Source organism: Hypanus sabinus, chromosome 6, assembly GCF_030144855.1.
Source record: "Hypanus sabinus isolate sHypSab1 chromosome 6, sHypSab1.hap1, whole genome shotgun sequence".
Taxonomy (NCBI): domain Eukaryota; kingdom Metazoa; phylum Chordata; class Chondrichthyes; order Myliobatiformes; family Dasyatidae; genus Hypanus; species Hypanus sabinus.
Genome location: NC_082711.1, coordinates 63438632 through 63547934, shown reverse-complemented (window position 1 = coordinate 63547934; position 109303 = coordinate 63438632). Strand labels below are relative to the sequence as shown.

The 109303-nt window shown below is 40.2% G+C and overlaps 1 protein-coding gene across 1 annotated transcript; it reads left to right on the top strand.

Annotated features, from left to right (window-relative positions):
* Positions 1-27792: 27792 nt before the first annotated feature.
* On the top strand, positions 27793-101179 carry LOC132395538 (cytoplasmic dynein 1 light intermediate chain 1-like). Its single transcript, XM_059972304.1, has 13 exons — positions 27793-28097; positions 28189-28262; positions 36108-36224; positions 36988-37218; positions 47350-47519; positions 58146-58239; positions 60754-60889; positions 62946-63057; positions 63803-63862; positions 66256-66300; positions 68821-68941; positions 72856-72966; positions 100298-101179. Exons 1-13 carry the CDS (start codon positions 27940-27942, stop codon positions 100405-100407), a joined length of 1539 nt encoding a protein of 512 aa, XP_059828287.1. The 5' UTR covers positions 27793-27939; the 3' UTR covers positions 100408-101179.
* Positions 101180-109303: the final 8124 nt, after the last annotated feature.

The following is a 109303-nucleotide window of genomic DNA, read 5'->3' as shown; positions in this document are numbered from 1 at the left end:
AAAAATTTCGAAGTGTCACCTCTCATGCTTCTAATCTCCGGACATTAGAGGTTTAGCCTACTCAATGCTTCCTCCAATGACACATTCACCATCACAGAAACCAGCCCGGAATATCTTTATTGCAGTCACTCTGCATATCTATTTCAGAAACAGACGAGAATGGCTTGAAATGCTCCACATGTGGTTTCAGCAAGCCCCAATGTAATACTGGTAAGAGATCCTTATTCTTGTATTCTAATCATTATGATATACTTCCCTTTTGTAAATTTATATTTTTGAAGAGCCTTACTATTTCATCCCTTACTACAGTTGCTGTAAATCATGCTCCTATTGATCAAAAGCTAGCTCCATCCAATCTGATATAATCTAACGCCAGGAAATTATATTTTCTTCGACTTTGCCTGATTTATCTGGTAGTCAGATATTAATTGGCAGGCCTTTTCGCGTTAACTCCTGTCTCTCCTGGATTGGCAAACTTGCATTGTACCAATATTTCCAAACTTTTTCTTTATCTTGGAGAATAGTTTAGGAATATCAAACATATTTGTCATTCTCAAAATATGGTTGTCTCTTCCCACCTTGTTCATCCTGCAGCTCAATCAATAAGTTAAACTGTATCCCCATCTAGTGACCATTTGAAGCATTGCAGAGGAGTTCTTACTCCAAGTGGCTGGGAAAGTAATTTCAGGTTAAGTACTCCTTACATGAAATTCCAAAATACAAAATACAAACATTTTTTCAGCACTGACATGACATCACAAATGAAAACTTCCACAAGGCACTGAGAAGGCTCCCAAATGATGTGCAGGTCTCTGTGTACCACAGACAGTTTTGAGAAGTGACCTCAAATAACAGAAGTTAATGAAAAAATTTTTAAAGCACCAAATAAAGCAAAAAATGAAAATGTCGATCATGTATTGAAAGAGTCAATTTATCGCCATTGGAGTGAGCATATGCTGCTTAAAAATATGCTGATCATAAAACAAGCAAAGATGATCTATCACACAAATGGAAAATTGAAGGTAATTGTGAATATCAGCAGGCTGGTACAACAACTTAAAGAAAAGACATGGCATTAAATTTTTAAAGATTTGTGCTGGTCACAAAGCAGCTGAGAAATTCATCGATGAGTTTGCTAAGATCGTTGCTGATGAAAATCTAACATGCTGAATGGCTCCATCAGCATGATGAACAAGTGTAAGACAAAGACTGCCCACCGGTAGCACATTTAATTCAGAGTCAGAAATGATGGCGATCCCAAGCTATCTCATTATATATCCAAAAATCTGAAAAATTCCAAAATCCAAAACACTTCCACCCTCAGGCACTTCAGAATTAACAGAAGCTGTTTGCACACAGCTGCAATAAAATACACACAAAATGTCATCCGTGTAGTGAATTATAAACTTGGTTGAAGTGATACAATAAATCATTCACATTTCAACTTATGGTTTGATCTTTCTCACATCAAATGTAACAACATCTTAGTTTAAATTGATTTTCCTATTACCAATGGAATTTTGTTCCACAAATTCCTCTGCAATTACCATAAGACCATAAGGCAGAGAAGCAGAATTAGGCCATTTGGCCCATCGAGTCTGCTCCATCATTTAATCATGTCTGATTCTTTATTCCCCTCCCCAGCCTTCTCCCCATAACCTTTGATGCCATGTCCAATCAAGAACCAATCAAGCTCTGCCTCAAATACACCCAATGACTTGGCCTCCACAGCTGCCTGTGGTAAGGAATTCACCACCCTCTGGCTAAAGAAATTTCTCCACATCTCTGTTTTAAATGGACTCTCCTCTACCCTGAGGCTGTGCCCTCTTGTCTTTGACTTCCCCCAGCATGGGAAACAATCGTTCCACATCTACTCTGTCTAAGCCTTCCAAGGGAAGCGCAGGAGCGCCTACAGGACTGCTTTGAATCGGTGGACTGGACTGTATTCAGAGATTCATCTTTGAATGCGGGTGAGTATGCTGCAGTTGTTACCAATGTCATTAAAACCTGTGTGGATGAGTGTGTTCCTACAAACCAAAAGCTGTGGATGAACCAGGAGGTACGTCGTCTGCTGAAGGCTAGATCTGCAACATTCAAGTCTGGCAACTCAGGTCTGTACCAGAAAACCAGGTATGATTTGTGGAGGGCTATTTCAAGGGCAAAGAGACAATTATGAACAAAATTGATGGCAATATCAGATGCATGGCAACTCTGGCAGGGTCTGCAAGTCATTACTTCCTGCAAAGTGAAACCCAATAGTATGAATGGCGGCGATTCTTCACTAGCAGATGAACTCAACACCTTTTCCTGCGTTGAAAGGGAGAACACAACTACAGCTGTAAAGATCCATGTTGCACCTAATGACCCTGTGATCTCTGTCTCAGAGGCCAATATTAGACTGCCTATAAAGAGAGTGAACCCTCGCACAGCAGAAGGTCCCAATGGAGTACCTGGTAAGGTTCTGAAAACCTGTGCCAACCAGGTAGCGTGAGTACTCAAGGACATTTTCAACCTCTCACTGCTATGGGCAGAAGTTCCCATGCTTCAAAAAGGCAACAATTATGCCAGTGCCTAAGAATAATAATATGATCTGCCTTAATGACTATCATCCAGTAGCACTCACATCGACAGTGATGAAATGCTTTGAGAGGTTGGTTATGACTAGACTGAATTCCTTGCTGAGCAAGGAACTGGACCCATTGCAATTTGCCTATGACCACAATAGGTCAATGGCAGATGCAATCTCAGTGGCTCTCTACATGGCTTTAGACTATCTAGACAACACAAACACCTACGTCAGGAAGCTGTTCATCGACTATAGCTCAGCATTTAAAACTATCATTCCACAATCCTGATTGAGAAGTTGCAGAACCTGGGCCTCTATACCTCCCTCTGAAAATGGATCCTCGACTTCCTAACCAGAAGACCACAATCTGTGCAGATTGGTGATAACATCTCATCCTCACTGACGATCAACACTGACACAGCTCAAGGGCGTGTGCGTAGCCCACTGCTCTACTCTCTATATACCCATGACTGTGTGGCTAGGTATAGCTCCAATACCATTTATAAATTTGCTGACAATACAACTATTGTTGGTAATCTCTCAGGTTGTGATGAAAGAGCGTACAGGAATGAGATATGCCATCTAGTGGAACGGTGCCACAGCAACAACCTGGCACTCAACATCAGTAAGACAAAGGAGTTGATTGTGGACTTCAGGAAGGGTAAGATGAAGGAACATATACCCATCCTCATAGAGGGATCAGAAGTGGAGGGAGTGAGCAGATTCAAGTTCCTGGGTGTCAAGATCTCTGAGGATCTAACCTGGTCCCAACGTAGTTATAAAGAAGGCAAGACAGTGGCTATACTTTATTAGAAGTCTGAAGAGACTTGACATGTCAACAAATACACTCAAAAACTTCTATAGTTGTACCATGGAGCACATTCTGACAGGCTGCATCACTGTCTGCATGGGACCTAAAGATGCTGCAGAAGGTTGTAAATCTAGTCAGCTCCACCTTGGGCACTAGCCTATGAAGTACCTAGGATGTATTTAGAGAGCAGGGTTTCAGAAAGGTAGCGTCCATTATTAAGGACCTCCAGCACCCAGGGCTTGCCCTTTTCTCACTGTTACCATCAGGTAAAAGATACAGAAACCTGAAGGCACACACTCAGTGATTCAGGAACAGCTTCTTCCCCTCTGCCATCCAATTCCTAAATGGACATTGAAGCTTTGGACACTACCTATTTTTTAATATACAGTATTTCTGTTTTTGCACTTCTTTTAATCTATTCAATATATGTAATTGATTTACTTGTTTATTTATTTATTATGTTTTGTTTTATTTATTATTTTTTTATCTCTCTGCTGAATTACATATTGCATTGAACTGCTGCTGCTAAGTTAACAAATTTCATGTTACATACCGGTGATAATAAACCTGATTCTGATTCAGACAGTTTCAATGAGATCCCCCTTCACCCTTCTAAATTGCAGTGAGTACAGGCCCTAAGCCATCAAATGTTCCTTATATGATAACACTTACAAGCCCAAAATCATCCTTGTGACCCTCCTCTGAACCTTCCCCAATGCTAGCACATCTTTTCTTAGATGACAAGCACAAAACTGTACACAATACTCAAGGTGTGGCTTTACCAGTGTCTTATAAAGCCTCAGCATCACAACCCTACTCTTGTATTCTTGACTTCAAATGAATGCTAACAGTGCATTTGCCTTCCTCACCACTGACTCAACCTGCATGTTAACCTTCAGGATGCTCTGCACAAGGACTCCCAAGTCCCTTTGCATCTCAGATTTTTGGATTTTCTCACGGTTTAGAAAATTTATTTATTTCTTCTACCAAAGTGCATTCCCTGCATTTTCCAACATTGCATTTCATTTGCCACTCTCTTGCTCATTCCCTTAATCTGTCTCAGTCCTTCTGCAGCCTTCCTGTTTCCTCAACACTACCTGCCCCTCCTCCAATCGTCATATCACCTGCAAACTTGGCAACATCTAAGCCCATCATCTAAATCACTGATATACAGCATAAAAAGAAGTGGTCCCAACATCAACCCCTGCAGACCACCACTATTCACTGGCAGCCAACCAAAAAAGAATATTTTTATTCCCACTCACTGCCTCCAACTAATTAGCCAATGCTCTAACCATGCCAGTAACTTTCCTGTATTACCGCGGGCTCTTAACTTGGTAAAGAGCCTCATGGTGACACCTTATCAAAGACTTTCTGAAAGTCCAAATATAGAACATCCACTGCATCCCCTTTATCTATGTTTAATCTCCTCAAAGCATTTAAACAGATTCATCAGGCAAGATTTTCTCTTAAGGAAACTATACTGAATCTGCCCTATCATGTCTTGTGTTATCAAGTACTCCATCACCTCATCCTTAAAAATTGATTCTAACATCTTCCCAAACACTGAGGTCAGGCTAATTGGTCTCTAATTTTCTTTCTGCTGCCTCCCTACTTTCTTAAAGAGTGGAGTGACATTTGCAATTTTCCAGTCCTCTGGCACCATGCCAGAGTCCAATGATTTCTGAATGATCATTTCTAATGCCACCACAATCTCTAACGCTACCTCTTTCAGAACCCTAGGGTGCAGTTCATCTGGTCCAGGTGACTTATGTACCTTTAGGTCTTTCAGCTTTTTGAGCACCTTCTCCCTTCTAATAGTAACTGTACTCACTTCTCTTCCCTCACACCCTTCAACACCTGGCACACTGCTAGTGTCTTCCACAGTGAAGGCTGATGCAAAATACTAATTTAGTTCATCTGCCATCTACTTGTCTCCCATTGTTATTTCTCCAGTCTCTTTTTCTAGTGGTCCTATATCCACTCTAATCTCTCTTGTACTTTTTATATATTTGTAAAAGCTTTTACTACCCACTTTGATATTGTTTCTGAGCTTGCTTTCGTATTTCATCTATTCCCTTGTAATGATTCTTTTAGTTGCATTCTGTAGGTTTTTAAAAGCTTCCCACTAACCTTTGCTTTGTTGCATGCCCTTTCTTTTGCTTTTACATTAGCTTTGACATCCCTCGTCAGCCATGGTTGTACTATTTTGCCATTTGAGTATTTCTTTGTTTTTGGAATACATCTATCCTGCACCTTCCTCATTTTTCTCAGAAATGCATGCCATTGCTGCTCTGCTGTCTTCCCTCCCACCATATCCTTCCAATTTACTTTGACCAACTCCTCTCTCATACCACCAATTTCCTTTACTCCATTGAAATACTGCTAAGTCAGACTTTACTTTCACCCTATCAAATTTCAAGTTTAACTTAATCACTGTCCCCTTAGGGTTCTTTTACCTTGGGCTCCCTAATCACCTCCAGTTCATTGAATAACAGTGTAGCTGATCCCCTAGTAGGCTCAATGACAAACTGTTGTAAAAAGCCATCTCGTAGGCATTCAACAAATTCACTCTCTTGGGATCCATTTACAACCTGATTTTCCCAATCAAGCTGTATGTTGAAATCTCCCATGACTATCATAACATTGCCCTTTTGACACGCTTTTTATATTTCAAGTTGCAAGCCAATGTCCACATCCCAGCTACTGCTGGGAGGCCTGTATGTAAATGCCATCAGGGTCCTTTTACCCTTGCAGTTCCTTAACTCAACCCAGAAAGGTTCAACATCTTCCAATCCTACATCACATCTTTCTACTGATTTGATGCTATTCTTTACCAGCAGAGCCACACTGCCCCCACTACTGACCTTCCTATCCCTCTGATATGTAACCTTGGACATTCAGCTCCCAACTACAACCATCCTTTAGACATGATTCCGTGATGGCCACAAATATCCAGATATCTGTAAAAGTGCAACAAGATCATCCACCTTATTTCTTATACTCCATGCATTGAGTTATTTCATTTTGAGTGCTGCATATGCTACCCTTTTTGATTCTGCATCCCTAATGCACTGATATTCACTCTGCTGGCTGCAGTAATGTCCTGTCTTCTGCATGCTCTTCATGACAGTCTGACTGCATGCTATCTTTGCTTTTTACCACCTGTCCTATCCCGAGCTCTTTCGCTCCGGTTCCCACCCCCCTGCCAAGCTATTTTAAACCCTCCCCAAGTTCTAACAAACCTGCCCCTGACGATATTGGTTCCCCTCAGGTTCAAATGCAACCTGTCACTTTTGTGCAGGTCGTACCTCCCCCAGTGATCCCAGAACCTGAAGCCCTGCCCCCTGCACCAGCTTCTCAGTCACGTATTAATCTGCCAAATCATCCTGTTTCTGCCCTCACTGGCATGTGGCACACGCAGAAACTCTAGAAATTACTAGCCAGAAGTTCCTGCTTCTCAGCTTTCTACATAGCTCTCTAAATTCTCTTTACAGGACCTCTTTGCTTTTCCTTCCTATATCCATCCTGCTTGCCATTGTAGGAGAGTGTCATAAGGCCAAAACCAAACATGAAAAGGGACATGGTTGCTATATATTAGTTTTTGTATTTCCTACAGTGTAATTCCACATTTTTGGAGTGATGTGAGATATACAATGAAACTATTCTATTATGCAAGACCATAGTTTCCTAGATCCATAAAAGGCTATAGTTCATTAGACTTACAAAAACTAAAACTAAGGTGATATATTATTAGGTAGGAATATCATTTTAAATATGTTGTAATGATCTAATTGAATAGCAAAATGGCATGAAGTGTTGATCAAGCTACTGTGTTCTCTATTTTCTGTCTGTGACTAATCAGTCAACTTAAATATAGGCATTTAGATATTCTGAGCACTCAGTGTGATGAGCTAAATTGGTTTTGTGATGAAAATATTTGGAATGTAATCCAAGCAGTTACATTTTGTGTTTCCTAGTTCACAACCCCTCTGCCAATGGAAACAGTTAGGCCTTCCTAATTTTACATGTTCTAACAGATCCCTCATAAACTTCAATGTTTCAGGAAGGACAATGCCACCTTCTCCAGCCTATCCATGTCACTGAAGTACCTCGCCCTTTCATCATTCTGCTAAATCTCTTTTGACACAATCACATCCTTCCTAAGAAATGGTGCCAATATGGGACACATATTCCACGTGTAGTTAAACCACTTTTTTATGTTTATTATGATTTTCTTGTTCTTTTCCTTTTGTCTCTGTATACAAAGCCCAGTAACACATATTTTTATCCACCCTTTCAACCTGCATGTCGTTCTCTGCAAATTTTGCCATCACCAACAGGATCCTAACACCAAACACATCTTTATCTCCACCCCACCCCCCACATCTCACATGGATCTTCCTCTCTGTGATTCCATTATCCATTCGTCCCTCTCCATTGATCTTTCTCCTGACGGTTATCCCTGCAAGCAATACAAATGCTACACCTGCCCATTCACCTCCTCCCTCACCACCATCCACGGCCCCAAACAGCCCTTCCAGGTGAGACAACACTTCAGCTGCAAGTCCATAAAGGCCATCTACCATATCCAGTGCTTACGGTGCAACCTCCTCTACATCAATGAGACCCAACATAGACTGGGGAAGCACTTTGTCAAGCAACAGGCAGGATATCCCAGTGGCCAACCTTAATTCCACTCCTCATTCTCATTCCAACACATTAGTCCATGGCCTCCTCTACTGACAAGATGAGGCCACTCTCAGGTTGGAGGAGCAACACCTCATTGTCTGTCTGGGAATTCTCCAACCTGATGACATGAACATCAATTGCTCTATCTTCTGGTAATTTCTCCCCACTCTCTCTTCTGTCTTTTTCCATTCCCCACTCTAGTCCCCTCATCCATGTTCTCTTCACCAGCCTATCACCTTCCTTTGGTGCCCTCCTCCTCCTTCTCCCATGGTTCACTCACCTCTCTTATCAGATTCCTTCTTCAGCCCTTCACTACTTCCACCTGTTGCCTCCCAGCTTCTCACTTCAACTCTCCCTCCTACCTTCCCCCATCATCTATCATCTGCTAGCTTGTAGTCCTCCCTCTTTCCCCCTTTCTAGTCTGGCTTCTTCCCCCTTCCTTTCCAGGCTTGATAAAGGGTCTCAGCCCAAAATGTTGACTCTTTATTCCTCTCTGTAGATGCTGCCTGACCTGCTGAGTTCCTTCAGCATTTTGTGTGTGCTGCTATGAATTTAAAGGATCTGCAGAATATTTTATGTTTTTGAAAATGTCATTACTTTTCCTTCCAATCTCCAAACCTCTCTTATCTTCACATGCTCCACCCTTCACTCTTCCTGTCTCATTCTGGATCTATTACATGCCCACAGACATCTACATCTACATATTAATCAGTCAATTATGTGGCACCAACTCAATGCATAAAAGTATACAGATATTGTCAAGAAGTTCAGTTGTTCTTCAGACCAAACATCAGAATGTGAAAGAAATGTGATCTAAGTGACTGACCATGGAAAGATTGCTGGTGCCAGGCAGGGTGGTTTGAGTATCTCAAAATCTACTTAGCCCGTGGGATTTTTTCATACACCATTCCCTATAGAGTTTACAGAGAATGAGGCAAGAAAGAAAAAAACATTGAATGAATGGCAGTTCTGTTGGTGAAAATGCTTTGTTAATGAGAGAGGTTAGAGGAGAATGACCAAACTGACAGGACGGCAACAGTAATTCAAATAACCACACATTACAACAGTGGTATGCAAAAGAGCATCTCTGAATGCACAAGTCAAACCTTGAATTAGATTGGCTACAGCAGTAGAAGACCACAAACTCACACTGATTGTATATTCACCATATTTCCTCCCACCTTATCATCTGTAAGGGATGCATTTCATCTTCCCAATTCCACTGCTTCTACCATATTTATTCCAAGACCTTCTACACCAGTGCCTCTGATATTTCTTCTGTTGTCCTCACCTGTGTCTCCTTCCACCCCCACAAACCCCACTACAATCACCACCCTCTAACCCTATCATAAAGTGCCGAGATCTCTTCCATCCTACCAACTGATCCCTGACCTATAGCACTGTAATGGCAGCTGATGTAGTTTCTGTCCTTATGTAACTTCCCTTCCCAACATCCAGAGACTTGATCAGTCTTTCCCAGTGAAGCAACGATACACTGGTACTTCTACCAATTTAGAGTAGTATAGTCAATTTGTAGAGCACCTGTATTGAGTCTAGAAGGGTGATTCTTTTCGGCACCCAACACTTTAACGCTCCATCCCTTTCCTGTTTTGATCCATTTACCCATGTTCTTTTAGAAAAGACCCAACACAAGTTCAAGGAACAACAACTCATCTTCCATCTTGGCATACTACAGCCTTCCAAGTTCAACGTGAAGTTCTCAAACCTCCCAGAATTTGCTCTCTTGTGCATATCAGAGCAGACATTATTGATGGAAATCATAAATCCATGGATCAGAACTTTTCCCTCTCCCTTAGAACACCCTAATCACTTACTTGTAACACAGCACACTTCCTTCACCCTCAAGCATCTCCATAAACAATCCCACAGAAATCCAGACCTCAACCTATCACAAATATTTCTTTTGTCCTAACCTTCTAACCAACCTTCTCTGAAACTTAAAGACAACATATTTTTTCTTTCCCAGTTCAAAGGGTCTTTGACCTACTTTGTTTCACTGCACATAAATGCTGCCTCACCTGCAGAGTGCCTCCATCTTAATTTGGTTGTTCTTTCAGATTTCCAGCATTTGCAGATTTTTTTAAACTTTCAAAAGCTCCATCGTCATTAAACATTATTTGCATTTAAAAAATCCAAGTGGCTTTGCCTAATCAATCCACACTTAACAATTTCATCTCTGATTATCCATCCTTTGAGGTTTGATCTCCCCAATTGGACTATAGTACAAAGGAATATGTTCTCCAGTTTTTCAGTCCATAGGCAATATTCCAGCATCTGCATGGGAAAATATAGGTCTATATCTCTGCAAGATGGTTATTGTGATGTGTCTAGTGTAGTAATGTAGTGGGTAGTGCTTATCATTCTCACTTTCAACTTCCACCGCTGGCTAGCAGTCTTTTGAAAAGGAGAGCTGAATGTATAAGTCTTTCCCTGCCAGTAAATAGCCACTCCAACAGCAAGCCTCATGTTGTGCCTCCTTGCTGGTGACACAAGCATGTAACATGTAGGCCCACTGGTGCATGGACACACTCTGGTGCTCGTGATCCAGATCACCAGCTGTGGGTAATTAGCCCTAATGCCTTGTGGGTAGCCTCAGGAGAGACAAAGGCTACAGGAGTAAACACAGACAGCAAATCTGGAGTGGTGTCCCTAAGGTGGCTGGACATCACTGAACATCTTCCGGCAGCTCCTGCAGCCAAATGTATTTCTTCATAAGCTTTACATTAGACTACATTGATGAGGCCGAGAGGGGGATCTTGATGACTGGGCATCTCAGGATCTCCATATCTTCTGCCCAGGCTTGTGATGATCATGATCATCACCCACTGTCCTTTGAGACTGATGGATGTCAACTACGACATCTCTGCAGTTCCATGCTACAGCTTTCTGAAATGTTTCCAATGGGAGCTTCCATTGTGTGCTGTATCTGCGAGGCTGAGTCGGGCGGCGCCTTGGAAGTCCATAGCGGGGGTACTCCCTTCTGCAGCCGGCGTGGGATGGCGAGTCTGTCAGGACCCTGGGGACTTACATAGAACATAGAACAGTACAGCACAGTACAAGCGCTTCGGCCCACAATGTTGTGCCGACCCCCAAACCCTGCCTCCCATATAACCCCTACCTTAAATTCCTCCATATACCTGTCTAGTAGTCTCTTAAACTTCACTAGTGTATCTGCCTCCACCACTGACTCAGGCAGTGCATTCCACGCACCAACCACTCTCTGAGTGAAAAACCTTCTTCTAATATCCCCCTTGAACTTCCCTCCCCTTACCTTAAAGCCATGGCCTCTTGTACTGAGCAGTGGTGCCCTGGGGAAGAGGTGCTGGCTGTCCACTCTGTCTATTCCTCTTAATATCTTGTACACTTCTATCATGTCTCCTCTCATCCTCCTTCTCTCCAAAGAGTAAAGCCCTAGCTCCCTTAATCTCCGATCATAATCCATACTCACTAAACCAGGCAGCATCCTGGTAAATCTCCTCCGTACCCTTTCCAATTCTTCCACATCCTTCCTATAGTGAGGCGACCAGAACTGAACACAGTACTCCAAATGTGGCCTAACTAGAGTTTTATAGAGCTGCATCATTACATCGCGTCTCTTAAACTCTATCCCTTGACTTATGAAAGCTAATACCCCATAAGCTTTCTTAACTACCCTATCTACCTGTGAGGCAACTTTCAGGGATCTGTGGACATGTAGCCCCAGATCCCTCTGCTCCTCCACACTACCAAGTATCCTGCCATTTACTTTATACTCTGCCTTGGAGTTTGTCCTTCCAAAGTGTACCACCTCACACTTCTCCGGGTTGAACTCCATCTGCCACTTCTCAGCCCACTTCTGCGTCCTATCAATGTCTCTCTGCAATCTTTGAAAATCCTCTACACTATCTACAACACCACCAACCTTTGTGTCATTTGCAAACTTGCCAACCCACCCTTCTAACCTCACATCCAGGTCATTAATAAAAATCACAAAAAGTAGAGGTCCCAGAACAGATCCTTGTGGGACACCACTAGTCACAACCCTCCAATCTGAATGTACTCCCTCCACCATGACCCTCTGCCTTCTACAGGCAAGCCAATTCTGAATCCACCTGGCCAAACTTCCCTGAATCCCATGCCTTCTGACTTTCTGAATAAGCCTACCATGTGGAACCTTGTCAAATACCTTACTAAAATCCATGTAGATCACATCCACTGCACTACCCTCATCTATATGCCTGGTCACCTCCTCAAAGAACTCTATCAGGCTTGTTAGGCACAATCTGCCCTTCACAAAACTATGCTGACTGTTCCTGATCAGATCATGATTCTCTAAATGCCCATAGTTCCTATCTCTAAGAATCTTTTCCAACAGCTTTCCCACCACAGACGTAAGGTTCACTGGTCTATAATTACCTAGACTATCCCTACTACCTTTTTTGAACAAAGGGACAACATTCGCCTCCCTCTAATCCACCGGTACCATTCCCATGGACAATGAGGACATAAAGATCCTAGCCAGAGGTTCAGCAATCTCTTCCTTTGCCTCGTGGAGCAGCCTGGGGAATATTCCATCAGGCCCCGGGGATTTATCCATCCTAATGTATTTTAACAACTCCAACACCTCCTCTCTCTTAATATCAACATGCTCCATAACATCAACCTCACTCATATTGTCCTCACCGTTATCAAGTTCCCTCTCAGTGGTGAATACTGAAGAGAAGTATTCATTGAGGACCTCGCTCACTTCCACAGCCTCCAGGCACATCTTTCCACTTTTATCTCTAATCGGTCCTACTTTCACTCCTGTCATCCTTTTGTTCTTCACATAATTGAAGAATGCCTTGGGGTTTTCCTTTACCCTACTCGCCAAGGCCTTCTCATGCCCCCTTCTTGCTCTTCTCAGCCCCTTCTTAAGCTCCTTTCTTGCTACCCTATATTCCTCAATAGACCCATCTGATCCTTGCTTCCTAAACCACATGTATGCTGTCTTCTTCCGCCTGATTAGATTTTCCACTTCACTTGTCACCCATGGTTCCTTTACCCTACCATTCTTTATCTTCCTCTCCGGGACAAATTTATCCCTAACATCCTGCAAGAGATCCTTAAACATCAACCACATGTCTATAGTACATTTCCCTGCAAAAACATCATCCCAATTCACACCCGCAAGTTCTAGCCTTATAGCCTCATAATTTGCCCTTCCCCAATTAAAAATTTTCCTGTCCTCTCTGATTCTATCCTTTTCCATGATAATGCTAAAGGTCAGGGAACGGTGATCACTGTCCCCCAGGTGCTCACCCACTGACAGATCTGTGATCTGACCCAGTTTGTTACCTAATACTAGATCTAGTATGGTATTCCCCCGGTTGGTCTGTCAACATACTGTGACAGGAATCCATCCTGGACACACTTAATGAACTCTGACCCATCTAAACCCTTGGAACTAATCAAGTGCCAATCAATATTAGGGAAGTTAAAGTCACCCATGATAACAACCCTGTTATTTTTGCACCTTTCCAAAATCTGCCTCCCAATCTGCTCCTCTGCAGCTACCAGCGGGCCTATAGAATACCCCCAGTAGAGTAGCTGCTCCCTTCCTGTTCCTGACTTCCACCCATACTGACTCAAAAGGGGATCCTGCTACATTACCCACCCTTTCTGCAGCTGTAATAGTATCCCTGTAATAGTATCCCTCCCCTTCCCCCCCCCCATCCCTTTTAAAGCACTGAAATCCCGGAATATTGAGGAAACTGGTGATTTCTTTTGAACTTACAGTCCTTTAACATCTTGGACTATTTTTACTGTGCCCATAGTCTGTTTTTTATTAATTATGCTATTGTTTGCACTGTTGTAACTATATGTTGTAATTATGTGGTTTTGTGCATGATACCATAAGTTTTTTTTTAGGTATATAATGAGTAAAAGAAAGGTGTGAATAGATTTTGGACCACTGGAAAATGATGCTGGATAGTAACAGGGGACATGGAAATGGTGGATGAAGTGAATAGGTATTCCATCTTCACCGTGGAAGATACTGTTACTGTCTCAAAAGTTCAAGAGTGTCAGGAGGAAGAAGTGAGTGCAGTTGATATTACTAGGGAGATGGTGCTTGGGAAACTGTAAGGTCTGAAGGTAGATAAGTTACCTAGACCTGACGGACTACACCCCAGGGTTCTAAAAGTAGTAGCTGAAGAGATTGTGGAGGCATTAATAATGATCTTTCAAAGATTCTGGCATGGTTTTAGAGAACTGGAAAATGGTAAATATTATTCACTCTTCAAGAAGGGAGAGAGGCAGAAGAAAGGAAACTATAGTCTATTTAGCTTGACTCAGTGGTTGGAGTTGATTGTTAAACATGTGGTTTCAGGGTACTTAGAGGCACATGACAAAATAGGCCAAAGTCAATATGGTCTCCTACGGGAAAACCTTGCCTGACAGATCTGTTGGAATTATTTGAAGAATAACAAGCAGGACAGACAAAGGAGAATCAGTAGATGTTGTGGACTTAGATTTTCAGAAAACCTTTGATAAGGTGCCGCACATGAGGCTGCTAAACAAAATTAGAGCCCAATGTAGTAGAAGAAAGATACTACTATGAATAGAGCATTTGCTGATTGTCAGGAGGCAAAGAGTGGAAATAAAGGGATCCTTTTCAGATTAGATGCCAGTGACTAGTGATATTCCACAGGGATCTGTGTTGAAACTACTTTTTACATTGCATGTCAATGATTTGAATGATGAAATCTTAGGCTTGGTGGCCAACTTTGCGAGTGTTACAAAGATAAATGGAGAGGCAGGTAGTATTGATGAAGCAGATAGGCTGCAGAAGGAAGATTAGAAGAATGAGCAAAGAGGTAGCAGATGGAATACAGTGTCAGGAAGTGTATGGTCATGCACTTTGGTAGAAAGAATAACAGCATAGATTATTTTCCAAATGGGAAGAAAATACAAAAATCTGAGGTGCAAAGAATTTGGAAGTCCTCATGCAGAATTCCCTGAAGATTAATTTGCAGGTTGAATCAGAGGTGAGAAAGGCAAATGCAGTGTTAGATTCATTTCAAGAGGACTAGCATACAAGAACAAGGATGTAATGCTGAGACTGTATAAGGCACTGGTGGAGTCACACTTGGAGTATTGTGAGCTGTTTTTGGCCCCTTATCTCAGAAAGGATGTGCTAACGTTGGAGAAGGTTCAGAGAAGATTCACAAGAATGATTCCAGGAATGATAAGTTTATCATACGAGCAGTGATTGAAGGCACTGGGTCTGTACTCACTGGAATTTAGAAGAATGAGGTGGATCTCATTGAAACCTATTGAATTTTGAAAGGCCGAGATAGTGTGGATGTAAAGAGGAAGTTTCCTTTGGAGGGGGAGTCTAAGACCAGAGGGCACAGCCTTAAAATAAAGGGACGTCCATTTAGAACAGAGATGAGGAGCAATATCTTTGACTAGAGGGTGGTGAATCTATGGAATTCATTGGCACAGGAGGCTGTGCAGGTCAGGTCACAGGTTGCATTTAAGGCAGAGGTTGATGGGTTCTTGATTATCAGGATGTGATAGGTTATTGAAAGAAGACAGAAAAATGGGTTTAAGATGGAAATGGTTCAGCCATGATGAAATGGTGGAGCAGACTTGATGAGCTGAATGGCCTAACTCTGGTTCGATGTCTTATAGGCTCATGATCTAAGATACTGATAATGAATTCTATTGAATATCAAAGCTAGTGGATGAGACAGTCCCTTGTACATGATGGTCATTGTGCATGTTACTTGTCACTAATCAACCCAGATCAAGCCTATCACAAGAAGCATATAAAATCTCAGCAAATAGCACATAACAGAAACAGCACATCTTCTCACAAAGCATCCACATTGACAAGCGTTTTCTACCCCAGCTATAGAAGACTTTAAGAATTCTCACATTGGCCTCTTCAATCATCACTTACACATAAGTACACAGAAATTGAATAGAAGCAAGTCATCCACGATATCAAAGGATTGCCCAAGAAGAGGACCTTATCTGTGTCACCTGAGCGTTTTCTAAGCAGGAATAAGTAAAATGAGCCAATTGCTATAATCTTCTTGGACCTTTGCAATACTGCTAAATACTGTTTATCTCAATGTATTGTATCCAAAGTGAAGATCTTGTGCTGCAATTTGGGAGGTTGGACAGCAGGGTAAAGTACACTCAGTTATTTTACTTATTAGGTTACTTTATTAGATACAGCAGGAAGGTTCATAGTTTTCACAAGAAAAACATAAATTAAGCACAATTTTTTAAATTATTCTAAAAGTAAAGTGCCTTGGGATCAAAGTACTGAAAATGGCCACAAGTAGCTAAGGCAGCAAAGCTTGGGTACAGCATACTTGTCTTCATCGGTTGGGGTATTAAATATGATAAGGAAGACACCTTTACAGATTGTAATGTTGAGTATGATGTTGTGGTCATCACTAAAGGATGGTTGTAATTGTGAGATGAATATCCAAGGTTACACATTGTATCAGAGGGATAGGAAGGTAGGCTGAAAGGGTGACATAGCTCAGCTGGTAAAGAATGGCATCAAATCATTAGAAAGACGTGACATAGGATCAGAAGATAGTCAGTCCTCGTGGGTTGAATTAAGAAATTCCAAGGGTAAAAGGATCCTGATGGCAGTTATATATAGGCCTCCAAACAGTAGCTGGGATGTGGACTACAGATTAGAATGGGAAATAGGAAAAGTTTGTCAAAAGGGCAATGGTATAGTCATGGGAGAGTTTAACAAGCAGGTAGATTGGGAAAATCAGGTTGGTAATGGATCTCAAGGGAGTGAATTTGTTGAATGCCTATGAGATGGCTTTGAATGCCATTGAGCCTACTGGATCAGGTGTTAGTAATGAACTGGAGGTGATTAGGGACCTTAAGGTAAATGAACCCTTAGGAGGCAGTGATATAATATGATTGAGTTCAACTTGAAATTTGATAGGGAGAAAGTAAAGTCTGACTGTGGAGTAAAGAAAATTACACTGGTATGAGAGAAGAGCTGGCCAATGCAAATTGGAAGGAGATGCTGGCAAGGAGGAAAACAGAACAGCAACGGCGAGAGTTTTTGGGGGGGAAATGAGGAAGATGCAAGATAGATGTATTCCAAAAACAAAGAAATATTCAAATGGCAAAACAGTACAACTGTGGCTGACAGGGTAAGTCAAAGCTAAGAGAGGGCATAAAATAAAGCAAAAATTGGTGGGAAAGAGGATTGGGAAGCTTTTAAAAACCTACAGAAAGCAATTAAAAGAATCGTTAGGAGGATAATGATGAAACATGAAAGCAAGCTAGCAAGCAATATCAAGGTGGATAGAAAAAGCTCTTCAAATATATAGATGAGAGTAGATATAGCACCAATAGAAAATGAGGCTGGAGTAAAAATAATTAGGGATACGGATATGGCTGATGAACTAAATGAGTATTTTGCATCAGCTTTCATTGTGGAAAACACCAGCAGCGTGCCAGGTGTTGAAGGGTATGAGGAAAGAGAAATTAGAGCAGTTACTGTTATAAGGGAGAAGGTGCTGAAAAAGCTGGAAGACCTAAAGGTACATAAGTCATCTGGATCAGATGAACTGCACTCTAGTGTTCTGAAAGAGTTAGCAGTAGAGATTGTGGAAGATCTTTCAAGAATCATTGAACTCTGAGATGGTTTCGGAGGACCAGAAAATTGCAAATGTCACTCCACCTTTTAAGAAAGAAGGGAGGCAGCAGAAAGGAAACTATAGAGCAGTTAGCCTAACCTCAGTGGCTGTATACATGTTGGAGTCAACTTTTATGGAGTACTTGGTGACACAGGACAAGATAGGACATAGTCAGTAAGTATGGTTTCCTTAAGGGAAAATCTTGCCTGACTAACCTGTTTAAATTCTTTGAGGAAATCACAAGTAGGATAGATAAAGAGGATGCAGTGGATGTTGTATATTTGGATTTTCAGAAGGCCTTTGACTAGGTGCCAAAATGAAGCTGCTTAATAAGTTAAGAGCCCATGGTATTACAGGAAAGTTACTAGCATGGTTAGAGCATTAGCTGATTGGTAGGAGGCAGCGTGTGGGAATAAAACAATCCTTTTCTGGTTGGCTATCAGTGACTAGTGTTGTTCCACAGGGGTCAGTGTTGGGACTGCTTCTTTTTATGCTGTATATCAATGATTTAGATAATGGAATAGATGGATTTGTTGCCAAGTTTGCAGATGTTATGAAGATTGGTGGAGGGGCAGGTAGTGTTGAGGAAACAGGAAGGTTGCAGAAGGGCTTAGGCAGATTAGGAGAATGGGCAAGTGAGTGGCAAATGAAATACAATGTTGGAGAATGTATGGTCATGCACTTTGGTAAAAGAAATAAATGTAAAGACTATTTTCTAAACAGGAAATCCAAAAATCTGAAATGCAAAGGGATTTGGGAGTCGTTGTGCAGAACACCCTAGAGGTTAACTGAGTCGGTGGTGAGAAAGGCAACTGCAATGTTAGCATCCATTTCAAGTGGTCTAGAATACAAAAGCAGGGATGTAATGCTGATGCTTTATAAGGCACTGGTGAGGCCTCACCTTGAGTATTGTGAACAGCTTTGGGCTCCTCATCTAAGAAAAGATGTGCTGGCATTGGTGAGGGTCCAGAGGAGGTTCAGAAGGATGATTCTGGGAATGAAAGGGTTATCATATGAGGAACATTTGATGGTTCAGGGCCTGTACTCGCTGGAATTTAGAAGGATGAGGGGGAGGGTGGATCTCATTGAAACCTTTTGAATGTTGAAAGGCCTAAACAGAGTAGATGTGGAAAGAGTGTTTCTCATGGTAGGTGAGTCTAAGACAAGAGGGCACGGCCTTGGGATAGAGGGGTGTCCATTTATAACAGAGATGTGGGGAATTACCTTTAGCCAGAGGGTGGTGAATTTGTGGAATTTGTTACTGCAGGCAGCTGTAGAGGCCAACTCATTGGGAGTACTTAAGGTCGAACTTGGTAGGTTCTTGATTGGTCATGGCATCGAAGATTATAGAGAAGGCCAGGGAGTGGAACTGAGGAGGGAAAAAGAAGGATCAGCTATGACTTCATGGTATAAATGGCCTAGTTCTGCTCATATGTATTATGTTGCAACTTTGTAAAAGTTGTTTATGCCGCACCATTTGCCCCATTACAGGAAAGACGTTTTGTCTTTACAAAAGGTACAGAATGTTACCAGGTTTAGAAGATATGACCCTTAAGGGGAGATTGGACAAACTTAGGTTATTTTCTCTGGCACATATGAGATGGGGGGAGATCTGATAGAGTTTATAAAATTATACCGGTATAATCAACAGTCAGAATCTTTTTACCAGGATACAATTGACATATACCAGAGGACATGCATTTAAGGTGGGGGTGGGGAGGTTGTGCGGGAGTTTTTTTTATTAACACTGAAAGTGATAGGTGCCTAAAACAGGCTGCCATGGTTAGTGAAGAAAGCAGATATGATAGTGCCATTTTAGGCAGACACATGAAATGCAGGGAGTGGAGAGATATGGATCATGTGCAGGCAGAAAAGATTTAGTTTAATTTAGCATTATGTTTGACACAAACACTGTGAGCCAAAGGGCAAGTTCCTGTTCTCAGTTCTAGGATCCACATTCTATGTTCTGCAAAAATAGTCTGATTGCTTCCTGCCACCATAAGACTCTTAACACCAAGCATGGCAGCACATGCCTTTAATTATCCAGAAGATATAATTTTACAAACATGGACTCTCACTTCCAATGAAAAATCAATTTTGCAACTATTTAGAACATATTAAAATTAAATGCATCAAACTATTTAAATAGTTCACCATTTAAATAATGTTCAAATTAAATTAAACAAGGAAAGGAATGGTGTGAAAATGAATTAACTGAATATTTTAATACTGTTATGTTGTAAGTCTTACGTTAAAACAAAATACTTAATAAAAGAATAAATTGATTTTATCTGTCAGTATTTAAAGTTACTATTCTGTCAGCTTTTGAAGTGGAAAAGCCACACTGTTCAAGTTCACATTTATTGTCATTCAACCATACACATGTATACAGCTAAGCAAAGCATCGTTCCTCTCTAGGCCAAGCAGCAAAACTCAGTACATGTTGTACAGCCACGCACAATACACATAGTTACGATCCAGTCACAAAATAATATTAACACAAGTCTCTGAGTGGTATGGCCTGAAGAATGACAGGTTGATATAAAGTGCAATGTGTATGTTTATGTAAGGCAGTATGATGTTACTGACACTATTATAATAAAATGGGCAGAAGTAAAAGTATGTGAAACAGCAGCAATAAAAGATGAGAAGTGACCAGTGCAAGATGAGAGTTGTCCATGAGTTGCAGAATGAGGAGGTGGGGGATGGCAGGATATTCACACAGAGTGTACATATGTGCTGAGAGGCAGCAGGGTGTTAAGAAATCTAACAGCCTAGGGGAAGACGCTGTTACCCAGCCTCACAGGACTGGTTTTTATGACGCTTATTCTTGCAAATACAGTTCACTTCCACTGATGAAGCTGCTACACCTTTCCAGGACCCGTCACAATGGAAAAGAAACAAAAAAGGGTAAAACAATTTTTTTTTAAACTTACAAATGATTAAAAGTACTTTTAGAAAAAGGAAAACAATAAAAGTGTTGAAAAGAAAATGATCTGGATGGATTTTTCCTCTTTTAGAAGCAGGACAAAAACATAAAATAATATCATTGCAGAAAGTATGGAATAAATCCTTTTACTTTGACTGGAATGGGATCATACATTTGATTTGACCAAGGTATATAACATTTCTTCTATAGAAGAAGGAACACACTTAACTGAAACAGATTTTGGAAACAAAATCACATGAAGCATTACCAACTTGCTGGAATTTATTACTCGTTAACATCAGGGGCTCCAGAGTTCAGCAGCAATAGGCACATAACCAAAAAGCACACATATTTTAAACTGAGAACAATTTAAACTGATGACTACTCAACCATGAATCCAGAAGTGAACTGAGAGGGCTGATCTTGAAATTTGTATGGCATTTACTGATATGTAGAATCAAGAAGAGCTAGTTAAACTGCAATCACAGGAAATTGCTGGAAAAACATTCCACTGACTGAGGTCAAATCTGTAGCGTTAATGTGACTCGGACACCGCAGTATTAAACACACACGTTCATTCACCAGACTTCCATTTTACAAAACCCCACGTTCTGGCATCATACACACTCTGACCTACAAATACTCTCATAATACATTACATCCCCCTTCTCAAGTTTTTTTTTACAATACTGTGAATTACCAGAACAATTCCTCCTGTAGACTCTTCCATCCGGCGTACGAACTATGAAGGATCTTGGTTGCTGATGCCTGTTCACAACCACAGCTGGCTGCCAAGTGTCTCCTCTCTGTATTCTGACATTTTCACCTATATGCAGATCTGGTAACTGTCTTGTATGTCTGTCATAGTAGTTCTTTTGCTTTATTTGCCTGAACTTCAGCTTGTCATGGACTTGAGCATTACTTTCAGGAGTCAGTAGAGTTGTGGATGTTGGCAGCTTGGACTTCAGACGATGTCCCATCAACAGCTGTGCAGGAGAGAACTCCACACCCTCAATCGGTGTGTTGCGGTATTCAGGCGGAGCAATGTACGGGTCACCGTTGCTACTTTGTGCCTTCTTGAGTATGTTCTTCACAGTTTGTACAGTTCTCTCTGTCCATTGGACTGAGCGTGCCCAGGACTGGAAGTAACATGTTGAAATTCCCAGCTTTCTGAAAACTCTCTAAACTCACCACTTGCATATTGTGGACCATTGTCACTGACAACAATATCTGGAATACCATGTTTTGCAAATGTTGACTTCATTGCAGTAATGACACCTTGACTGGACGTGTCACTTAACTTGGTGATTTCCGGATATTTTGGATAGTAGTCCACACAAAGCAGATATTCTGCACCATTGTAGTGAAAGAGATCTGTGCCAAGCTTCTCCCATGGTCTTCCTGGTAGTGGATGGGGAAGCAAAGGCTCTCTTGGATTGCTGTTTTTATTTTCATTACAAACAGCACACTGAGACACAATGTCCTCTATCTGAGTTGACATACCTGGCCAATAGAGAATGTCCCTTGCTCTTTCTTTACATTTCACTATCCCCAGGCGTGACTCATGAATTCTGTTGAGCATTTCTTGTCTCATTTGATTTGGTACGATGAGTTTTGCCGCTTTGAACATTAGTCCTGATGCATAGTTAATTTCCTCTATAAATGTCCAGTACTTGTGTATTTCTTTTGGAACATCTTTTCTTTCTGTTGGCCATCCATTCATTGTAATGTCTCTTAGCATTTGCATTTCAGGATCATCTGCAGTCGCTTTCCTGAACATCTCCTTGAACTTCTCCTGAGAAATAGGTAGCTGAGGTGTAACCCAGTTGACCTCCAGCTCTCTTCCTAGCAACTCTTCCTTTTGCTCTTTGAGGTAAGCACGGCTCAAAGCATCAGCGAAGTGCAGTTCTGTTCCTGGCTTATAGGTGACTGTGAGAGTGTACCTCTGTAGGCTGAGAAGCATCCTTTGCAGCCTCATAGGAGCTTGGTGGAGTGGCTTTTTGAAGATGCTGTCAAGTGGTTTGTGATCACTCTCAACCTGGATTTCTTTGCCATATACATACTGGTGGAACTTCTCACACCCATAAACTATGGCAAGTAATTCCTTCTCGATTTGAGCATATCGGCGTTGACAGTCTGTAAGTGCACGTGATCCATATGCCACAGGCCTCCCATCCTGCAGTATAACAGCTCCTATTCCCTCCAAACTGGCATCCACAGCCATCGTCACTGGTTTATTGACATCATAGGACTTGAGTGCTGGTGCATTGGTAACCAACTGCTTCAATGTGTCAAAACTTTTCTTTTGTTCATCTTCCCAATACCATTTAGTGTTGCTATCTAGTAGCTTTCGAAGTGGAGCACTGACCTCCGATAAGTTGGGAATGAACTTGGCAAGATACTGTATCATGCCCGTGAACCTCAAAAGTCCTTGCTTGTCTTCAGGTGCTGGGTAGCTGTACCACAGCCCTGACCTTTTTCATTATCTGGTTTTAGCCCATCAGCGCTGAGTACGTGACCTATGTATTTGATCTCTGTAGTTCTGATTCTACATTTACTTCTGTTCAGTTTTAGGTTGTACTCACATGCTCTCTCCAGAAGCTTCCTCAATCTCTGATCATGCTCCTCAATGGTGTCACCCCATATCAGCAAATCATCAATGATACTGACCACTCCATCCAGGCCTTCAATCATTTGTGCCACTGACCTCTGGAATACCTCTGATGCAGAAGAAATCCCAAAGGGTAGACGCAGGAAACGATATCTCCCTTTGGGCGTGTTGAAAGTGCATAATTTGGAACTTTCTTCATTCTGCTTGATCTGCCAGAAACCTTGATTTGCATCCAATACTGAAAAGTATTTCGCATTAGGCATGCAGGAGACAACCTCTTCAACCGTGAGCAACGGATAGTGCTCTCTTTTGATGGCTCCGTTGAGATCTTGTGGATCCATGCAAATCCTAATCTTTTTCTCTGTAACCACTGTCACCATACTATTCACCCAGTTGGTCGGTTCTATTTCTCTCGTTATGACTCCCATCTGTTCCATTCTGTGTAGCTCCTCCACTACTCGATCCCTGAGAGCTACTGGAACCTTCCTCGGAGCATGCACGACTGGTGCAACAGTTGGATCAATCTGGATATGGTGTTTCCCTGGTAAATATCCTAGTCCAGAAAACAAGTCAGCAAAGTCTTTGAGAAAGTCATTTCCTTTCTCAACACCATAGATTCACTTCACCAGGTCTAGATCTATGCATGTTGCTCTGCCTAGTATTGCTGAAACATGCTGTTGCACAATCTCACACTCTATCTTGTGTTTCTGTCCATTATACACACAGGTGAGTGTTTTCCTGCCCAATGATGCTGTCTTGTGGCCAAAATATCCAACAAGCTTGCAGGTGGATTTTCCAAGTTTTCCTCTGATGTCCAGTGAGTTGAATGTTTCTGCTGACATTACATTGCACTTCACCCCAGTGTCAAGCCTAAATGTCACATTCCTCCTGTTTATTATCAGATCTTGAGTCCATTCATCTTCAACATCCATCTCTGCAATATCAATATTCTTGATGCATATCTCCTGTTCCACTTCAATTGTTCCAATGAACATGTCACTGTTGCACTCACTCTGTTCCACAGCATGCATTTTCCTTGCTTGCTCCTGCGATTTGCACACCTTTGCAAAGTGATTTTTCTTTCTGCATAATTTGCATGTCTTACCAAAGGCTGGACATTTTCTGTATCCATGTTTATAACCACATCTGTTGCAAATAACTTCCTTTTGATTATCCTGTGGAGCTGGCTTTGTCCTACTCTTGTCAGTTTTCACAGCTTTTATTTTGTATACTTCAGTCTCTTCATTAAGCATTTTAACCTGACTGAACGTGATCTCACTAGCACAGCATATATCAAGCCCTTTTTCCAATGTAAGCTCCGCCTCTCTCATGATCATCTCGTATGCCGCATACAATCCTGTCGCGTATTAAAGAATCGTGCAGTTGTCCGAACTCACAGTTTTTTGCCTTGTTCTTCAAATCTGTTACGTAGGCATCTATAGTCTCCGTTGGTCCTTGAGCCCTTGTAAAAAATGTATCGAATGTACGGTAGGTTTTTTCTCGGTTCGCAGTAATCTTGAAACTTTTTCTTCAACACTTCAATTTTATCTCGCTCACCCTCTTGGAAGACAAACGTGTTGCAAACCGTTATTGCCTCTGCTCCAGCCACATGCAGAAACATAGCACATTGCACTTTCTCCGTCTTGTCATCTATGCCACTAGTGGTGCAAAACAGCTCAAACTGCTGGAGCCATACCTTCCAACTCTCAGCAATATTACCTCGTAGGCTTAAACTCAACAGTGGCTGTAACTGTGACATCTTTTTATGTGTCTTCTCTTCCTTTCCTTTCCGCCTTCTTCTGACACCATGTAGCGTTAATGTGATTCGGACATCGCAGTATTAAACACACATGTTCATTCACCAGACTTCCATTTTACAAAACCCCGCGTTCTGACGTCATATGCACTCTGACCTACGAATACTCACATAATATATTACAAAATCTATCCATATAATAAAATATTTGCAGTTGTTGAAAAAGTGATATTGCTGCTGTAGCAACTCAGAACAGTGTTTTAAGGGAACCCATTTCATCAATAACCTTCATAAGTGTAAGCAAAACCTGGATGACATTCAAAATTACAATGATAGAACACCAAGTGGTAGAAGTGATAGAACTGGTACAAACACCCAAGTGCCAAAGGATAAGAATCTATAAAGCACACAGCTGAACCACTTCTCTTGATAATGAAAGGTATTAACAGCATTGTATCCCTCACCAAGTTCTGGAGTAAGAGTGGGCAGTAGCACCAATAGGTATTAACAACTCCCTCTAGCCTGCTTCCCATCCAGCCAACTAGAAGATATATTAATGGATTAGACATGGACAGAAATGAGCCACAGGGAGTCTCGTCAAGAACAGTATCGGGTAATAAATTTGGGAAATGCATTCAAACTTGGTAAGGGAATATGTATAAAGTGGCAGGATGTTAATGTTAAGAGTAAAAAAAATGACAGTCAATTCCTAAGGTACTGCAACATGTAGATAAAGTGGCAAAAATAGCTAATGGCATGTTAGGTTGCTCAACAACTTATTGGAGTGGTATAAAACATCAGTTACGTGGAGTTCTCCCTACCGTATCACACAAAGAATGTGAAGAAATTCAAAAGACTGACTAAAACTGACTTTACCCAATCATCTTTTACTGCATTACTTAAAACCACCCTTTGGGTAGTGAACCTCTACCACTGAGTATGATACCTTTTATTTGCAACCTACCCTGTAGACTTTGATGCTTTACCCTCTGTTATACCGTGCTATTGAACATATCCAGTTTTACTTTACTTTACTGTCACCAAACAATTGATACTAGAGTGTACAATCATCACAGTGATATTTGTTTCTGCACTTCGCGCTCCTTGAAGTACAAATCGAAGTAAAACTAGCTAATTTAGAATTTAATTTAATTTAGAATCATGGATAGAACTGCCCAAAGTATATACTCTGAACATAGGTAATAAATGCTCACAGTCCTAGTTCTGCTTACATTTATTTGTTGATTTGTCCCCATTCTTAACATATGGACCATATATTCTAAAATTAGTATAGGAAGGATGTGGAAGCATCGGAAAGGGTACAGAGGAGATTTACCGGGATGCTGCCTGGTTTAGAGAGTATGCAATATGATCAGAGATTAAGGGAGCTAGGGCTTTATTCTTTGGAGAGAAGGAGGATGAGAGGAGACATAATAGAGGTATACAAGATATTAAGAGGAATAGATAGAATGGACAGCCAGCGCCTCTTCCCCAAGGCACCACTGCTCAATACAAGAGGACATAGCTTTAAGGTAAGGGGTGGGAAGTTCAATGGGAATATTAGAGGAAGGTTTTTTACTCAGAGAGTGGTTGGTGCGTGGAATGCATTGCCTGAGTCTGTGGTGGAGGCAGATACACTAGTGAAATTTAAGAGACTGCTAGACAGGTATATGGAGGAATTTAAGGTGGGGGAATATATGGGAGGCAGGGTTTAAAGGTCGGCACAACATTGTGGGCCGAAGGGACCGTACTGTGCTGTACACATAACTATGTTCTATGGATGTAATATAGATGAGTATGGTGGGCCAAAGAGCATGTGTCTGCATTCTATCACTTAGCAGATCAGAAAGAGCTGTTTTTAAACACTACTGCTCAGTAATGCATGAATCCCAAAAGGAAACATGAGATTACATTTTGTTTTAATTTTGTAAGAATTTAAGGTGCTTCTCAGAAGCACAAACAAATAGTTTCCCATCAAACGACATTACAACAAGAACATAAGAAACGGATACCAGAGTAGACCACTCAACTCCTTAAGCCTACTGCCCGATATCCAGAAAGTTATTGGTCAGTTTTGATTAAGCCTCCACAGTTCCTGGGGCAGAGTATTCCAAAGCTTCATCATTTTCAAAGTGAAGAGATTTTTCCTCATTATCCTAAATAATCCCAATTTATCTACAGCCTATAAAGTATTTTTACCTTCTGATTGATCAGTACTCACATTCCTGTCCAACGCCAAACTTGGAAAAATGTTACTTTTGATCCCTGACCAAACCATTTACATACAGCCCCCAAGACAAAGAACCAAAGCCTTTGAGGAGGAAAGAAAGACTGAGAATTGAGGACCCAATGTCAAAGAATAAGTCTTTGTTATCAAAACCACAAATGGAAGAGCAATTAAATTATTGGATACTGTACTCAGACGGCCAAAATCTCAGAAATCACTGAAACAGTGGAGACTGGAGGAGATTCATAATTACTTCAGGGTAAAATTGAAATATTCCTGAAACGTCCGAGGCAATGTTGATCAGCAAGGAAGTAGGTAATGAGTGAAGGGGGCTTTGTGTCAGTGAGCATTTTTGGATGACAGCAGAGTGAGGGAATCTTCCAAATTGCGGTGAAACAGACAAGTCTGTCGGTAACAAAGGCACGGGCCAGTCTTTCAGCACCACTTGAACTGAAACTGAGGCACCGTCAGTAAAGAACAATGTGTGTTCTCCTTGGAGTATAAACCTCGATCACTGTAATCTTCACGGCACCTCCCAGGCAGGAACAGGAATCTTGTGTGCGGACTCCTCTATCCCAGGGGTATCTCCTTTATCTAGAGCTGGGGCGGCCTGACCCCGCCCTGTCTGCCGGCTCCTCCTGCCGCCGTCTCTCCCCCTTTCTCTCAGTGCGTGAAGATGGCGCCGATCGAGGCCAGCAAGTCCCGGAGACGAGCCGCTAATCTGCCGGCAGTGACACAGGGCAAATGTGCGGGCACCGGAGAGGGAGAGCAGCAGCGGAAACGGCGAGGGCCAGCCGGTGAGGGAGAGGAGGAGGAGGAAGAGAATAACTTGTGGTAAGGCGCTGATGGCCGTGCCCGGCCCGCTCTCTGTGCCCCCCGAGCCCCGCTCTGTCCTGGCCGTACTGACCCGCCTCTTGTCTTGTAGGTCCTCCATCCTGAGTGAGGTATCCACCCGCTCTCGCTCCAAGTTGCCATCGGGGAAAGCCGTGCTGGTGACGGGTGAGTGCACAGTCCCTTCGCCCCTCCTCCCGCTTCTCGCTCTGCTTCTCACGGCCCTTTGTCAGCGGTGACTCCCCTGGGGAGAGAGGGAGACCGACCCTTCCCCACCGCTGGGCCTTAACTTCCCCCATCTGCTCTTCCCGGTCACCGGAGTTTTGTGGGCCCCAGCGGCGCTGCCACCTCAGTCGGGTATTGGGGAGTGGTCGTTGCGCCGCGATGTACCGACGCTCCGAGGGTGGTTCCACTCCTCTCCTGATATAATGACCCTGGCCGGAGGGGAGCGGCGACGAGGATTCAGCCCGTTCCTGTCGGCGGCTGCAGGCTCGACGTCTCCATGGCAACCAGCCTGAGGAGCCTGGAGTCCGTGGCACCTTTTCGGTTTTGACAGGCTTGTGGCTTTTGTTTTATTATTTTGGTGACCAAAGAAACCCTTTATGGAATAAATCACATCTTTGTTTTCGCTATATCTTGCGGGTTCAAATAAGTTAACGTTATTTTAGGTATTGAAGCCCTCGGGTGTGAATCAAAATATTTGTAGAAATATGATTTTTGTTTTGGACGTTTGATCTACTTCTAAACGGTCTCCCCGCCTGTTCGTTCAAGCCTCTGCGAGGTGTGTTTTGTGCTTGGGCGGAAGGAACTACGCAAAAAAAGGGAAACTGCAGTCTTAACGTTATTTTGAAAGTGTGCTTTCAAAAATTATTCAAATGACGTGCTGAGTATAGAATATAACATGTTCGATTGAGTCATTGCTGCATCTTTTATTATAATCTAATAAATCGCAGTATTTTGTTTCTTCCATTCCCCTCACTTTTATTTCTTTTATATATCCAATTCTCTTATCGGTGTAATTGTTGTAATTAGTACTCTTCAGGAAGATCATTCTGAAACTTTCCCGTTAGGATCCTTTTACGAGTGATTTAAACTATGTGGCCTTTTATTCTTTTGCCCCTTACAACTGTTGTGCATTCCTTTTGATTCACCAGGTCTAAACTCTTTAACAATTTAAAAAATTTCTTTCAAATATTTTTCCAGCCTAATTCCCCATCTTCATAACCGCTCTAGATGTTGCTCCTTCTTAGCTTGTTGAAAGAAATGACGTCCTCTCAGCTGAACCTTTTTGTTAAATAAGCCATTTTTATAGAATGAATTATTTTTTTGCTAATTTGAATATCTCAATTTTTTAATGTATATTTTGTTCTATAGCCATCTATTTCTTATTCACTTATTTCTGTTGATAAAGTGTGTTTTTGTTGGAATGTGCATTAGGAACTTGAACTTCTATCTACATCGTCACCAACAAATTAACATAGGCATTTTTAATTGTGTAGATGATTTTAAAGATGACCCTATAATATCTGCAATTCTCAGTCAATCGCAGAACAGAATCCAGTGATTACATTGTTTTTCTTCTCATCGGGGATTCATTAAAATGCAATTAAAATTGAGTGAAGGGGTAGAACTGGAAAATGTAGCAACTGAACAATAAAATGTGCTAAGGTGCTCATAGAAGGGAAACAATTTGGCATCAAGCCATTGTCAGATATTGAGATAGGTGTTTGAAAGTTGGGTAAAAACAACTACTTTTAAGAAGTGAGTGGTAGAGAGGTGAAGCATCTTAAAGAAGTCTACCAATAGCAAGGTAATACTGAACCAATTAAGTGAAAAGTCAAGAATTGAAGAAGAGCACATGTCAGAGGCTCACTTCTTAAAAGCAGTTGTTATATCTAAACTGTAAAAGTCTTGTCCAGTATCTCAAGGAGATATTGATATTGACAGTGCTTATTATGGATTTGGAAGTGTAAATTTTAATAAGTGTGCTTGGACTTTGTGCCATTGCATATCAGAAAACAAGGAGTTCCTGAATACATTGGTGCATTTGAGAACTTGTACATGTTCTAAAATATTGTACAGCAGAGCTTTGCATTAGATCAAGTTTATTATGGGTTGTAGGTGAGAAGTATTCTGTCAATATCAAGGATTCCCAGCAAACAGTGCAGCAAATGCATTCATCTGTTTTAATGAACCTGCATATATTAACATAACCACTGAGTATGACATTGACGTACTTGTTTTCATGATGGACATTCTTATGTTCCATTTTACTATGCATTCATGATGAACTGAATTGGAATTGCCTAGGATATATAACACAGAAATAAACCATTCAGCCCCTGCCTCTTCTGAGCTTGACTTGACTCTCTTCCATGCTTATCAATAATTGGTTTCCCTCTTACTTCTGATTGTTCTGTCTCCCATTGAATGAAATTGCTATCCGTTATCACAAAAATTAGTGAAAAGCTAGAGGATTGGAAGTTTAAAAAACAAAAAAGCAACTAAAAACAAAAAGGGGAGAAAAGATAAAAAAAAATGAAGGTATGCTAGTCAATAATATGAGTTATTTTCAGAGTTATATAAGGAGTAAAAGGAGAGGCAAGAGTGGCTATGCAAACCACTGGAAAATGATGCTGGAGAGGTAGTAGTGGCTGGGGGGCAGGGGACAAAGAAATGGCAGACAAACTCTATAAGTGTTTTGCAACAGTTTTCACTGTGGAAAATGCCAGCAGTAGGCCAGGAATTGGAGAGTGTCGGGGCAGAAGTAAGTGTATTCACAATTAATAAGGAGAAGGTGCTTGGGAAACTGAAATGTCTGAAGGTAAGTGAGTCTCCTGGGCCTGATGAATTATACTGCAGGGTTCTGAAAAAGGTAGCTGAAGAGAGTATAGAGACATTAGAGTGATCTTTCAAGAACCGCTAGAAATGGTTCCAGAGCACTGGAAAATTACAAATGTCACACCACTCTTTAAGACAGGGGAAGCAAAAGGCATGAAATCAGAAGCCAGTTACAGCAACTTCTGTGGTTGGGAAGATGTCTGATATTAAGGACGAAGTTTTGGGGTACCTGGAATATAACAAAATAGGCAAAATCAGCAGGGTGTATTAAGGAGAGATCTTGCCTGACAAATCTTTGAGAAAATAACAAACAGGATAGACAAAAGAGAGACAGAGGATGTTTACTTGGATTATCAGAAGGCTTTTGACAAGGTGCTGCATTTAAGGCTGCTTAACAAGATAAGAGCCCATGGTAGAAAGATACTAGCAAGTATAGAAAATTGGCTGACTGGCAGAAGGCAAAGAGTGGGAATAAAGTGGGCCTTCTCTGATTGGCTGCCAATGTTGGCCGCTTCTTTTCATGTTCTTTGTCGGTGATCTGGATGATAAAATTGATGGCCTTGTGGCCAAGTTTGTGGACAATACAAAGAAAGGTGGAGGAGTTGATAGTATTGAGGAAGCAGAGAGTCTGTAGGAGGACATGGATTAGGAGAATAGGCAAAGAAGTGGCAGATGGAATACTGTGAGAAAACTACGTAAATGGTTATGCACTTTGGTAGGAGGAATAAAGGTGTGGACTATTTTCTAAACCAGAAGCAAATTCAGAAATCAGAGGTGCAAAGGGACTTGGAAGTCCACGTGCAGGATTCCCTAAAGGTTAACTTGTAGGTTGAGTCAGTGGTGAGGAAGGCAAATGCAATGTTGGCATTCATTTCAAGAGGACTAGAATATGAAAGCAAGGATGTAATGCTGAAGCTTTATAAGGCATTGGTCAGACTGCATTTGGAGTATTGTGAGCAGTTTTGGGACCCATATCTAAGAAAAGATGCATTGGCATTGGAGAGGTCCAAGGGAAATTTGCAAGAATGAAAGGGTTAATGTATGAAGAGTGTTTAATGCCTCTGGGCCTGAATTCGCTAAAGTTTAGAAGAACGGGGGGGGGGGGGGGGTGATCTTACTGAAGCCCGTCAAATATTGCAAGGCCTAGATAGAGAGGATGTGGGGGTGGGGGTGTCCAGGACCAGAGGGCACAGTCTCAGAATGCAAGGGTGTCCCTTTAGAACAGAGATTAGAAGGAATTTCTTTAGCCAGAGGTTGGTGAATCTATGGAATTCACTGCCATAGATGGCTGTAAATGCTATTATTGGGTATATTTAATGCAGAGGTTGATCAGTTCTTGACTAGTAAGCATGTCAGCAGTTAGAGGGAGAAGGCTGAAGAGTGGGGTTGAGAAGGATAGAAACCCACCATGATAGAATAAGACTCAATGGGCCGAATGGCCTAATTCTGCTCCTTTTTATGGTTTTAATGCACTATTTTTTTCTGAGCCACCTCTGTGGCAGCAAGGTCTACATTCTTGCCATTCTTTAGGTAAAGTTATTTCTCAATCTTGCATTAGTGTATGTCATATATTTACTACAGGAGCTCATGTCATTTAAAGATGCAATGTCCATACTGAGATAGTATCCTTCCCTCGCAGATTCTGATAGTTTCACAGTCAGATTCAAAGACACATCAACCTGCCAGTGACTTGTTTAATTTTTAGGTCATTCTCAGCACAGCCATCACGGCAGGCTCACTTAGAAGTTTAAGATGCATGGGATCCACAATAATTTGACTGGATGAATTCAGAACTGGTTTGATCATAGAAGATAAAAGGTAGTGGTTGATAGTACTTATTTTGAATGGAGGTCTGTGAGTAGTGGTGCTTGCTAGGCATTTATACTAGGACCTCTGCTGTTAGTTATAAAACTCATATAAATGGGAGGGTTAGTAAGATTGGTAGTGTTGTGATCTTGCAAACTAAGTGGCGATATTTTGTAAAATGATCAGCCAATTGGCATTTGGTTTCTCTGGTGTAGAGGAAACCACATCATTCAAGTTTGTTTACTGGCATCTAACTATACATATATACAACCAAATGAACAGACCATGATACACCCACAAAACATATATCACACGGCATATAACACAAAATATTACCATAAATAAGTTAAAAATATATCGTTCAAAGTGAATGCAACGTGCAGCACAAGTAAATAGTTTGCTGTCCGAGTGACAAGGCCTCGGAGGTGGCAGTGTATTCATTAATCTAACAGACTGAGGGAAGAAGCTATTACCGAGTCTGGCAGTCCCGGTCCAGGTGCTCCTATTCCTTCTTCCTCATGATAGTGGGATGGTTGGTAATGATCCTCAACAATGCTTTGGGCCCTTCATCTACAATGCTCCCGGGAGGAGGGAGACCCCAGTGATCCTCTTGGCAGTTTTATTATGCTCTGGAGAGCATTGCAGCTTCCATACCACACAATGATGCAGCCGGACAAGACACAGTGGTGTTCCTGTAGAAAGGGAGTGGGGAGATTTACATGTCTAAATCTCCTTGGAAAGTATAGACACTGCAGTGCCTTCTTGACTAATGAGAAGGTGTTGTGGGATTAGATTAGCTCATCCATTATGTGCACACAAAGGAACTTGGTGCTCTTCACTCTACTGCAAAGCCATTGACGTGCAATGGAGAGTGATCAACCTGCGCCTTCCTGAAGTCCACAGTCATCTCCTTTGTCTTGTCCATGTTGTTGTTCTCACACGATTTGTCAAGCCTCTGTATGGAGTGAAGTTCGTCATTTAACTACATATATTTATATAACATAATGTATACAGAAACGAGGTATGGAACAGATTAACAAGTGACACTTCAAATATGTCGTGACTGGGAGTTTGGAAGCCTAACAGCCTGGGGGAAGAAATCATTTCTCATCCTGACTGTTCTTGTTTTCATGCATTGTAGTCTCCTGCCTGATGGTAGAAAGTCAAAGAGGATGCCAAATGGATGGGTGGGATCCTCAGTAATACTAAGGGACCGCGTATGCAGTGCTCCTGATAAATGTCACAGATGGATGGTAGGGAGATCCCTATAAACTTCTCAGCTGTTTTCACAGTGGTTTGTAGGGACTTCTGGCCCAATGCTTGACTGCCCTGATATCAGATGGAGATACAATTATCAGGACACTCTCAATTGTGCTCCTGTAAAATGCAGTTAAGATGGCGGGGTGGGAGGGGAATGCCTTGCTTGCTTCAATCTTCTTAGGAAGTGGAGGTGCTGCTGTGCCTTCTTGTTCAAGGAGATGATATTAAGGGACCAGGTGAGGTCATCCATGTTGTGAACTCCCAGGAACTTGATGCCCTTAATTCTCTCTATGGAGGATCCATGTATTCACAGAGGGGAATGGTTTGTCTGCACTGTCCTGAAGTCCACAATAATTTCCTTTGTCTTTTCCATCTTCAGGCTTAGGTTGTACTTCTCATACCAATCCACCAGCTGCTCCACTTCCTCTGTATACTCCGTCTTACCATAGTTCTTGATAAGGCCAACCACTGTTGTGTTTATCTGCAAACTTGATGCCTCAGTTTGAGCTGGATCCTGCGACACAGTCACGCATCAACATTGTGAAGAGCAGAGGGCTGAGCACACAGCCTTGGCCAATTCATCATTGATCAGAATAATGCGGACTCATCATTGTTGTTGATGAGGCCAACCATTGATGCAGTTTGATTTGCATCTGGCAGTGTAGTTATGAGTCAACAGCTTGAAGAACTGCAGGCTGAGTACACAGCCCTGGGGGTGGGCACCAGTGCTCAGCGTGATGGAGCTTGAGCTGTTGCTGCCAACTCACACTGATTGGGGTCTTTCTGTCAAGAAGACGAAGATCCTTTTACAGAAAGAGGTGTTGAGTACTGTCAAGGACAGTTTACCCACCAGCCGCTGAAAGATGATCATGATCACCAAACACGGTACATTAGAACAGTACTGTGAGCAAGTAATTGAATAGTTGAAATCTTTTTCATCCTGAAAATTCCAATGGTCAGCAGAGATCAAAGCAAGAAGAGTTCTAGTAGAAATTCTTAAGATTTATCATGTCAAGCTTGGTTGTTAATTTGCATGGAATGGATTATTTCTTTGAGTGTGAGTTCTGATAGAATGAAAGCCAGCTCCTAATATTTTCATTTGGATGCACTTAATGATATTGATACCCACCAGGGTATTCACATACACATTTGTTTGAATTCAGAAGTATCCTAACAGAGTATGTTTATTTTGCTAGTTTGCTGCTGACAATAAACTGATGTTATAAAAGAAGCTCTACTACCAGCATCTTAATGCCACAGAAAAAGAAGTGGTTATCACAGCTGCCATCAATGACACAAAGGCTTTCAGAGTCTGAAATTGCCGTATTTGGAGGCTGCTGTTCAGCTTGGTCGTAAAATGCCCATTAAGAGGGCTTGCTAGGTCCTATGGATATTTGACCAATATTTGAGAAGGTGCAGTGGTGCAATTGTGCACAATTACCCAGAAAGATTTCAGCATTTATATAACCAACAAATTTTAATTGCAGTTTAATTTCTAATGTGTCCACAACCGGACGCTGTTTTTTTTTTTGTTTAACTGCTTCCAGGAACTCTTTTTACAATATAAATGTGCTATCAATGACCAGTTCTAAACTACTAAGTTAGTTTAGATAAACAGGGGATTGCAAGATACTCTGGAGCAACACACAAAATGCTGGAGGAACTCAGCAGGTTAAGCAGCCTCTATGGAACAGGTGGATTTCCAGGTCAAGAAATGTCGCCTGCCCATTTTCTTCCATAGATGAAGGATTTTGACTTGAAGTGTCAACTGATGAAGGATTTTGACTTGAAGTGTCAACTGATGAAGGATTGTGACCTGAAAAGCTGACTGTCCACTTCCCTCTGTGGATGCAACCTGACCTGCTGAGTTCCTCCAGCACTTTGTATGTTACCAGTAAATTAACTTAGTTATTTAATAACTCCAAATCAGGTATAACAAACTTTGTAATATACCAATTAGTATGTATTATTCGCAAAAAAAATACAATGTGTGTTTCTGGTGAGCAAGTAACCTTTTTCTGATCAAGAGAGAGAAGGTTATTGATTATATTTTGATGTGATGTTTTCAGATATGTTAATTTTTTTCTCCCATTTTTTATTGGCCAGGAGAAGATGGATCTGGTAAAACCACTTTAATAGCAAAACTACAAGGAGTGGAGGACTACAAGAAAGGACGAGGAATGGAATTCTTGTACCTGGATGTTCATGATGAAGATATTGATGGTGGGTACCATTCCATGCTTGAAATTTTCCTTCCATTTGTTCTCTGTGCTTGGATGCTCTTGGTGTTTTTATTTTACCTCCTTTATAGAAAACATAAAAATATTTGGGTCTGGAAACTAATAATCAACTTTATAGCATTTATAACGGCTGATCAGGCCATCTTTCTCCGGAGTTGCTCGTTCATTACCCAGATCAATGGGACTGCTGTATTTTAAGGAATTGCAGTCAAAACACCCTCAACAATGGCTTCTACTTCAGGCCTTAAGCACTATCTTTAGTCTGCCATGTATCCTGTAGTCACTGGAGTCCTTATTAAAATATGTTGCCTCTTGGCAACATATTGTTTTCACTCAGTCCCTCTTCATGCCGACATCTAGATTATGAGTTGTTCTTAAAAACAGAACCCTGTAGTAGCCTCCACATCTAACAGCCACCAGCCAAATTGAGTTTACTTTTGTGTGTGGTACTGAGCAAATCATCCTCTTGTTTTCTATAATTTTAGGCATTTTATTGTTAGTTTTTTCCAAGCATCTCAGGTAGACTTTAGGAGATGGGTATGTTTAGAAGCATCTAGTGCAATTAGCCCAAAATCTGAATTAGGGATTAATGGTCCTGACTACAGACCTGATCAGTTTTTCTTTTATGGGTTACTTTAAGCTCCTGATAGACTTACCTAACGGGACTGAATTGTGAATGCTTTTGTGATGAGAGCTTTATGTAAAATTGATGTAAATTGTTTTATTTTCTTCCTCTATACTAACAGATCACACTCGCTGCAATGTTTGGATCTTGGATGGTGACACTTACCATAAGGGTCTCCTGAAGTTTGCAGTTACTGCTGAAAATGTAAAAGATACTCTACTTATGCTGGTGGTGGATATGTCTCGGCCTTGGATGGCCATGGATTCATTACAGAAGTGGGCCAATGTTGTTCAAGAGCACCTTGACAAATTGAAAATACCCCCAGAGGAAATGAAAGAAATGGAACAAACTTGTAAGTACAGAGCTGAATGGGCGTTGATCAATTTAGAGGGTGTGAAAATTTATTACTGAAACTATACACACTCAACACCTCTTTTTATAGCATTTGAAACAAATCCACATTGAGATTTGTTCTAAATGTATTGAATATGATTAACACAAAGCCTGTAGCAGCAGAATGAATTTTTAACAATATTTTTAAAGTGATATATTCTTTTTTCATAGAATTAGAGTTGGAAACCAGGGCACCACAACATTTTGTTAATTTCTAGGGTTTCAAAAACTACTGCAGTTGAGATAAATTTTGCTGTTGTCTGACAGGATTTATCAAAGGTATCAATATTCAGGAACTAAGATTGATAAATTGATATCTGTGAGTTTAGCAAAAAAAAAACTAGTTTGATAACAGTACAGTGTGATTGAGCTTTGGGCCAGAAGATGTTAGCCTTGAATTTGTGATATTGAAATAGACCAGGTTTATTGTACAATGTCTGTAGTATTGACAATCCACAATGAGCATTACCTTGCTATGTTCAATATGCACTTTAACTTTTACAGAAAGGGGAAATTAAGTAAGGTTCTTAAGTATTTTAAATTCAAGTCTATTGATTTTCAACATGAGACTTCTTTGCAAATGGTCATTATTGCAAACTACAGATCAAAACACCTTTTGTCAAACTGATAGCTGTCATCCATTCTATTTTGTGCAGCCTACATTAGTGTTTTATAAAAGCTTGAGAGAACATAAATCGAGCTACCTCTTCACAGTAGTTATCAGGATCTCCAAAATGCTGATTTATTGTAAAATCTTAAGTTGTTTATATGTATTCTGCAATAATAAAACTAAAAGCCTTAGAATGTCTTTATATGTTAAAATGCATATTGGATATCAAACCAGGAAAAGTGTCATAGTGATGAAGTATAACCCTTTCGGTCAATAGTGCTAAATATGCCTCGCCTAAATAATAAACATGGTACAAAGATGACCATTGCCATTTCTGAAAATTGTCTTTGTAATCTGCTATCACTTTCCTAAGGTGAAAAATAGTATGAAGCTTAAGAAAAAGTTTGCTTCCTAAAAAAACAGTTTTCCATTATACAGAGAGTATTGTATTAAAAGTAGGTTGTGGCTTTTGAGTTATCTTGGCTTTTTTGCAAAGTTGCACAACATTTATTTTTTGTGAGACGATATAGAAGATGAAGGAAGAAGAAAGGATTGTGGTGTTCAAGCTTCCAGAAATAGATCTTGGACTAATCACGAGTGAGTCTCATGTCAGTGGTAGGAAAACTAATGGAGAAGACTCTTAGAGATCAGATTTATGAATTTGGAGAAACATGGCCCAATTTGGGAAAGTCATTGTGGCATTGTGCGGGGCAGGTGATGTCTGAGTAACTTGAATGAATTTTCTGAGAAGTAACAAAGGTGATTGAAGGTTGAGTAATGGGTTTTATATGTACTTTAGTAAAGTATTCAGCAAAGACCCACATTGTAGGCTCATGCAGAAAATTAAGATGCATGGGATCCATGGTGACTTGACTGATTGGAATCAAAATTACCATGCTCGTAGAAGACAGGGTAGTGGTGAATAGGTCTTATTTTGTATGACAGTCTGGACAACTCCTAAAGAACAAAAGTAAGCTAGGATTCCTTTTGTTTATTTGGAAGACTAGCTGTTTAGTTGGGACAAGATCCTGTTGCCAAACAGCTCAGTCAGTCTGGATCGGGAGCAGCATCTCCAACACCATTACACTGAGCATGGGGGCTCCCCAGGGTTGCGTGCTCAGTCCACTGCTGTTCACTGTGCTGCAACACACAGCTCGAACCATATCATTAAGTTCACTGATGACACGACCATGGTGGGTCTCATCAGAAAGAACGATGAGTCAGCTTACAGAGAGGAAGTGCAGCGGCTAACGGACTGGTGCAGAGCTAACAACCTGTCTCTAAATGTGAACAAAACAAAAGAGATGGTTGTTGACTTAAGGAGGGCACGGAGCAACCACTCCCTGCTGAAAATCGATGGCTCCTTGGTAGAGATCGTAAATAGCACCAAATTTTTTGGTGTTCACCTGATGGAGAATCTCACCTGGTCCCTCAACACCAGCTCCATTGCAAAGAAAGCCCAGCAGCATCTCTACTTTCTGTGAAGGCTGAGGAAAGTCCATCTCCCACCCGCCCCCCATCCTCATCATATTCTACAGGGGTTGTATTGAGAGCATCCTGAGCAGCTGCATCACTGCCTGGTTCGGAAATTGCACCATCTCGGGTCGCAAGACCCTGCAGTGGATAGTCTGGTCAGCTGAGAAGATCATCGGGGTCTCTCTTCCTGCCATTACGGACATTTACACTACATGCTGCATCCGCAAAGCAAACAGCATTATGAAGGACCCCACGCACCCCTCATACAATCTCTTCTCCCTCCTGCCATCTGGGAAAAGGCTCCGAAGCATTCGGGCTCTCGCAACCAGACCATATAACAGTTTCTTCCCCTAAGCTATCAGACTCCTCAATACCCGAAGCCTGGACTGACACCTTGCCCTACTGTCCTGTTTATTATTTATTGTAATGCCGGTACTGTTTTTGTGCACTTTATCCAGTCCAGTGTAGGTCTGTAGTCTAGTGTAGCTTTCTCTGTGGATTTTTTTTATTGCGTAGTTCAGTCTAGTTTTTGTACTGTGTCATGTAACACCATGGTCCTGAAAAACATTGTCTCATTTTTACTATGCACTGTACCAGCAGTTATGGTCAAAATGACAATAAAAGCTGACGACTTGACTTGACTCCTAAATAACTTGTGTGGCCGTTAGACACTACATTATGCTTGGGTCAGCCACTATTTTATAGTATTAGTTGTTTGTATTCAAAAACTAGTGATTTTATCACTGATAATTGATGAAAAAATGAGCAGTAAGACGTTTAGAATTAGAATTGTTTTGCTCACTGTGGTTCCAAACATTCAGACTGGGAGATGCCTGAAATGGCCAGAAGTGAAAATGAAATGATTTCACTACTTCAACAAGTTTGGAACTACAAAGAATTTGAAGGTATTGAATGTTGCAATGAAAATGAAGATTTGGAGAATGCAATTGTTGAAAGCATTGTGTGAAGGCAGTCCGTTATCTGCACTAGGTGTCTGCATAAATTTTGTTCACTTACTGTCAATCAAAAGTGTGTAGATTATCCATTGTTGACAATTATAAAGAATCCTGTTTTGGTAAGTTTTTAAAGTGGAAAAACTGTTGCACTTGGACAGTTCTACTCTGTCGACCTCAGAAGTCTTGGTCCAGTGGTATGAGTAGTTGTCACAAATTTGAGTCTTCCATGTTATAGTGGATAACCATGACTGCTTATCATGCCCTTCGCTGTCCACAAAGTGTTGCAGAGCTGCCTTCTTGGTCGTTGGATCTCACCTTTGATCTCATCTGCCAGTACGCCAGAGCTGATTTCACATGCTAGGACAGACGTGTCCCTGTTTCACGGGGGTATGAGCCCTGCCGGTGACCCTCACCTGGTTTAGCCCACCTGTCAAAGTGGTGTACTGGTGTGACCATTGTCACATACATACAACGACTTGGAGCCACAGATGAGAACTGACTGTCTGGTAGGGGACAAAGGGGAACAAACCAGGCTAACAGACTGGTGCAGAGCCAACAACCTGTCTCTTAATGTGAACAAAACAAAAGAGATGGTTGTTGACTTCAGGAGAGCACGGAGCGACCACTCCCCGCTGAACATCGACGGCTCCTCAGTAGAGATCATAAAGAGCACCTGACGGCGAATCTCACCAGGTCCCTCAACACCAGCTCCATTGCAAAGAAAGCCCAGCAGCATCTCTACTTTCTGCGAATGCTGAGGAAAGTTCATCTCCCACCCCCCCATCGTCATCACATTCTACAGGGGTTGTATTGAGAGCATCTTGAGCAGCTGCATCACTGCCTGTTTAGGAAATTGCACCATCTCGGATCGCAAGACGCTGCAACGGATAGTGAGGTCAGCTGAGAAGATCATTGGGGTCTCTCTTCCCGCCATCACGGACATTTACACTACACGCTGCATCCGCAAAGGAAGTGGCATTATGAAGGACCCCATGCACCCCTCATACAATCTCTTCTCCCTCCTGCCATCTGGGAAAAGGCTCCGAAGCATTCGGACTCTCACGTTCAGACTATGTAACAGTTTCTTCCCCCAAGCTATCAGACTCCTCAATACCTGAAGCCTGGACTGACACCTTGCCCTATTGTCCTGTTTATTATTTATTGTAATGCCTGCACTGTTTTTGTGAACTTTATGCAGTCCAGTGTAGGTCTGTAGTCTAGTGTAGCTTTCTCTGTGTTCTTTTTTTACGTAGTTCAGTCTAGTTTTTGTACTGTCATGTAACACCATGGGCCTGAAAAACGTTGTCTCATTTTTACTGTGTACTGTACCAGCAGTCATGGTCAAAATGACAATAAAAGTGACTTGACTTGACTTGAACTGCCCCAGGATGGACACGATAAGCCTCTTTACCATAGGTATCACCCTCCCTGGACACCTCATAGACAACAGCATTACTGAATAAATTCCTCCATCAATAGTTATTAGGAACTAATACAGTTTTATAGCAGTAGTATTAGTAGTGTTCTAACTTGTTCTGAATTTTATTTAAATATATAATTTGTTACTTAGTTAAATGGTAGTTTGTCTTTTGTTATTACCTTAAATATTTTTGTGAAACTTTGTCTAATTGGGGCAACAATTTAATTGGGACAAAATGTGTTGGTCCCGATGTGTCCCACTTAACTGGAATCCACTGTGCTCATTTAAAAGAAATAACCTACCCTGGTACACTAGTCACAAAATGGTTCCTGTAACATTCCAACAACAAAAATCTGCATATCTTGATCTCAACCATTGCATTTGGCTTGAAATTGTGAGGGGTAGAGAAAATTGTGATTTAGTGATAATGAGATAAGGTCAGCCAGAAAAGTGAGTGTTAGTTCCATGGAAATTGAGTCCCAGGAATTAATAAAAGAAAATATAGTGATGTAGATGAATTAAGTGCATATTTTGCTTCCATCTTTCCAACCAAGGTTGCAAATAAGATCCTAGATATCCATCTGAGTCAAGAATTGGAAGGGAGAAACTTGGGGAAATTTTCAACAGAGGAAATACACTGAACTACAGACTGACGGGTTGGAAATTTTTGGGAGACTGAACAGGTCTCCATGTCATGACAAAATTCATCTTGGGCAGTTAAAGGAAACTGCTGCCTGAAGCCGAATTCAAAGTTTGTTGGAGTATTATATAGAATGATATCTAATATATAGTCTAAATGGGTTCTTTGACCCACTTAGTCCAGGCTCATCTTTTCGACCTTTTACATAGTTCAATCTAAAACCACTGGATTATGTCTAAATAATGGAGACTACAATGGGATGAGGGAGGACTTGGCTAGTGTAGACTAGAAACAGTGGAAGACTTTCAAAGAGATTTTTCACGGTACTCCAACAAAAGTATATTCCAACTCAAAGCAAGGACAGTAAGGGTAGGGAGGAACAACTTTGGATATCTAAGGAAATAAAAAAAGGTATCAAACTAAAAGCTCGTGTATACAAAGTCGATGAGTAGTGGGTAACTGAAAGATTGGGAAAACTTTAAAAGCAACAAAGAACCACTAAGCAAGCAATAAAGAAAGATAGATTATGAAAATAAACTAGCACAAAATATAAAAATGGGTGGTATAATATCACCAAAGTGATGGTGCTGAGCAAAATTGTGGGCCTGAAGATAGATAACTCCTCCGGTCCTGATGGAATGCATCCCAGGGTACTGAAAGAAATGGCAGAAGTTATAGTAGACACTTTGATGATAATTTTCCAAAATTCTCTGGACTCCTGGCGGATTGGAAGATGGCAAATGTCACGCTACTGTTCAAAAAAGGATGTAGGCAAAAGGCAGGTAACTATAGACCAGTTAGTTTAACATCTGTAGTTGGAAAAATGCATGAAGCTATTGTTAGAAGAAATAGGAAGGCATCTGGAAAGAAATGCATCCATCAGGCAGACACAGATTGAATTCAGCAAAGGCAGGTCTTGTTTGACAAACTTACTGGAGCTCTTTGAGGATATAATGAGTGCAGTGGATAGAGGGGAACAGGTGGACGTTATTTGTTTGGATTTCCAGAAGGCATTCTATAAGGTGTCACATAAAAGACTTGTCCATAAAATAAGGATGCATAGAGTTGGAAGTGATGTATTAGCACAGATACAGGATTGGTTAACTAATAGAAAATGGAGAGTTGGGATACATGGGTGTTACTCTGGTTAGCAATTGGTGGTGAGCATTTTGCCGCAGGGTCAGTGCTGGGCCTGCAACTGCGCACTATATACATTAACAATCTGGAAGAGGGGACTGAGTGTAGTGTATCTAAGTTTGCTGCTGATACTAAATTGAGTAGAAAAGCAAATTGTGCAGAAGATAAGGAGAATCTGCAGAGAGATATAGATAGGTTAAGTGAGTGGGCAAGGGTCTGGCAGATGGAGTTACAATGTTGGTAAATATGAGGTCATACACTTCGGATTGAAAAATGAAGGTAGATTATTATTTAAATGGTAAAAATTGCAAGGTGCTGCTGTGCAGAAGGACTTGGGAGTGCTTGTGCATGAATCACAAAAGGTTGGTTTGCAGGTGGAGCAGGCTATCAAGAAGGCAAATGGAATGTTGGCCTTCATTGCTAGAGGGATTGAATTTAAGAACAGGAAGATTACGCTACAACTATACATGGTACTGGTGAGGCCGCACCTGGAGTGCTGTGTGCAGTTCTGGTCTCCTTTCTCGAGGAAGGATATACTGGCTTTAGAGGCCGTGCAGAGGAGGTTCACCAGGTTGATTCTGGAGATGAGGGGATTAGACAATGAGGAGAAATTGAGCGGCCTGGGACTATACTCACTGGAATTCAGAAGAGTGAGAGGAGATCTTATAGAAACACGTACAGATATGAAAGGGATAGATAAGATAGAGACAGGAAAATTGTTTCCACTGGTAGGTGAGTCTAGAACTATGGAACGTAGCCTCAATTCAGGGGAGTAGATTTAGGATGGATACGAGGAGGAACTGCTTTTCTCAGAGAGTGGTGAATCTGTGGAATTCTCTGCCAAATGAAGCAGTGGAGGCTACCTCATTAAATATATTTAAGACAAGGTTGGATAGATTTTTGCATAGTAGGAGAATTAAGGATTATGGGGAAAAGGCAGGTAGGTGGAGATGAGTCCATGGTCAGATCAGCCATGATCTTATTGAATGGTGGAGCAGATTCGATGAGCCAGGTGGCCTACTCCTGCTCCTATTTCTTATGTTCTTATGTACATTAATCCCATTTGTCTGCATTTGGACAAGTGTACTCAGAGACCATAACTCTTTGCAATATACTGATCTGACAAAAGAAACAAATGTACAGTGGTCAATTATGCAGATAATGCAAGTTGTGTGGAACATGCATGTAGTTCAAAGAGATAATGACAGGGTAGGCCAGTTGATAAATGAGGTAAAATGTGAAGTTGCTCATTTTGGAAGAAAGAACAAAACAGTAGTGTTATTTAGATGGAGAAATATCACAACCTTTACAATTAAACATTTTAGAGCTTCAACATATTTACATTGTCAGTGTTTCAAGTTAGGACACAGTTGCAAATTGTAACAATCAACACAGAATGGAAGTCAGTAGCTCATTCTTAATAAACCAGCGACCCACTGAATGCCGATGCTGCCTAGTTGAACATTTTTTTGCTATTGTGCATGTCAGTTGTTTTGACTGCCTGACATTGTTTACTTGTGAGTTGTCACTTGTGTTTGCTTGATGTGCATCTTACAAAAAAGATGCCATGCAGTTTTCAGGCCACGTAAAAAATCCCTGGTCAGAGCAATGGTTGGTCCGAACAGCTGTAAAAATGAATTAATGGGAATTTTGGCATCCGCTGCACTGAGATTGCAATTAGAGTGTCAAACAGTAGGACAGTATAAGTGGATTGAAATTTGTTGTCAACATTTGACGTTCGCTGGAAGATTTAGATTTCAGCACTTCTTGCCAAGTTCACCACATGATTTCTTAGCGCAGTTTACCAAGCCAAAGAGCTTGGTGTTTGTATGTGTTGCTTAGGGTTATAAAGATCAGGCCAGCAATTGAAATAATACAAATTTCCCCTCCAATATTTTTCCAACCATTCCCCTGCCACCCCTCCCAACCCCTGGAGATAATAATGAAATTAATAACTACATTAGCCCCATATCCCGTGATCTTCTTGATATTTAAAAATTTCTCAGCAAATGTCCTGAATGACAGAGCTCCTTGTTTAGAGAATTCCAAAGATCCATTATTGTCTGTGTAAAAGAAACTTGTTCTCAAATGTCAACTGAATAGCCAAGCCTTATTTTGAGACTGTGACCCCTGGTTCCTGACTACTTAATCAAGGGAAACATTGACCCTATCGAGCTCATAAGAACTTTGAATGCATCCATAAGATCACCTTTGACACAAATTCAAAAAAAAATATAGATCCAGTCTGCTTTATCTCTCCTCACATAAGAAACCCACAGTTGTAATCAGCCTGGTCAATCTCTGCTGCATTCCCTCTGTTGCAAATATATCCTTCCTTGGCTGGGGAAACCTAATCCACTGTCTCTCATGTGATCATGCCATGGTCTCATATATTTGAGGCAGACAATAATGGTTGATGTGCTGTTTGCTTTCCAAATTTATTGCTTGTACTTTCACTTCAACTTTCAGTGATTCATATACAAGATATCCAGATCCCTCTGAAAACACCTTAAACAGGCTCACAACTCAAACTGAACCTTTTATTAGTATTATTTTCCGTACTTAATAAAGTGGCCATTGAGTGTATGTTCATCGGTTTTTGCTGACGTAGCCCATCCATTTCAAACTTCATGTCATGCGTTCAACAACGCTCTTCTGCACACCACTGTTGTAACACGTGGTTATTTGAGTTACGGTCAGCTTGACCATTCTCCTCTGACCTCTCTCATTAACAAGGTGCTTTCACCAACATAACTGCAGCTCACTGGATGTTTATTGTTTTTTGCACCACTGGAAACTTGTAAACTGCAGACAGTTGTGCCTGAAAATCTCAGGGAATCAGCAACTTCTGAGGTACTTAAATCACTCCATCTGGCACCAACAAACATTCTCCACCATTAACGAGCAGGTGTTCAGTTTTACCTAATAAAGTAGTCGCTGTGTGTATAATGCTCTTTTAATACTTTTATATATAATCTTATGCATATCTCTTTATTGAAGGCTTCCTGAAAGAAAATCCAAATACACCCCAAGTTTGTTGTTCACCTATTCTGCATGTTCCAGGCTCTTTTTTTTTTAAATTGAGACTGATTTCCCCATGTTCAGACCTGAATTTATTTTCTAAATACCCTGATGTGACATTATTCACTCATTTTCCCTACAGTTTGTGTCAAACTAACTGGACTATAATTCCCTGTTTCTTCTTCTCCCCCCCCCCCCTTTTTTTAAGTAATGGTTACATTTTTGGAACTGATATTTTGTTGAATCTCGAAAGATGACAAACAATGCATCTATTTTCTTCATAGGCACCTCTCTCAATTTCCTACATGCAGGTCATTGAGTTCTTAGGATTTTTTTGCTTCATATTCTCTGATACATAGAAAACCATGGACATTATGTTACGAAGAATGGTGATATGTATATGATAGCCCTGATGCATTTTGAGAACATTTGGAAGAAAATTCAAAATATTTACAATTTGGGAAATGATATTTTTCTTTGAAGGAACTTGTTTTTTTAAACAGCTACTCATTTTTTTGTTTTATTAATGTATTTACACCATTTGTTACCAATAATTTTAACTAGGTACATGTGCATCAACACCACTCACTGATTTAAGCTGCAATCTGAAAATCTTTCACAAAGAGCAATATCGGGTTTTGTAGATGGGCACATAGGGAATGATGGATTACATGGAACCAAGTAGGGAAATAAGATTGATTGGAATATTGTATGAGTGGGCATAGACTTAATGGGCTAAGTAGCCTTCGCTATTGAGTACAAGTATCAGGGAAAATTATGCTAATTTGATGCTTTATTATTTAATCTTTCTTTTTGTTTCCTATCTACAGTAGTGAGACAGTTTCAAGAGTATGAAGAACCAGATAAAGTAATACCAGTATCTCCACAGCGAAGGAGTACGGTGTCTCAAGAAACGAATGAAGAGAGTGTGGTCTTGCCTTTAGGCAGTAACACACTTACGCATAATCTTGGCATTCCAGTCCTAGTAGTTTGCACTAAGGTATGTTATGAAAACGTTAACTTGATGCACAATAGCTGGAGTAACTTACAGAGATTGTCCTCCTCCCTGCTGAAACCTATGTCTCTGGAGAAAGTACTTGCATTTAAAGAATGGTGTAGATTGTGTATCTGGATTGAGCTTCAAGTTGTTGATAATCCAAGCTTTTTCAATTTTTACAGATTTGGAAAAAACTCATAATTTACATTTGTTAGTTTGTGATCTCACTCTTAAGATACTTTTTTTTTAAAAAAAGCATACCATATAATTAGCAAATCTTTAATACAACCATATTAAATTAACCACAATAAATTTTGACTTAACGGTTTAGTTTTATGGAAGCCAATGATAACATCATTAAGGTATGTAAAATAGATGAATTTGAACTTTTCAAGTCCAATAAATGTTTTCAAGCAAATGAGGACCTTAGTAGTTGAAACTGGGTATCTTCTTCTTCTGGCTTCCATCCCATAGGATGATGATGGTTCCTTTCAGTCAGTTAGTGGGGTTTGATATGTGCATCCTGGAGTGGCTGTATACGCTGATCCTTGACAGGCACTGCTTGCCACATTCTTGGCAGGTGAGGCCTGGAGGGGCAGCAGGGGAAGAAGCTCTGTTGTGGCACTTCCTGTGCCTTTCCTCTGTTGCCTCTATGAGCTTGTTCACAGCAGTGTCCACACCGTTTCTGATGGGGTAATGACAGCTTTCTTAAGGCTCCTGTGCAGAACATCTTTGTACCACAGTCACTGGCCACCATGTTCTCGGGTACCACTGGACAGTTGACCATGCAAGGTGTCCTTGGGCAGTCTTCCGTCAGGCATTCTGACAACATGTCCTGCCCTGTGCAGTTGAGCTGACATCACCAAGGTTGAAACTGCTGGCATTCTGGCTCGAGAGAGGACCTCGGTATTGGAGACCTTGTCTCGCCAGATGAAGATCACCTTTTCCTGCGACAGCACTCCATGTGGATGTGCTCAATGGTGGGCAGGGCTTTACCCGTGATGGACTACACTGTATCCACTACTTTTTTTAGGCATTTCCATACCAGGCCATGATGTAACCAGTCAATATACTTTCCTCCGCACATCTATCGTACAGGTAGTTCATCAAAGTTTTAGATGACATGCCGAAACTTTGCAGACTTCTAAGAAAGTAGAGGCACTACCGTGCTTTCTTCAAAATGGCAGTTGCGTGCTGGACCCAGGACAGATCCTCTGAAATAATAACACTGAGGAGTTTAAATTTGCTGATGCTCTGCACCTCTGATCCTCCGATGAGGACTGGCTCATAGATCTCCAGTTTCCTCCTCCTGAAGTCATTGAGTGAGAGGTTGTTGTTGTGGCACCACTCAGCCAGAGTTTCAATCTCCCTCTATGCTGATTGGACCAATGACAATGGTGTCGTCAGCAAACTTAAGTATGGTATTGCAGCTGTGCTGAGGCTCACAGTATAAAGTGAGTAGAGCACGGGGCTAAGCATGCAGCCTTGTGTATCTGCGCTGATTGTGGAGGAGGTGTAGTTGTCAATCCAAACTCACTGGGGTTTGCAAGTGAGGAAGTCGTGGATCTAGTTGCACAAGTAGGTATTGAGGCCAAGGTTTTGAAGCTTACTGATTAGTTTTGAGGGGATGATGGTATTGAATGCCAAACTGTAGTCAGTAAAGAGCGTCCTGATGTATGCATCTTCACTATCTAGGTGTTCCAGAGCTGCACAAAGAGCCAATGAAATGGCATCTGCTGTAATGGTAGGCAAATTGAAGCAGACACTTCTCAAACAGAAGTTGATATGTTACATAACCAGCCTCTCAAAACACTTCTTCACTGTGGATCCATATGCTACCGGATAATAGTCATTGAGACAGGTCCCCAACATTCTTTTTAGGCACCAGTATAATTGAAGCCTGCTTGATACCTAAGATTGTTGAAGCAAGAGGTTAAAGATACTGGTGAATGCTCCAGCCAGTTGATTAGCACAGGATTAGTCAACCTGTGATTAGTCAATTAGTCACCTGTATCATATCAGTATATTGTCCCAAATTCTATAAGATCATAAGACATGGGGACAGAACTAGGCCATTTGGCTCATCGAGTCTGCTTTGCCATTCAGTCAGGGCTGATTTATTTGCCATCTCAACCTACCCTTATTGATCAAGAACTTAACAGCATTTGCTTAAGTAAAGCCAATGATTTTGCCTCCACAGTCGTGAGTAGCAATGAATTCCACAAATTCACCACTCTGGCAAAAGAATTCCTTCTCGTATGGGCCTTGGATTCTCTTGCTATTGGAAATATCCTCTCCACATCCCTGATATCTAGGCCTTTCAATATTCAATAGATTTCTGAGAGCCCCCCTCAATTTTCTAATCTTCAGCAAGTACAGGCCCAGGGCCATGAACCATTCAGACACCAAACACATTAAATGTTGTACCATTTCTTTGTTTCCAGTTTAGGATACCCAGTTTTAGGATATTTTCCAATTCTGACTGAGAAACCAACATTTGTTTTTACTTTTTCTTCTCTTCATATTTTATGAAAGTGTTTAGGGACAATTTTTATATTTCCTAGAAACATGCTGTCATATTTCATGTTTTCCCTCTTATAATTAAGAAACTTGATTTTTTTGGGGGGTTGTGGAATGCACTTGTGAAATTAAGATTGGAACTTAGAACAGTGCAGCATAGAAACAGGCCCTTTGGCCAAACATGATGCCAAATTAAACTAAATCCCTTCTGTCTGTAGGTGATGTATTTCCACCACCCATGTATATTCATGTGTATAAGAGCTTCTTAAACACCTCTAAGATAGTTACTTTCATCATCAGCCCTGGCAGCCCATTCTAGCACCTACTGCTATCTATATATCAAAAAAATTTGCTCAAGCATCACCTTCAGACGACTTTTGCCAATTAAACCAAATTAAATAAAAGACACGGCAGTCCACACCAGACAATGGCTTTGCCTACGAATGGCACTTACTAATTGTGATTAGAACAAATAACTCAAAGATTCACTAAATTATAAAAAAAATCTTCATTAACACTTTTTAGTTACAGAAACCTCTTTTAACAATTTTGTAACTTTCTAAAACTCAAATATTACTTGTTCTAAATCAGTGGTTCCCAGACCTTTTTGGGTTACCATCCCCTTGGCTCACGGACCACATCCCCAGCCCCACCCCTCTCCCCTTACAGTCATTACATAAAATTTATGAAGAATTTTGATTTACAATGCTCAGTAAAAGAAAATAGGAACTAATCCAAAGCACTGACAAATAATGGCATAAAATTATTAAGATCTATTTAAAGCTACAAATAAATTATTTTAAAATACAATAAAAACAATTTTGGAGTGCACATCAGTTGTACAGCTATTCACTACTTCATTACTTTTCAGCCTTTCAATGAGATGGATGGGCTTGGTGCATCGATAGCAGCTTCTCAACATCAGGCTGAGTGTCACTCAGGAGTCATCTCAGATCCCCCCATTGAATAATCTACATTCAAGTTAGGCGACCCTAACTAAAACCCTGCTCCACTAAATATGAGTTGGAAAGGCAATAAAGAACATCGTGGTGGTTTTTCCACAGTGAAAGATGGAATTCAGAGATATCCTTCTGCAAGCAAAAGTCTTGAAATTATTTTTTGAATCTCAGCTACAGCTCAGTCATTTTGTAGCGAGATCAGTTCTTCATTCTTCCTATTAATTCCTCTTTACAAGTGTTGTGGATGGATTAGGGATGGATCCAGTCTACAATTTGGATCAAGAGAAGATCCTAAAACCTCTTTGACATATCTTTATGCTGCTCACCCAAGTGGGAATAGTATACTTGAAGATCATCATCTGGAACTCTTTCTTTCTCTCCCAATTCAGCGAGGCTTAGAAATTGGAAAAGGTCTCTATGGCCAGAGTTCCACTTAAATAAGTTTAACTATGTGATGACTGATTTGACTTTAAGATTCACATCATTTCCTTGCATTTGAAGGTTGATTTCATTAAACTGTGTGAATAATTCTGTGTAAATAAGCAATATCATGCCTAATATTCTTGAGTTGATTACTGGAAGAAGCATTTCAGTATTTTTCAGTTAACAAAAACATGTAAAAACATCTCGGACAGTTTCCTTTTTGGAGCCATCTGACTTCTGTGGGTAACAGCAAGCTTTCAAACAGTTCATCTTTCTCAATGCAAGGCCAAAATTGTTGAGAATTAAGATCATTTGACCTGTTTATTTTTAACAATAGATAATGAATGGAGTTGGGAAATTATTGAAAAACAACAGAATTTATTAACATTCATGCAAAAATATAGAAAATTAAACAAGTGACTAACTTAAACAGAAGTTAACAGCGCTATGCGCCTATAGCTCCTAAACAGTTAAACTTAAGATAACAAAGTCTTACTCAAGCACAATCTTAGAGTGGTAGTTCAAAAGGTTTCAATGATTCACGGGGTAGTTGAGAGGAGAGACCTTTAGATTCAAAATGTGGCGAAGAGGCGATTCTTGAAGAAACAGAGATTCAAACTACAGTGGAGAAGTGATCTCACAGAGGCAAAGAAACAGTTGCAGAAGTTTGCAGCAGCACAGAGTACCTTTCCCAAAGTCTACGGAGTTCTGGAGTTGGGTAAACGAAGTAGCAATTGCAGCTACTACCAACCGTGACATAATGTTCAGAAGAATCCACAAAGAGCGAGATTTCGTAACATAACTGACAGGGTCTGTCCCTTTCGCCGGAGTGGCCACTGCACAACACCTGAGACCATACAGGGGTTAACCAAAAGTGGGTGCCACAATCCATGTATAGATTTCACGAAATGTCAGTCGCAATTCGAAATGCACAGCATGCTGCAGACTAACCCACTCCTTTTGGGTTCGTTGCAATCTTCACTCTCACTCTTTTTCCATTGACTTGAATGATTCCTTCCAACTCGACTCCCTGCAGCAATTGGCGTTGCTCTTTTATACCGTTGGAGATATGTTATCACATGACGATCACAGAGACAAAATCATGGATTTCCAGTAAACAACGTGAAGTCTCAGGAATCAAAACTAAGAGCTTCCAGCAATACAAGACTATAGGTACGTCACACTCAGTAAACAAAACTAAAATCACATGACACTTACAGGAGTTGAAATTGTGGATGTGTAACAGTGACAAGGTGTCTGTGAATGACAGTGAATGGTAAATATGTCAGGTACAGCTTTTTTCAAGAAAGGAATAATGCCACAGTGGTGTCCTGCATTAATCTGTTGCACAAGGAAGAATGCTGGTGTGTAGAATGTCCTTCTCTTTGAAAAACTGCTTAACAACTCAATCTATTGACTACCCACTTCGTATCTGTTTCTAGGCCCCTTGCAAATAATAACTCTTGAACCATGCTTTCAACTTTTTTGAAGCAAACATAACCAAGAATCAGATATGTTGTCCCAAGTACATTACAATGCATTTTCCACGTACACAGAAATTTCATCTTTGAACAGATTTGTTGCTGTCCAGAATCACTTCATTTGGTCTAGTGGACTCGTGCAAAGCCATACTCAGAAAGTCCCTAGGGATGACAGAATTAGTTCTTTTCCAATTGTATGGGAAAAGATTTAGCAATGACCAATGAAATATTGTTCCTTGAAGTATTTTCATTTCGGAAAGTTTTCACAAAGTGACCGAAAATAAGACAGATTCTTGTTTGCTTTGTTAGTGTATTCTCTTCAAATGTTCAAGGAGCCTGAACAGTTTAATTCCCTCATTTGAAAATAACTTACTCATACAACAGATACATTGTCTAATGTTGGTAACTTGGTGCCAGTATAAATCAATATCTCAGATATTCCATACTATACAGATTACTTTTTTTTTTCGTTTAGTCTGCTTCTGCCATTTTCATTACAGATAACAACCACGGTCAATCATCTATTGTTTAAGTCTAACTGCAAGTGCTACGATCAATAAAGGCGAAAGTTTTGATGTCATCATAGCTCAGATAAAACCTGACTCTGCCAGAAGGTACATAAAGTGGGGCAGCGGTATTTTGGTTGGGCCTTGGGCTAGAGAAACATGCTCAAGACCATTTGAAAGGGCAGATACAAATCCTTACCCCATTGAAAGCCATGCCCGATTCACAGGAATTGCTTCACTGTGTGATTAGAATATGGGAATCATACTAGCTATCACTGTACAACAGTAGTGAATGGCAATATTGTGCAGGCCAAACGCAGAAATAACATGCTATCTCATGTCTAGATTTCCTATGATACGGCAAGTACAGAAGTGTAATATTGCTTCTCAACAACTATAATGTTCTTCGAGGAAAGTAGTATCTATCATCACCTACCCATCTATTGAAATGATCCCACAACCAATGATCTCACTTTAAGAACTCTTTATCTTGTTATTGCAAGTTCTTGTTATTTAATGCTAATTTATTTATAATTGCATTTGCATAGTTTGTTGTCTTCTGCGCTCTAGTTGATCTTCCATTAAATCTTGTTATAGTTACTATTCTATAGATTTGCTGAGTATGCCTACAGTAAAAAAAAGTACCTTGGGGTGACATATATGTGCTCTGATTATTTACTTTAAACTTTGAACTTTTACAAGAATGGTGGGTTAGCAAGAAATGAGGCGATTACATGGTCTTTGTAATCAATTATGAGGCACTGAGGATCAAATGCATAATAATAAGTAATTATTTCTTAAATTAAGCCTGTAATCCCTTAGCTGCCCTCATTACTACCAGTGCCTCAATTAGCCCATTAGGAACTCCCATCACCCCTAGGGGGCAATATCACCCACTTTGGAAATCATTGCTCTAGGTCAGGGGTCAGCAACCTTTACCACTGAAAGAGCCACTTGGACCCATTTCCCACAGAAAAGAAAACACTGGGAGCCGCAAAACCTGTTTGACATTTAAAATGAAATAACACTGCATACAACGTTTTGTTTTGCCTTTATGCTATGTATAAACAAACTATAATGTGTTGCATTTATGAAATTGATGAACTCCTGCAGAGAAAACGAAATTACATTTCTGCATGCAACAAAAACATTTTGAACTCCAAAAAAAAAGACGTTGGGTTGAAGGTTACTTTGAAGTAAAATACTCAACGTCTATTTGAGTCCTTGTATTTATGAAAAACGCCAAACTTAAATTTGCCGCCAGCAGCAAACCAAAAATAACGTCAGCCAGCTGTCAACCTGAAAAATAAAAGGACTATTTCACTGAACAATGAAAACATATGAATATACATAAAATAATAGGCAATTAAAATATTTATCATACCTGGTCAGGTTGACTCACACCTGACAATGCAGTCGTATTCAGTAGGGATGGATCGATGCTTAGGGGAGTGACTGGGAAGGATAATGTGTTTTTTTCCTCTCTGAACTCACAGAAGCGTTTCCCAAATGATGTTTGCATTGCGATGATTGCAGAATGTAAATACTCCGAATTTATCATGTCGTGACCTTGTTTGAACTCTCTCAAATTGGGGAAGTGAGACAATGTGCCTTTCTGTAAATCTCTGGCAAGCACTGTCAACTTGCGCTCGAATGCCAAAACATCCTCCAACATGTGCAGGGCTGTACGTCCTTACCCCTGAAGAGCTGTGTTCAGCGTGTTCAGGTGCGCTGTCATGTCTACCATGAAGTGTAGCTTTTCCAGCCACTCTGGCTGTTCCAGCTCAGGAAAGGTGAGCCCTTTGCTGCCCAGGAAAGTTTTCACTTCTTCCAGACACGCGACAAAGCGTTTCAGCACCTCCCCTCTGGACAGCAGCGATAAAAACACGTTGTAGCGGTGTGCTACACGCAGTCAGTAAACTGCAGTCAAAGATAGCTTTATTTGAACTAAACAGCCTTGCTTTTAAGCCTCCCTCAACCCGCCCCCCCATGGGCACGGATGCTGCAAAAGACACGTACTCACAAACCCCTGTAGGCTATCTCCCTTAGCCTGAACGCTGGCTAATTGTGAGCCGGTTCAGATGTGTCAGGAAATGGGTCGCCACAACGTCTTATTTAGATTGTACAAGATCACCATAATCTTCAAATTTAGAATTACATTTCAAAAACTAACAAACTAACATAAAATACATTTTAATTAAATACTGACCAATTATTTCCCAAAGCAACAGGGAGCCGCAGCACAGACGTAAAAGAGCCACGTGGCTCCGGAGCCGCGGGTTGCCGACGCCCCGCTCTAGGTGAACGTGGCCAGCGTTTTATGTGGTGAATTCCTCTGCGACTTAGACATGTTGGTTTTCTCCTGAGATTGTTGGTCTCTAGAATTATTGTTATCAACCATTCAATGAGTTAGTTTTTATATATTTCTTCGTAAACTTCCAAGACATTGTTTTGCTTTTATTACCAATTATATGACTATAAGTTTACTCCTTTCCCATACATAGACTTCTTTGATTCTTTCGAATTCTCCTTGATTCCTATAATCAACTTAGCAACTTGGTCTGCAATTACCAAATAAAGGTAAAGATAAAAATCAGACTTGTACAGTTTTGTCCCTGGTATATTGTAATTTTATGTGTCTCCTGGAATCAGGTCTAGTGGGGAAAGTACAGAACTGTTGCGGTCTCAGGTAAAAAAAAATTAATGCAGTTACGTTCCCACACTGACCAAACATTTAGATGTTAATGTGCGTCCACATCTGATCATCCCTTCAGCTTCATACTGACCTTTTGTTATTTTCAACTCTTTCTTATCTCCTCAACTATCTATCCATTTTATCTCCTACCTTACATTTAACATTTCTACCTTGGGAATAAATTCTGACAGTCTACCCTATCCCCCTCATAAGTGTCTGTCAGGTCTCCCTTCCGCCTCCAATGGTCTACAGAGAAAACAACCCAAGTTTATCCTGCTTTTCGTTATAGCTAATACCTTCTAATCCGGACAGCATCCTGGTAAACCATTTCTGTACCCTTTCCAAAGCCTCCATATCCTTCCTGTAATAGTGCTACCAGAATTGCACACAGTATAGTAAGTGTAGTTAAATGTAGCTTAACCAAGGTTTTATACAGCACTGAATGACACCTTTTTTGTTGCTTAAGTAGTGATTTTCTTCGTATTTTAGTGGGTACCATCATGTTAAAATCCAAATTGGGATTTCTAGGTCAAAACTTCGTTCCATTAAATGTAAATTTATGCAGTAAAGGTTACTCTGTTCTTGGATATGCCTGTTAATCTGAGTTATTCTGGAAAATATAAACACAAGAAATTCTTCAAGTGTTGGAAATTCAGAGTAGCAGACACAAAATGCTGGAGGAACACAGCAAGTCAGGCACCATCTGTGGAAAGGAATAAAGAGTGATGAAGGTCTGATGAAGGCTCTTGGCCCAAAATGTTGACTCTTCCCATAGATGCTAGTTGTCTTAGAAAATTCTTTATTTTGGCAAATCGGAATAAATATAGTCTTTGCAAAATGCCTTACTATTCATCCTTATGCTAGGAACCCAGAAGAGAGGTGGGTCAAATACTGTTGATTTTGGCAGAAGACAATACAGTGGATTCTGGTTAATTGGGCCATCATTTTGTCTGGGCAGCTGCTTATTTGGAGCAACTCTTCAAAAACTAAAACTAGTCGGGAAAATACCCATTCTTCATTTACTAGGGACATGATGCAGCTTTATTGGGATAGGAGACAGTTACTGAACAGTTTCTGACTTGCATCAGTTGTCTGCACTAATGTTGTTAGACTCTACACTGTGCTCTTAGCAAATGGTTTTTAAATAGCATTCAGCTACATATGCTTGTGTTATCCATTTTGGCTGACCAACGCCGATTCAAAAAGCAGTGATTTTTGATCATTTTGGGTTTTTTTTTATATTTTGACTTCCAAAAGTTTCAGACCCTTGCCATTGTACCATGAGAAGATTTGACACTAGCTGAAAAAATTACCCTACTGGACCAAATTAAAAGCCATCCACCTAACAGCACTTATTTAATATTGGTGTACGACACTACTTCATACAGGAAGGCAATGAAGGCAGGCCATTGTCTGTACTAGATAGCTGATTTTGTTCATTTACAGTCAATCAAAAGACCGTGGCATGATACACTGGAATAGTTCCTCCATCGATAACTATTAGGAACTCTGAAACTGTTCTAATTTGTTCTGTATTTCATTTAAACGATAATTTGTTACTCAGTTAAACAGTAGTTTGTCTTTTTTCTTAGACCTTTTGAACTATTTCATGAAACTTTTGACTAATTGGGCAGACACTAAATTGGGCCAAAATGTACCGGTCCCAAATAACCGGAATCCACTGAATTGACTGTAAATAAAACAATATTTGAAAATATTCCTTCCTCCTGTCTTTCATCTCTTTTTCAATCAGAGTATTACATTGATTATCCACGAGAGTGAGATGCCCCAGAAAGGCATTTAGTGCACTTCAGCATTGTGTATCATAGTTTTATGATTGGCTGCAACATAGTTATTGCCATTTTTAATTGTACCTTCAAGGGCTGTGAAATGATACATCAATCAGCTAAGTTTTGTTTTAAGTACAAGAAACAATTATCTGAATGGGAGGCTCAGTTTTAAATCCTTTTCTTAATATATATCAGTTAGTATTAGAGAGAGTTTAATAATATTTTTACTAGTGTATTTTATTCTCTTCCCTGCAGTGTGATGCGATTAGTCTGCTGGAAAAGGAGCATGATTACAGAGATGAACACTTCGACTTCATTCAGTCACACATTCGAAGGTTTTGCCTTCAATGTATCCTTTTCAATCTTCTTCCCTGAGTGTTGTTTGAATGATAATTGTCTCACTCCCAGGTTATAATGTTTAATAGGTGATAAAAAAACAATGAACTGATTTCATTCTGTAGTTTTGTGCATCCTGGAAAGAAATCGCCTTCTAGTCCAACTTTGTGTTTTTTAAAGGTTTAAGATATAATATGTGAACAAAAAATGCACAACGTTATATTCTGAGACAGAGGACAAATTAAGTAAAAATATATCATAATGTCTATCCAAACTTTAATGGAATTTTCTCTAGAAATGTTGAGTGAAAAGTGGTTTTGGAAATTGGGCATTGATTAAGAAACCATAATTCATTCATTTTAAATGAAGGAAATGAACAAAAGGCTAAGGATGCTGTTCTGGGAATTACTTTAACATAAACTGAGGCTGCATTAATTTGATTTGAAAAATCACAGCTTCATCCTTTATGTCAACCAGTAGAAGTTACATCCACAAGGGTATAATTTTACCAGTAATCTATTGGATGTGAGCATTGCCTGCTAGGTCAGCATTTAAGGGCCATCTGTTCCTTAAACGCTGACCTACCGAGATTGTGATACACTGTTGTATTGGGCTACTGCAACTCCTAGTGAAGTATTGTTGGGATGGATGAGTCAGAACTATATAGCACAGAAACTGGCCCTCGGCCCAATTGGTTCATACCAACAGTGATGCCTGTCTGCACAAATTCTACTTGCCTGTATTCCTGTACTCAGTTCCTGTTGAAGTGCGTGTCCAAACATCTTTCAAACGTTTTATCTGTCTCTGTTACCTCTTTTGGCAGTTCATTTCATTTAACCTGCCATATGAAAAGTGTGCCCCTCAGAATCCTTTAAATTTCTCTCCTCTCACTTTAACACTATGCCTTCGAGTTTAAGACTCCCGTACCCTGGGAAAAAGACTGACTATCTACCCCATGGCCCACATTATCGTGTCCATCTCCATAAGGTTACCCCTCTACCTCCGGTGCTTCAGTGTGAACGAATATTGCTTGTCCAGTCTTTCCTTGTATGCAAATCCTTCCATTCCAAGCAGCGTTGTGATGAATCTTTTCTGCTGTCTAATCCTAGATCTTTTCTGTAGTGTGCTGACCTGAAATGTACACAATACTTAAAGTGAAGTCTAATTAGTATTTTATGCACTTACAACATGACATCAAGCTCTTATACTCCAAGCCTTGATCTATGAAGACAGGTGTGTCAAACACTTCTGCTCTACCCTATCTGCCAGTTTTACTATTTTCCAAGAATTACGAACTTGCACCATAAGGTATCTCCTTACATCAATGCTCCTAACATCCCTGTGATGTATTTTTAATGCCAGTATTTGATGTCCCAAAATACAATGCATTGGCTGCTTTGGTGCCAGAAGTGGTGATACCAGGCAAGCTGCCCAACACAATCCTTTCAAAATGACAAATTTCTCTGTATGCTTCAATGTGCATGTGATAATTAAGCAATTTTTTTAATCTTTCTTTTCTTACATCATGCTTGCCTGCCACTACTCCGTCCAGCTTTCTAGCTGATCTATGACCCTTTGACAACCTATTTCACTATGATTCTCCCACTTTTCATGATCTGCAAAATTATTAATCAGACCACAAATAACAAAGGTACCAGCACCAATCCCTGCATGCTCAAAGAGTTGGAATGTATTACAAACTTGGAATGCTGTGCAACTTGGAAGGGAGCCTACAGCTGATGATATTCTACAAATGCCTCCTAGCTTGTACAGATTATGTGTTTGGAGGTGTGGGGCATTTGAATGGCTTTGACATGTAGGTAGCACATACTGCACCCATGATATTTATTGTGAATTAGGTTCCAATCATGCAGGCTACTTTGTCGAGTACTGTTAACTAAGTTGAATGTTTAAACATCGCTTACTCTGCACTGGCCTGGATTTTACATCACCTTAATGATTTGTGTATGGTGCAGTGGCTTAGGGAGTCAGAAGACGAGTCACTCACCAGGATGTGTAATTTCTGGTGTAATTTGTGGTTGGTGCACTTAAGTCTCTTCTCACTGATGACTTCCAAGATACTGACAGTAGAGGTTTAATGATAGTAACGCAGTTCCATATCAATCACATTTGATTGAATTCTCTTGTGGAGATAGTTATTGCCTGGTCCATGTGTATTACTACTTACCTGATCCTGATTCTTGTCCAAGTCTTGCTGCATTAAGGTACAACATAGATCTTTTTTGAAGAAGAAAAATTGTTAATACTATTGAATCATATATGAACATCCCCACCTTAAATCTAGTGACAGAAAGAAGGTAATTGATGAGGCAGCTGAACATGGTGAACCTTTGGACACTGCCCTTCAAAATTCCTACAGTAATGTTCTGAGACTGGGGTAATTGACTATATCACAACTGTCATGCTGTTTTACATTATGAGTTACCATACAATTCTAAACTGCCTACCAACATTCTAGTTTCTTAATTACCCTACTTTGTTACTTTCCTTAATATAGATATTTTAGATGGTGCTGCACTTATTTATACTTCAATAAAAGAAAATAAAAATATCGATTTAATGTATAAGTACCTTGTCCATAAGTTATATGGATTTCCTTTCCATTCACCAGTACTGGTTGTAGAAAAAGATGCAGTATTTATGTAAGTTCAGTTTTGAATTGCAGAACATTTTCCTCATACATATTATAAATGAAAAGCATTTGTTTGGTAACTGATTTTTTTCATTCAATTCTGGGTTCAATATTTTAAGATGATTTATCCTTTTTAACACAAGCGGTCCCAAGTTAGGTCACAGTTTCTGTTCCTGTGAGCATGTTCATAAGCCAGATTTTTCTGTTAGACAGAAATGAACAAAGACTGTGTGTAGGAGAGGATTACAGAAACAACTGTAATTGAAGATCAACAGGCTCAGAAAAAGCAACTAGACAACTTCACTGACTCTGAGCCTGCTCAGCTCAGTACCAGATTATTGCTCAAAGAGGAATGGGGAGAGATGGCATGCAGAATTGCCCTATTCCCCAACTGACAGAAAATGCCTGCAACCCTGCAGCAGATGGCAAATCCATCCCCGTCCATCCTGCCAGTCTCCAAAACACTTATTTGTATGTACTGAATAATCATGGAGAGCCTGTAACTTAAATGAGCCATCTTGCTGCTTTTTTTTAAACTAACAGTTAAGAAAATGTGACAAAATACAAATCATTTCACTGTTACTAGATATCGAGAATAATAGTTTTAATAACTGATCCTGTAAAAATGAGCCATATGAGCCAAATTCATATCTTTTTTTTTATTATGCCACTGAAGACACGTTTTTGCCTCTAAATCAAGGAGTTTGAGTTTGCAGCAGTAACTCCTCACTGTTTGAGCAGTATTTTTTTAAGATATAGTAGATTCCATTAATTGGGACACATCAGGACCAGACATTTTACCTCAATTAGGCGGCTGCCCGAGTTAACTAAAGTATCATGAGATAATGGAGAAAAAGTTTGTCTTTTAAAAAAAGACAAACTATCATTTAACTGAGCAATAACTTATGTACTGAACTGAAATCAGAACAAATTAGAACACTACCAATACTACTACAGTACTATAAAACTGTGTACTAATTCTTAATAGTAATAGACAGAGGAATTAATCCAGTGTATGCTGCCATGTTCTTTTGATTGACTGTAAATTTACAAAATCACTCGGACGCCTAGTGCAGATAATGGATTGCCTTCATACAATACTTTTGATGATTGCATCCTCCAAATCTTCATTTTCATTGTAACATTCAAGATGATTGTTGATGCCTTCAAATTCTTCATAGTTCCAAACATTGAAGTAGTAAAATAATTTAATTTTCACTTCTGGCTGTTTCTGGCATCTCCAAGCCTGAATGCTTGAAATGGCAATGAGCTAAACAATTCTCAATTCTCTTTCTACTTATTTCTCGCCAACTATCAGTAACAAAAAAAAATCACTGCTTTTCGAACGAACACACAAAAAAAATTGTTCGTTTTAAGCATGGAGTAATGTCTTAACAGCCACATGACTGACTGTAGTTAGAAACTAGCAAAGCTCCTGCCTCAATTAAGTGGCATCATATATTCACTCCAATGCTGATGAATTCACTCTTTCAAAACACGAACAAGATTTTCTGTTTTCACCTTATGCAGTGTTTTTGTGTTTTTCATTGGCTTCTGTTCATTATATATGTGAGGTCACATCTCAAAAGTGTCTGTGGTGCACAGAGACATGCGCATTGCCTGGAAACCTTCCTAACACGTGGAATTTTCCATTTGTAACGTCAGTGCTCAAAAAAAAATTTTGAATTTCTGATAAGGGCTGTTCAACCTTACAAACTGATCTGTTTTCAAATTCTTTCAAGAAGATATCATAGTTTCCATCATTTTGAAACTCAGGTCATATAATTTTAAGTATTTCAATGGCATAAGCTTTCCTGGTATTTTAACCATGAATGTTGTTAGTTAATATTTTAAGACTCCAGGAGAAATTTTAACATATTACCAGAGCAAATTAGCTTCATATAATTGACTTGGCATTGATTTTTATACGTAAAGAATATTTAGATTTTCCTTTAATTTTGTGCCATGCCTTAACTCTGTGTGTTAACACTTTCTGTAAGACCTTGTTAAAGGGTTGATAATTTTATTGCGTTGGTTATTGTTTGAAATCAAATAATCTTCTATAGTCCTGCAGGATGGGACAATGAAAAGAAAATAGGAATTTTGTATGAAAATTTTCAGTCGTTAAAACCTGATGACAAATTTGAAGATGGCATTATGAAGCCTCCAGTAAGAAAGGTATCTTTTTCCATTTTTGGCCTGATACTAAATCATTCTAGCAGATTGCCATATCATTTTATAAATTAATTAGGTAATAAAGAAGTAGATTGAAGAATTTTGATGATTAGAAGTCTTAAAAGATTCATTCATGACATTTTGGATGCTACTGTCTCATCTGTGTTACTATTTAAATTGGCTTACAGATCTGTCTAATTATTATTTTGTAGTTGTACTGCTTTTAAGAGTATGTACCATACTCTCAGTGTTGGCACGTAGCCAAGTGGTTAAGGCGTTCGTCTAGTCACCTGAAGGTCGCTAGTTCCATGGTCTATTGAGACTACTACCATACTCTTAATATTTGAAGATTCCAGTTTGTAGTGTGCTGTTGAACTTGCATTTCAAATTAGACTGTGGTAACTGGTAACATCTTTTCATCTAACTACCACTAGAAGACAGACTGCTAACTTCACAGTCATGATGAGGCAGCTCATAAACTGCATTGTGTCATTCAGTACAATAATCTTGGATGGACAAGAAAATTGTTCCATTATGCAATAATGCCCTTTATTCAAACAAAGTGTTAAAGCTGATGGAATAGAAAACGGTATAATTTTTTTTAGTAATGTTATTTTGCAGTTATTGTATTAGACCTCTCAAGTGGGTACTAGACCTATACAAGTGCTTTGTATATCTTTAAAAATTACCTAGATACATTATTCTACTTTAATTTCTACAATTTCAGCCTTCCTTTTTTTTCTTGCAGTTTGTACATGAAAAAGAAGTTTTATCAGAAGATGATCAGGTCTTTCTTATGAAACAACAGGTAAAATACTTATTCAAATGTTAAAAACTAGAAATTGTGGAAATCTCAAAATAAAAATAGAAAATAATAATCAGGACATCAGACCAAGGGGAGAGTTTTGATGTTTAATTTTTGTTCTTATGTTTCATTTACAATGCCTTGTAAAAGTATTCAGCCCATTGTTCACATAAATTGTATTACAACCAGGGGTTTTAATTTAACTGAGAATTTTTATTTATGAATCACATGCTCTTTTTTTCACAGTAGACCCCAGAAACAGGGAAAATTGTAAAGCATGAAAAAGCAACAATTCAAAAAGCTGAAACGTCAGCAGTCTGAAATTATTCATCTCCCTTTGCTTGGTACTCAGTTGAACTACCTCTTGCAGATATTACAGCCAGTAGTCTTTTTGGATAAATCTCTATTAGCTTTGCACAATATGACGGGGTAAAATTTGCCCATTCCTCCTTGCAAAATTGCTCAAGCTGTGCCTGGTTAGTTGGGAAGCAGCAGTGTACAGCTGAGGTCCTGCTGGAGATGTTCGATCGGGTTAAGGTCAGGACACTAACTGGGCTACTCAAGGACATGAATTTTCTTCATTTGATGCCACTACCACAGTTGCTCTGGCAGTATGCTTTGGGTCGTTGTCCTGGTGAAAGATGAACTTCATCTCCGGTTTAAACTTTCTGGCAGAGGCTAGCATGTTTTTATCCAGGTTTTCTGTATTTAGTAGCATTCATCTTCCCATCAATACTGACCAGATTTCTTGTCCCTGCTGCTGTAAAGCATCCCCATAGCATGATGCTACCTCCACCATACTTTACAATAGGATGGGTGTTACCTGGCTGATTAGTAGTATTTTTCGATTGGCGCTACTCATACCACTTTTAAAAAAACCTTTGCCTGTAAACACTTCACAATGCATCACCTAGAAGATTCTGTAAAGATTTGGAAGAAGGTCTTGTAGCGGAATGAGACTAAAGTGGAACCTTTTGGCCTCAAAACTAAGCAGTATATCTGGTAGTATATAGTCATTGTAGTAAATTATTTGCGTAAACCAGATGTTACCTGCGGGTAGAAAGTAGCTAACAGCATAATACAATCAAAACAGGAATACATAATGTTTGACTAAATATAGATTTAAATTCTGATTTTGTGCAGTAAATAATTTAAAAATAGTGACAGCTGCAGTGAGGAACAGTGCGCATTTTATTGCTGTATCAGTAATTTATCACCTGAACATACTCCTTCATGTAGGCCATACTGTGGTGAAAAACCGTGGAGGCGAAAATTTCCATCCCTCTCTGTATTCAACATGAAATAGAAACACTATCTTTTTCAGAGGGAAGTGAGTTGTACCTAGACAACTACTGTATTGTTTTTCAGTAAATTGAAAGTGAGCTATGGTATTAATAGGAATATCATTCATTAGTCCGGAAGGTCCGCCAGTCAGACACCACCAAAGTTGTATTGATAACTTGTTACTCATACAATATTATAAAATCCTAAATGAAATGAGCATAACCAATTTTGCAGACTGCTGGATGTTCAAAACAATTTGTAACACAATGTAAAGGTGCTCATTTTAAATAGTTTTAGAATATTCTCTTGATTGCTATTGAGGATCATCTTCGTGGCATTGAATAACAATGATTAACTTGCCACTTGCTCTTCTATGTGTTTACTAAATATTATTTATTGTTCACAATTGGCACTTTGAAATATTGTCGTTTAAATTACACTGTTTAAAGTTGTGATATTTTCTTGGATTGAAAACAAGAAGTAGAATGTCAAAATTTGTTTGTAACATCATATTGGGACTGTACCTAAAATAAGATGTTAATAAGCTTTGAGAATGGGTCTGTAAAAACAAAAGTTTAATATAGATATTACAGCAACTCCTTAAATTGTGTAGCCATATAAGTGCATGAGATAAATAAGTACCTTTCATTAGGTTCAAGTGAGTCGTGCAGGAGAGAAGGTTATGTAGAACAAATGTGTTGTAGACTAGATAAGTTAAATGGTCTGTTTATGTTATAAGTAATAGTGCTGCAATATTTGGCTTTTTACACTTACAAACAAACATCTTCTAACAACATAGTGGAAAATAATCTTGAAAACATAATTCCCTAGATTATATACACAATAGATTTAGCATGTGCTGGAAATCCAGAGCAACACACACAAAAAATGTTCAGCAGGTCTGGCAGCATCTTTGAAAATGAATAAAGAGTGGACATTTTGGGCCATGACCCTTCATTTCCATTGCTGCTGCCTGACCTGCTGAATTCCTCCAGCATTTTGTGAATGTTGTTTCTCTAGATGGTATTTTTTTTTTTATTTTGGTAACTGGGGGAAAAGTAAAGTTTGTGGATTCCTGCTACAATTATAATATGTCTTATTTTAATTTGCAGTCTTTCTTAGCAAAACAGCCACCTCTTTCAACTGGAAGACCACTAGTGAGTAAACATAATTTGTGTTTATGTGAAAGCCACAGCATTGTACATTAATAGAACTTTTTACTCTCAATTTGTTATACAGTTCAACATAGTTAGATAATTATGGCCTGTTTAACTTTGATTGCTAAGAACACTGTAGAAAATAGTCTTTGCTTGCATACGTGAGATAAATTTAAAGTTTGGTTGCCTGTGCTGAAAACAAAATAATAATTTGTACAGAGAAGTAATTCTTCCACTGTAATTAAATTGTCAAGTTTAAATTCAAATAATTTGGTAGCAATTTAGATGGTTAGTACTCTGATTCATGGTGCAGTGAACCAGTCCAATCCAAATTCAACATACTGAGAACAGAAAGGCACCATAACTGGTTCTAATATTTGTAGATCAATATAGGAGAATTGGGTCAACTTGCAATGGTTCTGATCACTGTCCAGTGGTTCACTGAATATGCATGGATATAAATGTCATTTCCTACCTGAACAGGAATCAGTTGTGACCCAGACTCCCTTCTTCCCCCATCCCTCCCCATTGTCAAGAAGCATTATATCAATAAACCAAGTGACTTGGGAGCAAGTTTCTGCTTATGCAACACAATGCTGCTAAAGTATCAACATTTTTGGGAGAAGAATTTATAAAAGACTGTGGGTGAATTGGTTGCAGTTATTATTGTGGTTCTATTTATTTGCCAACTGGAGACTGGAATATTCTGCCACATTGCCAGTTTGATAATAATTAAATAAAACAATTTTTGTCCTTGTCCAGTGAGATGTTAGTCTTTACGAATGAAAATAAAGACCTGACTGTTTTCTGCAGCAGCCTTTGCTTTCCCATTTTTCCAATTGCTTCTGGGAAAACCAGTTCACATGTTTTTTTAAATTCTTTGCATGATTGCCATCCCTGCAGATTCTGAGATCCTTACTCTGACAATCAACTCATTGAGCACATTAACAATTTCTAATAATACTCTCAACACTTATGATAAAGGAAGAGCAGTTGATGTAGTGTATATGGATTTCAGCAAGGCATTTGATAAAGTACCCCATGCAGGGCTTGATCACAGAAGGCAAAGAGTGGTTGTAGACGGGTCATATTCTGCATGGAGGTCGGTGACCAATGATGTGCCTCAGGGATCTGTTCTGGGACCCTTACTCTTTGTGATTTTTATAAATGACCTGGATGAGGAAGTGGAGGGATGGGTTAGTAAGTTTGCTGATGACACAAAGGTTGGGGGTGTTGTGGATAGTGTGGAGGGCTGGCAGAGGTTACAGCGGGACATTGATAGGATGCAAAATTAGGCTGAGAAGTGGCAGATGGGGTTCAACCCAGATAAGTGAAGTGGTTCAATTTGGTAGATCAAATATGATGGCAGAATATAGTATTAATGGTAAGACTCTTGGCAGTGTAGAGGATCAGAGGAATCTTGGGGTCCAAGTCTATAGGACACTCAAAGCAGCTGCGTAGGTTGACTCTGTGGTTAAGAAGGCATACGGTGTTTTTGGCCTTCACTAATCATAGGATTGAGTTTAGGAGCCAAGAGGTAATGTTGTAGCTACATAGGACCTGGTCAGACCCCACTTGGAGTACTGTGCTCAGTTCTGGTCGCCTCAGTACAAGAAGGATGTAGAAGCCATAGAAAGGGTTCAGAGGAGATTTACAGGGATGTTGCCTGTATTGGGAGCATGCCTTATGAGAATAGGTTGAGTGAACTCAGCCTTTTCTCCTTGGAGCAATGGAGGATGAAAGGTGACCAATAATAAAAAGATTTAGAAAGAAAAGGATGAGAGGTGCATAAGGTGATGAGAGGCATTGATCGTGTGGATAGTCAGAGGCTTTTTTCCTAGGGCTGAAATGGCTGCCACAAGAGGACACAGGTTTAAGGTGCTGGGGAGTAGGTATAGAGGAGATGTCGGGAGTAAGTTTTTTATTCAGAGAGTGGTGAGTGCGTGGAATGGTCTGCTGGCAACGGTGGTGGAGGTGGATAGATAGGGTCTTTTAAGAGATTTTTGGATAGGTACATGGATTTTAGTAAAATAGAGGGCTATGGGTAAGCCTAGTAATTTCTAAGGTAGGGACATGTTTGGTACAACATTGTGGGCCAAAGGCCCTGTATTGTGCTGTAGGTTTAAAAAAAAATTGCTACCCAACTCTCCCAGCAATGATCCCAAGGCCCATGCTGTTTCAGTTTCTGCTCTCACCCTGTCCCCTCCAAACAAACTTAGCATGGCCTTCTATGGACCATTGGTACCCTCTCAGAAACACCCAATCTGGAAGTTGGCATTTTAACCAAAACACAATGTTGCGTTAAAACAATGCCTAAAATCTAGGGCTTCACAGTCCTTCCCTTTTGAGTTTGGGCAGTTAATATTGCAGGGAAGGCATAAACAACAGACATTTCTGAACTTCTAGACTATTGTGTGTACCAGAAATGTTGAAAATTCTTCTATAGGAGCACCTAGGCAATGGATCTTTCATACCTGCATTTTATTGTATATCCTGAAAACTTGCTTTGTATTTGTTCAGGATTCCTCAACAAGAGTTGCTGGAGGTTCTCCAAGAACACCAAGTCGATCTGGAAGTGCCAATGTTGTTAATGTAACTCCTATTCCTGCAGGAAACAAGAAGATTGATCCCAATATTAAAGGTATTCCTTAAATACTTTTATAATGCATTCATGCAGCACAAAAATTCCTGAGGTCTTCAACATAAAGCACAGGAACAAGCCCTTCAGCCTATGTTGATGTTTTGACCATCTACACTAATCCATTTACCTGCATTAGAACCATAACCTTCTATACCTTCCCTGTTTTCATCTCTCTAAATGCCACTGACTGTGTGTAATCATTGTAACTGATTACACCAGCTCTTCTGGTGGCAGGTTCCAGATATCAATCACTGTGTAGAAGAACTCTCTCCTCAAATCTCCTTTAAAACTCCATCCTCTCACCCTCACCTTAAACTTATGCTCTTTTATTCTTGATACTCACTCCACGGGGAAAAGGATTTGACTACCTGACTACCTTTATCTCTGCCACTCATAATGTTATATTCTTTCATCAAGTCACCACTCGCTCTACATTGTTCCAGAGAAAACAAAACCATTCTATCTCACCCCATCAGGGGAAGCTCCTAATCAAAACTGGTTCATTACAGCCAATCCAGAATTGCCATTTCCCTAGTGAACTCAACCACAAGCTGCTCTAAAAAGCCATTTCATAGGCATTGTACAAATTCCTTCTCTTGGGTTCCAACACCAGCCTTTTTTTTTTCCAATTTACCTGCATATTGAAATCCCCAGTGACCTTTGTAACATTGCCCTTTTTGACATCCTTTTACTATCTCTCATTCTCATTTATACCCCACATCCTGGCTACTGTCCAGAGGCCTGTATATGACTCTCATCAGTATCTTTTTGCCCCTGCAGTTTCTCAAATCTACCTACAAAGATTCTACATCTTCTGGATCCTGTGTCACTTCTTTTCTAAAGATTTGATTTCACTTTTTACAACAGAGCCACCCTAATCCCTCTGCCCACCTGCCCGTTTTTTGATAAGATATGCATCCTTGGATGTTAAGCTGTCAGCTGTGATCTTTCAACCACAGCTCAGTGATGAGCACAATATCATACCTGCCAATTTTTAACTGCACTACAAGATTGTCTTACCTTCTTACGTATCCTGCATGGATTCATATATAACACCTTCAGTCGTGTACTCACCACCCTTTTCAACTTTGTCTTCATGTTGCCTGAAGTTAAATTCTTAATCCTTTCCAGACATCTAAATTTTGTCTTGTTCATTATTCTGGATGTATGGGTGTCCAGGGAGGTGTCGCACCTCTGGTGAAGGGGCTTCTTGTATGCGTTCCATGGCAACTTACTCACTTTTGATTCCCTCTGGTCACTGAGTTCTCACCTGTGGTTCCAAGTAGCAGTTTGCAGGGGACAGCTGCCACACCTCGGTACACCACTGCCACAGGCAGGCTAAGTCAGGTGAGGGTAGCTCATAACCTCAGTGAAATAGGAACATGCCCGCTCGAGCATGTGAAGTCTGCTCCAGAGGACTAGGCGGATGAGATCTACAGTGAGATCCAACAGCCAGGAAGGCAATACTGCAACGCTCTATGGAGAGCAAAGGGCATGACAAGGCACAGAAGATGCACGGTCATCTCCTGCAACCAGGGAAGACCCCAGTTTTTGAGTTTGTTTGTGCCACTGGACCCAGACTTCTGAGGTCGATGAGTGGAACCGCTCCAGTGCAATGGCTTTTCCACTTTAAAAACTTCTTTCAGAGTTTGCCTGTTATCATTGGACAGTATAGACAACCACCACATTGTTCTGGAGAATTCTGTAACCTCTCCTTAATTCTCCTTCCCTTTTACAGTATCCCCATGTGGAACACCATACTATTTATTTTGAAGCCCTATCTACACCCCTAGTTATATGATGCACCAGAACCCCCATCCCAGCACGGTTCACGTGAAGCCTGTCCCATTGGGACAGCTCCCTCCTTCCCTAATACTGGTGCCAATGCCACACCAATTCAAACCCACTTCTCCCATACTAATTGTTAAGCCACACATTTAACTCTGGGTCTTATTAACCCCATGTCAATTTGTACATAGCTGAGGTAATAAGTATATTACCTTTGTGGTTCTGCATTTTAATTTACTCTCTAGCTGCCCAAATTCCCTCCACAGAACCTCTTTCCTTGTTTTTCCTACAAAGTTGGTACTTACATGGACCATGACAATTGGATCTTACCCTTCCCACTCTAAAATTCCTCTCTCGATCAGATGAGATATCCCAAACTTGAACAACAGGCAGACAGCACAGTTTTCAGGACTGTCGATTCCTCCAACAGCAAATTGTGTTTTTGTACTATACTATCCCCAATTACAGGTGGCCCCTGCTTTTCGAATGTTTGCTTTACGACAGCTCACTGTTACAAAAGACCTATATTAGTACCTGTTTTCACTAACCAAAGAGGATTTTCACTTTTACGAAAAATAGACGCCCGCTTTATACCTACGTTTACCCTGAAAAAGACTACCACGACCATGATGCCTTGTGCGGGCAGTTGTGTGCGCATGTGCGTAGGCATGTACGTGCCGGTTTTTTTTTCTCTCCAAATCGATTTGGCTCACTGTCTTCCCAACTTTGATATGTGAACCTACACCGTACATACAATACTTCTACTTTATATATGGTGTATATTTATCGTATCATTCCTGCTTTTACTATATGTTAGTGTTATTTTAGGTTTCATGAGTTATTTGGTATGATTTGGTAGGTTATTTTTTGGTTCTGGGGACACTCAAAAATTTTTCCAATATAAATTAATAGTAATTGCTTCTTCGCTTTACAACATTTCGGCTTACAAAAGCTTTCATAGGAATGCTCTACCTTCAAATAGTGGGGGAAACCTGTACAGTTTTCTTCTCTCCACCCTCTTGAATGGCTCCCTGGACCATGATGCCACGGTTTGGTTGCTCATCCTTCCTAAGCCTCCACTCTCATCCACACGTGGAGCAACAATCTCAGACACGTGGGCAAGCTTAAGGGCTGAGGCTCATCCAGCACTACCTTTTGGATCCCTCTCTTGTTTTACTCACAGTCAAACACTCTCGTCTATGGTTACAGACTAAATTTGAAGTACTTCATCTAATGGGTGTGATTGCCTCCTGAAACGCTGTCCAGGAAACTCTTCTCCCTGATGCATCACAGTGTTTGAAGCTCAGATCCAGTTCATCAACTTTGAGCCTGAGTTCCTCAAGCAATGAACATTTGTTGCAGATGTCATCAGCAGGAACCACAATGGGATCCATCAGGTCCCAAATCATGCAGCAACAACACATTAATCAGATTCTACACACCTATTTCATTAAATTTGTTGCAATTTGTATCTTTTTAATTAGCTACCATAAATAAAAATAAAACCTTGTCTGTTCTTGCTGTAAAACCTCACCTGTACTTCCTTCTAGAAGCTTCTTGAATCAGAGCCTCAGAGCTTTGACTCCTGCACTGGCTCACACAAACAATGGTTGCTCCAAAATGGTCCCTGAACCTTGACCTCTGCCTCTCCTTGCCAAAATCTCATTTCCCCACTGTAACTGTCTACTGGTCAGTTTGTTGGAAATGAACTCAGTCCTTTTTTAAAGATGATTTTGTAGAATCTTAGGTTGTTAAGTTCCTCAAACTGAATATTTTAAACATCATTATGCATTTCTTGAAACAAAAGTTACAGCCAATTGGGCTTCATTGGATAAATGTGTACACTAAATTTTTGATCTAAGTTTGTGATTGCTCATGTCAATAAACTCTAAGCAAAACACCAATGCTGAAATGTGCAGAAGGCTAGGAAACGTCTATAGAGTGATAAATGGTGAACTTTTCCAGTCAAAGACCTTTAACTTGTTTGATAGAGTTAATTCTTTCCACAGATATTATTTGGTCTGAGTATTTCAAGCATTTTTATAATAATATAAGATACTTGAAATGATCTGGCAAATTACTATTCTAATTTAGAATAATTCCCTTTTTGTATTTTGCACATATAGGAGCTGCAAGTGAAGGTGTTCTGGCAAATTTCTTTAACAGCCTTCTGAGCAAAAAGACAGTCTCTCCTGGAGGAAGTGCTGGTAATTTGCAGGGTTCGGTAAAGAAAGGTGGTAAGCAATTAATTTACTTTTTGAGACATCTTAACTGCTGAGGATTACATACTGTGATAACACTTGCAAAGTATTTTAATTTTTGATCAATTTGGGCATTTTTCACAACATAAGTATAAAAGATTTGTATAAATGCATTAGAGATTAACATACAAATTTATTTTAATGCAGTATAAGACTGTTAAAAGCTTATCCTTTTGAGAAAAACCATTTTGTGAAGTTATACAAAAAATACTCTTTAGGATTTTATCATGGGATTTTTATATCAGGATTTCTGGGGTCTTTTGATGAAGGATTATTACTTTAATGAAATCTGGATGGTTTAGATGACTGTATTAGAATATTCCTGCATTTGAGTCCTGTCCATTGTTCAACCATAGCAATGGTGCTACTGATTTGGACCGATGAAAGGATAGTTCATTTAAAACTAAAAACGGGCTCAAGCTGCTGATAGGTTGCTTAAATTTTTAAATCTCACTCGCAATTCTCCTGAGAATGAGTTACTCAGGTGAATATTTGAATAATGATAATGCCTCAAATTTTAGAATAGAACCATAGAACATTACAGCACAGTACAGGCCCTTCAGCCCTCCATGTTATGCTGACCCATAAAATCCTTTTAAAAAAAAGTACTAAACCAACCCCATAATCCTCTATTTTTCTTTCATTCATGTGCCTGTCCAAGAGGCTCTTAAATACCCCTAATGTTTTAGTCTCCACCACCATCCCTGGCAAGTCATTCCAGCCACTCGCAACTCTCTGTGTATATATAAAAAAAACACTTACCCCTGATGTCTCCCCTAATCTGCCGTCCCTTAATTTTGTACATATGCCCTCTGGTGTTTGCTATTGGTACCCTAGGAAACAGGTACTTACTATTCACCCTATCTATGCCTCTCATAATCTTGTAAACCTCTATCAAGTCCACTGTCATTCTTCTACACTCCAAAGAGAAAAGTCCCAGCTCTGCTAACCTTGCTTCATATGGCTTGTTCTCTAAACCAGGCAACATCCTAGTAAGTCTCCTCTGCACCCTCTCCATAGCTTCCACATCCTTCTTATAATGAGGTGATCAGAATTGAACACAATACTCTAAGTGCGGTTTCAGCAGAGATTTGTAGAGTTGCAACATGACCTCTCTACTCTTGAACTCAATCCCCCTGCTAATGAAGCCTAGCATCCCATAGGCCTCCTTAACTACCCTGTCAACCTGTGCAGCGACCTTGAGGGATGTATGGATTTGAACCCCAAGGTCCCTTTGTTCATCCACACTCTTAAGTAACAGACCATTAATCCTGTACTCAGTCTTCTGGTTTGTCCTTCCAAAATGCATCACCTCACACTTGTCTGGATTGAACTCCATCTGCCATTTTTCTGCCCAACTCTGCAACCTGTCAATATCCCCTTGTAACCTTCGACAACCTTCAGCTCCATCCACAACTGCTCCAATCTTCGTGTCATCTGCAAACTTACTCACCAATCCTTCCACCTCTACATCCAGGTCATTTATAAAAATCACAAATAGCAGGGGCCCCAGGACAGATCCCTGCGGCACTCCACTAGTCACCGACCTCCAGGCAGAATACTTTCCTTCCACAACTACCCTCTACTTTCTTCCTTTGAGCCAATTTTTTTGTCCAAACAGCCAAGGTTCCACTTATCCCATGCCTCATGACTTTCTGGATGAGTCTCTCATGAAGGACCTTGTCCAATGCTTTGCTAAAGTCCATGTAGACCACATCCACTGCCCTACCTTCATCAGTCTCTTTTGTTACCTCTAGAGTGTAGAACAGTACAATACAGTACAGGCCTACAATGTTATGCCGACTTTTTAACCTACTCCAAGATCAAGCTAACCCTTTTTTCCCACATTTTCATGTGCCTGTCTAATAAAGTCTCTTAAATGTCCCTAAACACGAGATGTTGGAAATCCAGAGTAACACACACAAAATGCTGGAGAAACTCAGCAAGTCAGGAGGCATCTAAGAAGAAGAATTAACAGTTGTTGTTTGAGACCAAAATCCTTCAATAGTACTGGTTCTTGGACCAAAATGTCAACTGTTAGTTCCTTCCTCCAAGTGTTTAAAAATGATGGTCCCAAATAAACTGGAATGTCTTTGATGTGGTTGTCTCTAAATCTGGGGTCCATGGACCCCTTGGTTAATGGTAGGGGTCCAGGGCATAAAAAGGGTTGGGAACTCCTGTTCTAAATGAGCCTTCACTATGTCCTATATATGTTGTCCAACTGGGATGCTTCCTTAAAATTCAAATATCATGAATTATGTTGTTTCTTGGTCATAACCTGGTCAGCTTTTTATCAGATGTTGTGAGTTAATGTTCCATTTTCAATACTTATGTTTGAGTTCATTTAAATGATTTCTTTATCAACCTCCTAATGACGTGCATTCAAATACAAAAAATGCTCAAAATTAGAATCAGATTTATTATCACTGACAAGTGACCTTAACTTTAATTTTGAACAGCAGTATAGTGCAAGGACATAAAAATATATTATTTTTTGATTAATAAAGGTATCAAAGGTTATAAGGAGAAGGCAGGAGAACGGAGTTGAGAGGGAAGTTAAATCAGCCATGATCAAATGGTCGAGCAGACTCAAGGGCCTAATTCAGCTCCTGTGCCTAATGGTCTTATTTAGAAAAATAAATCAAGAGGCATTTAAAAATAAGAATGAAGAGATGGTGTTCATGTGTTCGACTATTCAGAAATCTGGTGTCAGAAGGGAAGAAGCTGTTCCTAAATCATTCCTTAGTGATGGATGCTGCCTTCTTGAGGCACCACCTTATGAGGATGTCCTCAGTGGTGCGGAGACTTGTACCCATGATGGAACTGCCTGAACCTACACTCAGAAGCCTCCTATGTTTCTGTACATTTGAGCCTCGATATCAGGCTGCGATGCAACCAGTCAGAGTGTTTTCCACCATACATCCACAGTCATTTCCTAACAAAGTATAGCCAATGGCATTACCCTCTTTGTGATTGCATTAATATTTTGAGTTCAAAGATGTTAACACACAAGAAATTGAAGCTGCTAACCCTTTCCAATACTGATTCCTCAGTTAGCACTGGTGTATGTTCTCCCAACTTCCCCTTCCTGAAGTCCACAATCAAGTCCTTGAACTTGCTGTCACTGGGTGCAAAGTAGATGTTGTGGCACCATTCAACTAAAATTCTACAAACAGCGGTGAAATACAGTATAGATAGTGAATTGTGCTGAGCAACACAATCGTGTGTGTAGAGAGAGTAGAACAGTGGGCAAAGCATATGTCCTAAAGGTGTACCTGTGTTAATAGTCAACAAGGAGGAGATGTTACTACCATTCTTCCTATAAGGAAGTTGATGCCGTTGTGGAGAGAGGTACAAAGGCCCAGGTTTTGAAGCTTAGTTGTTAGGGAATGATGGTGATGAACGCCTGGTTGTAAGCAACCAACAGTAGCTTGATGTATGTCTTGTAGTTTTCTAGGTGCACCAAAGCTGACTAGACAGGCAATGAGTTTGTCTGCTGTAGACCTGTTGCAGCAGAATGCATTTTACAGTGGGTCAAAGTTGTTGCTGAGGCAGGAGTTAATACTAGAGATAAGCCACTGTCAAAGCACTTCATTACAGTAAATTTGAATGCTACTGGGCAAAAGTCACTGAGGCAGCTCACCCTGCAAAAGTCATTGGGCACCAGAATGATGAGTGCCCTTTTAAAGCAGGTGTGAACCTTAGTCTGCAGCAGTGAGATATTGAAGATTCCCTTAAATACCACATTTGAAATGACTGATTGTTCAAGAAGCTTTCAATTAGCAAGTGTGGAGAACAGAAAAATTGTTAATTCATTCAGAATGACTTACTCTAAAGCAGAGAAAAACATTCAGTTCCCAATATGGACATTGCTCATTCCGTGAAGTGAATGGGTGATGTATTAGAGAATTCCATTCAGGAGTGGATTGAAAAAAAATTTTGCATATGTTTACATTTTAAAATGTCTAAACTTTTCAATTGAAACACAATACTATGTTAAACATCTATTTGTGAATCTATAAAATAGTAATTTTATCAATGAGCAGTTCGCAATATAATTGAGAATAGTTACAATACATGCGAATTCAATCATCTAATGTTTGTTTAAAATCTAAATTTTATAAGTTGTGATTTTATTTTGAACAGAATAAGGGATAGGAATGTTAAACCAATATTTAGCATTTGTTTACTGTGGAGCACAATTGATATGATACATTCAAAATGCAGTTTTTCTTTTACTAGATTGTTAATTGTGCTTTGGGAATATTGGTTCTGTTTCTTTAAATAATGCTAGTGGAAATCACACTAGTGGTGTCTAACAATGAAATAACTTATTTTATACTGCTTAAAGGGATGTTACTGCATAAAGTTACAAGAAAGTCTGTTGGTTTCACCTTTTAGTTAAGAATGTGATCTTCCTGTTCTTCCACCATTTAATACTTTGACATTTATTAAAACACTGGTATAATTTCATCACAAACAAATGTTTTACTGTGAACGTTACAATGTTCATTGCTTTTCCTGTGGTTGCAAGCATCATGGTCTGCTACACTAAAAAAATGATGAATGATTTTTGAAAGATGCAAAGAAAATAGGGCTTCACGTTTTAATCAAATTGGAAATGTGACCAACATAAATCTTCCTCTGCATTGATAAAAATCAGTAAGTTTTAGCATTAAGATTTTCAAGTTTCATTTATGGCTTCCAATAAGCATCAAATTGCCTCCAAATTTTAAAATTTCCTTGTAGAAATATGATCCCAGATTTAGGATTAAGAATGCGACATATTTAATTGCTATTTAATACTCAACCCACTTTAACCAGGTGAATTGTCAGCTGTACATAGTCCTACAGAGATCAACAAAAGAATGGTTGATGAATGTGTGAAAGGATAAACTGGGCTATCCAGTGTGCACCTTTTGTGATGATAATATAATGCTGCCACTGTATTTATGACCCACCTTCATTTATTCAATGACCTAGAATGTAAAAATACAAAGACTCCCAAACAATAGAAGTGTATTGATGGACTAACAGTCATGATAGGGCTTTCTTCACATTTTGGAAATTTAATAAACCAGAAATGTTTACTCCACAATATCTGCAGGAGATTTAGAACACTATCTTTGCGTTAATGTGGGAATAACTTAAATAAATGCTGACTGTTTATAAATGCTGTTCTGTGTTTCTGTGTAGACTAGTTGTGTAGCATCTCTAAATCTCAGTATTAATTGGTTTAAGTTTAGAAATAGGAAAATCTGTATTATTACACAACCCTAACTTATAGAGGAAAGTGGCAAGGTGCTACAGCTACCCAGCTCCTTGTCAAGTTTATTTGGTGATGAACTGGGAGAATTGGCCAGTAAATTGTGAATCTCCAGTTACATAGACGTTGTCAACGAGCTATTCAGTCATAGAGCAGTACAGCACCAAAACAGGCCATTCAGCCCATTTAGTCCATGCCAAATCCCTTAAACTTGCAGCCACCACTTCCACAGGCAGCGTATTCCACGCTCAGAATCAGAATCAGACTTTAATCGCCAAGTACCTGTGCACATACAAGGAATTTACTTCCGGCAAATGTTGTCTCTCTGCTCATAACAATAATAATGATAAATATAAATGAAAATATAGATTATACATACAAGTAGTGCAATCCAAGTAATAGCCGACAGTTAACCGGCAGTTAACTGTTCAGCAAAGTGGCTGCAGTAGGGAAAAAACTTCTCCAGTGCCTATTAGTCTTAGTCTGGAGGGATCTGAAGCGCCTACCAGATGGAAGTAGTTCAAACAGTCGGTGCGCAGGATGGAAGGAGTCCTTTATGGTGTTCCCCGCCCTCTTCTTCAACCTGGAAGAGCACAGGTCCACAATAGAGGGCACCCTCTAAAGATATTTCCCCTAAGGTTTGTTCCCCTAAAGTATTTCATCTTTCACTGTTAACCTATGACCTTTAGCTCTAGCATCACCCAGCCTCAGTGGGAAAAAAAATTTTTACCCTATCTATACCCCTCGTAATTTTGTATACCTCCCCTCATACTCCAACACTCTAGGGAAATAATGTCCTAACCTATTCAATCTTTCCCTATAGCTCAGGTACTCAAGTCCCGGTAACATCCTTGTAAATTTTCTTTGTATTCTTTTCTGTAGGTGACCAGAACTACACACACTATCCAAATTAGGCCTCAGCAACATCTTGTGCAATTTTAACATGCATCTCAATTCCTGTGCTTAATACTTTGATATATGAAAGCCAGTGTGCAAAAAGCATTCTTTATGACCCTACCTATTTGTGATGCCAATTTCAAGGAACTATGGATCTGTATTGACAGGTCATTTTGTTCCACTGCGCTCCTTAGAGCTCCTTAGAGCTTAACATTCACTGTGCAAGTCCTACCCTGGTTGTCCTGCAAAGTGCAACAGCTCACACTTATCTGCATTAAATTCCATCTGCCATTTTTCCCAGCTGATCCAGATCCTGCAGCAGATTTTGATAGCATTCCTTGCTGCCCATTCTTCCCCAATCATGATGTCATGATGCAGTTCTCCACATTATCAGCCAGATTTTTGATACAGATTATTGCCAACACCAATCCCTGCGGCACACCGTAGTTGTAGATGGAGTCATAGGCCTCCATCTACAACTACTCTCTGACTTTTTTTTTACAAAGCCAATGTTGAAACCAGTTTACTACCTCATACTGAAGGCCAAGCAACTGAACCTTCTTGACCAGCCTCCCATGTAGGACTTTGTCAAAGGCCTTGCTGAAGTCCATGTCGTCAATGTCCACTGTCTTTCCTTCATCAACTTTTCTAGCAAAGTTCCTCAAAAAGCTCATAATATTGGTTAGACATGACCTGTCAGGCCTGCCTATCCAAATACTTATATATCCTGCCCTTAGAATACCATCTAATAATTTACCCACTACTGACATCAGGATGACCAGCCTATAATTATTTTTCTTGCAACTGTCTGTTCTCTCTATAGATTTGCTCCTCTAATTACCACTGGCTATTGGGTGGACTGTAATATAATCCATTAACATGGTCATCCCTTTCTTATTCCTCAGTTCTAGCCAGATAGCTTCAGTGGATGATCTCTCCAGTGTGTCCTGTCTGAGCACTACTGTGACATTTCTTCTGACCAGTAATGCTACCTTATATAGCCACCTGTCCCCCACATCATGTCTAAAACAGCAAACCCTGCCTGGAACTTTGAGCTGCCAGTTGTGCCCACCTGCAAAAGTCTCACTAATGGCTAAGCTATCAAAATTCCATATGCTCATCTGCCTTAACTACAGTACTTCTTGCATTGAACTAGATGCAACTCAGAACATTATTTCTACCATTGATTCCTGTCTGTATGTAGGCTTAACATCATCTTTCCCCACAACAACTCCACTCCTGGCATTCTAATTCCATCCCCCTGCAACTCAAGTTTAAAGCACCAGGCACCCCCCCAAACCCCGACACAGCATCAGCAAACCTTACTGCAAGGATATTGGTCCCGTTTCAGTTCAGGTGCAACTGTTCCATTTGTATAGATCCCACTTTCCTGAAAGAAAGCCCAAAATCTGAGGCCAACCCCCCCCGCACCATCTCCTCATCTACAGTGTGCAACTCTAGCGGAGCTTTAGTTCCAATGCACATGGACGTTGCACATCAGCATCAGTGCCTTACGTGGGTTGTTTTTTTCTGATAATTAGAAATACTTGGATTACCACAAAACAAAACATTTTGTTTTCTACTGATATCAATGTTTATTGCGTGAATTATATTTGAGGAAATGTTTTCAGATTGGCAATTCACAGTTGTTTTCCTAACTCAGCAAAGGTTTCCATTCCCTTCAAGGACATGAAAGGAAAGAGCTTGCTGTGCTTTTCATAATCTCACGAAGTTCCAAAAAATGGGTACAATAACTTTTTTTCAGCACAGTTCTAAAAGAAAGAATAGCCACACTTTCACTATCACCACTGGGAGAGTTGACCAGACAAACCTGGAAGTAATGAAGAAATCAGAGGTCCCCTACGTTCATTGAATAATGTCATAGGAGTTTCTTCAACAAGACAAGGGCACAGATGAAGCTTAATTTAAACATATAATTCCAAAGGTAGCAGACTCAGAGCAGTTGTTGTAAAGTTGTTGGAGTATAGCCACAATCAACAACACAGCAGGATTGAAACAATATCAAGCTGTCCTCATATTGCTGCATATGCTGTCTGACCCATTTGTAGTGAAGGAAAATCATATTAGTTGCATGCAAAACTGAATTGTTAAATGATTTGGAGTAATTTCAATAACATCTACCTTAAAGGATAGATTTAATTATTGAATTTGACTTGTTATATCTTATGTCCAATACATTCTTGTTCTAATTTCCTTCTTTGTCTGTATGTGGTGACAGTTTCTCCAAGTTGTTGGCCTCGTTAAGGTCAGTGTCCCTGCTTAAGTTTTTGGAATCATGAAGATCGCGCAAATTAATTTTATTCCACGGTGGCTGAGCATGCCCATTTTCATTTTGCTTTAAGCTTTAATGTCATTCCTGCTTAACATTTGACATAAAGAAACCCCATTTCAGTAAATTTATAGAAAATAAATTATCCTTAAAATATTGACAAAGATATAATATACAAAGATTTCTTAAATAGTCATTGTACTGCTTCTGATTGCCTGTTAGTGTTTGTTCTGATATGAAGGACAAAGTCGTCCCAGACATTTTGTCATGCTTACTTTGGCCATTAAAAGGAAATTATTTTTCTTCTTAGCATATGTTTCGATTATAGTCACATGAGATCAGTGCAGTACAATTAATTGTGCTTTGTGTGCACTAGAAGTATTGCCAGAAGTCAGTGTGTCATTGATTGCTCCTGTACTAGACATATACAGGAATTTGGTTTATTTGTATGAAAGGTCTGCGTTGTGAGCTGAAATAGCTGATATTCAGAAGGGAATTGCTTTAACACAATTTTATGCTCTTTTCTATGAGAATTAAAAGTACTTGTTAATAAGGATAGACATATGATGCAAAATAGAAGGTTCAGAAACCATTTAATATTTATCTGTTGCCAATCCTGCCCAGATGACATCAGTAGACATCTAGCAAGGTCTCATTGAAATATACAAACCAGGCTTTACAAAGAGATGTGTGGAGTTGATGTTTCACATGGCTGGTGTATTGAAAGTCGGAGGTCATGTTCTTCAATTAAGTATTCAAGCTGGAGGTGAACAGCAAATAGAGATCAGCTAGTTGCTAGAAATTAAGGAAATTGAGTAATTTAGAAATAATACGGTGAAAAATAGCTAAGTTAGAAGATTAGTCATCATCTTATTGATAACCTAAGCAGTTTCCTGTTTCCTAAGTTGTTACAATAATTGTGGTCAGAAAAGATTGATAATTTCATGATTTGACCAGCCAACTGGATACTCAGCTGCACAATGGGTATCTCACTCTCCATATACAGTTGCAAGAAAAAGTTAGTGAACCCTTTGCAATTATCAGGTTTTCTGCATAAGTTACTCAGATAATGTGATCAGATCTTCATCTGTCACAATAATAAACAAACATAATCTGCCTAACTAATAACACAAACTGAGTGCAGCGCTTAAACAATCACAGTTTAGGTTCAAAAAAGTATGTGAACCTATAGGGTAACGCCTTCTACAAAACTATTTGGAGTCAGATGCAATGAATGCTGAAGGTGATAAAAAAAACCCAAAAGTAACATCAAAAGACCTGCAGAAATCTCTAGAACTTGCTAAAGTCTCTGTTCATGTGTCCACTGTAAGAAAAACACTGAACAAGAATAATGTTCATGGAAGGACACCACGAAGACCCCATTGCTCTCCAAAAAAAAAAAAATTGCTGCACATCTCAAGTTTGCAAAAGGCCACCTGGATCTTCCGCAACACTTCTGAGACGATGTTCTGTGGATAGATGAGACAAAAGTTGGATTTTTTGGCAGAAATGCACATTGCTATGTTTGGAGGAGAAAGGGCACTGCACACTAACACCAAAACCTCATCCCAACTGTGAAACATGGTAGAAGGAGCATCATGGGCTGCCTCAGGGCCAGGACAGCTTGCATTCGTTGAAGGAATAATGAATTCAAAATTGTACCAAGACATTTTTCAGAAGAATGTCAGGATAGCAGTCCATCACCTGAAGCTTAGTAGAAATTGGGTGAACAAGACAATGATCCAAAACACAAGAGTAAGTCAATAACAGAATGGTTTTAAAAGAAGAGAGTCCGTGACTTGGAATAACCAAGTCAAAGTTCTGACCCTAATCCAATTGAGATGCTGTGGCATGACCTGAAGAGGGCTGTTCATTGTAAGGTATCCCAGAAATATTGATGACCTGAAACAGTTTTGTAGGGGGAATGATCTAAAATTCCTCCACCATTTTGTAGGTCTAATCAGAAGATACAGGAAATGTTTGTTGAAGGTTATTTCTGCTAAAGGGGGTTCACGTTATTTTCTCAGCCTAGACTGTGAATGGTTAAACTATGTGTTCAATAAAGATACAAAATGTAGAATTGTTTGTGTGCTATTAGTCTAGGCAGATTGTGTTTGTCTATTATTATGACTTAGATAAAGATAGAACCACATTTTCATGAGTAATTGATGCAGCAAACTAAGTAATTGCAAAGGGTTCACAAACCTTTTCTTGCAATGGTGTAAGAGAACATAGGTTAAACGTTTTAGCAATAGTTTCCACAGTAAAATGTATTTCTTTAATTCTGAAACTATAATTAATATAGTAATGGATTTATACTTCAATGCAGAAGAGAACAATAGGATTTCTAAAAGATTTTCCACTACCCTCATTTATTATTTAATACTTTATAAAATAATTTATACTCTCTATTACCCTTTCCAAAGCTGTTGTGGATTCTGCTTTCAGTCTCTTTTCAGGTAGCTATGCTCTAATTTTTTTTTACAAAGTTCTCTGTTCTACATAAACTTTACAGAAACATTCTGCATACCAATTGCCAGATTGCTGTTAAATGCAAATAAATTTTTGATTAATTTTATTTTAATCTGTTATTTCTGATAACCCCCTCTTTGTGGCTTTATCATGATTAAAGACCCTAATTTCTCATCTGTAAGATGACCCAGAAAAGATGATGGTCTCATCCTTTCTACTTAATAAACTAGCTATTGAGGATAAAGCCCACTGATCATTGACAAAGTCTCTGTTATAAAAGTTGTAGGCCTGCCTAATTGTCTCTTTAAAAAATTATTTCATATCATTTTTCCAGTTTTTTCTTGATTTATTTAAAATCACGTTAAATATTTCAATGAATCTTGACCAGAGTGCAACAAGAGAAAAACACAAGATTGGCAGTTTTTTCAGATTGATATATAGCTTTTATTTAAGGATATTGAATGGTTTCATTGGTGTATTATCAGAGGATGTACGCAGTATACAACCTGGTCTTCACAGACATCCATGGAAAACAGACGAAGAACCCTAAAAGAATGAATAACAGAATAATGTTAGAATCCCAAAGCCCACTCCTCCATGCAAGCAGCAACCTCCCTCTTCCCCCACCCATTTCAGCAAAACTCGTCAGCGCCCTCTACCCACAAAGAAAGGCCATGATGTGCAGTCAACAACAACATTTATTTACCTGACAGTTTGACATACCACATGCTCGCTCACTCTCTCTCTTACTAACAAGGGACAGAGAGGTGACACCCATTTTACAGCGAAAAGGGAGACTAACAGTCACTGTTATGTGATTTTTATTCCGAGATTCTCCACCTTGAGAATCAGCAGCAAACTGCTCCCACCATCGAGAGAGAGAGTTGTTGCTTGACTACAGGGATCTCTGTCCATAGCACCAGTCTGGAATCGGTCGTCCATGGGACGCACCCTGGCAACTTCCATGCCGTGCCTGAAGAATGTCAGAAAATGGCCAGCTGGTGAGCTCAAGAACAGGAACTCATCGCTGTGAAAAAAATGCAGTTTTGATTGCCATTGCAATTGAGGAACCTCAATAGAACCCCAGCCATCTTGAAAAGGGAAAAGAGACATTAAAGAGAAGGAATTTAAGCTGCTTCCGTAGATAAGCTCAAAGAGGCAGCTATTTGGTGCTTCATTAACTTCCTCCCCACTGTTATTTTACTTCTTGTAAATTAATTTCACCATGTAGATTTTTTTCATATTTAATTAAAAAGGACTTTTGGTGAACTTTATCAAGATGTTACTACAATTTTAAGTTAAGCTTGCATTTTTTTAATCTATAAAGATCATGTAAAAGAGCCTACATGAAATTCTTGCTGAATCATATTGAAGTGAGTCAGTTCCAGAACAGTTGCATTATTTGCATGTGCACACTGGATAATTAAACCACAAACTTCTCTTCTGCAATATAGTTAGCTAACAATGGACATTGTGAGCTGAAGATCTGTCTAATCCATGACAACAGTTCAACAGCTCCTCTGCCATCAACCTCTTTCCCTTCGCATGGCAAGATCTGTGGGAATTTCTGCTGGCCAGTAAAGAAAGACAAAAGATGTCTTTTGTGCTGGAAAAGAGTCGGTGACCAAAGGATCAATTTATTTTCTACTTGTCCTCTGCAGCAACTCAGCTGTTGAACTGAAGCAATAAGGAAGTTGTTATGTAGTGATTCTTGCAGCCCATTATGTCAGCTGTTCCTTATGGCACTACGGGATTGAAAGCTGCCAGGTTTTTCCTCAGATTGGGAAAGTGATGCAGTTGTTATTGGATCTGACTACTGATCATAGATTGCAGGCTTGACTCCTACCTGGCCTGATGTGCTGTTTGTACCCATTCACTCCAACCTGTCCATCTGCACAGCCTGTTCACGTGAGCTGTCACTGCATGTAAATACAAAATGTCCCTGCTTTAGCTCATCAACTGGAAAAATAAACACACTCTTCCCTCCACAGATGATGCTAAACCACTTGGTAAATGAATGGAGGTGAATTTGAGAGTTGCAGGGGAGGTGACCGAGAGGCCTGTAGTAGCCATGCTGACTATAAAGGATCAACTGAGAAACCAGTAAAGATGGCATTAACAGTGATCTTTTAAGAATCGATAGATTCTGACTTTGTACCCGATAACTGGACAATTGCAAATGTTACTCCGCTATTTAAGAAGGGTGGGAGGCAGCAGAAGGGAAGCTATAGACCTGTTAGCCTGACATCACTGGTTGGGAAGTTGTTGGAATTGATTGTTAGGGATGAGATTACGGAGTACCTGGAGGCACATGACAAGATGAGTCAAAGCCAGCATAGTTTCCTGAAAGGAAAATCCTGCCTGACAAGCCTACTGCAACACTTTGAGGAAATTACAAGCAGGATAGACAAAGGGGATGAAGTAGATGTGGTGTACTTGGATTTTCAGAAGGTCTTTGAGAAGGTGCCGCACATGAGGTTGCTTAGCAAGATAAGAGCCCATGGAATTTCACAGAAGTTACTAGCATAGATGGAACATTGGTGATCGGCAGAAAACAGAGAGTGGGGAAAAAAGGGATCCTATTTTAGTTGGCTGCCAGTTACCAATGGAGTTCCACAGGGGCTGGTGTTGGGACTGCTTTTTACGAGTATGTCAATGATTTGGACAATGGGATTAATGGATTTGTGGCTGAATTTGCCAATGATACAAAGATAGATGGAGGAACAGGTAGTGTTGAGGAAACAGAGAGCCTGCAGAGAGACTTAGATACTTTAGGGGAATGGGCAAAGAAGTGGTAAATGAAATACAATGTTAGAAAGTGTATGGTCATGCACTTTAGTGGAAGAAATAAACGGGTAGACTATTATCTAGATGGGGAGAGAATTCAAATTGCAGAGATGCAAAGGGACTTGGGAGTCCATGTACAGGATACCCTAGAGGTTAATCTCCAGGTTGAGTCCGTGGTGAAGAAGGCGAATGCAATGTTGGCATTCATTTCTAGAGATATAGAATATGAGAGCAGGGGTGTGATGTTGAGGCTCTATAAAGCACTCATGAGACCACACTTATTGTGTGCAGTTTTGGGCTCCTTATTTTAGAAAGGGTATACTGACTTTGGAGGGGGTTCAGAGAAGATTCACAAGAATGATTCCAGGAATGAAAGGGTTACCATATGAGGAACGTCTGGCAGCTCTTGAGCTGTATTCCCTGGAGTTCAGGAGAATGAGGGGGGATCTCACAGAAACATTCCGAATGTTAAAAGGCCTGAACAGATTAGATATGGCAAAATTATTTCCTATGGTAGGGGAGTCTAGGACAAGAGGGCACTACTTCAGGATTGAAGGATGTCCATTTAGCACAGAGATGCAGAGAAATTGTTTTAGTCAGAGGGTGGTAAATCTGTGGAATTTGTTGCCGTGAGCAGCTGTGAAGGCCAAGTCATTGAGTGTATTTAAGGCAGAGATAGATAGGTTCTCAATTAGACTGCGCATCAAAGGGTATGGTGTAAAAGCAGGGGAATTGGATTGACCCATGATTGAATGGCGGAGCAGACTCAAAAGGGCTGAATGGCCTACTTCTGCTCCTATATCTTACAGTCTTATAATTGTTGATACCCTCAAATTCTTAATGGTTCTTAACTTGTTGAAGTAGTGAAATTGTTTCTTTTTCACACTTGACCATTTCTGGCATTTCCAAGCCTAAATGCTTGAAACCACAGTGAGCAAAACAACAGTTCTGGATTGTCTTACTTACTCACAAACTATCCATGACAAAAATCACTGCTTTTTTAACACATACATGCAAGTGGTGCTATTTATAAACTGCTCACTTTAAGTTTGTTGTACTGTCTAACAGCGACATGACGTGCATGTGACTGACGCTAGTTAGAAACTGTTCAGCAAATGTTCACTTTGTTTTTGTTCTTCAAGAGTTGTCCCAAAGGAGAGTTTGCCTAGATTACTAGATAGCCCAATTAACTGGAATCCACTGTGTTTTTGCTACTGTTAAGAATTTGTTATTAATAGTTGGACCCTACCAACTGAGTAGTTAAGAATTCCATCACTTTTCTGATTTGAGCTTTTTAGATGGAGATCTCGGATAGCTCAGGAAATTGCCTCCACTGCCAAGTACGCTGTCTCAACAATAATCTTGTAACCATAATGTTGATATAGGACTAAGAGGTTATTCACTACCTAAAGACTATCATTATGATCAGAGGTTAAGAATTTCCTGTCTAGCTAGGAAATAACAAGACATAATTCAATGGATCCAGGGAGGTAGAAGTGGAACCAGATCTAACAAGAGAGTTGTTTTACTTAAATCATAATTATCACTTTAAAAATTTTCTGATTAGCTGGTCAGCATGAACATGAGGTTAGTTTTGATTTAGCATGTTGCAGAATCGACTTTCTTCGCAATAGTTTTTTTTTCTCTGTAAATAAATCAACTTTTATTTGCCTTTGCATTTATGAAAGCTTAAATCAGGAGATTGGAAAGCAAACTTTACATGTATATTTGGTGTCTAGTTTGTATTTTGAGCAATATTATTGATCCTCCTGGATCATAAGGGATTGTTGAGAAATTACAGGCTTATCAAAATTGAAGGAAGGAATAGTTATGCTGAAAATGACCTAATGCAGAGTAATGAATTTGTTTCAACTACACATCAATAAGAATAAGAACAAGATCTGTGCCTTGCACCTTTTATCATAAATTCTGTCATTTTCCAGATATTGGTATTTGTCATTAATGCCTTTAGCTTCTTAAGCATGAAGCATGCAACCTGCTCTGATTTTCTTTGGATGGGGTTAGAGGGAATAATATGGATTTTGTGGATGCTTAAATTGCTAGAAAATTACCCTGAAAGAAGTATATGGTTGACTAATTAAAATGCCATTCAAGTGTCTCTGGAATAGCTGTTGTAGTGGTTGCATAATCTCTGTTTCCCTTCTTGCACCTATTGGGAAAATAATGAGGAGCTTAACTCTGCAGAAAATACTTTTGTGGTAGTTAAAGGATTCATGAAATGCTGGCAATATCACAAAAAAATAAGCTGCACAATTACTTTATTCTCATGTTCATTGAACTTTTCTCAAACCTCACAAATAATCCCAGCTGCAGAGGAAGAAGTTTCATTCAAAGTAAAAAAAATAAAGCCACCTAGAAACAGTTATGCATCAGCTGTGAGCCAGACGGTAATTGCCGAACATGGAGTAGTACCCCACAGCATAGGGTACAGGCCCTTCAGCCCACAATGTTGTGCTGATCTTTTAACCTACTCCAAAATCAATCTTAACACTTCCATCCCTTTATAGCCCTGTTTTTCTTTCATCCATGTGGCTACCTGTGAGTCTCTTAAATGTCTCCAGTAGGGGAAATATGCTGCTTCCAATATACACTGTGAATAAATCTCAGTTCATTTTGAGTGCTACCAAATCAACATTTATGAAATAACTGCAACAGCATAAAACCATAAGAAACAAAAGCAGAATCTCGCCATCAATACATCCATTAATTCTCTGCACCAGTTTTTTTTTCCCCAATTGGTTTAATATTGCAGAATCTCAAACACTGCATAGTGCATTCTTATTATTCTTATTTTTATTTTAATCTGGAGAGGTACCAAGGAATAGATCTACAGCAAAACCAAATGTCCCTATATTTCCTTATTTAGCTCACATTCTTGACTGGCAAATCTTGCAAGGTGGAAAATTTTATACTTGTTTGTTTGTGGCACCTACTCCCATTTAGGACAGCAATAAGGGAATTCAAATTGGAATCAGTGGAGATGAAAATTTAGCTGACAGACTAAAAGTTGATGGCATAACAGCACATCTAATAATGCTACTGACTCACAGTGCTAGTGACCCAGGTTCAATCCTGATCACCAGTACTGACTTCAAGGTTTGCTCATTCCCTCTGTGATTTGATTGGTTACTCTGAGTACTTCAGTTTCCTCCCATGTCCTAAAAATGTGCTATTTGTTTATTTTTTGAGTTACAATGCTGAATTGGCTCTTCAAGCCATGCTGCACAGCAATCCCCCAATTTAATCCTAGCATATCATAGGACAATTTACAATGACCAATTACCCTACCAACCGATACATCTTTGGAATGAGGAAGGAAGTCAGCACCCGGAGGAAACCATGTGTCGTCTCGGGAAGAGCAAAAAATTTCTTCACAGCCAGCGACAGAAATTGAACCTGGGTCGCTGGTAATGTAAAGCATTGTGCTACCCACTACGCTACCATGCCACCGAGCTGATAAGTTAATCAGCAGTGGTAAATTGTCCTTAGTTTTTAGATACTTTATAATCTTTGGGGGCTGATTTTCTTTTAAATGGGAAAAATAAAGTGGGTTTGGTGAAGGGTATATGTAACAGGGTGTTTAATGGTTGCCACGGGTTCAGTGGGCCAGATGGTCTGTTTCCTTCCTATGTCAATCTATAAATGTAAAGTAAGTATATAAACTATAAAAAGTAATCATCTCCCCCCACCCCATGGAAGTTCTCATGTTTTATTGTTTTATAACATTGAATCACAGTGGATTTAAAACCATTAAACAAAGGGGCAGAATTCAGCTATTTGGCCCATGGAGTCTGCCATTCAATCATAGCAGATCCTTTTTTCTCCCTCTCTCCTCAGCCCTACTCCCCAGCCTTCTCCCTGTAACCTTTGATGCTGTGGCAAATCAAGAATCTATCGATCTCTGCCTTAAATACACCCAAAGGCAACTCCACAGCTGCCTTTGGTAACAAATTCCACAAATTCACCACCTCTGGCTAAAGAAATTTCTCCGCATTTCTTTTTTAAATGGACGCTCCTCCATCCTCAGGCTATGCCCTCTTGTTCTAGATTCTCCCACCATAGGAAACATCCTTTCCACATCTACTCTGTTAGGCCTGTCAACTTCAAAAGGTTCAATGAATCCCCCCTCTAAATTCCAGCGAATACAGGCCCAGAGACATCAGATGTTCCCCATATGATAACACTTCCATTCCCAGAATCATCCTTGTGAACCTCAGCTAAACATTTTTCAATGCCAGCGCATTTTTTCTTAGATAAGGAACCCAAAACTGTTCACAATACTTAAAGGAGAGCTTATAAAGCCCCAGCATCACATCCCTGCTCTTGTATTCTAGACCTCTTGAAATGAATACTAACATTGCATTTGCCTTCCTCGCCACTGACTCGACCTGCAAGTTAACCGTTAGGGTGTTCTGCATAAGGACTCCCAAGTCCCTTTGCATTTCAGATTTCTGGATTTTCTCTCCATTTAGAAAATAGTCTTCTCATTTATTTCTTGCTACCAAGATGCATAACCATGCATTTTCTAACATTGTATTTCATTTGTCACTTTATTACCCATTCTCCTAATCCTTCTGCAGATTTCCTTTTTTTTCAACACTACCTGCCCCTCCACCAATCTTTATATCATCTGCAAACTTGGCAACATCATCTGAATCATTGATATACAGCATAAAAAGAAGTGGTCCCAACACTGACCTTGCAGAGCACCACTAGTCACTGGCAGCCAACCAGAAAAGGATCCTTTTATTCCCACTCGCTGCCTCCTACCAATCAGCCAATGCTCTAACCGTGTTAGTAACTTTCCTGTAATACCATGGGCTTTTAACTTGGTAAACAGCCTCAGGTGCGGCACCTTGTCAAAGATCTTCTGAAAATTCAAATATACAATATCCACTGCATCCCCTTCATCTGTCCTACTTGTGATTTCCTTAAAGAATTCCAACAGGTTTGTCAGGCAAGGTTTTCCCTTAAGGAAACTATGCTGACTTTGCCTTGTCTTGTCCTGTGTCACCAAGTACTCCATAACCTCATCCTTAACGATTGATGAGGTTAGGCTAACTGGTGCACAACTTCCTTTCTGCTGCCTCCCTCTTTCTTAAAGAGTGGAGTGACATTTTCAGTGTTCCTGTGCTCTGGACCCATGTCAGAGCCCAATGATTCTTGAGCTAATGCCTCCACAATCTCTACTGCTACCTCTTTCAGAACCCTAGGGTGCAGTTCATCTGGTATGGGTTACTTGTGTACCTTTAGGTCTTTAAGTTTTTTGAACACCTCCTCCTTTGTAATAGTAACTGCACTTACACCCTTCAACACCTGCCATGCTGCTAGTGTCTTCCACAGTGAAGGCTGCTGCAAAATACTCATTTAGTTCATCTGCCATTACCTTGTTCCCCATTATTATTTCTCCAGTCTTTTCTAGCAGTCCTATTTCCACACTCATCTCTCTTTATATACTTAAAAGCTTTTTCTACCCTACCTTAATATTGATTGCTAGCTTGCTTTCATACTTCATCTTTCCCTCCTAATGATTCTTTTAGCTGCTTTCTTCAGGTTTTTAAAAGCTACCCAATCCTGTTATCTTCCCACTGATTTTTGCTTTGTTGTATGCCCTCTCCTTTGCTTTTACCTAAGTTTTGACTTCCCTTGTCAGCCACAGTTGCACTAATATTGCCATTTGAGTATTTCTTTGTTTTTGGAATACACCTATCCTGTACCTTCCTCATTTTTCCCAGAAACTCAAGCCATTGCTGCTTTGCTGTCATCCCTGGCAGCATCTCCTTCCAATTTACTTTGGCCAACTCTTCTCTGCTACCACTGTAATTTCCTTTACTCCACTGAAAGACTGCTATGTCAGACTTTACTTTCTCACTATCAAATTTCAATCATATTGACTTCTAAAGGTTCCTAAGGCTCCATAATCACCTCTGGTTCATTACATAATCCAGCATACCTGATCCCCTAGTTGGCTCAATGACAAACTGCTCTGAAAAGCCATCTCGTAGGCATTCCACATATTCACTCTCTTGAGATCTATTACCAACTTGATTTTCCTAATCGACCTGCATATTAAAATTTCCCATGACTTGTCATAACATTGCCCTTTCGACACACCTTTTCTATTTCTGACTGTAATCTGTAGTCCACATCTCAGCTACCGTTAGGAGGTCTCTGCATAAACTACCATCAGTGTCCTTTTACCCTTACAGTTTCTTAACAGCTCACAAGGTTTCAACATCTTCCAATCCAATGTCATTTCTTTCTACTGATTTGATGCCATTCTTTATCAGCAGAGCCACGCCACCACCTCTGTCTACCTTCCTATCCCTCTGATACAATGTGTAAACTTGGACATTCAGCTCCCAACTACAACCATCCTTCAGCCACGATTCAGTGATGGCAACAACATCATACCCGGAAATCTGTAAAAGTGCAACAAGAACAACCACCTGATTTCTTATACTCTGTGTGCATTGAAATACAACACTGTGAGTACTGTATTTCCTACCCTTTTGATTCTTCAGCCCTAATGCACTGATGCTCACCCTGCTGGCTGCAGTTTTGTCTTATAATCTACCTGCCCTTCCTGACAGTCTAACTGTATGCTGTCTTCGCTTTTTTTTTAAATCATCCGTCCTGTACTGAGTTCCTACATTCCAGTTCCCACCCTCCTCCTCCTCCACCCCCCCCCCCCCCCGCCAAATTAGTTTGAACTCTCCCCAACATCTCTAACAAACCTGCCCGTGAGAATATTGGCTCCCCCTCTGGTTCAGGTGCAACCCGTCTCTTTTGTAAAGGTCATATCTCCCTCAAGAGATCCAAGAATCTGAAGCCCTTCCCCCTGCACCAGCTTCTCAGCCACGTAGTTATCTGCCAAATCATCCTGTTTCTACTCTCACTGGCATGTGGCACAGGTAGCAGTCCAGAAATTACTACCCTGGAGGTCCTGCTACTCAGTTTTCTACTTAGCTCTCTAAATTCTCTCTTCACAGCCTCTTTGCTTTGCCTTCCTACGTCATTAGTACCAATATGTACCAAGAATTTGGCTGCTCTCTCTCCCTCTCCACAATACTATGGGTGCGCTCCATAATGTCCCTGACCCTGGCACTTGGGAGGCAACATATTGAGTTCCGTATCATTACCGCTCCTCGCTTCTCCCTTGTTCCCTTCTGCACCGCGGACCTGTGCTCAGTACCAGTAACTTGGTGCCTGTGATATCCCCTGGGAGATAATCCCCCACAATATTATATTTATTATTGAGGGAATGGCTATGGGGTGTTCTGCATTAATTGCCTAGTCACAGTCCCATTCCTTCTCCTGACAGTCACCTGGCTACATGCCACTTGCAATTTAGGGGTGACTACTTCCCTGTAACTCCAATCGACGATCTCACTCTCCCTTACAAGCTGGATGCACTTCACGCAGATGTTGTTCCCTGGGAGACTCTGGGTCTCCCAGGACTCCCATCATCCAGCATGAAGAACACACAAATTATACTAAGTGCCCCTGACACAGTAAGAAGAAGGGGAAACTTAACAGAATCTTACCTGGACAATTTACCCAGAGCCAACTCAAGAAGCCTCCTCGCTGCACACTGCTCCTGCCACTGACTGGGCCACCAGAATGACACTGAAAATCTGCAGAGCTGTCCCTTAAATGAGCACTCCAAATTTGGCTTTTTTTTTAACACATCAACAGAAAAAGAATGATGTCCAAAATGAAAACAGATCTCTATAAAGTGATCTAAATGAATTACAAATATAAAACACAGTATAATTGGTTACATAAGTATTAACTTCTTTTAATATGACACACCAGATCATCACTCGTGCATTATGTGGTTTTAGATGCCACATAATTAGTTAAATGTGTAGTCAAGGTGTTTCAATTGATTGTAGTGAAAATGCACCTGTATCTGGAAGCTCTAACTGCTAGTGAGTCTGTATCCTGGCAAACGCTACAGAATAAAGACAAGAAAATGTGAAGCAACTCTTTAAAAGGGTTATTGAAAAGCACAAATCAAGCAGATTTCCAAGTTACTGAATGTCCCTTGGAGTACAGTTAAGTTTATCATGAAGAAATGGAAAGAATATGGCACAGCTGTATATCTGCCTAAAGCAGGGAGTCCTCAAAAACTGAGTGACCATGTAAGAAGGGAACTAGTGGGGGAGGCCAATGACAACTCTGGGGAAGTAACAAGCTTCCATAGCTGAGATGGGAGAGACTGCGCATACAACTGTTGTCCGGGTGCTTCACCAGTCAGTTTTATTGGAGAGTGGCAAAAAAGAAATCACTGTTGAAAAAAACTCACGTGAAATCTCGGCTAGAGTTTGACAGAAAGCACATGGGGGACTCTGAAGTTAGCTGGATGAAGGTCCTACGGTCAAAACCAAAATTGAGCTTTTTGGCCAAAAGATTAAACCCTGTGCTTGGCATAAGCCAAACATAACACCACACAAAATCAAAAACACACCATTCCTACCATGAAGCATGGTGATGGTGCAACATGCTGTGGGGATGCTTCACTGGAGGGCTTGTGAAGGTAGACGATAAAATGAATGCAGCAAAATACAAGGAAATCCTGGAGGAAAACCTGTTGCAATCTGCAAGGGAACTGGGACTTGGGAGATGACCCCAGCTATAAAGCCGAAGCTACGTAAGAATGGCCTAAAGGTTAATATCCTGGAGTGGCTAAGGCGGAGTCCAGATCTCAATCCAATTGAGAATTTGTGGCTGGAATTGAAAAGGGTTGTTCACTTATGATCCCCATGCAATCTGACAGAGCTTCAGCAGTTTTGTAAAGAAGAATAGGAGAAAATTGTAGTGTCCAGATGTGCAAAGCTGGTAGAGACCGATCCACACAGACTCAAGGCTGTAATTGCTGCTAAAGGTGCATCTACCAAATATTGACTTGAAGGGGATGAGTAATTATGTAATCAATTATTTTTTGTTTAATAATTGTAATAAATTTAGTCCGATTTGTAGAAATTTGTTTTCATTTTGACATGAAAGAATCTTTTCTGTTGGTCAGTGTCAAAAAAGCCAAATTAAATCCACTGTGATTCAAAATTGTAAAACAATAAAACATGAAAACTTCTGGGGATGAGGGGCTGTTGAATGCTTTTTATAGGTACTGTACAATGAACAAGATTAACTGTTTTGTAATGTTAACTCTATTCGGTCTACCAATAATGGCAGTAGCTTTCAGGCTAACTAGTCAAGAAAAGCCAAGTTGAGAAACCCACTGGCTGGCTGCCTTCAAGTGACCTGACTCAGAAATGGTGCCTCAAAGAAAGGAGCAGAGAAAATAACTAATGGGATATTTAATGAATTGCATCAGACTTTCTATGGAAACTTCTTAGTTTTTCCCCAATTACCTTTGATTTAGTGGTAGTCCTTCTGCACTCCGGAGCAAACGTAAACTCCTTTATAGTCCGATTCAACTGTGGGAATTTTTTAAAACTTGGGCAATACTAGCAACCTCTGCATTACAGTTATTTGCCCTCACAGAATTCACAAATCACCATCTAAAATTATAAAAAACACAATAAAATTCACTCTGATGGAATCTGTAGGGGAAAAAATAATTTAACACTTTTTTGCAGCTTGGGTTTCTAGATGGATGTGCAGAAGGCATGGTTTTGCATTACTGAAATTGCACTGTCCCTCCCCCAGTAATAGGAATCATCTGTATTGTAAAATTTTCATTTTAACACAGTGGCAATTGAGAGGATTGGAGAATGTTTAATCCTCCTTTATTTATAAAGTGCAAGGTTAATTCTATTTACCCCAGATGTTGTTCAACTTGCAAAGAGTTCCAAGATGCAGTGGCCATTTAAGTCGAAACCTGTTTATGTTCCTTTATCATTGTAATAGTTTCCATTGAGAAGTCTGCAGTCAAGTCTTCGGACCTAGCAATAAATTGATAAATTTGTAATATAGGACATGGGTTATTTGAAATGTTTTCATGTTGCTTAAATGTTAGATTATATGATTAAATATAAGGCTTATATGAAATAACTTTTAAAATGTATTTTCATTGGATTCAGTAATAGCTGTACAAATCTACAAGTGTTGCTTATTTAATAAAAATTCAAATTTTTGGGTGTTTTTCAATTAAAGAAATTGTCACATGTACTAAGATAGAGTGAAAAGGCTGCCTTCCATACTGCTCATACATATCAAATCATTACACAGTGTATTGAGCTAGAACAAGGTAAAACAATAACAATGCAGAACGAAGTGTAAAAGCTACTGAAAAGGTGCAATGTAGGTAAATGATAAAGTTGCAAGATCAGCAGAAATGGACAATACAAGGTGAAATGAAATGCTATAACATACTCCAAATGATTACAAGATTAAAGAGAAAAATTTGAAATAACTTCTGTACAATCAAAGAGGAACATTTGGTATTGTTTGTTAACTTCAACAACTTGAGTTATTTGCTAAACTGCCATTGTTAATTGCACAGGATGGTCAGAATAACCTGTTTGAAGTGTGTTAGGAACACTTTAGCCATAATTTGTACATAGTAACTGAATTGCAAGACATGTTGCTGATAGTTTAGGTGTATTTATCAAGAATCTTGTTATGACAGCCTAGTAAGATTTCTACACGTCATTTCATGCATTGCTGATATTCTGTCCGGGTAATCCTGATTTTATGACAATTGCAGCAGCTCCATCTCAATCTTATGCTGTGCATATTGTCTTTTTATACACCTGATTACATGATGATATCCACATTAATGGCTAGTCACAGTCAATATTTTCAGAAGCTTATTATTTAATTAAACACTTCACAAACTTTCAGTATTGCTTAGTTGAGTTGGTTGTAAATTATTCATAAAACTAATAATTATAAAATTATATTAGAAACTGATTATATTGTTAATGAAAAGTGAAACCTTCCACCCTAACCATTTAGAAATAATATCACAAACACAAGAAAATCTGCAGATGCTGGAATCCAAGGTAACACACAAAATGCTGGAGGAACTCAGCAGGCCAGGCAGCACCTATGGAAAGGAATAAACAGTCAACATTTCGGGCTGCGAGCATTCCATGTGTGTTACCTTAGTAATATTGTGGCGACCCATTTCCTAGCGTATCCGAACCGACTCACAATTAGATAGCCTACGGGGGTTTGCGAGCACAGAGCTTTGGAGCCTCTGCGCCATGGGGGGCCGGTTGACAGAGGCTTAAAAGTGAGGCTGAAGTTTTCGAATAAAGCTTTTTCCTTCGACTGCAGTTACCGACTCCGTGTCGTAATTTTAGCGCTGCGTGTAGCACACCGCTACAATTGGTGACCCCGACGGTCCAAACGATTTTTGGACCAGAAATGACCGACGCCACCTCTGTTCATGCGGTTTCGTTGAAACTGCCAGGTTTCTGGACACAGCGCCCGGACCTATGGTTCCAGCAAGCCGAAGCCCAATTCCACGTTCACCAGATCACCTCAGAAGACACCCGCTACTACTACGTGGTGAGCTCCCTCGACCAGGACACAGCGGCCCAGGTCGCGGAGTTCGTGCAGTCGCCCCCGGCAGACGGCAAGTACACGGAATTCAAAGCCCTGCTCCTCAGGACTCGGACTCTCACGGCGTGAGCGGGCTGCCCGTTTATTGCACCTGGATGGCTTGGGCGACAGACCTCCTTCGGCTTTAATGAATGAGATGTTGTCTCTCGCCGACAAACACACACCCTGCCTCATGTTTGAGCAGGCATTCCTGGAGCAGCTGCCCGAGGACATCCGCCTGCTGCTGTCCGACGCGGATTTCAGTGACCCCCGGAAGGTGGCAGCCCGGGTGGACTTGCTGTGGAACGCCAAAAAGGTGAGCGGGGCGTCCATCGCACGGATCTCCCGGCCCCGCTCCCGGCAGCAAACCAGTCCAGGCCCGGCCGCAGAGCCCGCTAACCCCCGGCCCAATGAACACTGGTGCTTCTACCACCAGCGGTGGGGTGCAGAAGCCCGCCGTTGTCGCCCGCCCTGCAAGTTCCCGGGAAACGCCAGGGCCAGCCGCCACTGATGGCTACGGCGGCTGGCCATCAGGATAGCCTCCTGTATGTGTGGGATAGAAGGTCGGGACGCCGGTTTTTGGTCGATACTGGGGCTGAGATCAGCGTTTTACCTCCGACGAGTTACGACACCCGCAGCAGGGCACCGGGTCCCCCCCTGAGGGCCGTGAATGGCAGCACCGTAAGGACCTATGGCACCCGCCAGGTGCAGCTACAGTTCGGCTCCAGCCAGTTCACGTGGGACTTCACACTGGCCGCCGTAGCCCAACCGCTTCTGGGTGCGGATTTTTTGCGGGCTCACAGCCTGCTGGTCGACCTGCCCAGGAAGAGACTGGTACACGCCGAGACCTTTCAGTGCAGGGGGGAGGCCCATGGGCTGTCGGACCGCCGGATGATCCCCAATTCCTCCATCCTCTGGAACTCCTCCTTCGCCAGTCGGAGCTTGTCCGGGGGAAGCCGCCGAGCACGGGCATGGAGGGGTGGTCCCTGGGTCGGGATGTGGTGCTGTACGCCGTGCCTGGGCATGGCTGCTGTGAACTGCGGTGCCAGAACCGATGGGAACTCCGCCAGGACCCTGGTGAAGTCGTTGTCGGACAGCGTGATGGAGCCGAGGTGAGGGGCCGGCAACTGGGCTGCACCCAGGGAGAACGTGATGGATATGGTCTTTTGAAGATGTCCTTGATGCTGGGGAGGGCAGTGCCCATGATGGAGCTGGCTCAGTTTGCAACCTTCTGCATCTTTTTCCAATCCTGTGCAATGGCCCCTCTGTACAAGACAATGATGCTCAACATGTTACAGCTGTAGAAACTTGCGAGTATCTTTGGTGTCATACCAAGTCTCCTCAAACTTCTAATGAAATATAGCAGCTGATAAACCATATTGACAGCTAGTGAATCCAATCTTGAGTAAATGATTCAGCTGGAATATCTGGCGAAAGGAGATTTAAAAACTGTATTTTTAGACATTCATATTGATCATGCAAAATGCTTCGGCTCTGCTGTGTTCCTGTGCAAAGGTTACATGATTGGCAATCTGAAAAAAGCCAGTTACATAAATGCACATTGTTTAAGGTGTCTCCTGAGAAGCCAGTCATCAAAATAGTTTATACTTCCACAGTTGATTTGGTATATTTCCTTTATTAAGACAAAAATGAACATCCCCTGATAGATTGCATCCACAATCATAAGGGTCATATTAATTATTATATCATCTTTCATTTGCCTCCTCATAAAATTGCAAATCAGATTGCTGTCAGAGACACCAAGGGATCCTCACAATGTGCAAGCTTTTAGAACCCAAAAACAAGTTAGTGTGACAGATTACCTGGAATGTAAATCATACTTTAGTTGTGAGTTGTTTGGTTAGTTCTGTCCCTATAAAAGACAGAATTGCTTTAATTGCTTGAGGAAATTCGTCAAAATCATTGCTTGTGATAACTGATAGTTGCTCTTTTCATAAGTGATTAAATGTTCAATTAAGATTACAGAGAGATGTATAATCTGTTTTTCCTGGTGTTTACAATGATCATAATGATTTCAAGCTCCTTTCTATTTGTAGGTCATAAACCCGTATTAACGGATGTACAAGCAGAACTGGACAGAATTGCACGTAAACCCGAAGTTGTATCTCCCGCCCATACATCCATAGCAGAAGACAAAGCATCCTGAAGAGAAGCTACTGTGTGATTCTCAATACTATATTGTTGGCTTTGCCTTTCCTTTTTCCTTCAGAACATGTACTGAGGATCATAGGCTGTTTTTGTTTTGAAATACTGGACTACTACGTTCGATGAATTGTTCGTTGTATGTACAGAAACTATTGAGAGGGAGTTTGCTGCAAAAATGATTCTATTGATGTGTTTTCTGAGGAAAATAATGAGGTGAATTTAATTATTGGACTTTGCATCTCTTTGTTAAAATAATGCTAATTTGCGGCCAGTTTTGGCGAGTTATTTATATTTCCCAGGTGTTCAATTGGGAAATGTCAGATTCAAATCATAACTATGGTGCCTAAAACGAAGTATCTAGAAGTTTTGCTGGCTAGAGGCATAGCAGGGATCCAGACTATTTAAATAAACTTTTCACAAACTTGCATTACAGAAATACTGCCTCAACGATGCATTGCTGGTGGCCAAATTTTAAAAAGTATGCTGAACAGAAGTACTCTTTAAACAGCCTGAACAATGTGGTGAAATGCCTGATTTTTGTAAGGTCGCCTGTTAATTGTAAACTGCAGTGTTAAAATTGGAAAAAGGGGGCAGTGGTCAGTCACCCAAGGAATGTACACTATTTCAACTTGAAACTTTCATCCTTTGTTCTGGTTGTTATGATACTTCTTTCACACAGTTCTGTCTGGTTTCTGTATTGTGCTGTTTCTAACTACAGAAAGATGTAAGGATTGTAATCCTTCAATAAAGTTGTATTTATTCTCTTCAACAGATCTAAAACATTTTGGCCCTTTATTCAGGAAATAGTAACTTATGTAATTCACAGATAGCTGTTGTCTCTACGCAAACTGGCTCTCATTTAGGAGGATACATTTAATGTTCTCTGCCCCTAAAAAAGTTCACATGGATGTGCTTCAACCAAGGATTCAAGACTTTTTTTCTCACCTATTTAATTGTTTTTAAGTGTTGAAGTCACAGTTAGCAGGCCCAGAAATTGTGTGTTTATTTCCAATAATGAAAATGGAAGAACACTAAACATTATATATACATTAGATTAAATTAATGCTAACAATCAAATTCTCTGCAGACTACTCCACTTAAAGGTGACCTTTATTTATCTGGGCAGTATATGTCTGTTCTGGTCATTTGCATACATGTGTCTTGTTTTTAATGTGCTTTTGTTGTGGCTCAGATAAAGCATGCGCTTCATGCTTACGTCAGCTCTTGGGCACAAAGTTCTGTTCCATTCCCTAATCCTGAATAAAATTAAAGGTCATAGATTTAAGGTAAAGGATGTGGGATTTTAAAGGGAAGCTTTCCACCCAAAGAGGGGCAAGCACATGGAAAACTCTACCAGAGAGAGGATGGAAGCAGAGTCACTGAGAGCATTTAAGAGATGTCTTGAAGAGCACTTGAATTAAATAGTCATCAAAGGCTATTGGCCAAATGGTGGAAGTGATTGATATAGATGGGTGTCCGCAAATCGGTGTAGATGTGATGGACCAAGTCGCCTTACTACAGTCAAACTTTAATAAACATCTGTGTCATTCTTCAGAAATGTTGGTGGTTCAACATCTAGTTCACCAAGGCTCCATTTCCTGCCATCCCTTTAAACACACGAGGTCCTATTTCCTGTGGTCCTTTTAAATACATGGGGTCCCATTTTCCTCGCATTTCTTTTAACTCTCTTTCCTGTGCACTCTTTGAACATACAGGGTTTGTTTTCCATGCTCCCTTTAAATTAACTGTGAGTCTGTTTTCCCTACTTCATTTGAATTCACAAAGAACCTATTCTCCGTACTTACGAGGCTTCATAAGGGCTTCATACGATTCATAAGGGTCCCGTTTTCCAAGCTACCAGGCTCAATTTCTAATAATTCCTTAAACTCACTCAGGCCCCATTCCCTACTTTCCTTATATACTTACTTGAATTTGCCTTCCATTGCTTCTTTTAATACACCTTGACCTGTTTTTCATACTTTCTTTGAACCCACTGAGGTCGTGGTTCCAATTACCTACACTCCCTTGAAACTCTTCAGACTATTTCCAATGATACCATTAAAATCACTTGGGTTCCATCTCCTGTACTCCAACTATACTCACCTTAGCCTAGTTTGCCACATATAAAATCACTGAGGCTCTGCTTCCTGTCTTCCTTTTAAACTCAAGAGTCCCCTTTCCTGCACTCCCTGTAAACTCACGCCAGATATATTTCCTAAGTTCCCTTTTGGAAAATTTATTATACTACTATTTAACAACTCTTTCAAAACACTTAAAGGAACATCCAATCATTAGAAAACTCTGCCATTCCTGGCTCATCAAAAGGACTTGTCTTATCAGAGCTCCACAGTAGTCTTGGTCCTTACTGTTACTCTTTAGCCTGTTCCTTTAGGGTCATAAAGTCATCAAAGGTCCTGTATTGGCATCGCACCGGACCTCAAGGCAAATTCGATTCTGGCTGGCTCTTTGCAAGCTTTTCATCTGTGCTGGGTTGAGTGTCAAGCTAGCAACTAGGCCTCGTAAAAAAAGACAAAAATTACAATAAGAAATATTGTTTTAAAAATTAAGTTAAGAGATTAAAAGAAAGCAATAAAGTAGATGATGTGTTCATGGGTTCAATGTCCATTCAGAAATCTGACGGCGGAGAGAAAGAAGCTGTTCCTAAAGGGTTAAGTGTGTTTCTTCAGGCACTGTACCTCCTAAGAAGAGGGCAGGCCCTGGGTGATGGTCGTCATTAATGATGGATGCCGCTTTTTTGAGGCATCACTTTTTGAAGATGTTCTCAATGCTGGAGAGACTAGAGCCTATGGTGGAGCTGGCTGAGTTCTCAACTATTCGCCATTTCTCCACATATATCCAACTACAGCAACATTCAAGAAACTCAACCCCCTTTTTCCCCCTCTCCTGCCCCTCAGGCGGTCTGCTTGACCAGTAGTAAATCCAACATAAGTATTATATTTACTTTATCCATGATTCACAACTAAAGCTTCTTCGGTAACCCCTTGCAAACATATGACCCTGAAGGACAATGTAAAGCAAAAACATGGGAATATCAACTAATGAAAGTTCCTTTCCTGTTATACACCAATCTAATTCAGAGAGGTGTTATCATTCTTCTAGTCCCATTGTTTAAATCCTTATACCTAACACCTAAACAGTGATGGTCTAGGAGGAAGACCAATCAAGTCCCCAGAGCAGGTGTGCAGATGAGCTATGAATGCTGGTCCTTTCTCTGACGATCACCTGGGAATGAAGGAGGCAAAAGTCAAAACTGTTACTGTTGTTTCTGATAATATATATTTACTGGTTGTTATAAAACATACTTAATATTAAGTAGTATTGTCTGGAACTTTGGAACAAACTGAAGAGCACATTATCTAGTTCTCAAGTGGATTTTCACTACAGGAAGTATACCACTGAACATTTTCTTTCATGGGCTTTTATTAACCCAGATCTCATTGGGATCAGTTGTTTAGAATAACTAATTATACCAAGGTTGCTACCCCTAGATTCCCGGTTGAAAAACTGCTCACTTCCTTGCTTCCATCTGCTTTCCTCATGACAGCTGGCCATAAACTTACCATTGGTTACAGATTAGTATATAGTTGTCTTTGGCTGCTGGTATGCTGGCTTCTCATAATGGGTTACTATGAGCAACAGTGCAAGACAGGAAATGATAAACATAACAATAAAATTGCACTCACAAACAAAGTTAATCAAAGGAAAATGTTCTTAAATATGAATCCAAGAAATCACATCTGAATATACATACAAAAGCATCCCTAACAGGAGAGAAATGAATGGCACAAATGGGGACCGATCATCTTGACTGAATAGTTTGAATTTTGGGAACTAAATATTCCAGGATATGTGTTTAGAAAAAAAGAGATAAAATGGAAAAAGGCTCCATGAAATTGTGTGATCGAGGACTCTGATCTACAGGTTGTTTTCAGGGAGGCATCCCCAAGACACATCACATGCTGCCAGAATATCATCGGCTCAGTGTAAGATTCTCTTTGGCCTTCCTGAAACGTGTTGGTCTTCCATTATATGATCTTATTACAACAAAGTATCCCTAAGGGATTGTGGCTTACTGGAACTTTCCAGGCTGCACGAGTACATGCTGAAGGATGCACAGAAGCTCAGTGCAGCCAAGGCAGAAGTTTTGTGGGGAAGGTCTAAATCTAAGATCCTAAGTCTGGAGTAGTAGCCTCTCAAACACAGCCCTCTCTCTCTCCCCCCCCTTAAACATTCCCGTCATCGTAACTTTGTATCTACCCTATATATGCCTTTCATAAAGCTATGTTCTTCCATCCGCCTAAAATGTTCCACAGAAAACAATCAAAATTTGCCCCACCCCTCCTTATAGAGATATACTCTCTAATCCAAGCAACAACTCAGTTAATATCTTCTGCACCCTCTCCATAAGATATAGGAGCAGGATTAGGCCATTTGGTCCACTGAGTCTGCTCTGCCATTTCATCATGGCTGATCCATTTTCCTTCTTGGTCCCAATCTCCTGCCTTCTCCCCGTATCCCTTCATGCCCTGACCAATTACGAATCTTTCACTCTTGCTAAAGAAATTCCATCTCATCTCCATTCTAAAGAGACCCTCCTCTATTCTGAGACTGTATCCTCTGGTCTTAAGCTCTCCCACAATAGGAAACACCTTCTCCACATCCACTCTATCAAGGTTTTTTAACTATTCCATAGGTTTCAATGAGGCTACCTCTCACTCTTCTGAATTTCAGTGAATACAGGCTCAAAGTGATCAAATGCTCTTTATATGTCAAGCTTTTTAATCCTGGAATCATTTCCATGAACCTCCTTTGAACCTCCCCAGTTTCAGCAAATCCTTTCTAAGATGAGGGGCCCAAAACTGCGTCTAATAATCCAAGTGAGACTTTACCACTGCTTTATAAAGTCTCAATATTACATCCTTGCTTTTATACTCTAGACCTCTTGCAATGAATACTAACATCACATTTGCCTTTCTCACTACAAACTCAACCTGGAAATGAACCTTCAGAGAACCTTGAACATGGAATCCCAAATCCCTTTTTGGTATTTTCTCTCCATTTCAACACTTTCATTTCTTTCACCAAAGTGCATGATCATACACTTCCCAGCACTGTATTTCATCTGCCACTTCTTTGCCCATTCTCCTAATCTCTCTACTTCCTCAAAACTACCTGCCCCTCCACCTATCTTCATATCATCTGCAAACTTTGCAACAAAGCCATCAATAATTGACATATAATGTAAAAAGTATCAGTCCCAAAACAGACCCCTGGGGAATACAACTAATAAACAGTAGTCAACCAGATAAGGCTTTCTTTATTCCCATTCTTTGCCTCCTGCCAATCAACCAATCCTTTAGCCATGCTAGAATCCTTCCTGTAATACCATGGGCTCATAGCTTATTAAGCAGCCTCATGTGTGGCACCTTGTCAGAGGCCTTCTGAAAATCCAAGTACATGACATCAACTGATTTTTTTTGTCTATCCTGCTCCTTGTTTCTTCAAAGAATTCCACAGATTTGTCAAGCAAGATTTTCCCTTAAGGAAACCATGCTGACCTATAAGGCCCATTTTATCATGTGTCTCCAAGTGCCCTGAGACCTCATTCCTGATGATCAACTCCAACATCTTCCCAACCACTGAGGTCAGACTAATTGGCCTATAGTTTCCTTTCTTCTGCCTCTCTCCCTTCTTGAAGAGTGAAATGACATTTGCAATTTTCCAGTCTTCCGGAACCATTCCAGAACTTAGTGATTCCTGATAGATCATTACTAATGCCTCCACAATCTCTTCAGCCACCTCTTTCAGAAACCTGGATTGTACACCATCTGGTCCAGGTGATTTATTTAACTTCAGACCTTTCAGTTTCCCAAGGACCTTCTCTCTGGTTATGGTAACTTCACACACTTCATGATCCCTGACACCTGGAACTTTCACCATCCTGCTAGTGTCTTTCACAGTGAAGACTGATACAAAATACTTATTCAGTTCACCCCCCCCCCAATTACTACCTCTCCAGCGTCATTGTCCAGTGGTCAGATATCCACTCCAGCCTCTCTTTTACACTTTATGTATCTTAAGAAACTTCTGGTATCCTCTTTAATATTATTGGCTAGCTTACTTTGGTAGTTCATCTTTACCTTTTTAATTACTTTTTGTTGCCTTCTGTTGGTATGTAAAAGCCTCCCAATCCTCTAGCTTCCCAATAATTTTTTGTCTATTATATGCCCTCTCTTTGGCTTTTATTTTGATTTTGACTTCCTTTATTAGCCATGGTTGTGTCATCTTTCCTTTTGAATACTTCTTCCTCTTTGTGCATTCCAAATTGCTTCCAGAAATTCCAGCCATTGCTGCTCTGCCATCATCCCTGCCAGTGTTCTTTTCCAATCAATTCTGGCCAACTCCTCTCTCATGCTTCTGTAATTCCTTTTACTCCACTTTAATACTAAAATATCGGACTTTAGCTTCTCTCTCTCAAATTTCAGGGTGAATACAATCATTTTATAATTACCTTTCCCTAAGGGTTCTTTAACCTTAAGCTCTCTAATCAATTCTGGTTCATTGCTCAACACCCAATCCAGAATAGCTGATCCGCTAGTGGGGTCAACCATGAGCTGTTCTAAAAATCCATCTTGTAGGCATTCTAGAGATTCCCCCTCTCAGAATCCCGCATCAACCTGATTTTCCCCATCTATCTGCATAGTGAAATCCTCCATGACTATTGTAACATTGGCCTTTTGGCATGCATTTTTTATCTTCCTTTGTAACTTGTAGACCACATTCTTGCTACTGTTTGGGAGGGGGTTTGTATATTAGTATATAATGCCCATCAGGGTCTTTTTTTACTCTTGCAGTTCCTTAGCTCTATCCACACTGACCCTATGTCACCTTTTTCTAATGATTTAATTTCATTTTTCACCAAAAGAGCCAAGTTGCCCCCCTGCCTTTCCGCCTATCTTTTTGATACAATGCACATCCTTGGACATTCATCATGCAGCTATACTCTTCTTTCAGTTAGGATTCAGTGATGCCTACAACATCATACTTGCTAACCTGTAACTGTGCTACAAGTTCATTGACCTTAATCTGCATGCATTCAAGTATAACACCTTCAGTCCTATTTACACCCTTTTCGATTTTGTCTGCCTTTTACTTAACAACTCATCCAGTTGACTCAATTTTGCCCTATCTTCAGCCTCTCCTTGCTAGGAGTCTCACTACAAATTGCCTCTGTTTGTAAACCAACTACCTCATCTTCAGCACTATCACTCCAGTTCCCATCCTCCTGCCAAACTGCTTTAAACCCACCTAAACAACTCTAACCAATTTGCCTGCAAAGCTTTCACATCCTTTAATGAGGCACACAGAGATGCACACAATAATCCAAATGTGGCCTATTCAATGTTTTTAAACAGAGGCAACATGACTTTCCAAACTTTATACTCAATGCCTTGACTGATGTAGCCAAGTATGCCATACTCCTTTACCAAGCTATCTAATTGTGACATCGCTTTCAGGAAGCTATGGACTTGCAACACAAGATCTCTCTGTACTTCAGTACTCCAAAGTGTCCCAACACATGTCAAATACTCTCTTCTTTTATTTGATCTCCCAAACTGTAACACCTCGCCCCGGTCTGAATTAAACTCCACCTGCCAAATTGTGTGTCACCTACAAACTTACTAACCAACCCACCTACATTTTCATCCAGATCAGAGTCCCCAGCATAATCCCTGCAGAATATCACTGATATTAGACAGAATTACACTCTTCCAACACTACCCTGTCTTCTATGGGCAAGCCAATTTGAATCCGGACTACCAAGTCAACATGGATTCATGTGCCTAATGTTTTGGTTCATAGTGTGCATAGCTGACATTACTATTGTAGGAATCTGTCACAAACCCTTCGCTTCCCCCTCCACATAAAACAATCAGGAACCAGGTCTAAATCCAGCAATGAATCACCTGAACTCTGTATGGAGAGAGTTCCTGGGATGAGCAGTGCGACCGCCTTTTGCTGAGATAGGCAGCATTTGCTCCATTTATTAGCAGAGAACCTGGATCCTGTATCTTTCTCGCCAGTTCTTGATGAAAGTTGTTGTCTGCCCTTCTCTTCAATAGAAATAGAAAATGCTGGAAATGCCTAGCAGATCAGGCAGCAGTTATGGAAAGAGAAACAGAAAGCACAAAGATACAACTTCAGAGCTAGAAATAGCAGAATACAAGTTAGATTTAGTTTGTAGAAAATGTGGGGGAAGGATGAGTAAGGAAAGGGGGATAACTCTGATGGGACGGAGTGGTGAAGTAGGATTGCTGTGGCATTAACATTTTCACGAAGCCACCGAGATGATAATTTAATGAAGGCAATGAAAAGAAAACAAAAGGACTTAGTGTATAATGAACTCTATGGGAAATACCCAGTGAATCAGGCAGTGTTAGTGGTGGGAGAAATATAAGTTAATAATAGTTTTTAAACTGACAGGAGAACATTTAGTTCTGTTGTGCACACAGATCATCCCCAGGTCACCAATGCCTGATTTACTGTATATACAGCCCACACATACACATGTGTGTATGAGAGACTGGTGGCATAGGTTTTTCAGATGCAGCAGCTCTGAGGCACTTTCTACCATTGGAGGATTCAGTTCAGGGCAACATTTTCAATTTACAAACTATGTGGATTACGAACAATTCAGAGGATTAGAACCCTGTCATAATAACCTGGTTGTCACTGGAACGTAGGCTGATAGCTTCATAACAGCAGGGTAAAGTCCTAAGCCTCACCTTTGAGCAGCCCCACACAGGGTCCTGCAGTTGGTGCAGGATCCCATGTCCACATTGGCCTTGTATTCAGTAATTCAGATCACAATTTTG

Excerpts from the sequence above, each read along its gene's own strand:
- LOC132395538 (XM_059972304.1), top strand. The coding sequence starts at position 27,940 with ATGGCGCCGATCGAGGCCAGCAAGTCCCGGAGACGAGCCGCTAATCTG. Across the intron at positions 28,263-36,107 it reads GAAAGCCGTGCTGGTGACGG|GAGAAGATGGATCTGGTAAA; the intron begins GTGAGTGCACAG and ends TTTATTGGCCAG. Across the intron at positions 66,301-68,820 it reads TTTCAACTGGAAGACCACTA|GATTCCTCAACAAGAGTTGC; the intron begins GTGAGTAAACAT and ends GTATTTGTTCAG.